Consider the following 137,850-nt stretch of genomic DNA (forward strand, 5'->3'; position numbering starts at 1 on the left):
ATATATATAGAGTATCTATATATTAAAGTTAAGTATTACTATTAATTTAGTAATAATCTTTGCTATATACTTATTAAATAATATTATATCTACTGTTATATCTTCTATTAAGTAACTATTTAGATTTATATTAATATTATATATATAGATATCTAATTAGTAATATTAAGTATCTAAAGGAGTTAAGGCTTAAGGTTAAGAATACTAAGAGGTAGGACCTAAAGTTAATAAGTTTATATTAATAGGTGTTATAGAAGATAAAAGAAGTCTAAGTAAAAGAGAAGATAATACTAAACTAAGGCTACTAAAGGCTAATTATATTATAGAAATACCTAGTGTAGTAATTAAGCTAGTAGCTCTTTAAAACTAACCTATAAGTCTAAGAGAAGTAGATAATAATACTAATAGGTATAGTTTATATATCTCTATATTAAACTAAGATAGATATCTTCCTTTATCTATTCTAATTTTAAATTAGAATTAATTAAAAAAATATAAAGAAAATACCTTATTATTTCTTATAAACTATAGTTTTAAATAGTTTAAAAGTAGCCTTCTACTATTCTTTAGTTATAGACTTCTACTTATTAATCTTCTTTAGTATCTTTATATACTTATAAGTTAATATAGTTTATAGCGCCCTATTCTAGTAAATAAGCTTCTTTTAGGTATTTAATATATTAGTAAGGCGCTTTTACGCCTTAATAGTATAGAGGTTAGTAGAATAGTCTATAGCTACCTTTCTTTTCTCACTAGCTCTAAACCTAACTAAGTAACTTATAAAAAAGATTATTATAATAACCTTATAAATTATTATAATAATATTATAGGTACTAATTTAATATTTACTTACTAGAAGATATCTTTAATTAGGTTCTTAAAAGTAAAGGGTTTATTATTAGTATTTAGTTATATATAGATAGATTATAGTGATATTAATAATATTATTATTAATAAGAGGTTTTAATTAAATATAGAGGAAAGATTATATTTAAATAATATAAAGAGGTTTACTAACTAAGAAGGTATAATATAAAGAGGTAAGTATACTAAATAAAGGAAAGGAGTAAAAATAGATATAAAGTAGGTGTAACTTATAAAATAAAGAGGTTATTATAAAGAGAGAATAAACCTAAATAATAAATAGTAAATATATTTTACTTTAGCTTCTAATTTAAAACACTTCTAATATATAGCCTTTATCTACTATTTTAAATTCTAAATACTTAATATTCTATATTCTTATAAAATATATAAATATAGATAAATATTTTATAGTATTATCTAATTACTTAAACTAAAATTATTATACTATTAAGCTCTTAGAATAATTATAGTAAAACTACTTATAAGACCTCCTATAAGACTACCTATAAGACTACTTATAAAACTAGCTAAAGGAGTAGCTAAAAAACTACTAAGAAGAGAATAGCTTATAGAATTAGAAGTTAAAGGTAGATTTAATAATATAAACTAAGTAGTAAGTAAAATAATTATAATTTATTTTAACTATTATAATATTAATATCTTTTAGCTTAAGCTTTAAAGGAAATTAGAACTTATTAGAAATCTTATAAATTATTAATCCTAAAGGTATTATTCTAGAGACTTATCTATAAGATTATATAAAATATAAAATACTAATTTAGTATTAAACTTATTTATTTCTAGTTAAGTATAATTAAAGCTTTTTAGGAATCTACTAAGGATCTTTTAGTAATATTATTTTAAAGTATATTTTCTTTTTATTTAAAGATTTATTTCTAATTTATTTCTAGTAATATAACTTATAGCTATCTATATAAGATAGATTATAATTAAAGATATTAATATTTAGTTCTTAAAGGAGATTATAAAGATATCCCTACTTATAGGAATATTATAGCTTAGCTAGGATTTTAATAGACTTAAATTCTATTTATATTCTATTATTTTACTCCCTTACTTAGAATAATATATATTAGTCTTTAAAAGTTTCCTTAATAAAATAAATATTAAATATATTTAGTTCCCTAAGTATTAAATAAAGGTAAAAAATATTATTTATATTAAAGATAAAGATAGTAAATATAAAAAGATATAGGAAACTAAGTAAAAGAAGTAAAGAGTAGATAAAAAGTAAAGAAAGAAGAAAATAAGACTATATAAAAATAAAGAATATATTAAATCTATATTATTAAAGAGAATAGTTTTAAGTAGAAAATCTTTTATCTAAATATTAGGAAATAAAATATTAAGAAGTAAAATATTAAAGAGGGAAATATTAGAGAGGGAAATATTAGGAAATAAAATATTAAGAAGGGAAATATTAGAGAGGGAAATATTAAGGAGAGAAATATTAGGAAGTAAAATATTAAAGAGGGAAATATTAAAGAGGGAAATATTAGGGAGGGAAATATTAAAGAGGGAAATATTAAGGAGGGAAATATTAGGGAGGGAAATACTAGGGAGGGAAATATTAAGGAGGGAAATATTAAGGAGGGAAATACTAAGGAGGGAAATATTAAGAGGGAAATACTAAAGAGGGAAATATTTAGTAATAAAATATAAAAGATTAAATTATTATTTATAATAAATTTAATATAAAAGATAATTATAGTGTAAGAAGTTATATAATAAGGAGATATTATAATTTTAATATCTTAAGTTATAAAAAAATAAGAATATTTATTTAAGAANATTTTATAGCTGAAGATAAATTACTAGCCTTAATAAGAAAGCCTATATATATAGAAAGGTAACTAAAAATAAACACCTATTAAACTTATATTATAAGAATTTTAATAAAAGAAAAATAACTTTTATTAAAAATATATCTACTTAAATAGAGATAAGTTATAATTTAACTATTATATTTTATAGTGATTAGGATATAATAACTAGATTATAATAGTTATATTATAATAATTAGATTATAATAATTAAATTATAATAATTAGGTTATAATAATCTAATTAGTTTATATACTTAGTTTAATAGGTGTTTATTTTTAGTTACCTTTCTATATATATAGGCTTTCTTATTAAGGCTAGTAATTTATCTTCAGCTATAAAATAGGTCTTAATAGGGATTATAATAAATAATTAAACTTATATTTATTTAACACTCTTTTTTTTAAGATTTTTAAGACTTTTAGGTTACTTTATTTATCTTACTACTTATTACTAATCTTCTAGATAATAAAATTAAATATAAAGGAGTATTTTACTCTCTACTACTAAGTAAGTTAATAGTTTATCTAACTATCCTATAAAGATATTATTACCTATACTTAGGAAAGATATAATATAACACTTAGCTAATTTAATATCTCTTAATACTTAAGTATTTTATTAGTAAAGTCCTATTAGATTAGTAATCCTATATAGTAGCTAATTATTAAAGTAGCCCCTATTATTAAAGTAGTAGAGATTAATATATATATCTATAATCTTCACTAGATAATCTAAAACTACTCTCTAGCTAATATATATAATATAGATAAAACTAGTCTTTTCTAGAGGAGTACTTTATCCTCTTCTCTTATTTACCTTATTATACCTAAGGACTAAAAGGATAATAACTAAATCTTATTAAGGCTTACTATTCTTATTATAGGTAATAACTCCTTCTAAGTCTAAGTTATTAGTAAAAATATAATACTTTATACTCTATATAGCTTTAACTTCTCTATATTTAACTTAATATAGAGGAAGAATAAAGAAGCTTAGTTTATAACTATAGTTATAGTAGACTAGCTAGAAGCTTTTTATACTTATATTTAGGTTATAAAACCTAATAAACTAATCCTTCTCTTAATAGATAACTTCCCTATATAGTGCTCTATAATATTATTAACCTCTTAAACTTTATAGAGGAGAAGGACTATATTTTATAGGAAGATATAGATATTTTTAGAAAACTTAAGTTAAGGTTACTTTAATATTAGAAAGAGGAGGGTAGTTAAAGTATAATTACTAAGTATAAGGGAACTATAATAGATATATAGATATAAAAAGAGGTAAGCTTTCTATAATAGTTATATTATAATAATTATATTATAATAATCCCCTATAATCTTAAAACTACTTAGTATAAGAAATATATTAATTATTATATCTTTCTTTTTATAATATATTAAAAATTCTACCTTATACTTTTCTATAAATATCTATTCTATTACTATTAAGTTTTATTTATCTACTCTATTTATTTAAGAAAAAAGAGAAACTAAATATTTAAAATATTACTTTATTATTAAATTAATTCTATATTTTAAGGTATTAATTTATAAATACTAATATCTAAAGCTAGAGAGGTATTAAGGCTAGCTTATACTTATAGAAATATAAAACTATATTTAGAACTTCTATATTAATAATATAGATCTAACTAATATTATACTAAATTCTAATAAGACTAAGAAGTTTAACTTAATTCTTCTTTATATTATTCCTAACCTCACTAAAGATATCTTAGATCTACTTCTATATTAGTATATAGAATAGGAATCACTAGCTATAGGTATAGTTTATAATAAAATAACTTTTTAAAACTTATATATATTTAGTTCTAAAATTCTATTAACTTAAAAATCTCTTATTAGATTTTATATTCTTATATATCTTCTCTAAGGTATCTTATTATTTCTATTTCTATACTTAGTCTACTTTCTATAAAACCTTTTTTTTCTTTTTATTAACTTTTATAGTACTAAACCTCTAAAGGACTAAGAGAAGGAATATTTCCTTAAGTATAAGGAAGTCTTATACTTATAGAAAAATCTTATTAAGCTTTATAATACTAGCTTCTTTAAAAATCTCTTATATCTTCTCTAGGAATTAGTAGAAATATAATAGCTTTAGCTAAAGTAAGTTAAGTATTATAAGCTATATTACTTAGAATTATTAATAACTAATAACTAAGGTTTACTATAAGACCTTAATAAGAATACTTAAGAGAAAGAGTTATAAAATACTTATATATTAAATAACCTTAAGGATAACCTTTATTTTATTCTAAAGATACTTACTTAGTATATCCCTTCTATTATATTTATTAATCTTAAAATTAAGATTATTTATAAACTATACTAAGAGATTTTATTTAGACTCTATTAGTTTATATAGAGGTATATCCTCTTAGCTTAGTTTATAATTATTCTTAATAATATATTAAAGTTAACTATTATAAGAGTTAGTCTTTAGACCTTAGATGTTTATATAGTATAAGGTAAAAGAAGATTAATAAATATTTATTTTAGGCTTAGTTAATACTTTATATAGGCTATTAAAGGATATTTATATTTTATATTTTAGCCTTAGAGTAGATCCTCTTAGTATCTTAAGGTTAGATTAAACTCTAGTATTTAGTAAAGATATTAACTATAGTAGTATAATTAAAATAAATAAAAAAAAGTAAAGGTTAAATTAAGCTAAGTAATAGCTACTTTCTATTCTAAATTCTTATAAGTATTTTTAAAGTATTTTCTTCTAAGAGAACTTATATATTTTAATAAACTTAAACCTTTATTTATTAAATTATAGCTTCTTACTCTACTTTACTTAGAGAATCCTAATTTTAATATTCTTATATTATTATTTTCTTTATACGCATTATCTTAATATTTAGATACTACTTTAATTAGTAAAACTCAGCTTCTATACTAGTTATATTATAAATTCACTTCTATACCTTTATTATATAGGGGTTAGTAGAATAGTCTATAGCTACCTTTCTTTTCTCACTAACTCTAAACCTAACTAAATAACCTATAAAAAAGATTATTATAATAACCTTATAGATTATTATAATAATATTATAGGTATAAACTATAAATATATAGTAGTAATAATATTTCTTAGGGTATACTATATAGTATAGATAGAAGATATTTTATAATAAGTACTTAGAGGGATATTTATCTTTACTTTAGATATATTATATTTTAATTATAATAAGAAGATAGATTAATAATAAATATAAAATTAATTTTATATAATATAGATATATAGACTATATTAGTATATTATATAATTTCTATAAAGTAGGTAGCTATTACTATAGTAATAAGTAGGTTAGTTACTCTTACTACCTACTAGATATATACCTATAACCTCTCTTTTTAATATCTATTACCCTATATATTCTACTCTATTTTTCCTCTATAATATATTATAATTATAATCTTATTTAGTTTATTTCACTACTAGCTATATAAGTCTTACTATTTCCCTTATTTTCACCTATTTAGAATCTAATTTCTTCTAGATATCTTAAATCTATAATACCCTCGCCTACTATATTATCTAGCGTAAGCGCTACTAAAAATACACCTAAGCAGACTACCTATAAGTATAGCTATAAAACTACTACTATAGCTACTAAGAAGACTAGCTAGAAGACTACCTATAAGATCCCCACCTATATTACAGGAAAGTATATACCTATCTACTACTATAAGCCTAAAAGTAAGTTAGATTATTATAATTCATTTCAGTTATTATAATATTAATATCCTTTAGATTACGCTTTATAGGAAATTTATTAATACTAGGCTTCTTATAGTACCTTTATTCTTAAGGCGCCCTTCTAGCGCCTTATTAAAGAAATTATAGATAAATAGGTTAGTAAATCTAGTTTAACTTATTAATAAGTAATAGCTTTTACTACTCTTTAAGAAGCTACTAAGGTAACCTTAATAACTATATTTAAAAGTATATTTATCTATTCACTTTCTATTCTTTTACTAACTTATTTCTAGTAACTCTATATATAGCTATCTATACTAAGAGGGTTACTATTAAACCTATAGATATTAACTTTATTAAGAAGATTTATATAATATCTTAAGGTATAGGATACTTATAGCTTAGTAATACTATAAAAGGTACTAAATTCTATTTCTATTCTATTATTTTATTCTACTTATATTTATTTAGATTATTCTAATAAAATTAAGTAGTAATAAAAGAATATTAGAGATACTTAATTCTACCCTATAATTAAAGATACCCTAAAACTAAATCTTACTATCTAATATAAATAAGTAAGTTAGAAGACCCCTTCTAAGAAGGGTAATAAAAAAGAGTAAGATACTATAAAAAAGAAAAAGAGAGTTATAGCGAGATAAACTACACTAAAACTAAAGAAGAAGAGAAGAACTAATTATAAAGACTTAATTTCTTCTATTAACTCTTATTATAAAAGTAATAAGATATCTAAGGATACTCCTCTATAGATACCTAGTTAGTTTAAAAATATTAAACTTAGTAATATCTCTACTAGAAATCTTAATACTACTAATACTACTAAGGGAATAGCTTAGCTTAGTAATATCTCTACTAGAAATACTAAAGCTATTAATAACTTAGAGTAAAATACTAAAGCTATTAATAACTATATTAGAAACCTTTAAGCTCCTACTAGCTATAAGGAAAACCTTATTAGTAGTAATATAATAAGTAATAATAGTAAAGAAGAGGTTATTAAATATAGCTATAATCTTAATAGTTTTAAGTATCTTAAAATCTTTAATAAAGAAGATTCTAAAACTAAGTTAACTAATACTCTTAAAAAAGTAGTAGGGGATACTATATATTAGCTTAATAATAATAATTTAGTATTTTATAATACTCTTTAAGAGTAAATAGATAACTATTCTTAAATTAATAAGAATAAAACTATAACTTAGATTTAATAAATAATAGTAGGATAAGATAGTTATAAGACTATATAATAAAGAATAGCTTAGTTTAGATAGATTATTTTAAGAATTTAGTAATAAGAGTATAATTATATTATATAAAAAGTACTTAAATATAGAAATAATTTTTATAAGATTATTATAATAATTATTATAATATAAACTTATTTCTTTTAAGATAAGTAACCTATATTACTAGTAAATTAAATTTTATATAATTAATAAAATAATTAGTATAATACCCTACTATATCTATTAAAAAGTATATACCCTTAACCTATAGGTATAAGTAGAATCTCTACTTATACCTAGATTAATATCTACCTATATACCTAGTAAACCTATCTACCTATATTCTAGGTATACCTATAACCTAACCTATTTAGATGGGTACCTATAGGTATCTATAGTATAGGTAATTTGAAGTCTACTCCTTGCAGAGAGAAGGTTTGCCTCAACCGCAAGCGCTTCAGTAAAACGGTCTTTGCGAGCACGTATAGATACATTAAAATCATTTAGTACTATTGCTTAACGTCGGCAAGAACGGCACTATAGATAGGATACTTGAGACACTCGGTTTCTGCTCGCATTCAGCAATCTTATCCGTCGGCATTCAAGGTTGGCCCAGGAAACTTCCCTGAGGTCACTTGAGGAACTTATGTCGAAAGTTTCTCCTTTCACTGCCGATCCGCAAGAAATCTGCCCCTTCGAGAAGAATTAGAAGTTCCTAATCACGGGAGCCAAGAGTCATGTATGGGGATCCCAAGATCACCGCCCCCTTACCGGAAAATACACAGCGAAAGAGCCGTCCGATCTTCGAGTCAGTTCAGACGAACATGAGACATCAGATAAACGCTCCCGCCGAGCCAACACATATGGCGGCAATCAATAGCAGACGGATAGGAGGACTTGCCCGCAGCCCGAACGGGTCGCCCCAGACTGTTCATCCCTCATGCGCCAGTTTCCACTATTTTTATTATCGACTCAAAACCTTGTCATGGATGGTGGGAGTTGGCAAAAGTGATGAGCCCCGTTCACATATTAAAACCTCCAAAGTCTAAATCGTCAACTCCGGAACACTCGGGCCACAAAGTCTCCCCCTTTCTCTCGGCACCAATCACTCGGGATAGCATAGAGTCGTATAACTCCACAAACAATATCACGATTATGAGGGCGATCGGTCTTCGCGAGGCCGGGATGGGGTTGCTCGCAGATATTGGATCGAAAGTCAGTCCTGTCTGCGGAACTTTCGGTCCAGAACTCGCGAAGATAAATAAGGCTGCCAGTCCGCCGCACTACTCGTGCTTGTGGGAATCTCAGTAGCTGTTTGTCACCGCTCTCCTAGTCACTCTTTTGATTCAATCCGAACACAGACATTCGTTTCAATAAATCATCTCAAGATGAAGAGCTTCAGCACCATCGTCCTTGCGGCTGCTGCCGCCACCGGCGTCATGTCCGCCGCTGTCAAGCAGCCCCAGCCCCTTGAGCAGCGCAACACCGGCTCCGACCTCAAGTATGCCGGTTCCGTCATGAACTCCGCCGCTTTCGACGTCTTCAAGAACACCGAGGTCAAGGTCGCCCCCAACGTCCTGAACTCCCGCCAGGAGGCTGAGCCTAACCCAAACCGTAACGAGACCAACCCCGACGTTGTCTTCTTGCTTCAGTGCACTGACGCTGTGAGTCCACTAGAATCGTAACTGGTGTCTTGGGATGATTGCTTATAAAAGTTCAGGGTTTCCGTGGTGACTGCCTCGTCTTCGGTGCTCCCCCTGGTTCTTGTGGTAAGTGATGGCCAGATCCATATCAAGGTGACGTATGCTGATCATTGATTGACAGTCTCTTTCTTCGACTTCAATGGCCCCAACTCCACTGAGGCTAGCGACCGCTTCAACGACAAGGTTACCTCCTTGTCCACCAACACTGGTGGAAAGTGCCAGTTCTACAAGTACGTCGGTTGCTTCTATCTACCGTATCATTGGATGCTAACAAGAATGTCAACAGGTTCAAGGGCTGCAACAACAAGGGCGACGACCGCGGTCTCACTTCCTCCTACAACTACAACTTGGCCGTTGCTCTGCCTGATGACCCTCGCACTGTTGAGTACGACAACGAGATCACCTCCTGGAGGTGCTAAATCAGTAGCCTCGTACATGAATAGACGAGAGCACCGGCCTTACAATAAGCCGAAGAGGGACGTCGGAGATGTTGAAGGATAGTTGAGCACTCAGATAGCAAACAATATACTGGGGCACTGCCATTGGGCGAATCGTCATTATCGTGTCTATATTGTGCTTTTTTGACCAAACCCAGGCCCCGCATGCTTGTTGTCAAGTGGATTTGAATAGTAAGTGAATTTCAGAACTAGCGCATCCGATCAGCATGAACATGAACGAACGTAAATATCAACATAGTCCTGGCGAATTCACCGCCGTTTTCGGCTCGTCTCCTACGTCGGTCGTCAGGATATGTGCGATATGAAGTTCTACATGCATCATGTAGTCGTGCATGTACCGGTAAACCTGCGATAGCTCATCGATCATTTGATGAGCCGTTTGTGACAAAGCATCGAGGAAACCAATGCGACGCCGATAAATCAATTCGGCGTGCAACAGAGGCCTTTGAAGCATGTGACTAAGAGGTGTTAGCTTCATACTTCAGTTTTGGGCCAAGAGTTTACTCACAGTCATACTAATGGCCTCCAAATCGTTTTGACGTGCAATGATTTGACGAGGCACAAATAATCCACCACGAGGGAGAATCCAGGTTCACTGAACAAACTTTGGGTCAATATTTTACTTCCGCGAGAATGCAACGCTGCTTCTTTCCACCGTATCGGAGCGTACCGATTGGGAAGACGAACCAAGTGAACTTGACTCCTTTCGAGCCATTATGTGACATAGGCACATGTCAAACCGGCCTTCAGATTCAGCCGATATGCGGGGATAGATTAATTTGCAGCGAAGACACAATTGGATCAAATGTAAGCTCTCCTCCTCCGCATATCATGTTGCAGCATTCGCTTCCCAGCTCAACTGGGGTCTTTCAGCTCAATTTCAAGTTGCGTGTCATTTGTGACTTCTCTGGTTCCGGGTAAAGAAGTAAATTGACGTGGAAACCCCGCACCAGATTGAATGCGTCTACGGAGAGACTGGGCCGCATATATCCTACAAATCCAGTTCTACAAAGCGTTGGCACAGGTAAGTATTGGACGATGCTTCTTTGATACGAACTTGGCACAAGTATAAATTAGGTGCTCGACTTCGATCTTTAATAAGAAAGAAACTGCACTTCCACCGTAAGGTTTCCCACACGGGGTTCAATCATATATTTCACAATGCAGAGCATTTCAGTCGTGATCTTCTTCTTCAGCTTTTTAGCTTGGTCTGTCCCTTAATCCAACTATCGCAATACGTGTTACTGATGTGGGCTAGGGGTCTTCTCGGCCAGATCACGCTGACTCCCTCCACGATCGATCGAACTAGAACCACGACCGTCACAAAGACAGTCACTCAAGTTTCTGTCAGCCTTACTACCTCAATAATTACAACCGCCACTACTTCGACTGCAACCGTAACTGCTCCCATTACCTACCGCGAGACAACCACCGTAGTGGCCACGAAGACGGCGACAACAACTCAAACGACCACTCAGACGACCACAGTGCCGTGCTCCTTGGTCAACTGCCCTAAGATAACTTTGACGGGAACGATTTGCAAGAGCTGCTTCGTAGCGCAGTGCACGACGACTTCCACCGTTACCAGATCATGTGGCTGCTCGAGCGCTCTTGCTACGACGACTGTTGACTTTGAATGTGAACAGCCTGACGTGTGCAACAGAATCGGATGCAGGACTGTGTACGCTGTGGCTACTCCGGCTTGCTAGACAAAGTGATGGAAAAGAAACGATGAGTTCCATGATGGCATGGTGTGGCTTGTAAGACTGCGTGGTTCGGATCTGGCGAAGCGAACAGGTGTAGCCAATGCGTCATCATGCGCCACATGTGAAAACGATACCTTTGGTACATTGTGTAGTCTTCAAATGCCAAGCATCTTCTCAAGTAAAGTGCCACGTGAGTGACGATAGTATTGCATAGTGACAACCTATCCGACCTCGCTGTGACCATTTATGTGAGTTGAGAATCCGGCAGATGAAGAAGGAAAAGTACCACGGGAGAGTAGCATGTCAAAATTAAGTAGAAACAAATCATAGGGGAAAATCAACGCGATTTTGGGATTCGAGCCTTCAAGGGCCGTTACGTGTTTTGAAAAAGATCTTTAGTTCGTGACGGTCTGTTGGACTGAAGACGGCCCCGAGTCCCCCGAACTCGACAGACTCACGAATCCATACCAGCTCTTTATCAAGTCAAATTGAGGTAGGGTAGGTGCGATGAAAAAGACACTTGCGTGGGCGGTGAGAGATCTACCCTACGTTACCTTACCTTAGGAAAGGAGCAGCACCAGGCCGTACCTGCCTCTCCGCGTACCTACCTTACCTCACCTGGCTTATCTGAGCAAGGCAGCCACCCCTGGCCTTCTTCTCCCACTTCCTTCTCAGAGAAAATCGTCACCCCGCCTGAAATATCTTTACCGCCCCGTTTCTGTCGTCCAACTTCCATCCGCCAACATCACCGTCACCCTCTCTCTTCTACATCACCACCCGATGGGGTTTTCAACCATTTTCGGCCTCGCTGTCATCGATATTTGCCATGACAGGGTAAGTGGATTTGAAACATGTCGTTGCAGAGAATTCCATCAATGTTTTGTGTCTCCGGCGGTACATTGCTGACTACACATCCAGCCTTTTTCGAGCACTTTGCGACACCGACCGGAGTCGTCACGAACGCTCTGCGAAGTCGACCGAAGTCACCACCAACCAACTGTGCGATACCGCCCGGAGTCACCCTGCTCTGCAAAGTGGACCGGAGGTGTTGCGAGCAAGATCTGCCAGACCCTTCGCCAGTTGGCCTTGGACAAGCGGACGACTTTTTTCGTTAGCATGGCTTGGAGGTGTGCTTGTAATTGATGATGGCACTATCATGGAAAGGCCCTGCTCCTCAGAAGTGGCAATGTTGACGGATGATACACGCCTTGTGAACTTTCATGCTGCGGTCCGCCGAGCGAGAAGAGCTAAACCCTCTGTCTCAATCACGCCACATTCGTGGTAAGGGCGGGACAGATGAGAGCATCATTAGTGTTTTCATGTCTGCGGCAAGGCAAAAATGATGGAATGAAGAATCGAGGTTGTCTTGGTCTTCCTGCCCTGCTCTTCAGGAGTGGTAACGCTGACGGCTGGTACACGCCATGGGGCCTTCTTGCTGCGCTCCGAATAGCTTCGCGAATAGCGATCGACTATCACTGCCCGGGAGGGTGGTAAAGGGTGATAGAAGTCTGTACTCCAGTGCTACCAGGCCCACGGCGCGGCAGGGACCCGGGACTATTCCTTCGGGGATGGTAAGTCATTCACCAACACTCTTGTGTCATGGATCTGACGCTAACTCACGAACAAACGAAACTACTCTAGAATGTCGGCGAAAGACAGACTTAGTGCAGGTTGGGGGGAGGTTGAACGGCCGGCTTCCGTGATGGAGATGTAGTTGACTTGGTAGACCGGACCGGGACTGGAGTTGGAGAATACGGGTTGATTGGGAAGGCGGCGGGGAGGTATGGAGAACGGTAATTTGCCCTCTCGCCTACCGCACTTTCCTCTGACGAAGTTATCCTCACTCATGCGATGGCGCGATCGGCTGCAGCTCTTTTCTGAGATTGTGGGTTCTGGCGTGAACCGTTGGAGCGCCCAATGGAGTGGAACAGATATGCACATGCAGGGCAAGCGAACAGGGTCTCAATCCATTAATTCACCGACATACTGCCTCGGGCCGAACTTCCGCGGACTGCGTTCTATGAACTCACAGCGATGTTACTGAGCTCTTGGTACTGATTTGATTTTCGTCCAGCATCCTACCCTATTATGCGCGATTAGTGCCTCGGCTTGTCCCGAATTGACATAAAAAGTGGCATCGGCCCATGATATTGCGACAGCTCAACACCGACATAGAAGCCATCTAAGCTGCCAAGGCGGAGCTCGTGGCAACGGCCTACGCGCCCAAGCCTGTGGAGAAAACAGAAAGGAAAAATATCTCGATTTCTTGGGTCCGCAAAATCATGTCGTGCGGGACGAGCTTTGTCGGTGAAATGGTCGCTCAAGAGGGACCACTAAGCCCTTAGCTCGTGGGAAATGAGGTCAACGCTTCTGCGGTTTGATGACATCAAAATTCAGTTGTCTCGATGATTGACGCGGTTAGCCGAAATCGCGGGGGCGGGGATGAATTGGGGATCGTCAGGTTCACCTTGACCACGACCCCGGCTCTCCCCTCATGATTCCCCGCATTTGTCGGTGCCATCAACACCGAGCGCGTTTGTCCGGATGCTACGCTGATTCCAGGGCTACACACCGGACGAACATGGGTTCTCGAGGGCGCGCAGGGGTTATTTTGCGATGTTTAAAAAGAAGAGAGACGCAGTCAAATCTGGAATGAGCTTGAGGCGGCTTTCGAGTGGTATTGCCAATTGGTCTGTTGCGTTGCATCCGATTCGGTCATCACGATGAGATTCGGATTGAAAGCCGGTGGGCTTTTGTGGCTCGCGGCCTCGCTTTGCGGGTCTGGCCGTGCTTTGGCTCAGGAAGACGTTGACTGGCCGATCCACGACAATGGCCTCAATGAAGTCGTCCAATGGTGAGACTTGCCGAAGATGTTTCATCGAAACAGGTACTGATGCAGGGACATGCAGGGATCACCACAGCTACATCGTCAATGGCGAGAGACTCTTTGTCTTCTCAGGTGAAGTACGACCTCCTCCATCGCAGATCCCCATCATGATGATACTGACAGCTTCCAGTTCCACTACTGGCGTATTCCGGTGCCGGAACTTTGGAGAGACCTTCTTGAGAAGATCAAGGCGGCAGGGTAAGAGCGTACTGGATTGACACACCCAACCTACTCATTAACAATGGCGACAGCTTCAATGCCTTCTCCATCTATAACCACTGGGGCTACCATAATCCGTCCCCTGGGGTCTTGGACTTCGAGACCGGCGCCCACAACTTCACATCCATCATGACCGTCGCCAAGGAGGTCGGCATCTACCTGATCATTCGCCCTGGCCCCTACGTGAACGCCGAGACCAACGCCGGAGGATTCCCTCTCTGGGCCACGACCGGCGAGTACGGTTCTCTGAGAAACGACGACTCGAGGTACACCGAGGCATGGACTCCTTTCTGGGCCGAGATCTCCAAGATCATCAAGCCGCACTTAATCACCAATGGCGGAAACGTCATCATGTTCCAGATCGAGAACGAGCTCAACGGACAATGGAAGGATATCCCCAACCGCGTCCTCAACCCGCCCATCGCGAACTACATGCAGCTCCTCCAGGACAGCGCACGGGAAAACGGCATCGATGTGCCTTTGTCGCACAATGCTCCCAACATGCGAGGATACTCTTGGTCCAAGGACTTCTCCAACGCGACTGGAAACGTCGACGTTGTAGGCGTGGACAGCTATCCGTCCTGCTGGAGCTGCAACTTGAGCGAGTGCACCGGTACAAATGGACAGTACATCCCGTACTTGACCCAGAACTACTACGACTACTTCACGGTTCAGTCCCCGTCCCAGCCAAACTTCTTGCCAGAGTTCCAGGGAGGCTCCTACAACCCATGGGGTGGACCGGAGGGCGGCTGCCCAGGCGACATCGGTGTTGACTTTGCCAATATCTTCTACCGCGATCTCATCTACCAGAGAGTCACTGCAATCTCCCTGTACATGATGTTCGGCGGTACCAACTGGGGTTGGCTTGCTTGTCCCGTCGTTGGTAGGCACACTCTGCTTCCCAGCTGTTATTGATTTACTGACATCTCTGCCAGCCTCCAGCTACGATTACTCCTCCCCCGTATCCGAGAACAGAATCATCGGAAGCAAGTTCTACGAAACTAAGCTTTTGACCCTTTTCACGAGAGCCGCCAAGGACCTAACGAAGACGGAGAGAGTCGGAAATAGCACATCATACTCGAGTAACGCAGCCATTACCGTCGCCGAACTGCGAAACGTAGACAATGACGCCGCCTTCTACGTTGCGCGCCACGCATATTCCCCTTCCAACACCAATGAGGCATTCAAACTCTCGGTTAACACGTCAGAGGGTGCCCTCACTATCCCTCAACATGGAAGCTCCATCGCAATCAACGGACATTCGGCCAAGGTCATTGTCACCGATTTCACCTTTGGCGAGAAGAAGCTGCTGTACTCCACCGCAGAGGTTCTCAGCTACATCGTCGTCGACGGCAAGGAGGTCATTGCTCTTTGGCTTCCCGAGGGTGAGGCGGGCGAGTTCGTGGTCAGCGGTACCACCTCTGCCGAGCTTGTTGGAGATGGAAACGTCGGCGATTTCCAGACCTTCGCAGGAGAAAGCAACGTCACCGTTGCGTACACCCAGAAGAAGGGTATCACCATTGTCGACCTTGGAGATGGCTCGCGTGCTGTTTTGCTGGACCGCACTGCAGCTTACCTTTTCTGGGTCCCGACTCTCGACAATGATGTCTTGGCCCCTGCCAACAAGACCGTCTTTGTTCAAGGACCTTACCTTGTTCGTTCGGCTTCTTTCAATGAGACGGGCCGCAGTTTGGCTCTTTATGGAGACGCTGACAAGGATACCACTATTGCCGTTTTTGCTTCTGAGTCCACCTGCGGTATCACTTGGAACGGCAAGAAGCTTGAGATTGTTTCGAGAGAGGGCAATGTCTTCACCGCGAAGATTGAGGGCCCTGCCGAATTCAGTCTCCCAGCTCTTGGCCCGTGGAAGGTCCACGATAGCTTGCCTGAGATCGCCACCGACTACAAGCCCGCTTCCGATTCGTGGGTTGGTACGTATTACCCGACCTCTGATCAATTTTACCATTTGCTAACACCTCACAGTTGCCGACAAGACCAACACTTCCAACACAGTCAAGCCTGCCTCAAACAACCCTGTGCTCTACGTCGACGAGTATGAGATTCACGTCGGAAACCACATCTACCGGGCTACTTTCCCAACCACCGAGAACCCTCCTACTGGCGTGTTCCTCAACCTCACCGGAGGACTCGCCTTCGGCTACTCCGTCTGGCTGAACTCGGAGTACATCGGCTCCTACCTGGGTCTTTCCTACCTCGGCGCTGATGCCAGCGAGTTCTCTTTCGAGAACGCCACTTTGGCGAAGGAGGGCGACAACATTCTCGTCGTCGTTATGGACAACTCCGGTCACGACCTTCGTGAGGCTGCCCTCGCCCCCCGTGGAATCACCAACGCAACCCTCCTCGGCCCCGACGCCTCTACGTACAAGTTCTCCGAATGGAAGATTGCCGGAACAGCAGGCCGCAACGACCTCATCGATACTGTCCGTGGCCCGATCAACGAGGGCGGTCTCTATGCCGAGCGCATTGGCGCAGCCCTTCCCGGCTTCCCCGACGAGGACTGGGAGACCCTCAGCTCTTCCAACGAGACACTCTCCGTGCCCGATGCCGGTATCAAGGTCTTCCGAACCGTCGTTCCCCTGGACGTTCCTGCCGGTCTTGACGTTTCCGTCTCCTTCCGCCTTACCGCTTCGTCTAATGACACCTTTGCGCCGACACAAGAGGGATACAGCAACCAGCTCCGTGCGCTGCTGTTCGTCAATGGGTACCAGTACGGCCGGTTCAACCCATACATTGGCAACCAGATTCACTACCCTGTGCCGACCGGCATCCTCAACTACAGCGGCGACAACACTATCGCTGTCACGATCTGGAGTCAGTCGGCTCAGGGCGCCGAGTTGAAGATTGAATGGCAGACGGATTATGTGCACACTTCGAGCTTCGACATGAGCTTCGATAGCGAGGCGCTGCGGCCTGGCTGGGATGAGAGCCGTCTCCAGTATGCTTAGGGACGCCTGGAGGTGGAATAGTTACTGGGGTGAAAAATTTTCATCTTTGCGTAAGTACATAGGAATATTCAAATTGGATGAAAGGTCGCAATTCTCCACGTGGTTGTATCGTCAGGGCCGTCAAGGTGAATGTCTAAAAAGTGGGAGTCGAATTTTTGCTTGTTTTATCATCTGAGATCACCACAATTAATTTTTCCCCCGACATCCGTACAACGGTTGGCGATCAACATTCAAGGATTTCGCCATCAATGACCTGAATTTTCCCGATTTGGTGGCTCATTGCCTCGGCGTCAGTCGTCAACATGGCTTCCGGAATGCTGGCCACTACGGAACCCAAATTTGAGCACTTCAACAGACTTCCAGCCGAGCTGCGCCAGATGATCTGGCTCTACACCCTCGACGAGGCAGGTGATATGGTAACCTGTCTTCCTGCCGCCGATCCCAGCCTATACCAGCGCAAGAATCCCGCCGCATCAGCCGTCAATCGCGAGAGCAGAGCGGCCTTCCTTCGACTGTACGAGTCAATTCACGATGCGTCCAACTTCGCTCCCAAGCGCGCTCCCACCTTCGTCTACTTGAACCCGAGCATCGACAGCCTCGTGCTTGGCGACTACGGTGTCCCAGGCTTAACAGGTTACGCGCCGGTGTGCCCTCCAAAACTGGGCGAGGCGCACGCCAAGATGATACGCGAGGTCCGTCTACAGCAGCGCGATCTGAAAGTGTTCTCAATCAACAGGGGCGTCGGGGCTTGGACCCAGATAGCCTGCACACTGCACACCGGTCCGGCGGGGCTGGTTCACGAATGCCATCTTCGTGTTGCGGATCTGATTTACCCGAATCTGGACACCATCTGGATCACGAGCAGCTACAGCCGCATCTTCTTTCCTCAGAGCTACCCTGGCTGGAATCGAGGGCTGACGTTTCGGTACTGCGTACGCTCTGGCGAAGTCTACGTGCAGCGGATCAAGCAGGAGGACTACGAAGAGGGCTTGCGCGTCTACAGAACACCACAGGATCCTGCGCTTTTGTCAGTTGTGCGCGTCGACATCGTTCGAGACGAAGGCTTCAGTGGAGGTGGCGAGGGGTGGCATCGGATTAATGTGATTGGGCGGTATCACGATCTGAACGCGGTTTGGGAGTTCATCGTGCACTATATCGATTGTCGACTAAGTCAACTGGCGTGATCATACGAAAGCCATCGAGAAGCCCTCGACATTTACCGACACTTCACAAACTTGGTTGCCGGTCGCAACATCACTTGTCGGTCATCACATGTTCAAAAGGGCAACGTCCATTGCCTTCGAGATGCGTATCAAGCAGGGAGAGCATTGAGATAGCACTTAGTGTATTGAGCTACCAAATCATAAGCCTCCTGTGGGCATCGGAAGGATCATCCTGTTCCGTTCCTTCCAATATTCAGCGTACCAAATCCGCCTGTCCAATCGCCAGATCCCAAGACAAAACCCTGCCTTCCCAAGATGTACATCATGCGTGCGAGCAAGAGTGTGCCGAGCCAGTCTGTAGAAATTGTCAGAAAGCTTGATCAGTGTCCAGTTGCCTTGGGTAGCATACCTTTGAGAAGACTAGATCTAGTCGCGGACGAGGCGCTTGAGCAGGTACTCGGCAGAGAAGACCCACACGAATTGCATAGGCTCCGAGGCCTTGTCGAAGGCGGACGCGTGAGTATCGTCGTTGTTCACAGCCTGCCACTCAGTGGTGTCGTGGATGAGATCAGGCTTGCGGTCGAAGACGACCTCGACCTTGAAGACATCATCGCCGGACAGGACACGCTGGGTGCGCTCATCGATGATGGCATCCTCAGGGATGGTGCCCTGGGAGACAAGAACGGTGTTGGTCTCGACGTGGTAGATGAACTTGAACTCGGTGTAGCCGTTGAGCTCCTCGACGATGGAGGGAGCGACACTCTCGCTAGTGATAGTGACGCGCTCGAGGTTCTTGTAGATGAGGCGGGTCACGTCGATCTCGACAGCGGGCATGGTAGGGTCGAACTCGAAAGAGGTGTAGCCAACCGAGGGGGGGACATCGAAGTCGTGGAGCCAGCAGCGCAAGAGGCCGGTGATAAGAGAATGCGACTTGGGCGGCTCGATCAGGTTCCACTGGCCGGAGACGGTCTCATATCCAAGATAGAGGACGTCTAGGTGAGGGTTGATGTAGACCCAGTCAGGCTCCTCTTCAGATCCGATCAGTACGAAGGGAAAGATAGAGTCGTAAAGCCGAAAAGCATGGACGCTGAAGACCCGACGGCTTTCCTTGCAAATGCGGGTAAGAATGCTCTGCTTACGAGGGGCATTGCGGTCGCGGCGAGGCGCGACGCCGACAAGACGAGCGATGTTCGCCTCGTTAAAGATATGGCGGCGGATCGACTCGGGGAGGCTGTCGAAGAGGAAGACACGGTGGCCAACGTTGTTCGCCGCCATGTTGTGTGAGGTTGTTGGTGGTGATATTGAAGAGGAAATGTGAAAGTTGGGAGGTATGGAGGGGAGGAGGAAGAGAAAAACAAATTCTGCTCCTCACCTCCCCAGGTTTTATTCTGTGTCTGTCTCGCTGAGTCGTCGAGGGCTGTCTGTCCGGAAGGGTCTGTCTGCTCTCGTGTTGTTATGGTTGCTATGGCTGCCGGTGCAGATGTGATCTTCAAGGCAGGAGGCGTGGGTTCCTATCGATATCACCACTAATACTAGGGGGCTCTCGCTGTTTTCTTCCTTCAGCATGAAAACTCTGCACACAAAATGTTTTGACCAAATATCAAGTGCATCTTCACAGATATGACACTACTTGTAGAATTACGCTTGGGGTCTTCAGCATCTCAAAGGCATCACTAAAAAGGGGAAACTTGGAGCATCAGAGCAACACTCAAGAGTCAACCTAAAGAAATTCTTTATAATAGGGTGGGTGGTTTTTGTTCCTTATAAGTCCAATAAAGAGTGTCTGCGGCTAGAGAAAGAAAGATGAGAGAGACCAAGGAAACTTCATGATAAGGGGTGTGAATATTGTAGGGCTTTGACCTTTGGGGTAAAGAGCTCTTCCTCTTTTAGCCTCACAATAATTTCAAAGAATAGTGAAGAAGCAGGTGGTGACCTGTGAAGTTTGACGTCTTTCGACTCCATGCTGGCTGTGAAGCCGGAGGGGAGCTCCGGTGCACTCCGGATGAACACGGCCCCACTCCGGAGGCACCTGCCCAGCAAGGAAGGAGACACTCCGGAGAAGGGCCGCAGTCAGCCAAGGTACCTTACCTACCTTAGGCAAGCACCTGGCTACCTCCTTCCTTCTCTCTGGAAGCAACAGCGAGCAAAGCCAGTCTGGCCAAATCAGAACTTCGACACCAACCTCAAAAACCATTCGCCTGCCCCTACTTGACCCGGGCCATTGCTGCCACCCGAGTCCGAGAACAAAGTACGATGCTGGCCTCTCTGAGCAACATCACCGGCCTCAAGGCATCTCTAAACCCGCTTCCCTGGCCCAGACTCCGTCTCTAGGTCCATGTCGGTGGCCGCGGTCGCCGTCAGAGCCTAGCGATCATGCTGTCACGATTCCCCACAAGCTGGACAAAACCGGCAGGTTTTCGGCGAGTTCGTCTTGTGGAGGAATGGGACGCCAACATCGCAAAACATGCATGCTCAACACGCTGCGGAAATACGAAATCGACTTGGTCTTATGGCCAGCTCCAAGTGCTCAGCAATCTTCCTGAATGAAATCTGCCCCCTTCCTGAGATCTATCTGAGTTGCTGAGTGTCCCGATTGCAAGTTGAACTTTTAGGGAGGCTTCGTCGCCCTGACCGTGCCAGAGAGGGCTGCGACAGTGCGAGACCAGTTCATTTCGTCACCCAACATTGTGCTCGAACTCAAGGTTACCCAGCCAGATGAACGCATCAAGCAGCCCGCGGGCACCGACTTATGGGGATAAATGAGTCGATTTCAACGTGGAAACAAGCGATCAATGGGGTTGCTGTCAGCAAACTACATGAGAGCGGTCTTAGGCCCGCTAAAGCCGCTGGCGTGGGCCTTCAGCAGCTCAGTGCGTCCACTGAAACGTCGCAGTACACTTACAACGCCAGACCCAGATATGAAGGAATATAAACCAGAGACCGTCGATATGATGGTGCATTTCGTTAAGACACCATCATCTCGTACGCTATTTCCAGTTTGATCAGAAGCTCTGAGCAGAAAAGCAACATCATGGTTAACGTCGCGATCGCAGGCGGCACCGGCGCCGTGGGCAAGACCCTCATCGAGGTGATGGCTTCGCAGACGAAGCATCAAGCTGTCGTCCTCACCCGCAAGGTATTTACTCCTGCTCGAATTTTGTCAAAAACGCCTCGGTACTGACTGCGCATAACCAGGCGCCCAGCTCGGAGGAAGAGGCTCTCGCGCCGACTTACCAGGTCGACTACTCCAATGTCGACTCTCTCAAGACCTTTCTTGAGGAACACAACATCCACACCGTCATCAGCGCCTTTGGCATCAACGCCACCTCGCTCGCGACATCCCAACTCAACCTCATCAAAGCCGCCGATGAGTCCTCGGTCACGAAGCGCTTCATCCCGAGCTCCTTCGCCATGCGCTACCCTGAAGAGTAAGCCCAGCCTCATCGTCCCAGTTTCTGAATACCTCGGCTGACCAACGCCTCCACGACAGCGGCGTCAAGATCCTCCCTCCCCTCGAACACTACTTCACCTCCCTCACCGCGCTGTCCTCGACATCCCTCGAGTGGGCCGTCGTCCTCAACGGCACGTTCCTCGAATACTTCGCCCCGGCCGCCCTCAAATCCCACCACCCGCACAGCGTCATCGTCCTCGACATGCACCACAACGCCGCCGCGATCCCGGGCGACGGCAACACCCCCGTGACCTTCACCTACACCTTTGACGTGGCGCGCTTCGTCGTCGCGGCGCTGGACCTCGAGCGCTGGCCGGCGGACCACGAGCTGCGCATCATCGGCGACGAGCTCACCCTCAACGACTTCGTCAAGATGGCCGAGGAGGTCAAGGGCGTCAAGTTCGATGTCGTGTACGACGACGTGGAGAAGGTGAGGGCGTCCCAGATATCGGAGCTGCCCGGACACAAGGCCTCGTACGACAAGTTCCCCAAGGAGAAGCTGCATTGGTTCCTTGCTATTTTCGAGCTGTGGATGGCGACCGGCCTGGGCAAGGTTGAGAGGGAGGGCAGTCTGAATGAAATGTTCCCCGAGATCAAGCCGCTGACGGCGCGGGAGATGCTGGAGAAGTACTGGAAGTCATGAGATAGAAGTAGGGTTGGAGGATGAGAAAATATGTCTACCTTGTGATGCATCCCGCGCCAGTGGCGCCGTAAGTGACGGGCACTGTCTCCTGGGCTGTTTAGGGGCAAATGACAGCGGGCTGCTGCACTGAACCACGGCCCCCGTCCAACCTGATGACCCTGGGACGGACCAGATGGCTAACAACCCCCGGGCCGACAATGCCCATGCCCGTATTCTTCAGGGCCTAAAAGCCAGTTCTTCCCAATACTTTACTGACGCTGTTCACAGCCACGCATAGACAAGTACGCCAAAAATGCAAAAGGAAATGCCGACCTACCCAGGGATCGAACCTAGAATCTTCAGAGTATGACTTGAGAGCCGAAATCTGACGCGATGCCATTTCGCCAGCAGGCCATGCTGAATTGATGACTAACGAACAGACAAATGCGACTTAAGTAGGGAAGAGGGGTTGCGGGCTAGACCGTTGAGGCGATTGATCGTCCCACTCACGATGTGGAGACTGGAGGCTCATCTGCTTGTGTGACGGGGATGTTGGTGGCTATGCTTTTATCTCCAACCCAGGAAATGTAATTGTCGCTTATTGAAGAATACTTCAAGAATCAAGCTGGCTACAGAAATGATACATTCGGAGTACTGGGTATCAAAAACGCATCACGAAGCTTCCTCTTTAGGGGGCTCTGCGTTGGAGTCCTCGGTCGTCTCTTCACCCTTCGCACCCTCTTTGGCCGCCTCAGGGTCCCACACCGCTTCAATGATGCTCATCCTACACCCCTTGGGCCGCAAAACCTTGGTCAGGACGAATCGCTCGTCGGCCGCCTTGAAGAGGGCCCGGTACTCGTCCTCATTACGCTCCTGAGCGTTCAGCACGGCCAGCATGACCATGTCCATTCCGCGCATAATCCTTTCATCCCATGGGTTCTCTTCTCCGGGTTGGCGTAGGCACTGATCCTTGATGACAACCTTCGCGCCGGGCTTCATTGCAGGAACCAGATTCTTGAGGATAGAAACAGCGTAAGGCGTGGAGTAGTTGTGCATGATCCAGCGGAAAAAGAAAACTGTTGAAGGAGTAAAGTCAGTCATTTTCTGTGGAACAATATCAAACAGTGGAGAACTCACCGTCTGCATCCTTCACAGTTTGTTCTTTGAAGAAGTCGTGTGCCATGAACTCGATGCGTTCGGCAATCTGAGTGTCGTCGGACACCGGCTTTGGGGCTGAGTCAATGGTTTTCTGGAGATCCTGTACGACGAATTTCATATTCTTCCACTTCTTAGCCAGGTCGACGCATACGAAGCCCTGGCTGCCGCCGATATCCACCAGCGTTCCGCCTCTAGCATCAACGTCGCCAAAGTCGTATGTATCAACGAGGTGTTTGACTTCGTAACCCTCGCCGCCTGTGAGACTGACCATGGCGCCGCCGAAACGCTTAGCTCGAGCCGGATCCTTGCCAAAGGTGACGAACATCGGCTCCTTGTCCACGGTATCAAACGCGAAGTTGAAGCCGGTCCGTGTGAGTGAAGTGGCTTCTGGGTAGGCTTTGAGGGCTTGAAGAACATGGGCAGAGGCAGGGAAGTTGTCTTCGAGGTTGTAGCCAACCCAATCCTGGAGCGACTGGTCCTCTGCCAACAGGCGGGACGCTGCAGTATGAGCGATCACGCCCGGCGAAGGCTCGCGGAAAATCCGGTTTGTCATAGCATGACGAAGAACCCGCGCGAGGTTGACAGCGTCGAGAGTGGTCTTTGTTTGCAATTCCGCCAACGTGATGGTGCCATCGATTGGCACGAGTTTCGCTTTGCAATGTTAGCGTTAATACGCATAAAGACGACCACCGTATTGCTTACCGAGACCAAAGTGGTTGACCAATTGAAGGCTCAAGCTGTCTTGCCACTGTCGAATAGTTAGCTTCGAAATTCGACGGCAGCAGGACGCGACGTACGCTCCAAGCTTTCCACCTGACGTCTTCTCGGGGTCCATGGACCAAAGCCTCCAGCTCTCTAGTCGCAAACATGATCTCCATCCGGCTCTTCTGGATGTCCTCGGGAAGCTTGGGAAAGTCAAGGGGTCCGTTAGGGTCTAGACTCGGCAATGGCATGCCATTTTCCCTCATGTACTTTTCCAACTTTTCGGTCTCCATCGCGATCTTCTTAGCAAGCTCTGTCAGTCTTGACGACGAACTTGCAGGCTCATTTGCCGCTGAAACTTCCCCCTTGGTAACCTCATCTTTAGGAGTACCATTTGACCGAGAAGAAAAGGGTGACAAAGACAGGCGGTTCTGCTTCTTGCTTTCGACTTCTCCGGTGTTTGATGACGGACTGGTGTTGAGCCACGAGCTGAGCTTGAATTTTGTCATTTTAAGGTGGGTTTTGTGGTAAGATTTGCTTCCCCTGGTCTATTACGATTAAGAGTTCTTCTTTCATGTCAGCACATCCTCACTTTGGATAAAGAGCGACGCAAGAGAAGTTCAGTCCTCCTTCACTAGTATCCCAGCACCACTAGCTGTAGACACAGCCATGCTTGGCTGTCTGAGCATCACGGCTTTGCAGACTGCTCATAGCCTAGCCGCATGGTGGGAACACTAGGAGTCTCTGAGAAGCCAATTTCCACTCTGATAGATTGCTTCCATTCATTCTCTTATCTGCTGGAGATGAATGACGTGCGAATTTCACTGACCGTCAAGTTTGAAGGATGTCAAAACCAACGCTACGCCTATCAATGCTGTGATGGCAAGCTCGGGACAAAATCAACGCTCGATGCTTTGGACGGTAGTGATGCCGCTCGGGCCGTTGTAACACGAAGAAACCCGAGGCCTCGGACTTGGGCTTGATTGACGTAGGTTTCGGGGTATGTGTCACAGAGAGATCAGACACGGCGGCTCTGCGACACAGGACGGCAACCAGGAGATTCGGTCAAGCTTTTTTCTCGGGGGAACGAAAGCTCGCGCCATCAGGACCCAGGCGCCTGGGAAGGTGTCTGTTTTTAAGGATGGGCCCAGATGTCAACAACGGCCCCTCGTGTGCTCCTGGGTGACGGGTCCTGGATGTGGGCGGGACAGGAGCAGACCGGGATGGGTGCTGAATCGTTGCGACGATATCAACTAGCGCGGTCCATGCTTCTGCGGTCCGACGCCATTGGTGTCTTGTTCATGGGCCGTTTCCTTGTTCCCCGTCTCTTTTGTAGCTAGTGGCCTTCCACCCGCTCTTTGGAGTCGAGCGCCGCGCGGAGGCGACGGACGATCGCGGAGGTCATGGACCTGGCTGGAAGGTGTTCCTGAGACGATGGCCACGGGAGCATGGTTCCATACGACGGTGCAATGGACTAGCAGCTCTTGGGACTGCGAGAAGAGGGGAGGTCGAAGGATGGCAACTTGGCAGGCGGTAGTCGATTGTGGCGTGGTATCAGTCCCCGTCCGTCCCGCTAGTCGACTCCCTGGCACCCTTGAAGGCCTGGAAGGGAACATACTGCATGGTACCAATGGAGGTAATTAGTAAACCATCCGAACGGGAGAAACGGCTGGGCGATGTTGATACCTAGCAGCAGCGGTGAGAAGTCTATCTCCATCGTTCAGGGACTGTCGCGGACTGTAACTGCGGTAGACAGGGGGGTGAAGACAGGAAAGACAGGACAGGTTCCACTGGGACGGGTCGGCAAGCAAGCGTCTGCGGGCACTGGGAACACAGCAGCTCCCCTCCCCCGCCGGCATTTGGGCGAAGAATGGACTGGAAGGGCACTTCTGGCCAATCAAGCCCTGTATTGCAGCACCCTACCTGGCATGTTTCAGTGAGCCAGGGCATCGGGCGGTCGCTGTCGACTCCACTCTGCGGGCGGGGCAGGGTGGTGTTCCGCCATTCTGGAACTGGAAACAGCGTCCACTACACCACCTCTTTCAAAGTCCTCACAGGCTCCAAACTTGGGCCCAATCCATCCAATCTGCAACTCCCCTCAACACCACCCTTCGACTTCTCCTCACCCGATCCCACGACGATGCAGCACCCCTCTGCAGCAACGACTATTTGGCAAGACCATCATACTTCTTCCGGACACGCTTGCAGAATGCTGCACCCAAGAACCTTACAGCCCCTCCCGACCGCCACCAGTTTGCCAAGGACCTTGAAGTTGGACCGTCTCCAAAACCGTGCCACACCACACCACCACCACGCAACCAGCGACGCCAAACCCATACGTCCGTATCCGTGGAGAAGAAACACAGTCGGTCATGTATCCAAACTGATTGCGGTTTCCTCGCTACTCTGGGCATACCCCTGATTCAAGATCATGGCATTTCGTGCAATCACGACTGGGCTAAAAAGAAATTGTCTGCATTAACCGCATCGACTATCCTACACATCCACAAACTCCATCGGCTTCTGCCCATAGACCACCTTGAGCGGCATGTACATCAGCACCGAATTGTCAAAATACGCCTTCCTTACATTGACGAGGAAAAGCTCCGTTTGCTCCGCCGACCAATGTAGGCCCCGCGTGAAAGGCCCCAACGCAATGGCTTGAAGTCCATCCAGGAGGATCGTCCGCCAGTACATTCCCACGGTTTTGAGCACCCTGTTACGCGGCCATGTTCCTATCGGAACGTGAAAAACTCTCTCCGTCACGTTGCAGAATCCTGCTTCGCGCATCATGTTCGCCAGCCGGTCTCCCGCCGCCAACTCCAAGTCGACTCCGAGCTTCATCAGCCCTTCGCCTACGAGACCCCAATACTCAGCAACGGGATGCGTCGCCGATAGCGAATTGTTGGCCGAGGCCGGGAAATGGTGCATTTCCTGCAACTCCATCCAGCCTCCAGGCTTAAGGTGTCTGACTTCTTGTTAGCGGTGGTACGGATGCTAGGCTTCAGCGGTCACTCACTCAAGCGACCTCTGGAGGAGCGTCTCCCAATCCTTGATTGCCACGACGGTGTGCCGCGAGTGAATGTAATCAAAGTGGTTTGCATTATACAGCCACGCACTTTCGACATCGTCAACCTCGAACTTGACGTTTGGCGGCACCCAGTCTGGCTGAATAGGGCTGAGATCCACACCAAGGACCTGGGCACTTGGGAATTGGTCGCCCACTTCTCTGTCATTAGCAGTATTCCGATTGCACGGCTGCCTTCACTTACTCTCAATGGCCCAGGCGCCTGTACCGGTTCCGAGATCCAGTATGTTCTGAGGGAAACGCCCGATCGGTGCAAAGTTGAGCTTCTGGCTACAAAGTAGCTTGACCATGGCATGTTTCATGTCCTCGCGCTCCTGCTCGACCTCATCATTCGGGAAGTTGTACCGCCCTTCTCGGAAACGATGATATCGCCGCCCGTTCTCATACATGAAGTCTCTCACCGACGATGTGATTGATGTGCTGCCATTCGACTCTGTGTCTGTGTCATAACCAGCATCAGATGAGTCTCTCGCGTCGAAAAGATTGAGCTCGTTCCTGTCAACCGCAATGAAACCCTCGGCTTGCGTTGTGGCCTCTGACGACTCTTGTGCTTGCTGTTCAGCAGACATGTCGGGCAGAATGCGGACTCCATTGGGATGTGTCAAATGGGGCTCGAACGCCGCAGAACGGTTGCCACGGGGCGATAGCGAATTGCGTTGAGAGTAGTCGTCGGTGTGTTCAAGGTCGGAGGTCCCGTTTCCATCGCGGTTTGCCGTGCCGGTTCCTGTCATGAGCGCTTCGATGGGCTCATCGGGTGACCAGTAAGGGTCTCGCGACTCTGTCGATGACCCGACCGCGTCGACGACAGGGTCGAAGAAGGCGCGCGTCGAGGGCTCAACGGCAGCAGTTCCTGACATGATGTGGTCTTCTCCGGCGTTCTGGACGTTGACATTCTCATCCCAGGGCATGAGACCTTCACCGAATGCCGCACCATGTGTCGTCGAGTTTACGTCTCGGCGAGGGATGGAATGATTGACCAGATTTCTGGGCGGTAGGTGCCACCCTCGCCCGCTCGCGGCCAATGTCTCAGACACCAGATCGGTAATATCAGTCGCGTATCCCGCCTCGTGCCTGGGGCTGTCCAGCCTGTCATTCCCACTGGATGACATGGGCATGTCACTCTCGGCGGCGGAGTCCATTGCCTGTCGTGCAGCGTGGGCGTCAAATAATCATCGCCAGGCAGCAATACTTAGAATTGCTTTTTCTGATGCGTTGGCTTCGCAGAGCTGGCTGGCGATGGTCGGTGGTGCTGAAAGATGCAATCACATGCTTCCCCAGCCAATGAAATGGTAATTGGCGTTGCTTTAAACGACGGATGGACCCTTTATGACGAACGACGTCTGTTGCATTGCCTCAGCTGTGGCAGTAGTCCCATCCATGCTATTATGCCATGCCATGCGTGCCACACTACAACCGGCCAGGGGAATCCGCGGCCGTGCTCAAGCTGGCGGAAAGACCTCCGCATTTAGCTCACGCTTGGTCAACCAGCAGGCAGCAGAAAGTGGCACGATGTTCAAGTCAGCACCGGCACGAAAGCTTGAATTGCAGTGCTACCTGCAGTACCGATGAGGATAGCAGAGAGCTGACATGGATGCTCACTCACATCTGAGCGCAAATAAGCTCAATCTTGTCGCCAAGGCGGGAGGATTGGGGAGATCCCCCCAAGGGCGCTAACCCGTCTCACATCCCCGGCGCACCGTCAGTGCAAGCTCCTGGTCATGTTACGAGGGGCTGGAACATCCACTTTGATCTGAGCTGCATCGGAACATATATGCGTCTGGATCAAACGTCCTCTGCATACCAACATCGTCATGTCAGTCTTATTTCTCAGCACCATGGCGACATTCCACGATATTCCACAGGGTCAGACTCAGTACCACGGCTAAAATCCTCCAGCCAGGGGCCCGTGGTCGTCTTCTGGGTCAGTAGGGCAAAAAGGAATGGTGCCGGGACTCAACATCTCGTCCTCCGGTTCCAAGGTGGAATAGGGTGAGTACTTGTGACCCTCCTGCAATAGACCAAAGACATCTCGGGATCTGCCCAGATGCGCTTGGACGCGATGTGGCTGAGGTCGAAGTCGACTTGAACGGCTTCTGGCTTCTCGAGTTCCTTCCCGTTACGGCGAAGAGTGAGGACATGGTTCTTCGCGAAGGGCTTCGTGCTCAACGTCGAATTTCGTGTGGAGAACGCAGCCGTGGATGATTTGTCGCAGTATCTCGAGGCGCGTGTCTCCATCAGGGGTGATCTCCCTATCCAAGTCTTCGTGTGGGCAGGTCCGACTCGCGCCCTGAGACCATTGTAATCGTCGCGGCGGCAGACATCGGTGATCAAAGGACCGTCGACCTTTTCCCTGAGAACGGCACCGATGTGTTTAAAGCCTCGTCCTCTTCGAGCATGCACCAGGTTCCATAGTACTCCAAGACAAGGCGGCCCGGCCCAGTAACTGCGTCCTCGCCGGCACCCGCATCGTGGAATTGTCTGTATATCGCGACTGTTCGACTGAGACCAGAGTCGGCCTGATGAAGCGGGGTGAATCTCGGCGGTTACGGAAGCCTCAGAGTACTATAGAGCTTCGGCGAGGACGATATGTTCTTTCACGAGTTGTGAAGCCATATGGTCCCCGTAAAGCTGGGGGGCTTCATGACCTTGCAGACAAGATGGATCGGCCGCGGAGGAGTATCTTCATCGGAGATGTGTATGATGTTCAGGACCCTGACCTGCGCCGCATCATCGGTGATATCACTTTTCTCGGGCGGGATGTAGTTGCTTGGGTGCTTGTCGGTAGGATTGGGCGGTTCTATGTCGCCCCGTCATCCGTACTTGGGCCCGCCATACGGCTCGGAGGGCTTTTTGTGAGGGCAAAGCACCAACTCTTTGTCCTTGGGATAGGAAAGTTCGGCGGTCGCCGAGTCTGAACTGGACATGGCGGCTCAAGAATGGTGGTGATCAGCGTAGGTTGGGTGCAATTGGGGTGGGCTCGGCAAGGCTATAGGAGTGATGATGGTCGAGGGAAAGGTGGAAAATATGGGAGACAGTTGATCCTTTCTCATGCTAATGGGCTGAGGGCATGTCCGAAGAGGTCTCCCAACACAGAGGGATAATTCAGTATTGCCACGATCAAAGAGCTAGTAGTAGGGTTGTTTGGTGCATCAAGGCTGTCGCGTAAATACGTTGAATGTTCTCTACTTGTTTCGTAACGTCTAAATCTACGAAGGCAACCCCTTGTTAAGAAGAATGCCGGGCTATGCCAAGCTCTCGCACCATCCTCCTCCGACACACATGTCCTGTATTTTTGCTAATTTTATATGGGGAGGTAATGCACAGCCGCGCCGGCGGGACAGCTCCAGCACGCAGGCTCGTCCATGACATTGTCCTTGTACGCCCGGCCTGCGACCGCCGAGTCGCCGATGGCGTCCCAGACGGTCAAGCTGTAGATACCGCACCAACCGGATCCCGGGACCCACGTCCAGCTCTTGCAAGTTGCTCCGAGGCTCAGGCAGTACGCGGCACAGTCGGTCTGGGCGTATAGATAGCTACCCTGCACCCCGCCGGCCGGTTGCTGGAAGCCCTTCACGTTGCAGTTTGCCGTGGCAGGCGGCGAAGCAGCTCGAGAGCACATCGCCGCCGCGGCGGACGTGCTCGAGGAAGCCGCACTCTGCGACTTTGAGCTGGCGGGCGTCGTGGAGGAGGATGGCGATGCGGTGATTTGCGGGTAGCCGACGAAGAGCGGCAGCGAGGATGAAGAAGAACTCGACGAAGAAGACGAGGACAAAGATGAAGACGAGGCGTTTGCTGGAACGATGTTGGCGCAGTTGTGGCAGAGCATGCTCATCCATACAACAGGCCTGTAGTCCACTGAAGGCGACAGGGACTTGAGTAGCGTCATGACGGGGAGGCTATAGAAGTTGCAGTTCCAGGAGACGGTGCTGGTGCGGTCGAGGGCGTATCCCTGGCATCCAGAGATCCCGGCACAGATTACTGCGCAGCGCTGGTACGACGGGTCGAAATTGTAGTCGCCCAAGACGTTGGGGGCGATGCCCGTGGCGACGGCAATGAGGCCCTGCGTCGCTGTCGGATAGCCGGACTGGATGCAGCCGTTGGTGTACCATTGAGCCCCGGTCGGTTGACCGCAGGATGTAGTCGACGCCGGTGCGGAGAATGTTGTCACTGTGCCTGCTGGAGCTGAGGTGGTGGCGAGGGCGGTGACAGTTCCAGATGGTCCTGAAGTTGTGGAGGAAGTCGAGGAAGGACTGCTACTGAAGGGCGTGCTCGTAGCAGATGAGACGGCACTACTTCTGCTGATGCTACTGCTGCTGCTAATTGCTAAGATGCTCACGCTGCTGCTGAAAGAGGACGCAATCGCCTGGTTGAGGGTGCAGTTATAGCATTCCGACACTCCCCATGCGAACTTGGCATACGCGGAGCCATATGAGGTGAGGCGGAAGTAGTTGCCAGGGAGGTAGTAGTTGCTCGAGTTGACAAAGTTGTACATGTAGCAAGACCACGGAGAAAGATCTGTGGGCCAGTTTCCACGATCGATGGCCCAGGTGGTGCAGCCGTTCACACCGCGGCAAGCGCCGGCGCAGACCTCGAAAGGCTTGCTGAAGTCAAACACCCCCGATGGAGCCGGAGCAATGCCTGTCGCTACAGCCAGGAGACCGGACTGCGAAGTCGGGGTCGGCCAGCCGGAGAGGGCGCAAGGGGTCGCGCCGTCGTTGTTGCGCTGTGTTACGCAGGTGCCAGAGGTCCAGGCTGAGGCCGAGAAGACGTAGGCCTCGGAGGGTGGCCTTGTTGTTGCTGGCGCGGCTGTTGTGGGAGACGCAACGCTCGACGTGGATGATGCAGCGTTGGCAGTAAACGTTGACGAAACAGCACTAAATGTCGAAGATGCCATGCTACTAGTCGATGACACAGCGTTGGAAGATGAAGTAGCCGGTGGGGCGATTGATGACGATGTTGACGGAGTAGGTGACGATATCGCTGCAGCAGGAGTGCTGCAAGCGTAGCACTGCTTGTCCATCCAGACGATCCAGTAGTTGCCGTCGTTCTGGGGAGTCATCAACCTCGCGCCGGCGGAGTAAAAGTAGCACGTCCAGTCAGAGTAGTCGGCCGGCCAGAATCCTCTATCGAGGGCCCAGCTGTAGCAAGTGGACATTGACGCACACATCTGCGCGCAAGCTTGGTAGGCGTACTCGAATAGGTTGCTGTTCTGAACCCGCGGAGCCGGAACACCTGTGGCGACTGCAACGAGTCCGGAGGTCTGGAGGACGCCGCCGGAGAGAGTACATCCAGCAGTGTACCAGTTGTCAGCCGTTGGTCGGGGGCAGTTGGTCTCCGTCCCCGTGGTCGGCACGGCGAGGGTCGGGATCCATGAGGATGGGGTGATGGCGCCAGGCCGGACAGCCTTTGTGGAGCTGGGCGTGATTTGAGGTTGAGAGCTCGATGGGGGCGATGATGCTGCAGTCGAGACTGAGGTGCTGGTAGTCGAGACAGGCGATGAAGTGGAAGATGGCCGAATCATCGTTGAGCTTATCAAGGGCAGGGTGGACGTTGAGGCAGCCTTGCAATTGTAGCATCCCGCCGAGAAATACGCGACTGAACGATAGTTGTTGTCAAATGTAGTCCAATAGTCTCGCGCGTTGCCGCCATAGATGTAACAAATCATCGATGTGCTTTGATCAAGAGCGTACGCTGTGCAGCCAGGCACTTGCTTGCAAGCTTGGGCACACTGCTTGAACGGCCCCTCAGAGCTAACAAATCCCGTGATGCCCGTGGCGACCGCAAGAAGACCGGATGTCGCCACAGGAGCACCGGACAGATAGCAGTCGGGCGGCGTTCCGAACGTGCAAGCAGCAGAATCGTAAGCCGGCGCAGAGAAGGTCAGAACACCAGGGATGACTGGAGCTTGTGTCACTGCGGGTACACTCGTAGAAGACGACGAGGTTGTGGACGTCGTTGCCGCCGCAGGCGCAGGAGCAAGGGCAGCCAGGTCTCGTTGCTGGCAGCTGTAGCAAGTTTTTGCAAAGTAGACGACGGCGGCGAACTGAGCGTTGTAAGCGTTGGGATGGTACTTTCCAACTTGGCCAGAGTAGAAGTAGCACCACCATGTGGAGGCTGTGGCATAAGGGTACACGCCGACGCCGCGATCCAGTGCCCAGGAATTACACGAGTCGAGGTTGGCGCAGATGCCGGCACACTGCTCGTACGCTTGCTGCATGTTGCCCGAGACAGGCACAGGAGATGCAGTGGCTTTTCCGACGATATCGATGGTCGCTACAGGCATCCCAGACATTGTGCAAGTCGACATGTAGCCGGGGCTACTGCATGTCCCAGCCTGGTACACCCCTGCGAGATACGTAGGAACGTTGGCGGCCACGTTCGTCGCAGCCGGAGCAGCTGTCGTCGATGGAGCGTTTGTTGTGGCAGGTGGGATATACGTCGCCCAGCCAGCATTGCTTGTTGTGCTTGGTACGCGAGAAGAGCTGGTGCTTGTCGCTGAAGGTGTTGCCTGGATGATCACCACGGTTGATGAGACAATGACGGTCGAGCTGCTGGAGACTGAGCTCGATGACGGAGCTGGTGCAACAGCAACATCTCCAATTACGATGGGTACCGCAGTGGCAGGGCAGTACTGAACGATAATCAAGGTCGTGATACCGGCGCTGGTAGGCATGCTGGTCACCGTGGTATAGCTTCCATCCGTTGTCCAGATCCTGCTCGAGTAGATGACGGTGCTTCCAATCATCATAGTCAAGGTACACTCGGACAGGACAGCTCGCTTCGACGCTCGCTTCTTCAAAGCCTCAGTCTTGTACGTCAACTGTACCACGACGGAGTCTTCACTCTGCAGGTCAGGAGCAGACGCGGCGGCGACTGTGACAGAAGCTTGGCCATTGTCTGGTGGTGTAAGATCACTGTGGTCTCCATCAGAATTGCTTCAGTACACATCTCTGGTGAAAACTTACAGTACGGTCTTCCCATCAACGGTTTGAAGCTGAGCATTGTCGCCAATGGTGGCACCAGCTAGTGAGGCGCTGACTGCGTGGGGCAATGTAGCATCATTGGGAGCGGAGTTAGCGGAAGGCAGAGCCGACGAAGTGGATGATCCGGAAGCAGTCGAGGATGTCGAGGACGCGCCGGCAGACGAAGTCGATGACAGCGCCGGGCTATACTTGTACATATCCAAACGGTTGGGACCTCCACAACTCTCAGTGGCGTCGCCCACGCACTTCATGTTGCAGGTCGAAGACGCTGCAGACGTAGCAAGTGGGTTCACGGTGTTCCCCGCCCAGCACTCACGCGAGTACTCGATTCCAAAGTTGAGGTATCCCTTTGATATAGCCCAGTCTGCGCACTTCTTGACGGTCATGTCGTCGGAAGCATAGAGGTCGCCAAACGTTCTGCCGTTGGCGGCATCGTCAGTCCAGCATCCGAGGTGAATGAAATCGCCCACGCGATCGGCAGCCGTGCTGACTGCGCTGGGGGCAATTACAGGGGCGGAACTTGTGCTGGAGACTCCATTGGTCGTGTCCAGTGTATACATGTTCAACCGAGCTGGGCCACCGCAGAGGCTGGTTGAGTCTCCTGCGCAGGCCATGTTGCAGTCTGTTTGGTCAGTGGCTGGCAGACTGAGCGAGCCAAGCACGTTGCCGCACCAACATTCCTTTCCTATGCAAGATCAGATCAGCAGTTGAATTGAAACTGTACGCCAGGACTGCTTACCGTATTCAACGCCCATCCACGCACTGCCGGCACAGAATGTGGCACACATGTCAGGCGTCATGGCATTATCAGCACGCGTTCTGGACAAGGCACGTTGGCCCTGAACAAGATCACTGTAACATCCCGCAGAATCATAGCTCCCTGCCTTGGCCTTTGCAGAAGGGCCGGCAGGAGTCACAATGTTCTCGTTCTTGTAAACGCTGAGTCTGTTTCCAGCACCACATTTCTGAAAGCCGTTGCCAGGGCAGGCGAATGAGCACTCGGTGTCATCTGCGGCAAGAGTAGCAGCAACAGACAGCTTGCTTCCACACCTATGTTTTGTTAGTGTCGTAGGCAGAAGACCCTTCAGGGGCTCACTTGCCAGCACTCTCTTCCATACTCGGCACCAAAGTATGCCTTGCCAGCCGCAGCACAGATGTCGGCACATGCTCCCAGCGTCAATCCGTCGCTACCAGTGACAGTCTCAAGAGCACGTCCGTTCGAGGGTTCCATATAACTTCACAGAGTTAGGCATCTTCTTCGAGATGGTGGAGGGCTAAAGCTCACCATCCTTGGTACGTGTAGCCATGTTGTGCGGGCAGCGAGACGGCTCGTGGGCCATTGAATGGGACAGATACGACAGTCTGGGTTTGCAATGCTAGCAAGACCGCAGAGCCCAGACCAAAGAAATGAGTGGATTTGGCCATCTTTGACAATGAGCTCGGGGAAAGAGTGTAAGTGCGGAAATCGCAGTGTAGAGAACGAAAGATCGGATGGACGGTGGGATGGCAAGTCTGTGTCCTACTATCCAGCATGGATTCCGGTTTCCTTAAGTAACGATTGTAATGTACACCACGACCTGTGCTCCAGCTTCTCGACTTCTGAATCCAGCTTCCACCCTTTTCCGTATTCCAATTGAGAACGACGCCTCGAGACTACTTCCGACGCGGCCCATCCCACAGAGCTTAGGCGATCAGGGTTAGATTTCGTAGCCAGCCGGAGGCAATTATCGCTATTCGGAAAGGGAAATCACAGAACGATGTCGATTTCGGAAACCCATCCGAGTCCAAAGTAGTAAAGTGCTCAAAACAGATTTAGCCAGGGGTAAACCGCCATGTGGCTGGCCAACAGCTCTCCGGTGATGGCTCGGGTGGTATCCAATGACTAGCAAGATCGCGAGAAGCTAACTTAGCCACCACTTAGCTTGCAAATAGCCTCAGAGGGTTTCCCGCAGCCATGGCGAGGTAGATGAAGAGAATATTGCCAAGAAAAGAAATAATGGCGCTGGGCACCGTCCCGCGTTGAGCGAGCTGCAGGGGCCGCCGCTTGGCGTGAGGAGGCAATGACAGCACATCGAATTGTTGTTCATGGAGACCGATACGGATGAGTCGGCATGGACGAGAAGGCGGCTTGCCAAATTCCATACTGGCGGGATTGCCACGAGGAGTTCGTGGGGATGCCCCTCCTTTGGACCCTGATCGTCTGGCAGACCTGTGTGTCCCCAGGCTCTCGGGCTATCCAGCCCAGACTATCGACCCCAGGTTCTATGCTCTGATTTAACATAGAAGGCGTCTCGGCCCATCTGTCTTGAGTCAGAATAGTCGGCATGATAACTTTGTCACTTTGTGTGACAGTTCCAGATGAACCACCGAGTCTGGCGTGACTGGCCCCGACCAGACTGCCACGCAAGTCAAAGTTGACAGGAGGAGAGTCAGTCGCGGGTGCTACCGGCGTGGGGTCCAGCTGGTTGGTTCGCTTCGCTGCTTCACCCTGAGGCTAAAACAAGCCTTCATTGCAAAATCCAGACCGTCGAGCCCGTTCGCTGTCGCTTCTGGCTTTAGCGTCGCCTAGCTCTCAGCTGAGCTCCAAGTCGGCGGGAGTTACCTCCAAGCGAGCAAACAACATCGAAATGCCGAACAAGCTTGCTTGTCATGCCTGTTTCGGGTGCCAGAGCAATGCGAACTGTGAAATCGGCATGCGGTTGAAGCTGGTAAGCTGGATTTGGGAACCACGATGGAGACGCCAGAACAAAGGCACCTGCTCAGGGGCAGCTCTTGCTTAGTCATGCATCGTCGCACGGGCCACTGGAACTTCGCCTTGTGACGTGCTCCCTGACCAACTGACCTAGAATTAAATCTTTCGACGTTTCTGGTACCCCCGAAGAAGAAGTCGCAAGCACCCCCGATCGGTGAACTACAATACGCCCTCTGCAAAAGCCATCCCAAGATATGAAAAAGTAGTGCACAAATGCCGTAGATCATGTCACGTTCAAGAGGTTTTCTCTGCGGCTTCTTGTCAAGATCTTCACCCATCAGGCATCCAAGTTGACCTCACCCTGTGGAGTGCTAACAAACTTCTAGCGTTGTCTATGCCTTCTCAGGCTTGCACCCAGTGATGACATAGCTATAGACCATCAGTACGTTTCACAAGAATGATCCAAAATCCAAAATCAACTGTGAACTTACACCGGGTAATCAGCGTGGAAGTGTCTGTTCTTCAGATCCTTGCGCACGTCGATGAGGAAGGTGTCGACCTCGTTGCGCGTCCATTCCAGGGCGCGGGTGTAAGGCGCCATGACCATAGCCTCCAAACCATTGGTGACGTTTTCGTACGTCCATGTGCCGATATTTTTGTATTGCTGATCTTTGGGCCAGTCGTTGATTGGCCACTTGTGGAGTTTCAATCTAACGTCCACGAAGCCAACCTCAAGCATGATGGTCTTCAGGGACGGTAGGTCAAACCAGGGGCGTCCCATCTTCGTAGCCGCTTCCTTGAGCAGGATTGCCATCCTAGCGAACGCGCTGTCTTTGGGGAACGTGTTATCATCGGAGAAGGGCCAAACGTCTGCCTCCTGAAGCTCTAGCCAGCCGCCTGGTGTCAGGTTTCTGCGCTCATTATCAGTTGTGAATATTACATAACTTGCACTGTATGATGCTTACTCAAAACACCTGGTAAGGTATATCTTCCAGTCGCTGACGGCCGAGGTCAGCAATCGACTGTGGATGTAGTCGAAAGGCTTCGAGTAGGTCCAATCCTCCTCTAGGTCATCAATCTCGAATGCGACGTTAGGGAGCGTACTAAGGATAGCATGTTATTAGTAAAGTATGCTCTGAAGGACTGTGGTGGGGCAGGAGCTGCTTCTCACAAAGTCGGCAAAGTATGAGAGAGATCTACTCCGAGAACCTATTTAGACATTAGGTGAGTTGGCTAAATCTCCCAAAGAGAAAACATCACAAGCTTGTCATCAGGGCGACTAACCTCAGCCTCGGGATGTTCCTCTCCGAAATCAAGAGCCCAGATCCCTGTTCCTGTACCAACATCGAGGACTCTTCCGACTTTAGCGTTGGGATCGCAGGGGGGAGCCAGGCCGAGTCTATCATCCAGCGTATAGATCCAGATTTCATGCAACATATCTGCCCGTGTGTGAGAATATTGCATCGATTAGGGACACGCTGACAATACCTAATCTCTCGGCTTCCCTCTCGTCGTTGGGCCAAGAGTATTCTGAGAATGATTCATTCAATTTCACTACCCACAGATATGGGCTGTCTCACTGCCGTCCTTGTACCGATGGTAGGTTCTGCCATTCTCAATGCGGTATTCGAGAAGTGAACTGCTAACACTTGTACTCGATGATGCGACCGCCTGGGTGAATGCAAAGCATATTAGTCTTGAGTCCATCCGCTTCGAGTCGCGTTTGTTTGGCATCCCAAAGGCTTCTTACCGAGATTTCCGATAGTCCGTCATCTGTAGCCTGATCATAGTTAGCATCACGTCTGGGCCTCGACTGATAATTGGACTTACCTCATCACCAGCAGCTGCGATCTGCACTTCCTGGTCCGCTTCAGCCATGTTGGTTTAAGGATGGTTTTTGAGAAAAGATCCCACTGGTCCAATACACAACTCCAAGAGACACTTTCCAGAGAGTCGCACGGAATTTGTGGGAAAATGCAAAGTCGAGACCCGGCCGAGGTTTGGAGCGACACTCACTCATCCTTGTTGTGGCCGCACCAACATCCCGACTGCAACCCCTCTTCTTCAACAGGGGTTTACAGCAACCAACAAACGAAAACCCGCATATGCGCCGTGGCAGTCTTTCCTCTTTCGAGCAATTCTATGGAGCGAGGAAACTACGGCGGCGAATGAGAGACTCTATGCATGGGTAATAATCGCACAGGTGAACAGGACGGACAATTTCCTCCTACACATCGACGTATTCCCGGCCCTGCTGCCTGTGTTTCTGCGGCCGTAGACCAGGGAACCTGTGGAACTAGTGACATAACCGCGAAAGGCATACCGGATGCGGCACCTTCCAACTTTGGTAAATGATTTCTTGAAGACAAACTCCATTACCGCCAGAAGCGAACGGCCTGGAACGTGGTCTCCTCGTAGAATTTTCCGCAATAGAAGCCCGCTGAAGATTTAAAGACATGCCAAGAAATAAGAGCCAGCACCGTTTTTCTCGGGATCGTCCTCACAATGAATACATCCTATACATTAAGATGAACAACACAACTGAAATTCAATGCTCAACGCCAATCGGATTAAATCAGCAAAGCTCCAATAACCGAAAGATCTATCTGATTCCTTAAGTACGCTGAACGACATATTATCAACCAGTGAAGTCAAAACGAAGGACCTCTTTCCACCCAATGGCAACATGCAAGGACCGTCGCAGCCTTGATCACATCAATCGCTCTGAACTTCGCTGCCCACGGCAAGTTATCTGCATCTGGCCCTTCTTCTGACACGATTACGCTGTGTCAGAATGAGCTTCTTCCCTTTTGGCGTTCATTGGCGTATTTCGTGGTTCCGGGTTTGCTCCTCAGCGCTGTACCCGTGTTTTGCTGGCTCGGCTCCGAGCGTCAAATCGAGTGGTTCAGAAACCGCAAGCGCGACAGCAACTTCTGCTTCTGGTTGAGCATTATGTTGATCGTAGTCGGCAACTGTCAAGTGCCTATTATAAAGTTGTCTGCTATCAGTTACTGGCAGACGTGTTTGTTCAATTCGATTGCGGAGGGTTTAACAAGTATTTGCAGATATTGGGCAATGGAGTCATTACGACCTTTGTTTGTTCAACAGCACCTCACAGGTTCCTTGCGAAGCATTACGTTGTACGCAATTACCAAGACCCTCGAACAAGACGAAGAGATCGAAGAGGAAGACGAAGACGACGAGAACCAAAAGGACCCCTTCCACAACCACGCCCTTGCCTACTGAGCAAGCTACCAATGAGTACACGCACTACTCATCTTCGCTTGCGTATCAACCTTATTATGTTGCTTTAACCTCGAAATCTGGTTAAAGAAACAGGACAGCGCATGGTATGTTTCAAAGCTTTGACTGGCTACCTAGGGCAGCAGCCAAAGCGAGACCTCGCGCTCGCGGTTTCCGTTGGAAGCGAGCAGGTTACAGCAGGCGGGTCACCGAAGGTCCAGCGGGGCCTGTGTTTGTTGAAAAGAGCAAACAACGCAGTTCAACGGCTAAATGAGCCTCATCGACCAGGGTACGTGCAGACATCTCGGAGAGGAATAGTAATCACAGATGAGCTGGGAAATAGAAGAGTGCTATCAAGCTCGATGCGTACGACAAAATAAGGTTGCCAAGTTTAAGCCGTCAGAACCCGCTTACAATCGAGAAGAAAACCACCTCCAAGCTTGCATCAAAGCCCACCGACACGGGGAAATATCCCAGTTCACTCCGCACCGGACCCGAAAATACAACCCCACATCGGCAACTACGTCGTCGTTCCCGCCTCCGCGCTCGGAGACGGCGTCAATCTCCCCCGACCGCGACACCGCAACCACAAAAAACAGAGCGTCATACCTCACTTACGCAACCAACCAGGCACCGCTCAACAGCCACAAACAGGCACCTACCAACCAACACACACATACCACTCACCCAAGGCAGACACGAAAAGGGTGCAGGCAGCATCCATCTACAAATGCATCCCTCACGCCTCCGCACCCTGCTCCTCCCCCTCACCCGTCCTACCACCATCACCTCCCGCGCATTCTCAACGACACCTCCGGGCTTCAAATCCAAAATGCCACCACCTCCGCCAAACCCTCCCCTCGCCTACACCACCCTCCCCAAACTCAACCCCTACCTCGTCCCCTACCACCCGCTCCCCTCAACCACAGACACGGACCCGCGCACGCTGGTAACGCACCGCCTGGCCGTCGGCGCCGCCGTCCTGAACCTCTCCGCCACCCCGCCAAAGGTCCTCGTCCTCCAGCGCAGCGCCCTCGAAAAGGCCCTCCCGCACAAGTGGGAACTCCCCGGCGGCGCCGCCGAGGCCGTCGACGGCAACCTCGTCGCCTCCACCACCCGCGAGCTGTGGGAGGAGACGGGCCTGCGCGCCAAGACGGTGCTCGGCCTCGTGGGCAGCTACGAGTGGGCCGGCTTCGGGCCCAGCCTCGACGCCCCCGTCGGGCCCGGGGAGCAGGGGTTCGCGCTGCCCGGCGGCGGCGTCGGTATACGCGGCAAGCCGGTCGAGGTGCCGTCGGTGCAGACGGGCGGTGAGGGCGAGAGGTCGCCGGAGGCGGCTAAGGGCCGCGACGCGTGGAGGAAGTTTACGTACCTTGTCGAGGTTGAGGCGGACGGCGAGGGCGTGGCCAAGGTCGTGATCGATACCGAGGAGCACGAGGCTTTTGTTTGGGCTACGGAGGCGGAGGTGCATGCGGATCGCTCCGGCGAATTCCAGTTCGACTGGACTTCGGAGCATCAGAAGGCTGACATTTTGAGAGCATTCAAGATGGCAAAGAAGAATTAGGGATCACGAGCATGGGGAAGTGGCATAGACACAGCACGATTAGAAGCAGATGGACCATCGCCACTTATTCAGGCATCTAATATAGGTGTAATAGAAAATGTGTCTAATTTCGCCTTCATGGCTCTCTTACTTCTTCTTGGAGCCTTTTCCACCACGACCGCCTTTGCCTTGCTGGCCCTTAGCACCGCCGGCGCCACTGCTACCACCAGCCATCATCACCCTCACCTTGCCAACAGGCACGCAGTTGAAAGCCTCCTCGGGCTTGAGCGCCTTGATCAACTCAACTTCCCTCGGCCACATCTTCTCGCTGTCCTGCGAACGCTCATCAAGAACACCCTTCTTGGTCGACACTGCCTTCCACGTCTCGAACACCTCCTTGACAGCTTTGCCCTTCTTCACCGCACCGGGCTGGAGCTTCGCCTTGTACTTGAACTTGCCCATAGCATTCCACGGCGCACAGACGGGGATGGCCTCGAGAATCTCGTCCCCTGGCAGAGGTGTGCCGACAAGGTTGTCTAGCAAAGTCATTTTGCCCATCTCCTCGGCGTCGAGCACCTCGATACCCTCTTCGTTCATCAAACGACGGACCTCTTCGTGCTCGGCAATCTCCTTCTGCTGGCGCTGGTGCTGCGCGCGGCGTCGTTCCTTCTGAGCAGCCAGCTCCGCCTCTTTCTGGGCCTTCAGCTGCGCTTCGGCTTCCGCTCTTTGCTTACCACGAGCAGAACCATACAAGGACTCGGCAATTGCCCTGTCATCCTCATCCTGGTCCTTGTACTTGGCGGCAATCTTCTTCGCCTTACCCTTCTGACCTCGCTTGGCAGGTCGCGCCTTGTCGCCGGCTATCGTGCTTGTTTGGGGGCTGGGGACAGCAGCCTCGGCTGGAGTGGAAGCTCCAGTGGCACCCTCATCTGTACCATCTTCTCCCTCCTCTTCTGATGTCTTGGCAGCTTCCTTTTCTCGAGCTCCAGCAGCCTTGTCCTCGTCAAGCATCAACTGCTCAACTCCATCGACCGGAGGCTCGATTGCATCAGCGCCAGAGGCCGACTCTTCAGTTGCAAGCCTTTCCTCTGAGTCATCTTGCCCGTTCTGCCTGAAGCCCTGAAGAGGGTTGTCACGAGGCTTCTCGTCATCCTCCTCGTCACCAGATCCGATATCAGACGCGTCGTCAATTTCATCGTGCTTGGTTCCAGCATCTCCCGCAGCGTCAACCCCATCTGGCGCGGACGCCGGAGTAGCAAAGCCGTCATACAGCCTGTGCTTCACGTGTCTAGCCTTGCTCTCTTCGCTGATCTTCCACATGATACCAAAACCCAGTAGTAATTGCGCCGGTGGCAAAAAGTTTTTCTGGCCACGAACCATGAAACTTCCGGTGGGAAGATACTCTCCGGTCGGGGCAGACTTGGACACCTGGTCAGCTTTCACCCACCAGGCACCCATTCCTGCCTTGGAATCCCAAGCACTCGAGCTGCAGACGGCCAAAGTGCCAGCCTGCGCCAGAGTCGAAGGAGGGATGGGGGCATCGGGGTCGCTAGGGGTGTTCTTGATTATGACAGTCGCGGCGCCATGAATGTCTGCATGAATATAGACGTCGCCCTTGCGGAGATAGCGCTTGTACAACATTTCATTCTGCTGCGCGTCCTTGCCACCGAGAACCAGATAACCGTCAGTTGAAATGAACCAGATAAACTTCTCGAACCATATCTGCTTGCGGATCGGTGCGAGAACCGCTTTCTCCTGCTTCAAGCCCTTTCTTAACTCGGCCTGAATCTTTTGTTCGGCGTTCTTGAGCGCAATCTCTGTCTGCTGGACTGTCTTCTCCTCTTTCTTGGCAGCAGACCGCTTCTGCTCATAGTACTCTCTTGCGTTGGCGTAAGGCGTCAATCCAATGTTGACATCCACCTCCAAATGCTTTGCTGTTTTCTGCTTATTGTTCGCTGCCTCATCTTCGCTGTCCGATGCATCCGAGTCGGTCTCGTAGTTGGAATCTTCGTCCTCAATATCCTCCTCTTCGCCAAGCAACAAAGTAATGGTGTTGTCCGCGAGGTTCAGGGGTAGCTTGATAATCTCGGCAACGGGGTTGCCGCGCTTCTGTTCGCGCTCGATAAGCTTGCTGATGTCGATCCAGTCCATTCCTTGTTGAAGTAGACCGTTGACGGCGTCCATCGCCTCTTGCACACGCTCCACGTTCGCCTCGATAGCCGTGGCCTTCTGTACATTGAGTGACTGCACCTCCTGAAGGCCCTCAATGCGCTTTGCCTGATCATTCCGTGCCGCCTCAAGCTTCCTTTTGGCTGCCGCCTCTCGTTCTGAAAGTTTGGACTCAAGCTTCTGGCCCTCCAAAGATGAGAAGAACTCGTCAACGGTCTTGTTGAAGCCGTCAAACTCGAGAACTTTGATAGTGGGGTCGTTCGCAAACTTGTTTGGTAGGAAAGGATGGAAATCTTCGTAAAGGAGGTCTGATCTCTTCGTTTGCCCTTCCTCCGCCGGGGTCTCGTCCGTTTGGTTCCTATACTTCGCAAATATGTAGCCCTTGGCAGTAGCAGAGCTGGTGGCGTCCTTGACTATGCTACGTGCCTCTGTCAGGGCGACCAGAAGATCGTCCAGCAGGGTCTCGTTGTCCAGAATTTCGGCAGGCTTCTTGCTACCGTCAAAGCCGGTGGTTTTGAAGGAGTGGTCCACCAAGATTGGAGGCAACTCGGTGATTGTTGTCGCTAGGCTTCTCCTCAACTCATCTCCTGGCTTCGACTTGCTCTTCTTGCCTGCCGCAGCAGCCGCGGCACTCTTCTCGACCGAGGCCTTGAGCGCATCTCGTATTCTCTCCTTTGTGAGCTCGGGGACGCCGTTGAAGTTTTGTCGGTTCTCGAGCGAGTATTCTAGTCCAACCCTTTGAGGTTCCTGACCTTCACCCTCAGAGACGTTTCGCAGTAGTGTAAGAATCTTGAGGTCGGCGTCCGTCAAGATCACGTTTCCGCTCTGCGCGCAGTTAGCTATTAGCAGCGTGAAAGCAACGTTGGCAGTGGTGGTGGTGTCGACTCACAGCAAAGAACTCGAGGAAAAGACGGTACTGGCCATCGCTGAACTGGAATTCTAGAATTCTGTCGGTTCCGATCTGGGAGACCTTGGTCAAACGCCTCGTCTTGAGGAACTTGCGCAATCGCGTGACGAAGGCAGAGGGCGCGGCGGCGGTCGTGCGTGTAAAGTCTGTGAGGTGGCATCGGAAACCCGAATCGATTATGAGCTGCTTCTTGTTGTCCGGCTTGGCGAACTTGAGCAGTAGGATCTTGGAGGAGAGGTCGTAGACGTTGGCCAGGCGCAAGCTGACCAGGTTCTCCTGTAGCTCGTGGGCGATTACCTTGACGTCGATGGAGGAGAATCGTTGCTTCATGATTACGGTTGTACGGTCTCAGGCAGTCTATATCAGAGGAGTAGAAGGTTTGCGCCGGGTGTTTCGCGGCAGCTTTCGGTGTAGATGTGTGCCGACTGCGGCGATCAACGACGACGAGGGGCAGATTCTGAGGTGATTGAATAATCGCGGGGCAACTGTGGCTGAAGAGCCGCCTTCGCAAGATTGTACGCCACAATGACGTCACGTGCCTCAAACGCTTCCTCGTTTGATGCCCTTTGATGGACACCAAGGCTTGCAATGATAGGAATGCCAATGCAATTCACTAAGTACTGGTAATATTTTCAATATTTGCATCAATTCCATGACTTTGTTTGCTCAGATCTCTTGTCTGCCTTTCCAGACTCCATGACGCAGACCGAACTAGGCGCCACACTTCAAGCTCCATAGCTCGGTGGCCAGTGTCTGCTAAAGCTGACAAGCTGATGCTGACCGAGCTTCAAGAGGTTTAAGGGCTGACAGCTCTGCTAACAAGGACAAAGAGGTCTAAACTTTGGCCTCAGACAAGGCCGCGGTATGGCGTATCCTAACTTGCAAACTAGTTTGACAGACGGGAACGATGACAGCGGCGCCTAATTCAAGAGCCGTGTCTTTGTCACCGCTAGGCTTTGATTGAACGTCAAGTCGTCTACGCATGCCCAGGGGACATCTCAATCAGGGTCGAAGTAGACACGGCTTCTTCAGAGAATTATTTCACTCAGCGCAAGTGTTGAAACTATGGGAGAAGGCCCTCTCCATCGTGGAATGGTCTTTTTCGGAGCTAGACGCCGGCGAGGCCAACAATGAGGCGTTCCCTTCGTCTACGGCCACTCCTGTGATTTATTCACCACTGACAGATGAGTAGGCCAAGCCATGCTGAACTGGATTGAACGTCATTTGGCTCTCGCCTGGCAGTTGGCCCTCTGTCGCGCTGGTACAGACAAGCACTGCAGAGCTGTCGCTACAGTCTGTATGCATCGTCGGAGCCCGAATAGACACGTCGTCGCGAGACCGTCGCTGGATTCGCGCCATCCCCATCGGCCAGCGCATCACCGTGGAGGTTGAGCAAGTGGCGGTGTCTGACCGTATGTACGTCCATGAATGTCTCGCCTGTCCTCAGGTCTCGTGGAATGGGATCCATGTCAACTCGAGTCCTCCTTGGTCATCGATAGTCGTTCGTCTCGAAACGCTACCGCATCGTTGTACTGACAACAACAATCAGTGGAAATTTGCGCATTTTCAAAGGCCTTCATGTGATCAATAGCAGACCAAAATTTCCCCCAATTTGTCGGCGCTTCTGCGAAGGTTTACGGTGAGGATCGTCCAGCGTCGAACATGTGGCTTCCCCATACGGCTAGAGCGGGGACCAGGGAATTTCTGGTCGTCCGGGCAACCAGGAAACCAGGGTGTGTCAAGGGAGCACCCGTGCGTGCCGAGAAAAAAAAAAGTTCGTCTGGTCTGGTGTTGACCGCGTGGCTGGGAACAGTCGAGGGCCTGGAGCAAAAACCCAGATCAATTGGAAGAAAGCCAGGTCCAGGGACATCGTCAGGTTATCAACATCTCCAACCTCCCCCAGAGATCAACAACCATCTGTGGGAGACAGGCCTGCAGCGGAGAAGTCTCTCCAGAGTCCAGGTCTTCTCATTCGATTCAGGGGAAATGGGGAAGCCGGCGGTCGAGCTCCATCCATGCATTGGCTTGATGAGGACCCCACTCGGGCGCTGCGGGCAGGATCCGTACGGTAGCTCCAAGTCTTGGTTTGCGTTTCTCTTGCATCTCTGCGGCGTCTGCGCCTTCAACCTTTGGGCTAGGCCTGGGAGATGGGACAGAAAAAGCAAGTTGCCAGCCAGCCTCGTTTTGCATGTGCGACCGTCAACGTGCATAAGTTGTGCGGTGGTTGCAGACGGACGGTCCAATGGTGGGATTCCACGACGCTGATGGCCCAGAAATCAGGACCGGTACTGGTAGTCGAGAGCGGCCGTTGCTGATTCTCAGCAAGGCATCATCAGCAGGCGACGGCCTGAAAGAGAGGGTCGAGGGGCGGGTGAAGCTGAGGGTGGTTGGGGAAGCTTTGAGAGCTGGCCAATTGAGTTTGCGGGCTGCCGCGGTCAGGCAATTGGGGCCATGCAGACAGTCGATAGCGGGCAAATTTGGGCCGTGGTCGAAACGATGATCTTCAAACCCAGCCACCTAGTCCGGCTGTTGTTTTGATGTATCGAGTGCGTCAGGATCATCAACAACAGACTGCCAAATGTGACAGGCAGCCATCAGCTCATTCAGTACGCAATTGCAGCAGTGGACGTTGCAGCTGGAAACACTGGACCGCGGCTTCTCTTCGTGCCTAGCGTCCGTCTCTGTCTCTGTCCCCATGTCTCTGACCAGATCGAACACACGAAAGGACAGGCGACTGCTGATTGGCGGACGGTCGCGCGGTAGCGGCCATCACGGCATTCGACTTGATCGTAGCGAGCGAGGCGGTGGGACATGGAATGATTCGTAGGTTCCCGACGTTCTGAGCTTCTGGACCAGTCTCGAGTCTCGGCGACTCGCGGTGGGAATCCGGGGGTCCCCTATTTTCGTCCAAGGTCCCGGTTTGTTGCGTTGGCTGCTCCGTGCCAGTGCTGCTCGATTTCTTGTCAAGCAGGGACAGACGGCCAACAGATGGCCCAGATGCCAGGTTTTGCGAAGGTTGGGGCCGTTCTGCGACCAAAATTGATTGCAATCTGTTGCTGGTGAACGAAAAGGCCTGCAATCTTCAGTGGAGGGAAGGACCCAGAAACAGCCGAGGAGGACGATGGTCAGCCGGTCAGGCCAGCTTCCAGCCTCCGGCATCCAGCTTTGAGGACTCCAAGAGGTTGAAGCGGGACCTGGAGCGGGACTCCAGCAGTTCGCCAGGGCAATCAATGCTGGACAACTCCACTGTCGGAGCTTGCGCAACGCAACGCAAGCGGCTGGGAGGTGGAGAGGGAGCAGCAAGTGATCCTGATTCTGATTCCCGATGGTTTGTTGACAGTGGATCTGTAGGGGACCTTGAGGCTTGGTTGCAATGGTCGCCGGTCGGGACTGGGAGGAGGCAAGCACCTCATGGGCACCTCATGGCAAGCTCCGTGGAAAGCTCTGAGCAAGCAGCCCGACGCCTCCCGTCGCCGCCCGCGTCCTCCGTCCAAAGTCGTCCGGTAGTGGCAGTCGTGGCGGCAGCATCTTGCATGAAGACGGCTGCAAAGATGCCTCGAAATGATCGCAAGTGCATGACGATGCTCCGTTGGGCCAATTGGCACCGTACGACCAACGTTGGGCCGTCAATTGGTTTAGGCGCTGTTTCCACGCTGGCCGGAGCTGGTGCTGCTGGTGAGACTGGAAGCGGGAGTGAGATGTGAGGCCGACTCAGCACGGCGAGGATCAGAGGCCACACAAACAAGGTGAGACGAAGGCGCGGAGGGAACTCCTTGGTACGCTGCTACCTCGTGCTCCGTACCAGGTAAGGTGCCTAGGTGCTGCCAGCAGCTAAGGTAGGAATCGATCCAGCCCAGGGTCGCAACCAAGGTGGGCCCTGTGAGCTCGTACCTGCCGAAACCTCATTTGCAAGGCTGCCACCACCCCAACTGAAGGCATCCAAGGCAGCTCCTGCAGGGTGTCCCAGGCGTTCCAGGGCGTCAAAGCTTCGAGCTGCAGAGCTCCACCCCGGTCGGCCCCGCTCTGGTGCTGCCGGCTAATCCCAATTGGGCGGGAATAAACAATGGAATATCCACAGCTGCAAGTGACGGGAGTCAATGTAAACATTTGCCCACAACACACGCACCCTCGGCAGCCATCGAGCGATTCAATCCCCAGCCAAACCACCCTTGGGAAGGCTGGTTCAATCTGTTCTCATCTCGCTCCCGCCCGTGGTTTCCATCATTGACTGAGTGAGAGTCTTGACTTGACACTCGCGGCGGCGCACGCACACGCCATACGACACTACCAACTAAGGTAGGTATTGCGTGTATCTTGGGAGTAGTGTACTTCCCACCGACACATGTCGTCTGTCTGCTAATTACTGCACCAATGTACACTAGGTGATAGTCAGGTCCTGGTCATCCCACAGACAGACGCCAGTCACCACCAGTCAGGACTTGGCTCCGTCTATCAAACTCCCGGACGGACCTTCGTACTAGCAGCCAACTTCCTGTCGTCGGTTCCAGGAAGAAAAAAAAAAAGTACAAGTCGACATCAAGCCAGACCCAGCTCCATATATCCAGCATCCATCCATCCGCTCCAACCACTCACATCGCACTTTTCTGCCGCCAGTCCCACATCTGCTCTCACCAAAGCCTCGTTCAATATCACTCCGTGCTTCACTCGGTCCAGCTTCCTTGTCGAATACCTCGCCTCCGAACCGTCAAGTCAAACACACACACGCACATACGGCAGCGGTACACACGCTCGTCCACGCTCACACTCACACACACACACATACGAGACTCGAGACACACCACCCTTGCTTGCCCCGGCAACCTCACAGGCTCAGCAGCCCTCGGTCTTCTGCATCTCACACTTCTGATCCATCCAACCATCTCCCCCAGCCCCCCGTCTTCAAAACCCAATCCGCATCGCACATCTCGCCTGACCCTCTTCTCCCTCCTTCTTCCCTCTCTCCCCATCCATCACCAAAGCTTCAAGCCATCTTTCTGCCCAACGCTCCCCTCGCGCAGAATCACCGACTCTTCCTCCAAATCCAAAGCAGAAGACCAGAAAGCAAAAGAAGCGCGAGTCACCCAAAGACCGGCTTCTTCCCTCTTTCACCTTCTCCTTTGTTTTTTTAGGAAAACGAAGCAAGAGGATACTCTTCTTTGCCTTCCTTCTACCGGGAACGCTTAGAAGATTCTCCTCGTTGCGCCCAAAAGGCCGCCAATCTGGATTTTGAAGCGCGCATTCCCGTCCCCTTCAGCGTCTTCCCCTCCACCTACAAGGAGAGTGAGGCACAAACCCAGACCCAGACCCAGACAGTAACCACTACCCACGAAGAGCTCGAGATCAAACTCCCCGAGAAGCCTCACAAGCCCGGACGGGAAGGTCACGTCTCTTCGTTCCCTCAAGAACAACTTCCCCCTCCCAGGAAAGACCACCGCGTCACCGAAGAGGTCCGTATCGAAGAACACTACCACCGTCCCGGTCCCGGTCCCAAGGTCGAGTCCCACACCTACGTTGAGGAGTTCCGGTATGTGCCTTTTGTCCCCCGTTTCCTAGTGTACAGCAGCAGCAATCCCAAAGCACCTCCCGAGAGAGAAATTGAGCTCGAGAGAGGGAAAAAGAGCCAGAAAAGTACGGAGAAAGTTGGCCTTGAGCTTCCAGAGAAAAGGACCCTCCAATTGATGGGGGTCCGGACATCTGGAGAAACAATGGTCTCTCTCTCACCTCTTGGACTGTCTCTCTGTCTCGCTCACTCTCTTTCGGTCTCCATCCCACCCAGCCCGTTTGTTTTCTTCCACACACACCCCCAAACACCACAAACCCACCCGCGGTCACCGCCTCCCCATCCCCCCTCCCCTTGGCCCTCCTCTCTCTGCCTCTTCCGACCCTCCTCCCCTGTCCCCAGCCGCGGGACCGCCTCAGCTCGGGCCCCGGTATTTCACCAAATTTCCTCTGCTACCCTTGTCCATTACGAGCCGCCGACCATGGACCCTGGGCGCCTCCTCCCGGGACCCTAGTCCGCAGTTGGCCAAGTAACAACATGTCACATCAAACATGTCAACTGGATCAAAAAAGCTTCCCCATCAAGCTCTTCCCCCCCAACTCACCTATCTCACTCATCTATCCCATCCAAACATTCGACTGACCTTTCTTCTCTTTTCCTTCTCTCCAGCCCTGTCCACCAACACTTCCACAACACCACCAACGAGTTCAACAACGACACTCGTGTCCAAGTCGACCACCGTCACCACGAGCACCTGGTAAACCCGATTGATAGAATCGAACGCCAGTACCGTCAACGCGCTCAGCCTAGCTACTACCGCGAAGAGGTCACCATCGAGCAACGTCCCTTGGCTTTGCCCGCTCACTCTCACCACTCTTCCGGTTCTTCTCAGGTCTCGGGTCACTCCCACAAGTCCGACCACTCCTCCTCTCACCACTCCCACCACTCTCACCACCACCACTCCGACCACCACTCTCACCTCTCCTCCCACTTCCCCTCTCACCACCACCACCACCACCACCACCGCCCCGCCGCTTCCCACGTCGACGAGTACACCGTCGACTCCGAGCGCCCTCGCCCCCAGGAATTCAAGGAGACCATCAAGGTCACCGAAGAGACTATCGAACCCTCCCACGTGTCTGCCCCCCAGCACAAGTCCGACAAGATGGGTTACTACGACGAGCAAGGTATGTTACTACTCCCCCATCCCACCCGGGCTTCAAACCCCAAAGGCCCTGGTGTGATGACCCCCCTTGCGATGCTTTCTTGGCTTCAGTGTGTTTCGGTTTGCGCAGTGTGCTCTCCCCCACTATGGTCCAAGAACTGAACAGGTGTTTGCCGCACCAGGTCATTATCACTCTTTCCGCCAGGGTCTTCACAAGCTGGCTGACAAGATTGCTCACCCGCATAAAGGCAGCTCCACCGGCTACGAGATCGCCGAGATCCGTGGTGCTTCCCGCCCTTCGTCCCCCGGCAACACCGGTGCCCCTCTCCTCCCCAACACCGTCACCATCCCCTGCCACCACATCCGCCTCGGTGACTTCCTGATCCTCCAGGGCCGCCCCTGCCAGGTCATCAAGATCTCCACCTCCGCCGCCACCGGCCAGTACCGCTACCTCGGTGTCGACCTCTTCACCAAGCAGCTTCACGAGGAGTCCTCCTTCATCGCCCACCCCTCCCCCAGCGTCGTTGTCCAGACCATGCTCGGCCCCATCTTCAAGCAGTACCGCGTCCTCGACCTCTCTGACGGCCACGTCACTGCCATGACCGAGACCGGCGACGTCAAGCCCAACCTCCCCGTCATTGACCAGTCCAACCTCTGGTCCCGCCTCAACAGCGCCTTCGAGTCCGGCCGTGGCTCCGTCCGCGTCCTTGTCCTCAACGACGCCGGCCGCGAGCTCGCCGTCGACGTCAAGGTCATCCACGGCTCCCGTCTGTAAGCGTGTGAGCGTCACCGCCACCACGCGCTATGTTACTGTTACGTCTTGGATTGTTGGGATCTAGCAACATGTACGAAATACAGATGATGTCAATGTAATGGAGAAATGTGTGAAGGGAAGGGTTGAGATTGGACGAAAATCTTTCGGATAAAGGATCCACGGAGTCAAGTCTTTTACGTAGATAAAGTAGCTCTGTATATGATCTGTCATCCATACCATCTGTCCCGTGCAATCGTGTCGCATTCATCAATGTTGTTGTCCACTCAAGAGCTTGGGTCTGGTTATCTACAGTGTGGACCAGAGCTCCCCTGGCTCTGTCTCCACAACCATGAGTTAGCCTCCGCAAGTGACCACTGCAGTGTGCCATCCATCATGCTTCCATGTAAGTCCACGCTCGCCATGTTAATGAACTGCCACAGCCCACCAAGTATGTAGACATTTAGAAAAGTCCAACCCAGAAGACATTGCTGTGACCTCAAAGAAATGCATTCGGCTCCCATCCTCTAGAACTGTGGGCAACACTTCTCTAACGGCACCACAACCTCTCGATACACCAACTCCGCAAACCTCGAGTCGCCAAAGTCGTCCTCGCGATCAAAGTCAAAACAAATACACTTGCGAATAGCCTCATACAAGCCCCCGCCGAGATCTTCACCAATGTACTCCTTCATCGACTTCTGCGCCCTTCCAACCCAAAGGAAAGCCCCGCAAAACATGGTTATCTCGTTCGGCTGCCCGTTCTCATCCAGAGATTCCGCCCACGAGGCTTGGTTCTCTAGCGTCTCCCCATGGAAAAGCTCCAACAGGACAATGCCCAATAACAACAGCGTGGACTTTGCATTCCACATTCTCTGCTGCGCTGTATGACTCGGGGGCTGCAGGTCGCGGGAGCTCTTGGCAAAGAAGGGGCCGAATGGCCTTGTTGTTTGGCCTCCCGCTTCACTGCAGACGAGAAAGATGTCGTTTTTGGCAAGCTGTGGTGGGATCCAGGCGGAGGTCGCGAGACTGAGGAGTGTGAGGGCGAACCGAAGGCCCATGTAGAGGCGGTTGTAGCGCATAGACGTCGTTTGGAGAAAGGCGTCGATGGTTTGCTGCCTAGATACGCCAAACGAGCTCTGGTCAACAGGTTCTGGCTTGAACGTGATTTTCCTGCTTGCGTCAACAACCAAAGCGTTTTTGCAATCTTTAGCTGTCGGCCCAGCTAAGTTGCAAAGGTTTATCAGATTCTCTGCCTTAATAGTATGCAAGTTCGGGATTGACGAGGTTGGAGGAACAGGCGCGTCAGCGAACCGAACTGCTGGAGGAGTAGGAAGACCAATTGGCGAGGAGACTGAAAATTCACTAACTCAAGCTTTCAATGTCGCCCACAGCATGTTGGATCGGAATCGGGCTGACTTACCTTTCTGGCGGGGTGCTTAGACTAATGCTGTCCGCCAAGACTTGAGCGATACCAGATACGGGGCTTTGTCCAAGGCTCGGAACAGACCTTTGATTCGACTTTGTGGTCAGCAGAGATGGTGAAAGGCTATTCTGCTTGATTTTCAAGGACGTTCGCAGCTTCCGTATCATGCGCCTCAGTATCGACTTCTGAACCGGTGCCGCCTTCAGGGGATCTGAAACCGGTAATGGAGCCATAACCAACGAGCCGATGCCTTTTTCGTTTGCCATTCGAGATGCCAATTTATGCTGATCTCTTGAAATCATTTGACCTTTCAGATCAACAGCTGCTTCTATATTAATTATGGGCCTGGTGAGCGAGGCGGCCAGAATAATGGTGTAGGTTCCACACAGATATCCTCAACTTGGATTCTTAGCTGCCGCCTTTTCATTTCGGTCTCGAAGATAACGTCAAAGTACCCATCAGGTCTCGTTGTTTTCGATTTCAACGCTGCGGGCTGGACAGTGATTCCGACTGTATGTGAACTTGAACATCCGCATTGCCAACATCGTGCCAGGCATTCGTAGAAGGTTGCTGCTTGGCTGTGTCGCTCTTGCAGGTAGACTTTTGGTTTGGATACGGCTTTCCTCGTGACTCCTGATGCTCTGTCCAAGTGTTGGTGTAAATCATCGTTGATCTGAGTTACACGAGCCAGGAGACGATCTTTGTCACTGCTGAAGCTCATCTGTAGGCGGTAGACTTCGCTTTCTAGACTAGATGAGTCCAGATGATGTAGCTTTAGTTCAGATCAGTACAATCCTCAAGTTGCTAAGCTGTTGCCCACAAAAATGAATTTTTACTTCTCACCTTACCGATGGGCAACAGTTCCTGCAAATCAAGGACAGCTTGATTGAGATCAGTCAAGCTCCACATAAACCATCGGTACTCTGATGATAGACGCTGCCGCAGCCCATCTTGGACGTGGAGTTCGTGCCACAAGTCGCACTGCGGACTCCGAAGCAGGCTATTGTACTCGCTGTCCGAAATATCCAAAGGATCAAGAAAGCGCTTCAGCACCAACGTGTAAGAAGCCTCCTGTGTCGTTAAAGTAGAGACAAAAGTCTCAAAAGTTGTCTCGAATTGCCACCATGACTTCGCCTTCCTCAAAAAGCCGGCAATCTCCTTGGCGGAGTCGCAGAGAAGAGGGAACGAACCGAGAACGACACCGGCAATCTCGAATCCCGACATGACGTTTGTGCTGTCTCGATTGTCAATTCGAAAGAGTCGATTCTATGGCGCTGGAATAAGTTGAAGATGAAGTTGCGGCTGTTGGCGGTGTGGGCTCAGGTGTCGGATCCCAGGCGGGCTGAGCCTTCTGGCTGCATGAGGTTACACATGTGTCATTGGTTCACACACTGCAGGCTGAGGCAGGTGAGATGAGGGGGTCACAGAAGTTTAGAAACTAACGCATGACCTAATCAACCAGACAGTAAGAACGCTCCCTCTGCAACGTCCTCTTTTTCCAACAGTGGGAAACCATGACGACCCCGAGGGGCGCACATCGGCTTCCCGGGGAGGTATCCCGTGAGCCTCTTCCTGGGTCTGTTCCTGGGCCTCTTCCTGCGCCTAGCATTTCGTCTCTAGCACTCGACTGCGATTCAGTACTTACCAGTCTCCATGAAATGGTGCCTTTATCTTCATATCTGAAATTAGAAAATTCCATCACCGATGAGGTAGCGAGGTACAAGATATGGGCTGCGAACATCGGCGCTCTACGCGATGCAAAATCGGCAGGCTCTCTCGACTCGAGATTGAAAAATTCCAGCCGTATAAGGCTATATGTCACGTCAGGTCTGGAAAGATTACAAAATGCCGTTGACAGAGGTCAGGTTATAACAGGAATCCATCTTGGTCAAATTATGTAGCTAACGTGATCTCTCAGCATCCGAGATTGTGGCGGGAATCAAGCCCAACAGAACTACAGATTCTCTCCTATCTGATGATCAAATAACAAAGCTCACCACGCAACTTATCAATGAACATGAGCTCGAAAGAACACAAAATGGCACTACTGAACTCGCAGAATTATTCTTCAACATTCGCTCATGTATTGCAAATCTTTTCACACTATCGACATTAATACGTCAGGACCGTCCCCGAGGACGTCTACAATGCCAAAGTCCTCTTTTACACACGCAGAACGACGCCGGTCCTGATATAACTAATGTCAAGGACAAGTTCCCGAAGCTGAGACAAAGACCGTGGCTCGCAGAAAGAATAGGAAAACGCATCTCTCAGCAACGCGATTATATTAGATATCGACAGGTTCATCGCCAAAAGCTCGCGAAACGTAAACTCACCGACCCAGTGACCCAAGATGGAGGCTCTGGGATCTTGTCCAATAACGCCACTACGAAAGCGACTACTTTTGTCGAACAGCTTGCTGTGATTGATGAGACCAGCGAGGTTGCAGGAGAGACCTTTACGGACGGCAGCATCCATACTGAAGCAACGTCATTTGCTACAACTGCCTTTGGGGATGATGGTCCAGGCCGTGGTATCCCGTCGTTAACTTCCATGTGGTTGGACGGGGTCCACCTGGATTATGATAAGCACATCGAGTGTCCTTATTGCCGTACGATCCAAATCATTACCGATAGATCTGATTGGAAGTATGCAAGCCTTCCTAAATCCCGGGCTGGGCTCACAAGCTCGCATACGCTGATAACCATCACAGGCGTCATGTTTATCACGATCTCCAGACCTACAGTTGCACTTTCGAACACTGCTCATCAGAACCGTTTCGGACTTCTCATGAATGGTTCAAACACGAGCTGAATTGCCATCGACGGCAATGGAAGTGCATCTGGTGTAGCACCAGATGTGACTCCGCCTCGGCTCTAGAGACTCACTTCGCTTCACAGCATCCTAAAACGGTGTCGGTGGGACAGATCAAGGTCATGGTGGAAGCTTGCGAAAAGGCAATCATCCATTTCGACGACACCGCTTGCCCTCTATGCAATGGCTGGAAGACAGCCTCAACAACGGACAATAACTCCAGTAAATTTCGCTCACACCTCGCAAATCACCTGCAGGAGCTGGCTCGAGAAGCTCTTCCGTTAGCGATTGACGGCCTCGATATTAGGGAGCATGAAGAAGCTGATCGTGAGAATCGAGAGGAAGAAGGCGAGTTCGAATCAATATCGACTGGCGACAGCAATGCTAGCCATGGCGCCCCGACTTTGGTTTTTATGGTCCCATACGGAAAGTTCTCCAAAGCTGAGAGGCAATGGCGGTGTTTAGTGAACGGTAGCTCAGGGCTCTGTCAGACTAGGTCCTCTGGACTGGAAGATCTGGAGAGACACGCGAAGGCTGCACATCCTGAAATCAAAGCGGCTATGCATGTGTGTCACAACGCGTGCCCAGAATGTGGCAAAATCCTTGCCGCAACTGAGTGCGACGATTGCATCAACCCTCCTGACTCTGAAGTTTGGATGTACGCAGCTTCCAGAGATTTAAAGGACCCGATCAGCTTTGAGGCGGATTTTAAGCAAAGATCCATGCTGAATCTCGAAATTGCAGGTGAGATCAGAAGAAACGTGTGGAGAAACAGCTTCATGACAGGGATTCCTGCTCGACGTGAAGAGGGAATGGATCAAGACCCATTCATGAACGCTTATCTGGTTCGAGAAGGAGGTCATCCCTCATTTCAACCTTCAGATTCCGACTACGTGAGAGAAGAGGTCTCGGTCATAAAGTTTACCGATATCCTTGACCGAACCTTTCACTTCCCGCTCAGCATGTGTTTAGATTACCCGGTAGGACCTGCTACATCACATATTGCAGACTAATTGACGCTGACTTTAATCAAAGACCATGATAGATATGGTCAAGATGGCATTTCTTTATGAGGACTTTGCCCAAATGGTGATAGCTGGGAGTTTCGAGTTATTGAACTCCGAGAGCGACGTTATCTCCCCAGTGGTCTGGAGCCGGGTAGTTGGACCAGGCTCTATGGTCAAAATGCGCCTTCTCGAAACTCCGGTATCCGCCAAGACTGGATACTCAGATGCGGCGGAAGAACCGGGCCCCCTGGAAAATCAACCTATTTTGAATGAGCGACCTGAAGACAATGTAACGTTCGGCATGGTCAAAAAGCAAGAGCCCGATGCTCAAAGCGTGCGCTCATTTTCGACTGCACCTTCAGGTTTGACGGCCTTGTCCAGTGTGCAAGCCAAGCTCAATCGCGTATCCCCAATTTCCTCGCCGAGGAAGCTTGGCTGCGAATTCAATACGTGGACCAACTGCCAGGTATCCTTCGACCTTGAGGAGGTTGACCAATGGATCCGGCATGCAGAGGATGAGCATCTTCGCCGTAAATACCCATCTACATGTATCTGTTGGTTTTGCGACGACTTTGAGTTTAGAGCTGAACAAAGCTTAGACGCTGGAATGAACTTCGAACACCGTATGCGGCATATTGCGGATCATATTCTCGACGGATGTCATTTCGAAAACAGGAGACCAGACTTTCATTTCCTAGACCACGTGTATGACATGGGATTGATTTCCTCTGAAGCCTTTGCTCTTGCCAAAGGCCAGAGTGAAGGAGCGCCTGCACCTGCAGGTGTTTCTTCATCAGGCTTCAGACCAACACGACGGTCTAGCTCGGAGCCAGTCGTTGAAGTCATAGAAACTAGCAGGAGGAGACAACGCAACAGACTGCGTTATCTCTGAACGAATCTATTAATCATTGAGTGTCCCATGTTTCCAACGGCACGAAAGACACTATACATGTTACATCGTATTGCCATTTTCTCTGGAATGGGACTTGGCGATCTAGCGCTGCAAGTTCCTCCAAAGATCCGGACAGTAGTCACCCGAAAACCTATCTCGGCACAGAGAGCATCCGGTATTGTGGGCCTCGCCGGTTTACCGAAATTCCAGCGGAGCGGTCCGGCAGGACGAGGTAGTCCTTAAGAAGTGATCCTATCTATTAGGGTCAAGTCGTTCAGGTGCAGACTCTCACAAGGTTTAAGTGAACAAAGAGTTAATTAAAGGTTCTTATCGGTGCTTCTATGGATTGCGTGGCGTCCCGATGACTGCTCTGTCGGCACAAACTGTAATACGTCCAGCGAATGAAGTGGACTCTATTGCGACATTTCCTGGAAGCAATCTCTGGAATGGCATCGTCGCCCATATTGTAAGCGCTCTAATCCATCAGACCCATATCATAATCCAAGTGAATGGCTGGGAAGTCCGGCATCACAACCGATGGGCAAAGAAGCGCATCATGTGAGGACCCTGTGGGTGCTATCATAGGCACCTTGATGGACTCGCGCAGTGTCTCGTGTATCAATGGCGTGCGTGACTAGCTGTCATTGGCAGCTAATCCCTGCTGATGCACCCCTCATCTTATCGCTGTTTGGCTGGTTTGGAGTGATCCCACCAACCTCCAACTGATAAGCAACCTAGCTACCCCGGGTTCCGGGAAGCTCTCAATGGGGGGCATGGAGGCCACGGTTGGGGGATGGGAGGACCTTCCCTACCTTGCCTAACGTGCAAAAAGACACTCACCTGCTTTCTCTGGCATTCTCGGTATCAGGCGGAACGTGTTGAAGACTGAAACGGGGGAAACTGAGTTGAAGGAGGGGTGAGGGGTTAGTTGCTTACGACTCGGGTGCTTTTGTCTTAAATACCGAGCTAGTCCATTCCTTTGAAACCGAGGACGGCTCAAGTCTCTCTTCCTCCAAGCTCTCTCCGCGGGATTGCGTGATCGTGTAGCTGTCTGGCAGAAGCTGGTTCCTCCCCTTCATCTTCGCCGAGACTGTTGGTGACTGAGAGATATTGCTTCGCGTGGCCATCTAGAAGAACGAGTTTAACGGCCTGCCAACATGGGTTCCCAACCATCAAAGACCGCCGCCGTCGACCCTTCGAGCGAGAAAGAACTCCTTGAGCGCCTTCGCCGATTCCAGGTCACCGAGAACGAGTTCGCCAACGTAGCAAACGCAGGCGGCGATGAGAAGAACGCCATTCAGCTTCTCCGCGAGCCTGAGGGTCTGCCCGTACACTTGACGCAATCATGGCAATCCCGCTTCCTCTCAGACCCCAAGAACAAGTGAGTCTTCTCTCTTGAGTCTCATACAAAAGGCTTTCAACTCACAAAGAGCTCCCCAGACTCGCCCTCACAGCGCTCAGCACCGCCGATCCGCGAACGGTCCTGACCTCCACCTCGACCAAGCTCTCGGATCCGCAAATCTTCAACGTCAAGATCCCCTTCGAGGGCGGCCCCATCACAAACCAGCGCTCCTCCGGCCGCTGCTGGCTCTTCGCCTCCACCAACACCTTCCGCGTGGCCCTCATGAAGCGCTACAACCTCGAGGCCTTCGAGCTCTCCCAGTCATACCTTTTCTTCTGGGACAAGCTCGAGAAGTCAAACTACTTCCTCGAGCAGATCATCGACACCGCGGCCGAGGACCTCGACGGCAGGCTCGTCCAGGCCCTGCTCGGCGACATTGTCAGCGACGGCGGGCAGTGGGACATGGTCTACAACCTGGTGCAGAAGTACGGCCTCGTCCCGCAGGCGCTGTACCCGGACAGCTGGAACGCCATGAACTCGGGCGTCCTCAACTCCATCGTCAAGACGAAGCTGCGCGAGTACGCCCTCATCCTGCGCAAGGAGATCCGCTCCGGTTCGGCCACGGTGCAGACGCTCTCCTCCACCAAGGAGAAGATGGTCCGTGAGATCCTGAGCATCCTCACCCTCACCCTCGGCCCGCCGCCAAACCCGCGCGAGGAGTTCGCCTGGACCTACCTCGACAAGAACGGCAAGGCGCACGAGCTCACAACGACGCCCGCGGCCTTCGCCAAGGACATATACTCCTCCGACTTCCGCATCACCTCCGCCGTCATCGAGGGCATGGTCTCCCTCGTCCACGACCCGCGCCACGAGCCCCTGACGCTCATGACCGTCGACCGGCTCGGCAATATCGTCGGCGGCCGCGGTGTGACCTACGTCAACGTCGACATGGCGACGCTCAAGTCCGCGTGCGTCTCCATGCTCAAGGCGGGCCTGCCCGTCTTCTTCGGCTCCGACGTGGGCAAGTTCAGTAACTCCGCGTCCGGCATCATGGACCTCGACCTCATCGACTACGAGCTCGGCTTCGGCGTGTCTACCCTGGGCATGGACAAGGCGAGCAGGCTGAGGACGGGCGAGAGCGCCATGACGCACGCCATGGTGCTCACGGCGGTGCACCTCGACGCCGAGGGCAAGAGCGTGCGGTGGAGGGTACAGAACAGCTGGGGCGAGAGCGCGGGCGACAAGGGCTGGTTTGTCATGAGCGATGCGTGGATGGATGAGTTTGTCTACCAGGCCGTCATCGACCCGCGGTTCCTGAGCAAGGAGGTCAAGGGGGTTATTGGTACGGAGCCGATTGTGCTGCCGCTGTGGGACCCGATGGGCAGTTTGGCATAGATGTCTCGCGCGATTGATGGGTTCGGGAGTCGGTGGACGCGTCTTTTCTTGTTGGTCACGAATATTGATGAATGGGATGGGTAGGCAAGCAGCGATTTAATTTACTCCATGTTCAGCTTACATTTGGGCCCCCCTCTCCACCACTCAATATACGGCTGGTCGTTCTTCTCTCCTCCGCCTTCGGGTTCCCGCGAAGCCATGGTCGTCTAGCCAAGTCCAGACCGGTGTAAGGCCAAAGATTCTTCGAGTGGGCTGCGCCAAAACTTGACGGCAATCCAAATAGACCCGCGTCATCTCCGGTCATGGAGCTCCGCGATATCCTTGTCAGCATTGTCACCAGGGCCCGAAGCAGATACGTCCCGGCCGCCGACAACGAACCCCGGGGTTGTCCGCTCACCGAACCTTTCCTGAGAACCCTCCACCTCGCAGATGAAGGTTTTGCTGTCCCGGCAAGGGACCACACACTCTCTGACATGGTGGGCTCGGCCCGCGAAAGTTCTTCCAAGGACGGAAGGTTTGTTTTGCCTTTTGTGGATGGGATATCCGCTTGTCGACCGGGATGGAGTCGCTGGCCTCGAAGCGAAAAGTGAGGCTGCCCTCATTTGGCTCCCTGTACGCGTTTTGTTGAGCTCGATCAATTTGTATCAGTCATTGCTCCCGGAAACTCTGAGTCTATGACTCAGCCTTGACTCGACAGAAATAGTTGCGTTCTTCCGATAACCTCATGAGACAAAATTACATCAAGATTAGAGACGGGACAGGTTCGTGAGGGCTTATTGCCGTTTGATCTCGAACGGCCCATAAACTAAAGTCGATGTAGCACGTGGAAGTGCGGACACAGTCCAAGCAGTCGCTAACGCTCCAAGCCGCTCGGTCTAGCAACGACTTAACGGTGCGTTAGGCCATAGGCTGAACGAATCCTAGGCTGCTTCTCCAAAGCGCCAGCGCGATGCGAGCTACACCTTTGATAGCAAAAGTGAGGTGCGAGCTGACGGACGTCCATGGGGTCTGTCGCCAAGGATCTCGCACAGTCGTTCGCCTGTACGTACGTCTTCGAGGTCAAGGTCGGTGGCCTCAGTTCAGATGGCGTTGCGGCGGATTCTTGGCGCTACATCGATCCACGTGGGAAACAGCCCATCTCTGGCATCAGAGGCTCTGCTAGTCCAAGCTCAATCTTCGGGCTTATTCACTCCATCCTTCGACTGCGAGACAGCATCATCTCGTATCAAGATCACGCACGTATCGCTCAAAGGCCCGCTTCAAAGACGGATCTGGATGAAACGTCAGTAGATCGAGATGCGAAAATTGAAAATTCAAAGTTTTCACCCCGTCAAAGGATAGGCAATGATCGGAGCAGATCACTTGAGATACAATGCGGTACATGGCGGAAAGCCTACGAGCTGCTGAGCCTAACAAACTGGGCGAGAATCCAAAGCCGTTGCTTGGTGGCTTGGAGTTGACCGAAGCCGGGGATCCCCGTCTTGGGCTCTGCCGGGAGCGGGCTTTGTTGGCGGGTCTCCGGGACCGTTCAAGCCCAACCGTCAACGGTGTCGTAAAGGGGACGCCACAGACTACATGGGTCCCAACCCTCCTCGAAGCGGCAAAGCTTGAAGAGTGGAAGTGAAAATCTTCAAATGTGTCGCCTATTGGCTCATCAAAGCGCAAAACATAGGGATCTCGAATGCTGGCATCGCCAAGGCAGTGTTTTTTTGGGCAGGGCTGTCTGGCGAATTGAAACAGATGGGATGCTCCTTGTCGGCTAGAGGGAATGACGGGGCATGACACGAGTGCGCCTTTCTCCATTAAGCGCCCTTGCGTCGATAGCAAGACAGCCATCCCATGCTCTCATAGCATCTCGCCTTGCACAGTTGAGGAGGCAGTTGAGAGACGTTACACTTGTTGCCTTCGTCTGTGGTTGCGAAGGAAGGCAATGAGGGAAATACAGCAAAGTATCAGGCAACAGCTGCGTGTGGCTGAATCGTAGCGGTGAGCGAGCATGCGACTGACGGGCTCGAGATCGACCCCAGTGTCCCCACGCGGCAGTTGCGGTTTGGCTCTGGCCGGGTATCGATCGAAAGGTTTCGGAGCCAGTGCTTCGCGGCAGGCGGGAAGACGCAAGTCATTGCTTGTTTGGTCGTGTGTTTGCGGCGTGGCGTAGCCGGGACGCAGATAATATGGAGAGTCGTCTTGCAGAACGGCAAGATGCTGCAGATGCGATTGAGTAGCAGTCACGCAGTGCAGTGTGCTATGTAGGCACGTAGGTCGATGGCGTGGTGGTTGCGGCGGTCGGTCGTGAAGGTGGGTGGTGCGGGGCAGTCGTTGCGCTTGTCGTCGTTGTCTTCTTCCCTCTCGTACTATGTAGGCCAGTCGGGTTGGAGATGAGTCTGGACAGCTGTCGTATCGGGATACCTCACATCAAAGGACGAGCGGATGTTCCAGAGTCTTCGATGTGTCACACTGTCAGGTGGTGCTTGGCAGTCATACCGACGAGGGCTGACAGCCCATCAGGCACAGGCCAAGAGGCACAACAGACGGGCAGTCGCAGTCGACCAGCAACCGGAGATGCGGGCGGATGGTTGGGTCGAAATGGGCACGTCCATTTCATCCACAGCGATGCAGGGAGAGAGACATGGACAAGCGTGTAGTTAAAATCGGGCTATCGGCGCAGTGGGGCCCATTTCTGCGTGCAGGTATCGATATCCACGATTGGAAGGGATCGTGGCGGATTAGGTTTGGGTTCTGGAGGGATTGACGGACTGACTGGCTGTGGTTGCTGACAGCGTTGATGATGCGATGCCCAAGGGTATGAAGGAGTCGTTGATGTTTGGTTTCTTCTGCCGTGAGCCCTGCCTGGTTTGGTGTTTGTTGATTCTAGGTAGGAGGCAGAAACGATAGGAACTGCAGGTGAGGTAGGAATGGCTCGGGACTGACCCAATGGAACCTAAGGAACTGAGACGGAATGGAAGGCAAGAACGGCGGAAGGTGCGCCTGCCCGAAGCACCATTACCACCACCAAGACCTCACAGCTGCCGTTGCGGCTTCACATCCACATCCCACCAGCAAGCAGTTGCATGTTTGGTTGCTGTTCGTTCACCTCAGTCCCGCCCGTCACGTTCATGCAGCTTCTACGTCTGCCGTTAGCCTCCACCGAGGACAAGCATCCGTTTCCTGGGCAAGCCATCCCGTCCCGGCCGCTCTAGACGGCATCCATCTTGCCAATGGGCGTCGCTCGCTAATTCGCCTCAATCAATCATCAATCAGACTGGCGTCAACATCTTGCGCGCCAACGCTCTTCTACCCAGTACAAAGTCCCTCCGCTGACGTCGGCCAAATTCCCTATCCATCACAAGCGGACAACGGTACGGCACGGCGGTTTTTGTTAGTCAGGGACCCGAGCGACCCTTGTCCTCCGGTCAGACGGCACTGGCATTGCATCGCACAAGAAAGAGCGCGGCATACATACAGCGCACCTATCCGTACAGAGAGCATTGCGACGCAACCCACGGTGGATGGGGGCAGCTGCGGCTTCTGCAACGCAAAGCCAACAACTCCAACGAATGAAGCAGTGCACATTCATGTTGACAGGCGGGGATTTGCTTTCTGTCCCCTATTTTTTCTCAAGTTGTCGAACGCAAACATCTGCACGAAACAGGTCTCCGTGGCCCGTCGTCATCCACCCAACACGAGGAATCCAGAAAATGCTGGCTTATTCTTAGTCGACAAGCCCCCCGCCCCCAACACTTGCGGTGCCTCGCCGGTGGCGGTGGGGGTTCGTGACACTGGCTCGCCGTCTGCCGGACGTCTACAATTAGTTGGAATTTCAGAGATTCAATGTTCAATCCACTGCATGCCTTAGCATCGCGCCAAAGCCCTGGAAAGGATACGCCGTCAATAGCGGAGGTGAATCCTGGATCCGGTCCTTCACCTTAGAAAAGCGCAAGCGAGGAGCATCCCGGCTCTGGTCCAGACCTGGACAGACGGACGTCATCGCCGTGATCGACACGGACGACAGCCGGCTTCCCGAACAGGAAAGAGAGCGACTCATTGCTCACCACACCACCAGCAAGCAAGCTGTGAGCTCACTGCCGTCAGAACCCTCTAGTTCCGACGGACGGCCTCGCATACCAAAGGGCCTGCTTCGGTTTCACTCCCCTGAGCCAAGGTCGCTAGCCAGTCGAACCCTTACGACGAAATAATTATGTGCTCCAAATTGGGCCTGATCAATTTCAATTCACCGGTCGCTTTTTCGCCCTCTTTTGGCGGACTGCCTCTTGGTTAAATCCGCGTCATCAGACAGACCACTTAAACTTCTCATCACATTTCACACACAGTCGATCGCCTCCTTGCGTTTCTTCATCAACAGGCCATCAGTGGCGACCATTGACAACACCAATCGACAGTTGGATGCCAGCAGTAGATCAGGAAGATGCAGGCAGGACTTCAGGGCGGAACCTACAGTCGAATCACCGTCCCTCGTCTCATCCGACGTCCAGTTTTCGTCTTCATCTGAACTTCTCAGGAACACACTACAGAGACGAAACGGCCTTAGCCAAGCAAGCAAGCGTTTTCCACATGCCCGTCCAACAGGCCTCCCTTTCCAACGCGATTTGATTGAGCTAGCAACGTTGGCTCTCTGCCTGGGTAATAGATAGGCTCAAGACTCGTCCAGCCTAGGCAACGTGCTAAAACAGTTATCGGCAAAGCGCCCAGTCGTCGGCCGTCCATTTTCCAGCTAACGGGAAACTTACCTTACATGACGGCACTAGCATTGGCATTGACGTTGACGCACGTACACAATCAATCCGCCAATCCAGCTTGTCAGCCTGGTCAGGGTAGAGCTACCTCGAGCTACACCAAGACACACCCTCCTCCCCATGGCTCTCCGACTACGTAGGAGTACTTGAGTATTTCACGTGCAGCACGCGACGGACAACAAACCGCCCTCCGTCTATTATTGTACATGGCATGCAGCCTTGTCGCGGCAACAAGCACTTGTCCGTCGTCAGCTCCGGATAACCGCAGGCCCCCTCGCGATCTTCCGAAGACCCCTACTGGAGGAACAAAGTTCTGTCTACGACAACGTCCAACCGTCGACATCCTTGGCCTTATCAACCAAGTCCTTGGTTTCGCGGCACCTTGCCTGCTCCCGTACCGCCGTACCAGTACAGTTTGTGCTCCGTACTCCTGGTACCCACGGGCTGGCGGCGTTTTTCGAGGTAGGTACCAAACCGCCAACCGGACGACAGAAAGGACGGCGGCGCCCCAGGGACACAGACTCTCCCTTCAGACAGCAGCCAACCAGTCACGCAGCCTGATTGACTGTTGACTATATCTTTTTCTGACATTTCGCCCGTTCTGCCTTTGCGAATGCTCATGTACATTCTACGGACTCGACTTGTCCCCGGACCATCATCAAAGCAAACCCCCCCGCGATCCTTACAGCTGTGTCGACAGGGATCAGTCCAGTCCTCGCTCCGTCATTGCACCCAGGATAACCGCCCTCCCGAAGTAATCGACGTCGCAGTTCAATTGTCGCCCAATTTTCGCCCCCCAGCCAGCGTTCCCGACACCCTTCGCCCGTCAGACGCTTCAGTGACGTTGATCTCGTCCTTGGATATTTGGTAGCGGAGGTAAGATTCCCTCGTCGATCTATTCTTTCCTACAACCTCCTCCCTCACTCATCTATCTTTTACACACACGCACGCACACATGCAATGCGCCTACTCACACTCCATACTACTACTCGGCTCGACACCCTTTTTGTATGGAACCGTGGCATGGAGCAGGTGCATGGATTTATTCATCCTATTTTTGCGCCCTTGTCCACCCACTGCTGAATCCCTACGTTCCGCAACTAAGTTGCTGCTAGCAAGCTGACTCGCCCCTCTTTCCCACGGCGCTGCAGGTGCATGCAGTAGATATTTCCACCAAGTCCACACCAAGCAGCCAAGCGGACGAGACGAGGGACGAGAGACGTTTCGACGGCGATCCGACGACAACTGCACCCACCCCAACCCAAAGCCAGCCCGACCTTCCCTGTCCTGCCTGACCTGACCAGACCATCTGGCTCAGTTGCTCGCGCTGGCGTGCTTGCTGGACACCGGACCTGGACCCCGCCATCCTGTGCTCCTCTTCCTCCTCCACCTGTGCCCAAGGCCCAAGAATCCACACCACACCCGACTCCGACTATCCATTTCGGTGAGGTGGGCATCCCAGCATTGCCCCTCATCCTCTTCCTCTCCCTCTCCTTGTCTCCCTCCACGACCAGGGAAGGGGGAAAAACACGGACACAAGCATAGGGCTTCATCCCATTGTTCGCCCGAAAAACACCAGCGAACAAAGTGAGACAACACAACACCCACCCAGATCAGCAACAGCCGTGAAAAACCCAAAAACGCCAAAGCACTTCGACGTCAAAGCGAGAAAGACATAAAAATTTTAGGGCGGAATCCTCACGTGGGTTCGTCGTGCATCTTTTCCGCTACGTCCGCTCTGCATCATCGCAATTTACTTACTCGGCGCCCAACCCAACCCGATTGCCCCTCTCCATCTTCCTCCCTCGTGGCGCCGCCTCGACGCAACTGAACCCTCCAAAAACATCACTTTCGCTGGAGAGTGATCAGAAATCGAGAGCAGCGGCCAAGTTGGCGGTGACGGCGAAGGCGACGGCGACGACAAACACATCACAGGACGACTCGTAGCGTGCTGACAACTCAGCAAAACCGTCGCTATGGATCCCCGCTACTCTTCTTCGCGCTACACCGGCACTCGCCCGCGATCGCCTACCTACAATCCGGCGAGAGCGTCGATGCCCACCAGCATCGGCTACAGCTCCATGTACGGTGGCGACATTCACGTCATGCCTACCTCTACGAGATACACCCCGACGACCTCTTCTTCCTCAAGAGGCCATCACCATTCTCACTCCACCACTACTCCAACAACCACCACCACGTACGCTGTCACCAAGGATCCTCTGGCCCGCGGTCCCAGCCTGAGAGATGTGAGCCGCAACCGGGCAGGCCGTTCTACAACTCTTGACTCCAGCGCTCCCCGCCCTGTCATCGTCACTACTACGACAAGGACACCTCAGCAGGCAAGCTCTTCCTCGCATCACTCTTCGAGCAACAGACACTCTAGCCCGACCCGCGACGATTACCGCTCCAGCGACAGCACCTTTTACACCCAGCCGGCGTCTTCTATACGTTCCCGAAGCCACCATCGGGGTGGCTCTTACAGCGCAACAATGGACAACGAAGAGTTCACTCGCCTTCGCGAACGAACTGTCGACGGTCGGCTGGATGCATACCGCCCAACAAGGTCTTCCACCCTATATGCGAACAGCTCTCGTCACGGCAACGCCCCCATTGATTACGGAGCCACTGATGGCTACGAATACACCGCCCCTGGCGACCTTGCTCGCTATGACTTGGATCACTCTCGTCCCCCCTCCAGATCTCGCAGACGAGAGAGCATTGACCGTGGTTACTACCGCCCCAGTGTCAACGTGACCACTACAGATCCTGTCAGTCGTCCGTACAATGACACTGGCCGTCGCGGCGGCCCTCCGCCCACGACTTGGGGCCTCGACAAGATCAACAAATCAACCACCAACGTGTATGACTCAGGGCAAGGCTCGATCCCGCCCATTGTTCCAGCCGCTCCTGTTCACATGCAGGTTCCTCCAAGCCCTAGGGATCGACGTTCCGCCGGTGTCCCTTCGTCTTTGGATGTGGCCGCACCGTCCGTCGCTGCCGCAACAGTAGCCGGTCCCACTTCATCTCGCCGCCCTGTGTCTGTGTATAATGAGGGAACAGCTCCGCGCTCCACTCACCACGAGGATTATTACCGCAGCCGTGAGGATGATCGTGTGCAGCGACAAGCAAGAGAGGACCGCCCTTATGACGCTACTTACGGTAGTGGCGACTACTTCCATGATGATGCCGTGTCTACGCGCGGCTTTGGCATTCGCACGGATTCGGCTCCACTTGGAGGCGATTTTGATGACCCACGGAATCCACGTAGAGAGGTCCGTCCCGAGTCTCGAAATGGGTACCGTCCCGAATCCCGCACCGGGTACCGCCCGGAGTCTAGGACCGGTCACCGGACTTCACCCCCGGACACAAAGCGAGGCTCTGATGATGAATCCAAGAAGAAGCGTGACTCCGCACGACTCGAGCCCGAAAGAGAAAGACACAGCCGACGGATCAGCACTGCCAATGATGATGAATCCGAGCGAACCAGGTTTCGGGACAAAGTAAGCGCTGGTCTCGGACTGGCTGCTACAGCAATCGGTCTTGGGCAGGCTGTCAAGGAGAAAGAAGAGAGGCCCGAAAGATCCGATAAGCCTGAAAAGGATTCTCGAGAGTCACGGCGTCGCAGCGATGAAGACGAGTCAGGAACCCGCACCGCCGATCGGTACAAGCCTAGAGATGAGTCTCGCGACCCAAGGGACCGCGCACCTGTGATCGTTGAGACCCGCAGGGCACCCGCTGACTCTGAGGCGGATACTCGTGAGCGTGACCGCGGCGAGCGGGAAAGGGAAAGGGAACGGGATCGGGAGCGGGATCGCCGGGATGCCGAGGCTCGACTTACTGGCGACAGCCTTCCATCTTCACAGCGTGACGGTTCCCCTGACGACGACAATAAAAAGTCGAAGCGGCCTGCTCAAAAGGCCATTGGATTCAACCCCACAAACACTAACGACATCCGGGAGTTGAAGGAGCAACTGGCAGCAATGAGGGACGAGAAGCCTAGGGAGAGAGAGAAGGTACCCATCGCTGCTGAAAGGTCTGACCGCTCGGAACGTCCAGAGCGCTCTGAGAGATACGATGAGCGATACGACAGATCGGAGCGGTCAGAGAGGTCTGATAGATTGCCGCGAGATGACCGATCGGATCAACAAACTTACGCTGATCTTCCCCTGAGAGACGCGAAAGAGCGTACGCCGTCGCCCAAGAAAGAGTCGCCGCCCAAGAGGGAATCACCTGTAACGGTGCCGTCAACTGAGTCGACGAGAGATGATTCTCGGGGCCGTGAGGCCACACCGCCTCAAGGAGACGAGAAGCAGGTTCGTGTAGTTTCTCCGCCTCGCGATAAATCGGACTCGAAGCCACTCAAGGGTATCCTCAAGGCACCTAGCAAGTTCCCGGAGGAAGACAATCCGATTCGTGAGGGTGTCGCCCCTCACAAGGATGACAAGAAACTGAAGGAAGTCCCTCCGGGTGCCCGTTGGACCAAGATCAGCCGGAAGATTGTCAACCCGGAGGCTTTGACCGTCGGAAAGGAACGGTTTGAAGTTCGCGACGACTTCGTCATCGTCCTTAGAGTCCTCAGCAAGGAGGAAATTCAGGCATACGCCGCTGCTACTCAAGTCCTGAGAGGTATGTCAAAAACTCAAGTCGTTCTTGCACAATTGAGTCTAACCAGTAGCACAGAGAGGAGGCGTGAGGAGGCAGGCAAAGACCGCGACCGCGACCACGACCGTGAGCGAGACCGTGAGCGCGATCGGGACCATGACCGGGGACGCGACAGAGATGAGGATGATGACAGGCGAAGACACTACCGCCACCACAGGAGAGACGACGGGGATGACGATCGATATGACGAGGAGCGCGACCGCGAACGCCACCGCAGACATCGTCGAGACGACGACGACGACGACTATCACCACCGCCGTCACCACAGGGATCGCGACCGCGACCAGGCGGCTATCGAGGGATAAGGGTCACGGAACGCATGTACTGATGAATGAGCTATACGGTCGCAGAGATTTGAATTTTCCAGCGAGAAGCAGCATTGGATGAGGAGCCCCACAAGCGAGAAAGCGTTTCTTTCATATTTTACACTTTCAGGCGGAAAAGATTCAATATTTATAAGGGCATGGCAAAGGAAAAATCTAGCGGCTATCGAGGCCATAAATCTACAAAAAACTTCTTCCGACATATGAAAGGACCCTCGTCGACAGCTATCGCAGTGAACCCCACATAAATTGGTCCCGTGGACCTTTTGGAGCGAACTGGTCTCACCTTCGGGCGAACGCCACGACGTATTAGCTCGCTCTAGATGCTTGGGCAACAGATGTCATTCGTCGTTGGCTTTCGTGCTTTTCGCACCCTCCGCCGAGGCAGCATTTCGTGAGTCTCTTCTGCGACCCTGCCTCGGCTCTCACTTGTCAATGTAACACCCTCGTTCAGAATCCCCTTCCCGATATCCACAGAACTGTTAAGGTGATGATGCATGGTGCCTCATTGGTGCATCGTTGACTTTGAGTAATATTTGCTATTAGCAAAACTCTTTTCCTTGACAGAAACTTTGTCTCCACCCACCCGGAGCAATGTTGCCTTTGTATCGGAAAAGTCTGTGATTGGTAGGCGGGATGGGATATAAGGTTTTTGAAGCTATCCATCCTCAACGCCGTACGCATCTAAATGAACGCCAGGTGAGTGACCAGAGAGCTTCCTTCATATACAGGTTTCATCACTCTCTCAAGCACATACGACCATACCCATTGGAAAACTCGGGATCCCGTCCGCTCTCCCATAGATAAGCCAATGAGGGCTGGAGTAGTAGTCGGGTCGGTGACGACCGGCGAATGCCCGGTGTTGTATGTTTTGTTTTGTCTTTTTACACCTTCTCAGGTCGAGCGAAGGCTGTTCATTTTGTTCAAACAGCTGCACCTGGGACATATTTGTGATACATTATGTATGAGGCGTTTTTCATTTCGCACATTGGCACTGATCAGCCATACATATGTCGCCGCAAACTTTGAACGCACAGCTAGAAAGTTGCTGTGTGGTTATTGTTACTAGCAATACATTAGCAATATGCTGATCAGTCTGAGTTTGCTGTGCAGAGCCCAATATGAGAAGCCTCGAAGCCACTCCGAGAATCAACCTGTTCTCGAAGGGCCGGTTTTTCAGGTCTAGCTACTCACATCGACCGTTGAACGACCTTTCTACCTCTTTAGCCCAGCCACATCCATTTGTGCGGGTGCCTCATGAAGGCTGTTGAAAAAGTCTATTGCCAATACTGATGAAGACGCCTACATCGAACGTTGGACGATTGTCAGCGCCAGGCAGTGGCTGCTCATCGTCGCCATCAGGGTCTATCATGATCTGTTGAGGCCTTCTCAACGCGCTATGAGTGTTGAAAGCCTCCTCGACTGTATCAGCGTAAGCGGTTTTATATCTGAACACGACGTGACGCCTGATGTTTCCCCTTTTTCTTTGTCCTAATCTCTCATCATCGTGCCCTCCTTTCCCGTCTTGTTTGCGGAACTTCACCGATCCCACACCATGAAGTGCTTCATCATCACAGGCGCCATATTGTTGGCGCCCTTGGCGATGGCCAAGCCGGTCAACTATCAATTAGCCCCGCCCAGTCTCATCGAGCTTTCGGCGGCGGCCGCCGGCAAGAACATCACGTCGGATGGGCTGAACTTCGAAAAACACGTTCAAGGACCTCAGCAGGACATGCACCAGTGCGTCATAGACTGCTGGGTCAACAAGATGGGGGATGCGAACAAGATAGGGGATGCCGACACAATGAAATGCACCTGGGATTGCATGCACCGCCCCAAGGTTACCGTCAATGTTGTCTGCGCAAGCGGTGCTCTGGCTGAGAAGCACGAGGATGGCAAGTGCTACTGCCGGTTTGGCAGGACAAGGTACCGTGTTCCCTGCCAGAGCCGTCCGGTCTCCACGAACACATCGCCGTCCGCGAGCACTTCGCCGTCCACGAGCACTTCGCCGTCCACGAGCACTTCGCCGTCCACGAGCACTTCGCCGTCCACGAGCACTTCGCCGTCCACGAGCACTCCGCCTTCCAAGAGTCCTCTTGTTCCCACCGGGTCGAGGAGGTGCTCGAGCACTATCAGCTCGACTGCTGCTCCCACTCCGGCTACTACTAGTACTCCTGACGAGGCTACCACGGCCATGATCACGGTCACCAATACCGCAACGGTCACAGAAACAATCTATATGCCAGACGACGCTACTATCACTGGAACTTCTGACTTAACTCCCGCTCCCACTGATACACCTGAAGAGACGACTACCACTGGAACCTCTGAGCCAACTTTGGCTCCCACTGGTACGCCTGACGCGACGACTACTACTGCGACTTCCGATTCAACAGCTCCTACTCCTATTGATACACCTGGGGAGACAGCTACTACCGCTGTAACTACCAGCGCTCCTGATAGCACTGCTACTGGAACTTCCTGTGCTTCGATGAGCTGTGATCCTACGACCACCGTCACCGTCGCCACGACGATCACAGCCTCACCCTCGCCTTTGGCTTCGGCTTCGACTTCAACTTCGATCGATGGCCCCGTCTCTACCCCGGAAGCGTCGTCAACGTCGACCGTAACATCGACATCAACCGACGCTTCTATCTCTATTCCGGAAGCATCGTCAACGTCGACCTCAACATCTACTTCTTCTGTCTCTACCCCAGGATCGCCATCATCCAGCACTTATTCGTCCGCTTTCACCACTACGACCGCCGCCCCCGAAGAAGTCACGGTCACAGCAACCAACACTGCCACCGTTGCCCCGGCAGAAGTCACAGTCACCGCGACCAACACTGTCACACAATCACAGCCGCACTATCTCCTCAACCCTTTCCGCCCGTTCGACCCAAACCCTACCATGTCATTAGTATGATCAAGAGCATCAAATGGTGCGCGGAGGCTAAAGTCGGTACATACATGGTAACATGTTTGGTGGAGTGAAGAGTCGTGGCGTGTTTTTGTTCAGTCCCAAAACCTAAAGCTCACTGATAAAGGGGCAAATTTTGTAGTCTGAGGAAATTACGTAGATCCAGGTCCTTTGTTTGTGCGAATCGAAAGACATTGTTTGAATACAGGAAGCAGTCCGGTGACATGAAGACAAGACGATTACTGGCCGAATAACATGTTCTGTCTTTGTCACGACTGTCGATAGCATCTATAGCCTTCGACAGTCTATAATATTGCACATCAAGTCCAAGCAAGACTGATTGTTCAGCTAGCTTTCAGCGCTACAACCTTCCGTGCATTGCATTTGAATTGCCTTTACAAGCTTCGTTGCAGTAACGCTAGGAAGTACCTTCAAGCAGTCTCCTAGCAACTCTCGTCTCGGCTCATGGTTTCCTTTATGAGATGTTTAGCATCTTCATTCTTGTCATGGCATCATATCGGTGTTCCATTTACCAGAAAGTGAAGCTAGAGGGCTCTAGGAGTAAGCATACATCTGGAAATTAGACACAGGAATTTTCGAGGTTTCTCGACAAGTTTTGTGTCAATTTACAGCGGTGTAAAGAGTTCACTCACTTATTGACATGCTCAATGATAACGGTCGAGCTCCATTGTGACAGTCGTCAACAGCACACATCATCACAGCTCGCCTCTCTATCAATGAATGTCGGATGGACAGAAGCAGCCCGGCATCTTCATTTCGTTCCTTATGATTGCAATCAGTATAGCCTCGTCGTATATTGGACCACCGAGACGCATCATCTTGACAGCTACGTTGTACATGGCTCCCGTTGATGGCACAGGAGTCGAGGCTTTTGAATATCGCGTTGAGCCTGGCAACCGTTTCCCCTGAACTTGTCTTGGGACCCGACAACACCGGGCGAACACAACACTAATATCTGAAATGGTGTCGCCATGAGACATGACAACGCCTGCAGTATTCTGCTCTTTAGTATCTTCCAACATAAGACCGTCTCTTGCAGGTCATTGGTAGTTGTAGCTGGTCTATGTACAAAACGACGTACTCGTAACAGCCCCGGTCAGGGCAGCACTCATGTACTTCACATAAACCACGGCGAAGAAGAGGGACTTCACAAACTGAGCGACCCCCTTTCCGCATACTTCAGAATTCCTCCAAAGTTGGAATCTCACAAGTGTGCTCTTGTGACTCTTCTTGCAACGCTCATAGTTAAACTGTCCATCTTATGAGTTGACGGCACGGCACCAGATTCGACAGCTCAACTTCACTGGCAGCTAGTCAACCTCAACCCGGGCAACTTGTAGTTGACTAGCAATGTCACCAAGTTGACCTGCAACCGACATCCGTCATTCGTGAGCCTCCCGGATTCAATGAACCAAGGCCAACTTGCTCCTACCTCTGCGTGGGCATCCCAGATACCCGGTCACAACGCTCGACGCGTCCGCCGTCCCCCAGACGCGTCGCTCCACAGCCGCGCTCCCATGTCGTCGAAACCCGGCGGCCCCAGGACCCCTTTTTTCTGCCCACTTTCTCCCTCGCAACTCACTGACTCTGTTCGACTCTCTCGTCGACAAGGTTTCTCCCCGTCATTTCGAGGTCACATCGATATCAGAAATGCGAACCCGCTCGACGTCTCATTGTTCCACGCAAAGGGTATTCTGCCCACCGGCTGCCTGGGGGGTTTCAATATCGTCGCTCTGGTATACCGCGGCAAGGCATACCCACTCCTGATGAACCCGTCACCCAGAGTTGGGGTCGGCGTCTCCAAAAAAGCAGCAACCTTGGCACCACGAACCCAGCAGCAAGTTGATGAAAAAGGAACCCTCCCTCAGCAGCGGCCAGGAATGCGGTCTATCAAAACGCAACCCCCACGTGGAGAAGCACAAGGCCAGGTTCGCACGCCAAAGAAAAAAGAGGGCAAGACAGAGAACAAGAAGATACAACGATGCTGTCCTCAATCCCAGGCCTGATCCGGCATGGATATCCATGCCAAGGCCCCCTCGCACCTCATCCCCGGTGCCCGCATGCCTAAATATAGTGGAATGATGCTTGTCACCAATACCACTGCATCATGCAGGGGAAGCTCGGTGGTGTTTTCAGGACTCTCACCTCATTTCTTCATCCTCTAAACCTTTTTGGGCAACAGCGCTCGTCGGACGCGTCGAGGGCCCCCCCCCGACGGCGGAGTACGACGAGCTTGAGCGGACAATTGCCCTGGGAATTCCCATCGACCCGGAATTGCCAGGGCCCTTGACCAGCAGAGACGCGCGAAGATATCGCGGCGCGTCTCTTTGCCAGGCTTGGGCAAGCTGCAGCTCGCAGAGACTTTGAGATGCCTTCATCACAGCCATATCGAGGTACTTGAATCAACGGATTGTTGAGAGCAGCGCAAAAGAGTTGGCCAAACATGTTGGGGTCCTTCCAATTCCTCAGAACCAGGGCCAGGCTCTCACAGTCTTTGAAGTTGGACTGCGATCTGGGAAGATTGGGGGAAATACCAAATCCATTCCTACCAAACCAGTCGGGCACTGTCAAAGGATACCGTTTAGAACCCCAGGAGAGTTACTTTGTAACCAACCGCGTTCATGTTATCAGCCGATATTTGCATGAGTGCTTCAGAGCTCGTCGTGACATCCCCACCAAGAGGTCCATTCATCTCCATCGGGACTGAGGATCGAGTACCTGCTCCGAGAGATTGCCTTGGCGATGACTATGTGCTCTTCTAATCTGCGCTCGCGAAGCCCAGGCGCTATATGCGTCGAACTGCGCCTCCGGCCAGCGTCCAAATAGACTGCCGGACCGTCACCGAAACTTGATTTTGGCCGCGAAGAGGAAGTTGAGCCGGAACCAAGCTCCGTGACAGACCTGCCCTCAAACGCCTTCTGTCATGACTGCCTGGCCGATGGTCAATTACTGCTTGTTTGTGTACCTTTCTCCCGATATTGGCAATATCCAGACTGAGGTGGCATTGAATGACCGACGATTGGGGGCAATATACGGACAACCAGCAAGTGACCTGTCCGCTCACGTCTTGACAGTGTCCCCGGATGGCGATCACTTGGGAGTTCCGCAATCTGGGCTGGCTAGATTGAAGGCAGCCTCTGTCATTTCGCCATCAATAGTGCCAGTTCATTTAGTATAGTAACACGTCGCCTTGCAGCACCAACACTGATTACTATGCATTTCGGTGCTGTTGTTCACAACGTGACTGACAACGCCAATTCGTCCAGAGTGGGCTTCATTTGCCCCATAACATAAAGTGACGGGGGAATGCCACTTGGTGTCGTCCCTTTCCAGCACCGCTCACGTATGTATACATCACCCGAGAATGTCAAAACAGACCGCCGATCATAGAGCCTAGAACACGGCGGCACGGCCTCGTTCGCAGCGTTTGCGAACATGAGCGATGTCTCGGTCAATATGTTTAACTAGACAAAGAACACCGAGACCCTATCAACCCTCCCTGACCGCCCCGGTGTTGCGGCGGTGAGCTGTCGCCGGCTGGGCGGTGAGAGTGCATACACCCAACGGCAGCTGCAAACGTGATGAGTGAACGTGTCAGTTTACCAAAGACATCAACCGCATGCTTGCCATGCGGACAGTAACAGGCTGTCTTGCTCCCCGTCAAGAATTTATGCGCATGGCGTGGCGGCGAGACCATATCCCGTGACGGACGGTTCTTCCCCACTTGTTGGAATCCAGCTCATCGTCGCCCCACAAACGGTTTCAATGTCTTGGAGGAAGTTGGTGATGTCTTGGATGATATTTGCCGCCCCACAACGCCAGTGTCAAAGGCACAGCCATAGGATGATGGCCGCCTGTGTCATCAACTCACCAGCTGAACGAGCGAGATGGGTAATTCCAGCATTACCAAGGCAGATGCTTGGTTGAATTGTCATGAAGTGACCGACGACAATCGTGCTCAACCAATACAACACGGCGCATCGTAGAGACACAAAGACACATGGCTATTCATGGCTCGTCAAATCGTAAAGTGAATCTAAATGCCTATCAAGATGGTGAGCTACCCCCAGCTGTTCTCAGCTCGAGTAGCTCGGGATGATGGAGGACATAACCCACGATTGGTCTTCACTCACTCTGATACTCATTTTCACAAAAGCCCAATCCAATGCCAATCGCGTTTTTCGCGAACTTGTTGTCTTCGTCTGGGTGGACGCGTCGTCGGTTCACATTCCAATTTTCGCCCCTGTCACTCGGATGCGAGTGATACTCGCCAGTCCTCAGCTTCGAAGCGTGAGGTATTGATCTTTCGATAGCAGTCTCAGCCGAACGGCCAAAGCGTCAATCCTGAGGCCCACGGATCCGACGAAACTGCGAATTCGCAAGGCCAGGCACCGAGTGAATGATCGTCGTTCCTAGAAGTGACCGTTGCAACAAAGTGCTTCGGGCTGTGCCTGCCCGTTTGGGACTGCAATGCCTGTCAGTCGGTGTGCGGGATCTTTCGTCCCAGCTTCGCGACTGACATATTACGCAGTAGAAATCCAGCTGAGTAAAATTGTCGGCCTGCCAGGCCTGGCCCTGGCTGACAGACAAGGGCGCAGCGCCATCAGTTTGTCCAGTAGATTCTGGGGAGATCTCTAACAGGGCTGGGTGTCAAGTCTGCCCTACTCAACCTTGCAGCTACCTGTATCCGTACAACATGTCCTTCCCTAGGTGACGACAGGCCCGTCTTCAGCCGCGCAGAGAGGCTGCGTAAGGCTGAAGCAAGTCTTTCGACTGGGTTGACAGGATGAAAGATGCCACTGCGGACGATGGATTAAATGAGAGAAACAGGGGGGCGAGTGAACTGCGATACCTACTTATACGGGTTGACCAGACTGCCAACACAAAATAGAAGATACAACGCGAACAAGTGCATTTTCCTAGTTTTAATGAGCATGAAGGGCGCTCGAGGGCTAGAGGTCGTATCCAAGCGGAATGTTCATGAAGTGCATAAATCATATTCTGTAGGTCAGGTCGTCTCATGCAATCAGTGGCCAGGAAACCAAGAAACAGAGCCTCAGGGCCATTTACCGAGAAACGTCTGGTAACATGTATCTTCAAGCCGCTGATATCTGAAGAGCTTCAGATACGCAGAGAAATGCGATCAAATTCTCAAAGTTGAGTCCGACAATTGGACGGGTATGGCGTGGCTTACAAGGATGTCGGCAGAGAACAGAGGGACAGATGGATTAGGTGCCGCAAAATCTGCACCGCAGAGGGCTGCAATGGGACCTTGGGGAACGGGACAGGGGCAAGCAGACACCGCCAGGCCCCTACCTTTCGACCCTTCCTCATCCCCTGGCCGAGGTCTGGTTGTGCCTGCAATGCGCACGCACTGACATGCTGCACCTCTCGAAGTTTCCGATGCTGAGAAAGTCCTCCAAGACGAAAGGAGGTCGATGTGGGCCGCAGAATACCATGGTATAAGGGGTGAGCTTTGCCGACAGGGAGGCTCCACACAAGGATGCTGAGAGGATCCCAGTCAACGCGTCAACCGGCACGACTCCTATCCAGTGAGTTGGAATCGATTTGTGGAGGTTGAGCAACTCGACAGTACCGACGCATTGTTGCCGATGGAGGTTGAACTCGCTCGCTGTCGAAAGCCCAACTGGAGGACAAATGCGGCAACGCTTGCTAGTCGGACTGGTCGCCGTTTCTGGCGTTGACTGGTGGAACTTTGGCTCGCTTGCCTGGCAGATAATGTGGCACCTAACCGTTGCCGGCCGTTGAAACTTGGTAGTTTTGGTCCTGTACGTAGAGGGGATATCCATGTCTCTCTTTCTTCAAAGAACGTGAGGCTTGACGACGGCGGAATGCACAGATGGACTTGTCAATGTCATCAAGCCAAGTACCGTAGCAGTGGCAGGCTGACTCTGATCCTCCGGTGTCTTGGTCTGGGTACGAGGAGCCTGATTGATTGGCAGGGGGGAGAACGGGGGCCGCCAGGCCTCACAATGGCTGCGTTGCTGTGGGGCTCATATGGCTTGAATGGCACTGTAGCTGCGTTGCGTAGTAATCCGACCGCCCGCTCGCGCCGCTAGTGGTATCGACTTGCTTCCTCCAGTGTTGCTCGTTGCGGCGTTGCCGTAGTCTGTCCGGTATCCTCGTAGCCAAGGTCAAGGAAAAGCAGAGCAGATCGCGTAGCAGAGATTGCACTGACTGCGGCAATGTGCAGTAAATGGCCAGGACTGTGATATCGTGCCGAGTGCGATTGTTTTCGCATTCAATATGGTCTGGTCGCCGTACGTTGGCCCCCAATGTGGAGATGAGGTCCGGGGCAAGACTGAACCAACGTATCCGTATTGCATAAGTAACAGTTATGCTTGCCTAGGTGGTGCTCGTAGCTTCACGGCGAGGCACCTGAAGAAGCTGGTGCCAGCAAGATTCAGATAGGCTCCTAGCCCAGCGATGACACTGTGCCACCATCGTTGTCGTCATGGTCGTGTGTTTTAGCTCAGTCGTCAAGGGACGCAGCAGTTCGTCCTGATGAATGTGAGTGAGACCCGTTTGTTCAAGCTTCGCGGGGTCTGCCAGGTTCCTCTGGGCTGTCAGGAGTTGGAGAAGCGCCCTAGTCCAAGCCCAGTGCTCCCTTCTCACCGTCCAAACGGATAGCCCATGCCGGACGACGCCCACCCGCGGCGCGGCAGCCACGCCCACATCCCAGGCTGGTCACAGTCCAGAGATGCCCTGCCACTGCCTCGCCCCCGGCCGCCCACTTTCAGGAATCCTGGTGCAGCCGCGGTGGCAAAAAATGGTTTCGCGCCATGCAGCCGTGCTGCGGTGACGGCAGGGGCGTCCGTACGAATTGCCATCATTGCTGAAAGTGTGGCGGTCGATGGCGGTGGACTTGTGAAGAACTTAATGGCGAATGTTAGGTATGCGGTACCAATCTGCTCGGTCGTATCCAGGTCAAGTCGACAATTTATCGAAGACTTTAGGCGGCGGCGGCTTTGCTTGGATGCATACCATGCATCTTTAAACATGCTGTCGTCTGTTGTTTGCTTGGATCAAACCTCGGCGCCCGTGTGGCAGCACATCCCTGTCTGTGGTAAGGTAAGGCATCTACCCAAAATGATGGAAGTATCATACTGATACCTGGCGAACTGGTACAGCCATCCACGGGTCGGCAAATCCTCCGAGGCCGGGACAAGCCAGGGGCGACGACGCCAGCTAGTGGTCGGTCGTGAAGAATATGGGCATTTAGCGGCGATGCCTGATAGAATGGTGAAGACAGAGGGCTCCCTTTTGCTGGCAGCCTGCCATGTTGTTGTTGTTGTTATCATTCAAGGCAATGAATTGCTCCAAGGTGAGAAACAGCCACGGCGATGGCGGTAGCCTGGCGTCCGAGATAGCTACCTTACTGCAGGGAAGCAGTGCTTAGTACCTTACAGGCTGCCCTGTGCCCCACATGAAATCAGCCACAGCTGCAAGCAAAAGCACAGGTTGTACTTGTGGCGGTGTAGTTCAGTAGGCGGCGGGCAAACCTGCATACCTACCTACCTTATCTACCGCCCGCCGTATGTTCACGATGCAATGCCCCTCAGTTACGAAGATGCATGGCGAGGCAACTGCATGCATGGTGCATTGTACCACATCACACCTACAAACACACCGACTTCGCCGCAGGATCAAGACTGACATGCCTTTATCTGTACTCTGTATCTCTTCTATGCCACGAAATCGAAACGATTCGATTCGACACGTTTCCAGCAGTCGGTGCAATCGACCAAATCACGTCACTGCCTACCTCAATTCTCCATGTCGGGGCCATTTCGGACGACTCCTCTGTACGAGAAGTGGTGGGGAGAAATAAGAAAGACGGGGTGACGGAGCCAGCCTGAGAGCCATGGGCTCGGTCGCCAAAAAGCACCAATGACGCGTCGAGTCTTGCGAGGACCCAGCTCCGATGGCCGTGGCCCACGAGAGGGTGACGTTTGCGACTCGCTCTCGCTCTCTGCGCAATCCTGCGTGTCCATTCCACGCGCCTTTTGTCATCCCGTCCCCTCCTCCCCTCCCTCTTTGCATCTATGCCATCCGGGTTTCCTCGTGCTTGACCGGACGACTTCCGCGGCGCGGCACGTCTGCGACAACTGGATAGTTCGGATGTGTTGCTTTTTCTGCAGCTTTGGGCCCCGTACGCCACGGCGATACGAAGGGAGGCCGGGCAAAAAAAGAGTCCGTCTCCTCTCCTGCCGGTTCCAGGGAGCGAGAGCAGAAACGACGTCGGCTGATGGGTTGGCGTGGGTGGTCGTACCAGCAGCCTGGCTGGACGCCACGACTCGGGAGGATTAAAAATAGCTCCAGGAACAACGAGATGGCGCAGCAGGCAAAGTTCTTGGGCGGTTCATTGGATTTGGTCGAACCAACTCCCAGATAGACGGCGGGAAGAGGCGCATCAAAGTCCGTTTGGATGCAACCAACATTCAGACCAAGGCACTTTGATTACGAACCCTCGACGTGTTGTACTGAGGCGGTGCTCGTACTCGATTGAGGGCGTACTACAGTACTCTGTACTCATTATGAAGCACATGCAGCCCGTCACATCATCGCTATGGCCAAAGCCTAGTCTGATCAATCACAACGGGACTTGGGACGCTTCCAACTCCCTCCACCGCGTTGTCCAATGCAAGGCGCGCTGGCTGCCGGTGGCTGGAGATTGTCTTTGTTACCGGCGCCACGCCCACCTTCGCGGGACGTCTCCGTCTCCAGCCTCGGCAGGACGTCTGCCATCAAAACCTTACTGCGTGTGAGAGGGACACACGAGTGCCGATGTACTCTGGCCCCTCCCCCAAGACGCGCCTCTCTCAGAGCTTTTGCCCGATACAGAATGGTTGTGTCAAATGGCGACAACGCCAGCGCCGCGGCGGTAGGAGAGAGAGAGAGAGAGAGAGGGGGGGGGGGGGGGGGAAAAAAAAAAAAGGAAAAAAAAAAAAAAAACCCAGCGCAGACGGCTTTGGGTTCCTTGACGTCTTGACGACATAGTTTACTAGCTCCAGAACTGTCTAGCACGGCACGAGCTGCAGCTGCATGGCGGTGATTAAGTTCCGTCAACGGCATGGCTCAGAATCAAATGGCAGCCAGCATTGCGTATGTCCAATCTCGCCGGCGGTCTGGAGTTGAGCCCATGGACGACCGGCCTACATTGCGGACGGGGAACATGTCCCGTTTGATAGTGGCCCCCAACGTGAGTGGACGTGTTGGCCGCTCCTTACCCAATATGCAACCATTTCCGTGTCCAACGACTCGTCCACAGCTTCGAGAAGCAGATTTTGGCCGAATTCAGAGCACAGCCGGTAACAAAACCAAAGCACTCAATCCAAGGCAAATGCTTGGACTGCCTTGCTGCTTTCCGGCCGACACGACAGTCGGCAGCGCGATGGGCATCCAATACGCTTGCATAATCTGACGAAGGATGCGCTGTGCTCAATGCTTCAGTCCTATCGATGGCGTAACGCGGTCCCAGACAAGCTCAGCATAAGGGCTGCTGGCTATTTCCCGCTGGCTTCTGGCCTCAAAGTTTTCACTCTTTCAAAGTGGCTCTATGGTATTTCTTTCAGACCAAAAGCCTTAACAACTTAGGATACCTGAGGTATTCGAATGTACCGTCGCCAACCAGAACGAGCTGATAACGCGCATACGGAGCATAGGCATGCAAAGCATGGCAGAACTGTTGCCAATATTTTCTGCCCACGACGGCGAATTCCGTCGCTAAGGCAGGACTAGCCGGTCGCTTAGAAGCAAGCTCCAGCGCCGCGTGCGGGCCATGCTTGCTACCGCCAGTCACAAAAAGCCACCAAGACCAGCCGGTTGGAGTTTGCCCCCCCTCTGGATATGAAGACTAAATTACCTGGGTCTTCGACTTTCCACTGGCGAGCTACGACAACTTGGGTGTACTTCATACACCCGATGCCTTGGCCTGCCCCGCCGTCTCCTGTCACTTCTCGAACCGGCTCACGAACCGTTGGACATGCACCGAGACCCAATCCTTGTTCCCGGAATCCACCGGTCATCAGCCAGCGGGTCACCAGAGGTACTTTGCTCTGAGAGAAAGAAAGAAAAAAACAAAAAAGGCCGAAAATGGTATTTAGCTCGTCCCATTCTTTTTCAGGCAGACAGGTTGGTTCGGAAAAACGCAAGCACAAAGTCAAAGACCGAGCGCTGTTCTCACCAATGCAAGGAGGCTTCGAGTCGTGACTGTAGCCTCAGACGTGAGTATATTCGTATATGCCAGGGCGATGGCATATCCGTACGTAGTGTACTTGGTTGCAATTGCGGTGCTCCTCGCTGCATGCATATCCGCAGGAAGGGCCGCTCCAGGTATCCCCGTGCCTTAATCTGAATAATAAGCTATGCAGGGTACAGAGTACGGTTTCCAACGTGGTCCTTACGGCGGCGGCCGGCGTCCAGCATCCAGCATCCAGCATCCAGCATCCAACATCTAGCAACCCAACAAGCCCAAAAAAGGTACGGATACCGTTGTGACAAGGTCTGCACCAGAACCGTGGGAGAGCTGCCGTTTATTCGACTGGACTAACCAGACTCGTCTAGCAGAATAAGGTAGGCTGCCTCTGGCCCTGGTCCTCGCCGACACCCTTCGCCGTCCGCTCCCCCCCGTACCTAGGCACGTTTCCCGGTAGCTCTCACTCCACCACCTGAACCCCCGTACGAGCAGCGCAGCCCCTGAACTTCCCGACTGGCTCGTACATCGTGCCAGGGCCGGGAGACCAGGTCGCTGGACACTGGTACGGATGGCTTGTGGAATGAAATGACCGTGGACCTAGTAGCATCCCAGACACCTTGGAAGGAGCCGTCTCTCTGTGTGTGTCTTTCTCCGCATGTGCCGCGGCCCCAGGTGCAGAAGCTTCAGGATGATCTGGCTCTGGTTCCTGAGGGCTTCTTCACCTGTCATCAGCCAGGTATCCCTGAGGCTGCCACCCGGGCCCGTTCCTTCAGACTGGACTGCGGGCGATGCACTACTGCCCAGTTTTGACGGTGCCGTCATCCTTGCTTCCCGCGCCGCACCGCACCGCTTGAGGGGACCGTCGACCGTTGCAACTTTGGATAGTCACTTGTGATTTTGATGGTGCAAAACAAATGGCCATGACGCCATCTAGAATTGAACAAGCCTGCTTTTGAAGGCCGTAGAGTATGCATACCGTGTGTCTCATAAGAATACATCTGGGCTGTCGAAAGAGGGAGAGGACGTCGTTGGACTCGCACGCTGAGTGACTATGGCAGGTTGACCTGCCAAACTGAGGCGCAACACCAACTTAGTTGATGTTGACAATGCAGATGAGGTGATGCAAATGAGGTCTTGCCTGCTGCTCGTCAAGTACGAGCCCAGTCGCTCTTTCCCGTACCTACCTTACCTGCCTTATGAACATTCATCTGACGTTCGTTCTTGCCTCGCGGAAAGCCAAGCCAACGGCCTGGGAAAGAGGTGAGGTCCTGCTGGTCCCATTCTTGCCTCCCGTCCACGTCCTGCCTACCTCAGCCGAGCCCCGGTCGGCAAGCACGTGTCCCATGTGCACCTCAGTGGGCGTGTTCCAGCTCCATCGCGACTTCCAAACCCCCTGGCCAGCCACGATCAGTCGCCCTTGCCTTTGCCTGCCTTGCCTGGTCTTGTCCTCGCCTTCCTTGCCCTGCCTTCCCGTCCACCCCCCGTTCATTCCCTGCAGCTACTCAACGTCGCCTCGACTTGAACTTGGAGTTCAACTTCAAATTCAACGCCGCCCATTTGGAAAGTATAACGCTGTATTCCATCTTCAGAAACAGCAGCGACTCCCCGTTGATACTGTGCGCCCGCATTTCGCTTATCGCGGCAATCTTCAGTTTGAAGCATCCGCTAGACGCAACAAAAGCAAAAGTCACCGTACAAGGTTTTTTTCTCCCTTCTCTCGCGCCGGCAGACGGGCCTCGCCTTCGACTCGTCATACAGATCACTTTCCTGTCGCATATCTGACATCCACCACCACAATATCGATCCAAGCTGGGACAACGCGCCCTGGAATGATCCGTTCTTTTTCTTCCCGCCCGCGAAGTCTCGACGCAAAACAACAGAAAGACCAGCCGTGTGCCTGTCACCCTTCACTGAAACACTCCTAATTCAGTGCACCTTGAAGCCAAGCTGCGATTCAGGAACCGGTCATCAGGTCCGCCCTGACCAATTTTTCCAACGTGAGTCGCTGTTTCTCTCGCATGTCGCAGCTCTAGACGGGCCCGTCACCTTCTCAACCCCGGATGTCATTATCTCCCCCCCCATCACACCCAGCCTCCTACTTCCCTGGTGCTTGACCTGAGTCAACACGCGCCGCCCACGCCATTTTCCATGAGATATTCACTCGAATCGATGCCGATCTGCCCGCCCGCCGGCTGGCTGGTGGGCATTGCAAAACTTGCGATACGTTGGCAGATCGAAGTGGGCATCCGCAGCCCTTAAGTGGGTGCAAACTGAAGGCTACAGGCGCAAAACAGGAGCATCTTATGTCCCATGTCATGTCTTTTATCTCGTCCGAGGCGAGACCTTCACTAGCAGATATCCGCACACGCTTCCTGTCTTGCGCCATCCCCAGTGTTGTTATCTGAATAACGTGGCTTGCAACCTCCTCGTGTCAAGACGCTTGCAGGTGCTTTCTACCTAGCGTTCGTTCAAATGGTGCTAATTTTGACCGTTGCGCGACAGAAAGATCAAACCGAGGCTGTCCACGATCATCCCTGCGCATCGCCGTGTCGCCGACCCAAATTCTACAGCATCTCGTCCCATCCAATCTGCTGGGGGCGTTCTCGAACAGTGTGCCTCTGGCTTCTTCGCGCGACCTACCAGCTGTAGGGTCAGGGCAGTCCCTGACTTGCCTAGCGTCACAGCGAACCGACTTACAGGAACACGCACACACACTCTCTCTCTCTCACACACACCTCACATCCAACCTACCTTGCAGGGCCTGCGCAGTATCCGTACTACCACGGGCGTTCCAGCAGCCCGGGCCGTCTCCCTGATATAGCAGTTGGATCAGACAAAGACATCGCCACACCGCGGCAGACGGCTGCGAGTTCGTGAAGATATTCTGCTCTACATCGCACAGCGCGTATCGTGTCCAATCAGCACGCCTTTCTCTGCCCGATATTCGCAGGTAGGTCCATTGAAGCTGCGACACCTGGTACAGCACATTGTACAACGTACGTCCTACTGCGCGCATACATATCAACGTCGTCGCGTCAATTGGACTGGAAAGCGGCAACGCGATCTAACTCCATAACGTCTGAGCATCCTCGTCCCCGTGGTCTTCGTGGCCCCTGAGGTTGGTGCCGTCCCCCCTGCGCTCATTAATCCCAGGGTGTTTGGTCAGGGTATTGTATGCGGACAAGGGTTCGACGCTTTGCTAACGGCTGGCGATTCTTTGGCAGGTACCGGTCCACCAGGCTATCTCAAGCCGCCCCTGTGTTAGCAGCTTCTTTACTTTACAAGCCACAAGGGCTTACGGTCTTCCCCAGGCGGTATCAACGTTGAAGCTACCTTAGTCCCTCAAGATAGTGGCCTGCCAAACTCCATCTCAAGCTGTCGACAAAGCTTATTCTCATAGAATCTCAGCGGTAAGTCAGCCACACCTTCTTTGGAGGATCGAACATATGTCACTTCACCTTCACTCTACCCCCTGGCAGCATATCTGGCCCCGCCGTTCCCTCGTTTTCCCTGGCCGGCCTTGGGCACATTGTGGGTGTTTATTACATAGTACCACTCAACTCCACGAACAACTGCAAGCGGTGAAGATGGCCTTCAGTCTAGACTTTTGCCCATCACGCGCATCCTCTTTCAACCACTGCTATTTTAGCATTTTCTTGGGCAATTGTCAAGCCGGGGGACCGTTCCGTCCACACCTCTCTTGCAGGCTCCCCTAACAGCTACCCACCCAATATTTAGCCGGGATTTCGCTTCCCACAATTATCTTGGGTTCCTCTGTATGGTCCAATGGACGTCCCTTGGGGGTAGCCCATCACACCCCAGCTTCTCCTTAATAAATGTGCCGAGTGGTTCGCTGAAGGAACGTCGTCTGCTTGGGAGTTGGCGTTATCGGTCATCCTACCTGAATTATTTTTTTTAATCCCCTTCCCTTTCCTTCCTTCTCCCCCCCTTGTCTTATTGGAGGCCCATTGCCAATCACTTCAATCTCCCTGGCTCTGCCTAAATATCCGGCATTCTCTCCTGTCTCTCCTCTCCCTCACCATATCTTTCCTCGTTCCCAGCAGCGTCCGCGTCTCCTAACATACCTTTTTCTTATTCATCCAGGGTCTGCATTGCGTCATAAATCCATTTGTGCCACTCTTCAGCACGACAACCCCTGCTCAGGAACAGGCCCGTCCACTCAGTATGCGTTCCCAGTCTCAAGCCGCATCCCCAGCCGCTTGACAGATGTACTTTCTGGCTCCCCTTGCGAGACCAGACGTTCTTGCGATTACCCGTGGCAAGGCTGGCCTGCATGAACTAATTCGGAACACAGACAAGACCACAGGTCAGGTCCCCCAGCTCAACCCGTGGCTACCTCACAGTGAGCGGGACACAGAAAGCCTGCAGACGCATCCCAGGTTTGCCCGCACGGCCCCGGCGAACAACGTTCGACAAGCTCCCTGGTCCGTCCCCGGAGAATTGGTAGACCGTCACACAGCACCCTACCCAAACAGGATCAACCAGTCCAGTGCCTAGGGTTCCAAGAGCACTAAGACCTTGCACTACACCACGCTACGGCAGCGCCCTTCAAGCCAGAAGAATCGTCGCCTTCCACAGCTTCCTTACCAGCTTCCTTGACCCAAGCCGCAAGCCTCAATTCCGTGCGTCGCTGGGTTTCCCTCCCCCTGTACAACGCGCCCACGTCCATACACACGTCCTGCAACAGGCAAACGCTGCAGAATCAAACCCACCCAAGACCGCGGTCAACCAGCCTTGCGCAGACATACTTGCATCGTTACTGGCGACAAGGAACTGTCGACGTGTATCTAACACTCCTCGTCCTAACTCCTCAAGGTACGTGCTTTTCGTCCCTAATCTCCATCTTCGTCCTCTCTATCGGTCATTATTTTTATTTTTATTTTCCTTTCTCGCTCTTGTTCATTGTTCCCTGGCGCGCGGGAGCTCCAGACCAATTTCTGTCGTATTCCGATGGGGTCCCGAAATTATTACATTTCAAGATGCATCATCTGAAGGCGTGGTTGTTCGGCGCCTGCCCACATAGGGCTTCTTCGACGCCCAAGCGCGTCGTCGTTTCAATTTCGGTAACGTCCCATGTTGCAGTCTGCGCATGAAGACCGTCTGCACGACTCAACGCATCCCCTCTTGGGCCTCTTTCCTTGTGTGATTGCCGTCAAGGGTGTTATTTTTCTGGGGCTCACTGTCGGAACCCGGTCGCGTGTTCTGGTCGCGGTCGCATGAATTTGCTCCGATCAAAGTTCGGAAAACAAAACACTTAAGATGCTGACTTGGGTCGATTTGTAGCGAGCTGGGATATCTTTGTTTCACACCGTCTCCAACATCGGACATACCTGCCCAAGATCACGGGTTAATTCTTGCTTCCTGGCATCTGCACGAACTGAAGTTCATTCAACGCATCCGTCGAGACGCCTGAACCGAATCCGCCCAACAAGGTGAGCATCATAGCAAGCTCCTTCCCAGTCTGCACAATACAACCATCTCCTCTTCCAGCCATTTTGCTTGCCTACGGCTCTGTCTGCCTCCGCATCTACATGGTGCGCGTCTGGACACCAACTGAGTTGATGGGGAAAACCTTGACACAAGTGGTGCGGGGAATGCTGCGCTGTTGGGCATCAGGATAACCATCGCCTCGCGGCGATCCCATATCACGCCAGGTTTGCTGGCACTGGACATCGAACATCCCCGTTGGGATGGTTGGAGTCAGGCTAGAGCCCAGGGCGCCTAGGACGACCTGGTTCAAGGTTCACTAGTTACAGATGACAGATGCTAACGAAGGCGCACAGAAACCCCTCGATATCAACTCATGACTGTCAGAGCCATGGCGCAGAACAGGCAGCCCTCCGGAGGCTACAAGCAGGAGCCGGATAATGTAAGTTCCTTTCCCCTTCTCGTGTTGTCCTCCCAAATATCCCCTTGCGTCGCCATACAGCGACGTGATTACGTATTCCTTCTGTGGTTCCTGCCTTTGTCATCTGTTTTTCTTGTCAATTACTCGAGCTCGTTGGGGTGCATAAGGTTGTCTGCTTCAGCTTGACCGCACGCCGGTCTAAGTTGTCTGAAGAGTCGTCACTCGGCTATCTGCTGTGACGGCGAGTCGTGACAGGCGGCAAACACGGACCTCGCCCAAAGCTCTCAAGCGGGAGTTGAAGAACAGGTCAAACAAGGATAGGGTTTGAGCGACACGCATTGCTGGCATCGAGAACATGAGAGCGTTCTGGGATTTCCGTCGCTTCCAGAAGATCGCAACGCCGTCGCAAGCTTGACCAGGTCAGGACCCGAAGTCTGTGAGATTGGCAGGGTAGCTCCTGTTTCACCAATGACCGGGGCTGTCGCAGGCTTCATTGCATGAGTGGGCCCTTCCGACTAGCATGCCACAGCGCCATTCCATTTTGACCCTTTCCAAAGTTGGGGGGCAATTGGAGAAGGGCGGGCAAAGGCGAGAAAGGTGGTGGGCAGCAAGCAAGCCAGACCAGGGTTGGGCAGGGCAGGGCAAGGAAGGGTGAGTGCTACCCAACCAAGTTAAGCTCCGGGGGGCTGGTTGAACCTTGGGAAGCTCCAGAGACACGCTCGCGGTTCTGCTGGGAGTGCGAGGGATCGCAGTCAGGTCTCCGGAGCTGCCTATGGGGGCCCTCGCACAACACAGCAATGTTTGCCTGCCTGCCTGCTTGCTTTTCCCCTTATCCCCTCGAGCCACAACGACTAACAGCATCCGTCCGGAGGCTGTTCCTCGTTCCTGGTGGACGGAGCTGGGAGAAGCTGGCGCATGCGCGAAGCCAAGTGGTGGCTGGTCCGCTGGAAATGAGGTACACGCAGGGCCAAACGGCGGCCAACGGCTACCCGGGCCTGCCTATGTTGCCTAGTGCTGTCTCGAGTACAACGGGTACCAACCTTTCAGCTAGCCTCGGTGAGGTTGGGCTTGCCTTTACCCCTCGTACTCGTCATGAGCGGCAAAGGTACATGACTTGCCCCCAAAGATTTCTCTCATGTCCACGTCAGATGAGGAGGGAACAAAAAAGAAAGAAAGCGCAAAGAGGCCAGCTAGCCGAAAGGAATCGGCTGAAGCAGAGCAAGCTCTAGGCGATGAGCTCAAAAACCACCGGAGGTAGTGTACCTTTCGCTGGCATGTCCTGGCAAAGCAAGATGAAGATGAGGTGACGATTGTGGAGATCTGGAGGCGTTGCGGTGGGGTGGCTTTCTGCTCCGCGGTGCAGCTTGTGGTGGGGCTGGCTACGGCTTCTCCAATCATGGCGACTGCGCGAGCGAAGCCCCCGCCGGCGCACCCATCTCTGCTTCGTTTGCCGTTATGATTCAGAATCGGCTGTCGGGGGAGAACATCTGCGAGGGCCCAGTCTACTCATCGATCGCATCGGCGAGAACCACTGCCAGCAATGGCGATGGGAGGCGCGGCAGAAAAGAGGCAAAGAGCAAGTCACGTTGATCCAAACAAGACGGTGGACAAGCTCGAGATGAAGATGAGGAGAAGCCTGTCCTGCACGTTTGTTGCCATTGTTCCCACCTAGAGCAACGGCGGCGAGGGTGACATGGCTAGCGCTTGTCGTGAGGAGTCAACGACCCCATCATCTCTGAGTTGGCTACCAGGAAAAGGCGTACCGGCGACATTCCAGCAGCTGGTCTAGCGGCCGTCTGAGGGCGTACTCAGTACGGCAATCCCGCATTGCTGGCTGTGGGTAGCTTGGGTTCCTGGTTGTTCCTGGGACGTGGGTGATACATGGGTCGGCGGCAAGGTCTCAAGTGCAGAGCCAGCCAGGAGGCAGAAGGACGGCAGAAGGGCAAACTCCAGTGCGCAGCGCGGCGAGCAGGCAAGGCATGAGCAGCCAGGACAGGACCCAGCATCGCATCAAGCGACATGGGGCCTTGCAAGCGGCAGCGCGGGACTGATGTCCCAAGCAACCAGGATCAGTTGAGACCTGGGCTCCCACATGGAGCTCTCTTCCCATCCAGGCACGACGCCGCACCTCATATCAGTTTTCACAGTTCGTTCTGTTCTCTCCCACGTCGTCTACCCATCTACCCTCTCTGCCTCACTCATGTGTTTCCACACCGCCTTGAGCCAAACAAGTCAAGTGAGTGGCCAGGCCGGTGCAGGGCCCAGATGAGGTGTGGTGGGGGGCAGGGAGTCGGGAATTGGAGTGCAAAGCTTTTTTGGGGGTGGTTGGTGGCTGAGAAGCGAAGTGAGGACTGGGGGTGACTGGGACTTGGGACTGCCACTGCCGTGCCTTGGTCTGTCTGCCGCGGCCTGGTGTCCTGACTCCTCAGGCTCAGGACAAGACTCAAGACTCCAGACTTAGTGGTCTTGGATGAGAGGACACCCGGCGGCATCCCGGTAATATCCTTGTCCGCTGGCTAGCCCCGGACGAGGGCTGCCTGATTGGGCAGCTGCTCCAGCTCGGCCCTGCAAGTTGGTGCCGCCATTGGTCATTTAATCTACTGCGGTACAATGCAGGAGACCCCTGTCACGTTTCTCCCATGCGCTGTCCCACACACCCTCTTTTCCTCTTTTTTCTTTTCTTTTTTTTTTGCTTTTATCTTTTTTTCACTGCCCACCACCATGTCCACACACACACCCCTGCCCACACCGCGCAGCACACAGCATCCACAGCACTTTCCTCACATCTCCACCGCGAGGCTTGCTGTTTGCACCCCCCAACCCCTCAGGGCTGTCTCCCCTCCCCTCTGATTTAGACGAGGAGAGGAAAGGACGCAGAAGCAGCAGAAGCGGCGCGAGAAAGTGGGTGGTGGACGAGAGGAGTGGGAGAAGGCTTGGACGTTCTCTGTCTTCCCGCTCCCGCCAATGTCAACGCCCACTCCCACCTTCAGTCCCAATCCCACGCCCATGTCCACGCCTCCCCGGTCGTTATATCCCCTGTTGTTCCCTTTTTCTTCCATGCCTCTGCGGGTTGCAGCAAGAAAAGCATCGAGAAGCTCTCTGCCTCTGCTTCTGCTTTTGCATTTGCTGCTGCTGTCGTCGTCGTCGTCGTCGTCGTCGTCGTCGTCGTCGTCGTCGTCGTTGTCTGTCCAAGGTCACAGGTGCGTTCGCAACCTTCCACGGCTCTGAACTCGAAGGTAGTTGCGTCTGCGCGCTCTCTGCTAATTGCCGCTGTTCTTGCTGCTTGCCTTGTTTCCTGCTTATATTTCTGCTGCATTTTGGCTGCCGTTCTGTCTGCTTCGTACACACAAGTCAACCAACGCGAGCGCGCACGTTCTTAACCCTAACAACCTTTTTTTCCCTCCTGAATCCTTCTCTCAACCACTCATCCATATTCCTCCTCTGCCGGGCTGGCAATCTGCGAAGAACTACTCGTTCCATCTTTGCGGTTTCTTGGTTCTCTGCGTTTCCTCCTCGAAGCTCGTCACCATACACACAAATCGGTCGGCGAGGTGTACATCCGTATGCCCTCGTCGTCTCGCCTCCAATTTGCCCCACGGCTGTGGTAGCGTAGCGCGTTGCATGGGCATTGCCGTCGAGTTAACATCGCCCTCACCGTCGATATCTCCTCGTCCCCTCGCTTCGCATCGCATCGCCTAGCCTAAGGTACCGTACCGTTATATCGCCCCTTGTATTACCTTACATTGCACCTCATTCTACCCCGAACGTCCAGCAGGGCTTCTAGCTCCACTGCGTCCGCGCCCCCCTGGCCTGTCTGGTCTGGCATCCCGTATCTCGAGTGAGAGAACAGTTCCCAAAACGCGCCTCCTGTCTCTGCCTTTGCCATATACTATACGCACTCATCATTCCCCATCATATATCCACTCCAAATCCTACCTTGCTCCAATGCTCAAATACCTACCCTGCTCCTCTCCTGCCTCCTCACTCGCCCATTCCCCCCGACCAGAGCCATCTTCTGCTGCACCCTCGCTCCGATCGCCATCTCTCCTCCTTCATGTTCCCTTGTCATCTCATTGCACCGCACCTTTCGTCTCTTTTCGTTCCTGTCCTGTCTGGCCGCGCCAGAAACTGCAGTACCTGCCGGTAGCCAGCCAGGTCCATTGCGTCTCGAAACTTCGGGTTCCGCTTCCGAGTATCCTCGTCGCGTCGTCTCTTTAACCGAAGCTGGCTTGATTATTCAGGGGTAAAGCACCAATCCCTACTGCCTTCCAATACCGCAATACCGCTACCCTATGTTCTCGCTTCTCCGATCTGGCGCTGTAGTACGCGACCATCTCCTGGAGCCCGAAATGTCCACTTTATATCAGAAAGGGGTCCCAAACTGGGTCTAGCACGCCTCACCCGCGCGATCCTCGTCGACATCCAGGGGATGAACACCACTTGGGTGCCATGCCCCCAGGCCCCTGACAGTGTCAAGGAGCAAAAAATAAAAATACAGACGCGCCCTGCTTTCTTTGTTTTCTTCTTGCTGCTACCAGTCAACTTAATACGTCGAAGCGTTCGTGGATGAGGGACTAATGGGTCTTTTCTCTATGCAGCATCACCCCCACCATCAGCCCCAGGGTCCAGCACCTACTCAGCACCTGCAGCACCAGCAACATCCTCGACCCTCGAGCATCGTTCATCAGCAGCACCACCCGCAGGCTCAGTCGCAACAGCACCCTTCGTACGCGTCCGGCCATCCCATCGCCCCCGCCTACCAGCAGACGAGCCAGGCTTCCAACGCCCAGCACTCCCAGGACGGCCTTCCTTATTACGCGCACCCGAGCCCCTACAGCACCCCAGGCGCGACAAGCGGATACACTTCCGCTGGTGAGTTCTACCAAAACCGAGACGTGCACGACGAAGGCGACGCGTCTTGACAGCTTCACAACAACATCCACTAACATTCACATCTAGACCAATCCGACATGATGGCCGCCGCTCAAATGCCGAGACCACCTTACCCTCCTATGTCATACCACACGCCTCAGTCGAACTCGCCTGCGTCGGTAGCATCGCCCTCCCAACATGACCAGCACCGCAGCATCTACGGCCAGCCGCCGTCTCAGCCTCTCCAGCAGCACATGTACTACCAGACTCAGCAAGCGCACTACCCGTCCATGCAGGCGCAACCTCAACAGTCGCCGTACGCGCAGCACGCTGCCCAGACGCACCAGCCCATGTCCTCGCAGACCAACATGATGATGTCGCAGCAGCAACAGCAGCAGCAGATGCCTCAGCACGCGACACAACACAGCCAGCAGCAAATGACCAACTCTCCGCGCGGCCACATGAAGACGGAGCCCCAGGTGCCTCTGCAGCTGCAAAAGCCTCAATCGACTCCCATGCAGCACCCCCAGCACCCCCAGAATGGCGCTGCTCTCAACACTCCCACCGGTTCGACCCCCGGTGGTGTCAACCCCAACGCGGCCCCCGGCCCTATTCCGGCTACCACGCCGTTGGTTGTCAGACAGGACCAGAACGGAGTGCAGTGGATCGCGTTCGAGTACTCTCGCGACCGCGTCAAGATGGAGTACACCATCCGCTGTGACGTCGAGTCGGTCAACACGGACGAGCTTTCAGCTGAGTTCAAGACGGAGAACTGCGTATACCCCAGAGCTTGCTGCCCCAAGGACCAATACCGCGGTAACCGCCAAGTGTACGAGACGGAGTGCAACACGGTCGGATGGGCCCTCGCCCAGCTGAACCCTCCTCTGCGTGGCAAGAGAGGCCTTATCCAGCGTGCTGTGGACAGCTGGCGCAACAGCAACCAAGATCCCCGGCTCCGAAGCCGTCGAGTCCGCCGAATGGCGAAGATGAACACCCGGAAATCGGTCCAGGGCGGTCCCCATCCGGGTGCTCATATGGGCGGCCCCAGCCCACCAGGGATGCCGCAAGGAGCGGGTGGCATGGGTCCTGCGGGTGCATCAGCCAAGATGCCTGGAATGAACATGGGTCATATGCCGCACGCCAACGCTCCGGGTGGAGGGGATGAAGTCGGTATGTTTCACCAGATGTGATTAAAGCCCTCCGCATCTGCAGCGTTTGCGAGCCCAGTCGTTGTCTGTTGTTGATTGTCGTTGCATCGCACATACACACTGCCCGGCATCCCCCCTAAAGATCGTTGATTATGTGATACCTTTCCCCCCTTCCTCCTGTTAGCCGTGGTCTAGAGCGACACGAGCACATCACACAAAACACATACAATTTTTTACCTCTGTGCCTTTACCTGCATCTACTGTTACTCGTCAGAAGTCTTGGGAATGGGTTTGTTACACTTTGTCTTTTTTGCGCTTCCTGTCCGTATAGCGCCGGCTTCCTTTTTTTTCAGTCGCATCAAAGCAACTGCTACTTGATACAGCAAAGCTCGCCGCGGGTTGAGAGGGATTTCCTTTTCTCTTCGGCACAGATCTGTACATTACCATAGTTGCTGCACGCAGTTGCTGCTGTTGCTGTCGTTAGTCATATGTTCCCGAGCTTGTCGGGCAACATACTGCGGTACTCTTAGAAGAGACACCGGCAAAAAGTCGCATTGCTTAGCGTTTTGCATTCACCCTTGTTTTGCGTCCCAGCCGCGCATGGCTTTTCTACCACTCCTATCAAATGGACGGGAGGGAACTAAGCTCTTGCCATGGCACCTCTGTACCGCAAAAGCAACCCCTCAAATCCCTTTGTTGTCTTGAGCGTTTCGCGTTGCCGTTGGTTCGTGTTGTCAGGGCTGCCGATCAAACATGTTTACCCCTCCCACTCCGCTCAACCTGCAGACATCCTCCGAAACTCGTTTCCAACCCGTCATTGCAACGTTAGCTGACTTACCATGACTGATTAGGCGATGGAGAATACGTTGATGAACACCACCATCACCACCAAGCCCCGACCGGCCAGTCGGGTGGCGACGGCGACGTGAGACAGTCGCAAGTATTCTCCGGTAGCTACGGAGGCTATCCGGCCCCCAGCTCCGGGTCCATGCCGCACATGGGCAGCTCTCATGGCGGAGCCATCTCCGCCCGTCGCCACAGCCGCAGCGAGAACGACGAGCCCGAAGATCTGTTCCCCAACATCCCTGAGGCTAAGAAGCGCAAGTTCATCCTCGTCGAGGATAACGTCCGCGGCTCGCGCCTTCGTGTGAGAGTCACGCTCGATGGCGTCGATACCAAGGAGATCCCCGACTCCTTCCGCAAGGGAGCTTCCGTCTTCCCTCGGTCGTACTTCCCACGCGAGATGCAGAGCCCGCCTCCCTCAGCGACCGGATCCAAGTTCTTCATGGAGGATGCTGATGAGGAGGATGACGGCGTTGAGGAGACTGACGGTCGCACACGCAGAGCCCGCGGCAACAGCAAGGCCATGGTCAAGGTGCCCATTGGTGAGAACACCGAGGGAGAGGTTGCCATCCCCCGAATGAGGAAGAGCGTGAGAGGCAAGGAAGTGCGTCTCAACGACCTCGGATACCGGATGGCCTGGCTCCAGAGCCGAGTCTTCGCAGGTCGCACTGTATTCCTTCAAAGAGCCCGTGAGTACTCCAAGGATGTGTCGAACATCACAGAGGCTAACACCATCCAAGTGGACTGCTACCGTAACAAGACTCGCTCCGCGATTGAGTCCATCATGCAGGACGTCAAGACCCTCGCACCGCACTACGAGACGCGTGTCGGCAAGCGGAAGTGGAACGAGAGAATGAGAAAGGGCGAAACCGATGATTAAGACAGATCGGCCACAACGCAAGTCGCAAAATACCTTTGCCAAGTATTTATCTGGTCACGCACATAACCGCGCCGTCCACGGGCACAAACTTGACATCTGCATTCTCGAGCGAGTCCCCTCATCGAACCGATTCATAACTGTTTTTCTGCTTTCGTTTTTATCTCGTTTCCGCGCATCGTTAATACCGACGTCTCACGACCCTTTTGCGACACAAAAAACAACCACTCTGTATCATACGTGCCGATCCGACAAGTTCATAAAGGAGGCTGCTAAGGAAGAGGAGATACCAACCGTTTGGTTTTCTCATACGGTGATGACGTGACGATGAACCCCTTCAGTTTTCTTTCTCTCTACGAAGGATGAAAAAAGACGTTTGCTTTCCAAAATCATTATTCGTTTGGGGAGGTTCCTTCCTGACCGGAAGGTTTCTGTTCTGCGCCATTTTTATTCATTGCAGCAAGCAGCACACGAGCTTTGCTACGACGCCTTGGACCACGACAAGACATGAGGCGGCTATTTACTTTTCATGGCTCGACGTTTCTTGCATTTTTCAAAGTTTGGGGATGAAGTTTTCTACGTTTCGACGGTGCGAGGGGCTGGAGGTGGTGGGTGGTGGGTGAGGTTCGTTTTTCCTCCTTCGTTTATGGTCGGCTTCTTGGTCCATTATCACAAAAAAATTTCATGCTCTCGGTTTTGTTGCTTCTCCGGCAAAGGTCAAGTTGGGGATTTTACTCGTGGAGGAATACAGGAATTGGAAGCTTGGGTTTTGGGTTTTCAGGCTCTTTTTCTCCTTCGGTTCGGAGGCGTCGGAGAGCGTACTTGCTGGTAAGATATGCTTCGTCCGGCGGCGGCATGGGGGGTGTGATCATGGTTCATAGATTTTTCTTTCCTCAAGATTCTGATTTTTACGGTTATTTCGCCGCATCTGGGCCTTGCACGTGTTTGTATGAGTGTGCGTGTGTAATTGGCGCATAAGTCTTGGTGCCGCGATGGACTGCCTACATCCCTAGACGACATGCAGTTGGCCGGGCAAAAGTTACCGACAAGTCGGTAAGGTCATCGCGGCTTCTCAGAGATCTGTCGTACTGATCCGTGTCGTGCTTATTTTCCTGTTTCTATTACTCGCACACGCATCACATATTGTTTAGAGTTCATCTGATGTTGAGGCTCGTCGAACTGCATCCTCACCTAAGCGGAACTTCTTACGATATATGTCGTTTGTCTTAATTCACTCAGCACATACGACCATACCCACTGGAGAACTCGGGATCCCGTCCGCTCTCCCATAGATAAGCCAGTGAGGGCTGGAGTAGTAGTCGGGTCGGTGACGACCGGCGAATGCCCGGTGTTGTATGTATTTTTACCGTCATCCCTCGGTTTTGAGGGACGAGTTCTATAGTCAGTTGATGACGAATACATAGCCTACCTCACTTGTTATGGGATTGGTGCATGTTCTTGATGACTGAAGATCTATGTGCTTTTTTTGCTCTATATCGCTGCCTCCTATGCGATCACTACTTGGAAGCCACATCCTTTGGAGCTCTCTCTCCTCGTTGGAAGACAAACAGAGCCTCATCTTTTCCGGCGAAACTCGGCAGTGGAATTTGCACAACCTTGATCCACTCCTTGTGTTCCCTCTCCATGTACTGATCCATTGTGACGCCTTTGAATCCCGTGTACCCGTTCGCGTTCTGCGTGCCAACGACCGCAATAGTGTCGCCCTGGTAAGCCTCAACCAGGCCCCTAGTGAATCCGCCCTCCTCGCCACCCGCCACACCACCGCCGACGACAGGGTACACAAGCAGCAACGCGAGGTCCCTGCCCGAGTCGCGCTTCTTGAGCCATTTGACGCCGTCGGCGATCTCCGTGTCGGAAACCCAGTTGACGCGCCACTCTGACTGCATGTTGTCTACGGGGAACGCGGTGACGCCGTAGAGGCGCAGCATGAATGTCCAGTACCCGTTGCCAGACCCCATGTCGGCGACGGCTCTTCCCGCTAAGAGAGTCTTGAGAATGGAGAGGGCTTCGTGGGAAGGTGTGGCGCAGCCGAAGTGGTGCATGAAGATAGGGAGGACGTGGTGAGACTGCATGCGTTTGGCGGAAGAAGGGTGCGGCCCGGCCCATTCGAGATTCCGGCATGACCACGCCCAGAAGTCGAGGTAGGGGTTCGGTGGGCAGGATGTTGCCTTTTTGCATTTCGGGACTGCGAGGGTGGTGGCCAGGGATGGGTGGATGTAGCGGTGGGCGGTGAGGTGAGAGGCAATTTCGAAGCGGAGAGAGGACTTTTTTGCGTTTGAGAGGAACGATTTTAGAGCTGATGATGTAAGAGTTGTCGGGAGGAAGATAGAGATGTAGGCCTCTACGTCAGCTTGAGGAGGAGGATCGAGCTGAGGGACGTGTTAATTTAGTTCTCAGCTGTGAGTTCACCATCAGAGCTCATGAGATGAGAACGTACAGGTTTCCCCTCGTCATCACGATACCACGCATGAAGACCGTTCTTCCCCCCCATGTTCACGATTTCCTGAACCTGCAGGAGACGAACTGAAGTCATGGCATGGTAGACATAGGTGTCGCGCCGAGGGTCGATGCCGAAGGAGAGGTTGACGGCCGAGTAGAGGTTGTTTTGGGCCAAGAGCTGGTTCGCTTTCTCGTGACGTTCCCTGTCTTCCGCGTAGGCCTTTGGATCAAATTCGGGTGCACCTACGCAATGCACGAATTTGCTGCCCTTGGACGACATTTTGGGTGATTGGTTCCACAGAGTGAGATGAGCGAATATTTTCGACGTTATTTTGTTGTACTTATCATGGGAGATTTTCAGAAAAGTTTGTCCTATATGAAAACGAGTTAGTAACACGTTTCTCAGCAGTAAAAATACGAGCTTGGCACCCACTGATATGAAAATTGAACGGATCCTGCATCACAGATCTCCGTTGCAAGGTTGTTGTCCGGGACGTCTCATGAGAACACGCCGGGTTTTCGGGGCCGCATTTTCGGAGCGGACGGATGTCGTCATTGAATTTTGCTGAGCCTCGCCCACTTTTTTCGGGACAGTGAGAGGCGTCGGCTGCACTGTGAAGGTCGTGAACGAGCCGCGCGAGCGGTGGGGAAATGTCCAGCAACCCCGGCCTGTGAGGTTCGTACTGTGCGCTTAACCTTACCTCAACCGGCGGAGGTAACGGAATGGAATGTTTGGAGAAACAAAACATCTCTCTTTTGACTTCATTTTCGACGACTTTTACTATTCGGGCGAATGGTGACTGTATACAACGGCAGTAACGATCACGATAATCACGCTGGATAGAAAGGCGTTGCGGTTGCGGTCTAGCTGCTGCTGCGAGGTAGCATTCGGTCCAGCGTAACATGGTTGTTCTCACTTCTTAACCACGAAATCGACGGCTTTTCATCATATCTCAACCCATGTGGAAGCCCATCCCTCATCTGCTCCGAATCGTGAGCTGGCCATCCAGAACGTCTCGATACTTCCCAGGTCATCGCCGTACCGAATTGCCTGATCCGCTCTTCACCATGTCATGACTCGGAAGTCGGGGACAGGCATCGGGCCACCGACACCGCAACACCGCTGCGCCGGACACACAAACATTCATCCGCTCCCTCGGGAGTTGACCGCGGTCGAGAACACCAAATTTCTCTGCCGGCCTCTCCCCCACACAACCCAACCCCGACCCTCCACAATCCTCAGGGGTAGGGCCGATTCTGCGGGCACAATGCGGGGTGCTGCATACCCAGCATCCAAGCCATTGGGCCTTTTTGGCAAAATTTTGCCCCGGTTGGATGCTTCTTCAGGCCTTCGAATGGCTTCGCTTGCGGTGACGTAGTTCCACTGCACCAAGCTACACCACCCCGGCGGCTTGGTCTCGTGGCACGATGCTGGGATCAACCATTCATGCTTGCCATGGCTTCATCTCCAGACCCCGTCTTGATGGACGACCCGGGGGGCCCAATGTCCGACCTTCTCCCGGTCCCGCACCCGTTGTGAAAAGTACAAAATGCCCGCCTGCCTCTGGATCGGTGTGAGAATCGACGAAACGGTCGTTGCAGCGTCTGCTCGGAACCAGTCGGCACTCACCCTGTAAACATTCACCACCATGACCCGACTCAGTCTGCTGGCCGCCTTCTCCACGGCTTGTGCCACGGCATCCGCTCTTGTCCCGAGACAAGCCGTCCCGGGTAACGACACCGGTGCTGCTGCTCCCACTGCCCAAGTCAAGAATGGCTCGTACTACGGCATTTACAGCCAGTCGTACGACCAGGACTTCTTCCTCGGCATCCCTTACGCCCAACCTCCTGTCGACAACCTGCGTTATCGCGCTCCTCAGCCCCTGAACTCGACATGGGAAGGCACTCGCAATGCCACAGAGTACTCTCCGCAGTGCTTCGGCTATGGGAGCGACACCTGGGTACTCGGAAACTACGTCTCGGAGGATTGTCTGACGATCAACGTCGTCCGGCCCCACGGCGTCTCCCCCGATGCGAAGCTGCCCGTCGCCGTATGGATCCACGGCGGCGGCCTGACTAACGGCGGTAGCTCCGACCCGCGGTACAACGTCTCCTTCATCGTCGAGCAGTCCGTCCGCATGGGAACCCCTTTCATTGCCGCCAGCATCAACTACCGCTTGCATGCTTGGGGCTTCCTCTGGAGCGATGAGATCAAGGCCGCCGGCGCAGGAAATCTCGGTTTCCGTGATCAGAGGTTAGCTTTGAGCTGGGTCCAAGAGAACATCGCCGCTTTCGGAGGCGACCCGGAGCAGGTCACGCTCTGGGCTGAGAGCGCTGGAGCTCGAAGTGTCGGAACGCAAATGCTGGCCTACGGAGGCCGCGATGATGGTCTCTACCGCGCGGCCATCATGCAGAGCGGAACCGGCTTGGAGACGGACTTTGGCGAAGTTGAGTCGACCACCAACACGTGGCAGGATTACTACGACACCCTCGTCAACAAGACCAACTGCACGTCTGCTGCGGACACGCTGGACTGTCTCCGTGGACTGCCAGCGTGGGACCTGAGCGACGTCATCAACGGCACCTCCAGCCCCTCCTTCAATGGCATGGCGGACGGCGACTTCCTTCCCGCTCCGCGTTCAGAGCTCATCAATGCGGGCAAGTTCGTCAACGTCCCCATCCTGATTGGCGCCAACTTCGACGAGGGTACTCAATTCGGACAGAAAGGCATCAACACCACCGAGCAGTGGAACTCGTACCTCCGTGCCCAGGGCGCCAACAACGTCACTATCGAGGTCCTCTCCGCGCTGTACCCTGACATTCCTCGCGTCGGCCTCCCCGCAACGCTCGACGGCCGCCCAGCGGGTGACGAGGCTGATCTGGGATACATGTACAAGCGCGCTGTGGCCTTTGGGGGAGACCGCGCTCAACATGGGCCAAGGCGATACTGGGCGCGAAAGTGGGCTGAGGCGAACCAGACAGTGTACTCATACCACTTCAACGTGCTGGTCAACGGCATGATGCCCTCCGACGGTGCGAAGCACTTCCAGGAGGTCGTTTTCGTTTTTGATAACACCGACGCCGTGGGTTACAAGACCGCCGTCGCGGTGGACCCGTTCGCGGGCAAGCCCGAGACGTTCAAGACGCTGGCTGACATGATGTCGCGCATGTGGGTTTCGTTCATTACCAAGGGCGACCCGAACTACAACGGCGTCACCAACACGACTTGGCCCAAGTACGACGTTGAGAATCCCTACAACATGGCCTTCGACGTCAATGCCACAGGTATCGCCTATCAGGAGCCGGACACATACCGCACGGAGCAGATTGAATATCTGATCCGGAAGTTGTGGACTTAGGAGTAGCGGGGAAATACACGTACATAGAAAGCTAATGTTCTAGACGATGGACGTAATGTAATGGATCCATGATAATATAAAAATACAATACCCCAAGAAAACATCTCTCGCTGCCGCAATCTAGGGAATTGCTGTTTCTATATTCTGTCTAGCTCCTGTCGACTGGTTCACCCCTTGCCCACTGTCAAACTTTATGAATATGGCACTGGCAAAAGAAGAGCCATGGGATAATCATCAAACAGTTGTCGGATCGTACTGTTGTCGCCAGTTCGCCTACAAATAAATAAATAAAACTTACTGCTCTATAGCTCCCTTCTTCCGATGACCCAGTCCGTACATAAAGTTCGAGGAAGACTCACCTGGTTCGCGGCCTCATCCTCAGGCTTGCCTCGGCCGGTTCATGCGTCGCCATGCTGGCACATATTCGTCCCAGCGTGGGATCTCTACCACCCTAACAATGGGATCAGTGTGACACCATTCGCATCCATGCGCATAGGTCTCGCCATGGACACGACAATCCCGAATATTGACGGTTGGACGCCCGCGCGAAGGCGTGGTGCCAGACCCTGACGTGACCGAAGGAGACCGAGGATCCGATCCGAACGTTTGATCTCCAAGGCCCACGCCTGGCTGATGCTGAGCGGAGGACGAGTTGGAGGAGGCCTCAGCCCGCATTGGCGTGTTAGCACGCGCCGGACTTGCGGCTTGGCTGCCGGATACACCGTAGGCGGACAGTCGTAAGGGAGTCGTGGGCGGTATTTCCGGAAGCGCGTGCTTAGGTGGAGGTGTCGGTGCCGGCAATTGGCCTTGCGTAGGTCTCTCCTGTTTTTGCCTAAGTGGGCTCTTGGGCGGCGGTTGAGGAGGCTCTTGAGGGCTGCTAGGGGGGCTATATATCGAGCCGGTCACGATGCGTGGATCGTCCTCCGAATCTTCCTCAGAGCTCACAGACGGTGAAGGTGCTGCAAACTTCACGGTTTTGGGCTTGGCCTCCCGGACCGCCGTCACGATCTTATTGCTGTGGTAGTCATTGAGATGGCAAGGAACGCTCGCTTCCCCGTTCGACTCATCAGATTGCTGTCTCCTGAAGCGCGGCAACCTCTCGTTCGTCGCGTGGCGAGTTTGGTTTCTACCCTCCAACTGATCGTACGTGGCCGGCTGACTCTGCCGAGGGTATGGGTGTTCCAGTACTTGCGGGTGTATAGACTGACCCGAGCAGCCGTTGGAAGTATGCGAGTTGATGCTTGAAGGAGATGAGGCTCGTCTCCTGGAGGCGTGTAGCTCTGGATCCTCATCGCTTAGCGGACTCACCTCTCCATTCGCGTACGTGGCTCCCGGACGGGGTGATCTCGGAGGGTTGTTAGGAGGAGTAGATACAGGAGGAGTAGATACAGGATAGCCGAGTCGTCTTCTGGGTGTTTGTTGAGGCATCGGGAAAGGCTGCTGCAAGCGGCTGCTGTCATGCTCGCCATGATCAGGCTGCAAGGAAAATTCTTGCCAAGTCTGGGCCCTCTGCCGAACCCGTCTGTTCCCATAAGATTGACTTGGGCTCGGGCAGTCACCGCTTATACCGCACCATATGCTGAGTTCGTCAACAACACTTGACACATGCTTGTGAATCACGGCATCTGACGCCCCCAAACTTTCTGTCCACTCAATGGTCTTCTCGCGCATAAGCGCAGCTTTGGCGGCGAAGTCTGGGTCGGGTCTTCGCCTGTCTTTGCAAAGACGGCACTTGTCTGAGGTGAGGCAAAAAATATGCATCGTCCTGAAAAGCGTATTTTCATAGAACCGTGTAAGGCTCTGTGCCGGTTGACTGTTGAATGGGTGCTTCAAGGATGACAAGAAGGTCTTCATGGGACTCTTCAAGGGACTCCTTAAAGGACTGGAGGGAGTAACAGGATGGGCCACTGGCGGAACAAAAAGAGCAAAAGGAGGGACGTCAGTCGCATTGATCGTGGTGTCCCAGCCGTTTTGCTGTCTGTATGACCAATACGCTTTTAGAATCTGGGATGACGGCAAGCGTGGAATAGGACGTTGAGCGCCATAGTATCGTTCGGGGTATTCGGTGTACACGTCGACACACTCGTCGCAGAAACCGATGATGGCATGGAGCGAACGTGTGTGTTTGCAGAGGCTGCACTGACCACCCGACCTCTTGGGACATTTTTCGGTGCTCCATGTTGAGTGGGCGCAAACGGTGTAGAGAGTTTTGGTTTGCCAGCACATCTTGAGAGTTGAAGAGAAGACGTGAACCTGTTTTATGTGAGAATGGACTATTTGGAGGACTTGCCTGGGTATTTTCAGAGTCGAGGATAGAACTTATTGTGCGGTTAAGAAGTTAGAAAGTGGTGGAAGATGATGCTGAAACTAATTGAGAGGGAAGCTTCTCGACCTTGTCTTGTCTTTATGTTATAGTGTAAACAATGTGTGTGGGAGAGAAAGATCAAAGACCGGTGTCCAGCCATTGTTCCAATGGTAGGTTCTGGTAGTTACAAAGCCAGGAGATTGCTACAAAGACATTATCTGCATACACTCAGTATGGCCAAGGCTTCTGTGAGCGTTGTCGAGTGAGCATGTTTCTCGGGTTTGAAGGGGGTTGTACTTGCTGTTGTTCTGCGACAGATGTGATTATGCTGTTTGGGTTTGCGGAGGATTTTGCCAGCGCGAATTGTTTTCGGGTTTGTTGACCACCACCAATGTTTCGGTAAGGCACTTACATTAGGTTGGGTTAGCATGGCTTCACTGCCTAATCCAACGGACCCGTCGCATCTTGAAGCAGACATATTACCAAAAATGATCATCATGAAAGTCGTGATAATTATACTATTCTAGGTGCAGTGCTGAAAGGCCCATTCCAGGGTTCTGTCCAAGCGCGTGGTGAAGGACATCGATCGAAGCGACTCCCCTGCGCGCAAAGCTGTCGTTTCCAGGCCGCATTTGCTATCGGAAACCCGCACCATACTAAAATACCAGCCCGGAAGCCGCGAACACCTTCTTACAAGCCGTACTTCTTGTCCTTGTCGGCGATAGGGAAGTCCTTTCCGGTGGTGTTTTTGCTACAAGGGGCGATTAGTTAGTTTCAGTCAGGTTGACGGCGGATTGTTTTGGGATACTAACTACTGGCCTCTGATGAAGTCGCTGATCTGCTCGTCCTTCGCCTGCTCTGCGGCATTCTCATTGTTCTGGGGGCCTTGGCCGAGAACCTTTTCTTGGAACATGTCGACAGCTGGGAAGAATATTAGCTTCCGCGATTTGAGGGTGCAAAGGAAAGGTATGTTCGAGAGAACTTACCCTTATCAAGACCATCCTCCTGCTTCTCGCTCTCACGACCGCCTCCGGCCATGCCGTTGATCTTGTCCATGAAGCCTCCAGACTCCTTCTTCTCGGGCTGCTGCTGGGCCTGGGACGAAGAAGAGTCGCCCTTGTTGCCGGTGAGCTTGTTGACGAAGTCCATTGTGGTAATGTTGTATGCGAATACTACGATATGATTTATCGGGTGTGGGATTGAAATCGGGTTGAATGCAGAGGAAAAAGTCAATTGAGGACGAGCGGGATGGCTTGGCTACTTGTAGTAGAGAAAGGTCGCACGAGAGAGAGACAGACAGACATCAGCGGCGGGGGTTATCGAGATGGAAGGGTGGCTTAGACTGGCAAACCCAGTAGCACCTCCCTCTCGACCGGTGGAATAAGTCTTGGCAAGCACCATTTCTTGGGAGCAAAGGTCGAGTCGCGATGCACCACGCGCTTGTCCACCCGCCCGCTCATCGGTGGAGTTACATCATCAGCTGGTCAGGGACCACTGACGCAGGCTAGGTCCCAATCAGCACAGCGGGCAGGAGCACAAAAAGCTGGCAGGCACAGCTGGACGTGCGTTTGGGAGCGAGGTTCGTCCTTCGAGTGCCAAGAAACACAAACAAGCAATGAAGCTAGGAGGTGAGCGCACATGAAGCTAGCCCACGCTTGGTGACGTGATGCCCACCCGTCCCCAGCGAGTTCAGCTTGCTTCGCCGGAGGCCCCCCTGCCACCGTGCTGACCCCGCCAATACCGTCGTTCCAGCTGATCTGTTGGACAAGAGCCGTCGGGACCCATTTAAGGCCACAAAGCTTCGGTGCACCGCCACTACCTACGCCACATGTCCGCGGGGCATCTGTGGCTCACTCAATGTTCTCTGACTTCGCCGGCTGAGTCAATGCTGCTGACACCTGGACCACAAGCTCAGTCACGCCGATGACAGCGCCCCGCCATCCCGAGCTATATCATCGTGACGGCGCGACATTCCTACGGTTGTCGCAAACCCTTCCACCCAAGGAAGCGCTCGCAGTACACGGTAACGGTCAATATGGGCGACAAAAACACCTCGGATATCCTCCGCCGACCCCTCTATGGTGCGCTTTCTTGCGAACGTCTACCCCTCCATCCCCCACTGACAAGGGCACAGTGTACGACCTCCCGGCGGAAGTCCTGACGACACTCTCCCTCAAGCCAGACGCCGCGATCTCCGACCAGTCGCCTCCCTCCCCCCCGTCCAAAGATACATCCGGCTCTGATCTCGTCGGCTCTCAGGCCTGCTCGCTCTGCGGGCTTACCTTCTCCACAGTCCTTGATCAGCGTAGCCATCAAAAGTCTGACTGGCATCACTACAACCTCAAGCAAAAGCTGCGCGGCGCGAAGCCTGTGACGGAGCAAGAGTTTGAGAAACTAATTGGAGGTAATGCGCCGTTGCACTGACCCTGCGCATGCGAGCTGTGCGACTGACTGTCGGTAGACCTCGACGAGAGTCTCTCTGGCTCAGACTCCTCCGAATCAGAAGACGAAGCAAACGACCAAGAATCCACACTTACAGCATTGCTGAAGAAGCAAGCTAGACTAGCCGACCAGAGGGATTCACCTGCCCCAGGAGAAAACGCCGACGATGACGAGGTGGGAGGACGGCCTGGAAAAGGCAAACCGCCGCTGATATGGTTCACCTCCCCGGTTCTTCCGCCAAACACATACTTTGGTCTCTATCGTGCGATTCTTTCAGGAGAAGAGCTTCGCGATCAATCGAAGCTGGCAGAGGTGGTGAGGAAGAAGCAGCTGGATCCGATAGCCATCCCTAGAGTGCCCAAAGACGGCTCTGCGCCATTACCAGCTGTGGCTTACAAGGGACCGCACTTCTTTCTCTGCATGATTGGCGGCGGTCACTTCGCCGCCATGATTGTCGCCCTTCCGCCACGACAGAACAAGTCTGCGGGCGCCCTCAACAGAGAGGCTACCGTTCTCGCCCACAAGACTTTCCATCGGTACACTACTCGTCGCAAGCAAGGTGGATCGCAATCAGCAAACGATAATGCAAAAGGCGCCGCACACTCAGCAGGCTCCAGCTTGCGTCGTTACAATGAGCAGGCTCTGGTAGAAGACGTACGAGAGTTGCTGCGGGAGTGGAAGGGATTGCTGGATACCTCAGAGTTACTGTTTATCCGGGCTACCGGCGCAACCAACCGACGCACATTGTTCGGTCCATACGACGGACAAGTCTTGAAACACAATGATACGAGGCTACGGGGGTTCCCTTTCAGCACGCGGCGAGCTACCCAGAACGAGCTGATGAGATCGTTCATTGAGCTCACGAGGCTCAAAGTCAGAGAGATCAACCCTGAGGACGAGGCAAAGCCCCGCACAGAGACACCGACACCTAGCAAAACACCAACGCCGAAGCCGACGAAACCAAAGTTGACGGAAGAGGAAGAGACGGCGTTGCTTCATACGTCGCAGATCCAAGCTCTGATACGCCGCACCAAGCTCCCTGCTTTGTTATCCTACCTGAAACAAAACAACCTCGCACCAGACTTTCAATTCCAGCCTCCGGACCAAAATTATCATTCCCCAACACCACTCCACCTCGCAGCACACCAGAACGCTGCGCCTCTAGTCCTTGGCCTCCTCACTCGGGGTGGCGCATCGCCGCTGGTCACGAACAAGGACGGCAAGACGGCCTTTGACCTTGCGGGAGACAGGTCTACTAGGGACGCCTTCCGAGTCGCGCGCTCGGAGCTGGGCGAGTCAACGTGGGATTGGGACACGGCACATATACCGGCGCCACTGAGTAAAGCAGATGCCGACAAACGGGAGGAACGAGAGCGCAAGGAAAAAGACGGCAAAGAGGCCGAACGTCGGAAAGCCGAGGAGGAACGGCTGCGCTCCGAAGGGCCCAAGGTTGACGACAGGAGGAGGAGGGCTGCCGGCCTGGCATCGGCGCAGCCTAACAAGTCAGCACAGGAAAAGAGGGAAGAAGAGGCAAGGGGGTTGACGCCTGAGATGCGGATGAAGCTGGATCGGGAGAGGCGAGCGAGGGCTGCCGAGGAAAGACTCAGGCGCATGCAGGCGGGCGGATGATGATGATGCTGCTGCGTTGTGTTTGATATGAGTTAGACGGGTCGGTTGCACTCACCTGCAACGGCGACAGATGGATTCACTGCTGAGCAATACGAGTTAGATGCTCTTGAAAAGCTTGACATGATAGACGTATTGCCAAGGCACACTTTCTAGGCCATGAAGTGATGCAGAGTATTGCTGGGATCGCTACTCAGACCGTCGTTGTCGCTGTGAGGTGCCTCGTAATGTCGATACACGCCGTCAGCGATTCTCAACCCTGAGCTGTCGCAAGACGAAGTGGCACAGTGCTTTTGAGACAAGAGGGCAAGGTATGGCACTCGGTCACAATCTGCATGTCATTCCGAGACACCAATGTGGAAGTCGGGTGCTCATGTCGCCATCTGCAGGATCCGTCGAAGATTCTACAGAGCCGGACGCATGCAAGGCAAGGAAGGCACCGTCTAAACTCGCAACGAAGCTCACGTTTGTGCAACTTCACATGCAACTTCACGTTACCTCGTACATGTCCATAGCAATCCTTCTGCAGCTTTGCGCAAAGCCACTAGTAACGTGCATGCAGGCCACACGAAACTAGTCGCATTTACATTTTCTTATTCCTCCGAGTCTTCAACTCGAACCCGATCTTACCGGTGAATCGACTTTTCACAGCCACCTCCTCAAAAGCAATGCTCCTGGGAGACCCAGAGATCTTGCCTAAACGACGGAACATTCGACCTTTGCCCCTTAGATGTCAAGCCAGGGGAACGGATGCAACGAATCACCTTCGGAACTCGACCGCGAGAAAGAAGCATTGGATCAAGTCACTTCCCGCGGCCTCCGCAGTAGCGCCCAACATCTCAATGCTCCTTGACGCACCGACTTCCCAGCCCTCGATACCACCAAGTACAGGGAAGAATTTGACAGATGATACCACTACCGCCACCACCAGAGTTGTCTCTGGTGTAAGTAGGACGAAAGAGCCTGAACCAACCAGTGACCCACGACACCGCCTCCCCCAAGGAGAGGCCCGCTCATATCGCGGCAGATCGCCCTCATTCACCGAGTCGATCTCCTTGGCCAGGGACCCAAAGGCAAACAGAGTGCCGTCTTCACAGCCACCTCCTGGAGCAGCCAGGAACGAACGGCAAGGAAGGGTAAGAAAACCATGGCAGAACCCTTCTCTTCGCAGTGGCCTCGTTCTCAAGGACGGCCCCGCGTCAGATGGCACGCACCCGCTGGATGGAGGGGGACTGGGGGAGGGATACCATAACCATCAACAGCTCAGCTCGTGTCATGAAACTAAGCCAACCCCGCCCCCACCGACCGACTTCTTTTTTCCTACTCTTCAACCTATTGCTAGACCAACTCTAGTCTTTTGACTCACCACAGTCGAAAGACTACGGGAGGAAAAAGCAAGCATGCGAAAGAGGGCCAGAACTGAACCCGTTAGCCGTCATTGCCGTCCGCGGTCCGGTGGGCGGAGCAGCCGGGGAATTTTCTCTCTGCTCGAGCTTGGAGGCAACAAGCTTCACAGCCACTGGTCAACGTCACGGTAGTAATTGTCGTCATTGCATGAACTGTTCGGATTGAACATTATGCATGTTTGGCGGGGTATGACATCGAAGGATCGGAGCCTCAAGGAGAATTTCGTGAGTTCGGATGAAAAGGAACAAGACGAAAAATGAGACGAATGGGATAACCCGGCCTACTGTTGTCAGAAGCAAAGAGGGAAAAAAGGCAGGGTAGGGAAGCGTTGATATTGGGACGAACACTTGACTCGCCAACAAATCGAAAGGCCTTGCGGCAGATGGGGGTGTCCTCGTCTATCCGTATGTGTGTCTCTCTCTTCCGAAAATTGACGGCGTGTGAGACAAGGCGGCCATAGAACGACTTTTACCAAAGACACAGAGACAACGAGGTTAGCCACGATTAGAACAGGAACCCATCGTATATGCGGTTTCAAACAAATTCGATGCCCATCTCGGACATCGCCAGTGAGCCGCAAGGTGTGCAAGTTGGCGCGAGAGTCGACAAAGACGGTAGTTGATGGTCGTCGAGAACTATTCATGAAACGTGGGCAGCTGTCGACAGAAGACCTCGGGCAATTCATCGTTCCCCTTTCGCAGGGGTCGGCCCAGAGGATGCCTTTTTCGGACATCAACGACAACCCTCGGTCCACCACCGTCAGGGTTGCACCGTGGAAGACACCCGTTGGGGCGCTGGACACCAAAGGGATAGCCCCTGCAGCTTGCCCGGCCCTGGCTCCTCCCCTCTCCGCCAGCAAGGCTACGACGTGTTGTAGCCATCACGGGAACTGGCGATTTTCGGGCTGGATGGTCCGCCGCAAAAAAGGGGATCGATCCGGTGGGCGACAGGTGAGAGGCACGCCCGGCAACGGAGGTGCACCGGTGAACCAACTCTCCAAAGGTGAATTTGGGCCGCCCCCAATCCCGGCTATTCATTGTTTGGACCCTCCAAAGTGCCGAAGAAACAAATGTAACCTTGGCTTCACCAACAACGTTACTGAGAATAGCTGCGCGGTGGGACGAGGGAAATGAGTGAAGAAGGGGCCGCTGGTGAGCCATATGCAAACTGAGAACATTCGGGCCATGGCAACGGAACCAGGCGATCTCATGATCGGGACCGAGCCGTGATTACGTTGTCTCTCCAAGGCCCCGTTTTTGGATGCTTCGGTTTCCTCATTGGGCCTGCCAGGGATTGACCCAATCTGCGGCATTCAATGATCGACGAGAGGACGGGGCGGTAGCGTGCGCTCTGGGGAAGAAGGCAAAAGCACCGGAGCTTTCATCAGGAGTATTGAATTGTATATCCAATATTTCATCTCGATAACCACCATCTCGTGGACAATGAGATGACCGTTGCGGTCTGCGTCGTCGTCGCGTTCGGATATCGGCCTGAGAAGGGAGATTGGAGTTATTCAACTCCGCTTGCTCTAGAGCGGTGAAGGCGTCGGATCCTTCGACTGACAAGAGGAGGACTCGATGGCCAGGAAGACGTGTCAATTCCGCGGAAAGGATGGCCCGTTACCAAAGCGCCGTTGTTTATGAGCGTCAGGTAGGCAGGCCGTCGGAGTTAGGAGGCTGGGACTGCCATCCAATTTCCCCCAGTCGCCAACTGTCGCTTAGGTACCTTAGGTTAGTACCTACCATACCTGGTAGTCGTTCAATGTCGCACGAGCCTCAACCGTCAATCAGTTGTTCGCTCGTCTGGAGTAGAGGGCCGTTGGGTTTTCTGACAGCAGCATAGGGAAAAAAGAAACGTTTCAGCCAAATGCATGTGGAAATTGAAGGGCATTTCTAGACCTCCAGAGGGGGGAAAGAGACGGTTGTATCACTGGCGATTTTGGGAATGGTTCGGATTCTCAGATTCAGGTGAGGCTCTGGATTAGGAAAAGTCCCCCCCGGTTGACCTGGCTTCTTTAGGCTTAGTAACCATCCGATAGGGCAGTTTGCCGACGTCATGCAGGCGAGAACCGCTGGTCTTCGGTTCTATCGGTCACAAGTTGATGGCAGTTCGAAAAGCCAAAGCAACCTCAAGTCGCAGTCGAGGCCGAAAGCGTCGAGCCCAATCAATTTGTGTCCTTACAGAATTGGCTGACTGGCGAGGGGCAGAGGCGCTGGGCGAAGCAGCTTGATGCTCGGTGCAGGCGCCTATTCGCAAGTATTAACCTCTTGTCAGGCTGCAAAGGCGTTGCTATGTCTCAGATTGAGCCTCCATCTGGCGACCACTGCAGACCTGTGGTCTCTCGAGAGGCGCCAGCTTGTCAGCGGCCATCACACTGGTGCCGCGCGGCCAGAAGCCCAGCGTCATCCATATGCATATGTTGATCGAGGTCTCGAATCATGGCCCAGGCCGCCCGACATATCGCCATTCATGAAGCGGCGATTCGTTCATCCACCGACCAGAAGGATGCTTAAATCTAAAACAAAATCTAAACCGAGAAAAGGTTGTCGGGTTGTCGATCCACAAACAGAGGAGAAACGCCGAGGGCCTAAATGGGCGTGGATATGGGCGATGCCGAGACCACCACTAGCGTTACTTTGCCGCCAAGGTGGTAACGCGCCGTCGTTCTCGCTTGGCCGTTGGGTCTAACACTCACAATCGATTGTGCTGAGTTCGATTCGGGTGGCTTTTGTCGTGAAACAAGCCGTTTTCCAGAGCCAAAGAAAGCACTTGAGATGGCTTCCGGTCCCATCACGATTTGGAAAACTTTCTCGGCCGTCGTCCTGGGCCCGCTCAAGACCAAGCATCATGACGTGATATGACATGGTGCTTTGAGCTCTGTTTGGGGGTCGAAATATCTACGGATAGAAGCAGGAGGCACTGATGAGGCAGGCCATGCTGAGCGTCAGGTCGCTACCAGCGACTGAGGACTGGCAAGGCTGGCTCGGATGTATTCGGCTACCGTATGAACGGACTCTGGTGATGCTGACCCAGCAGGAAGAAGCTATCTGGTCTATGTCCGGTTGTCGGTCTCGGTTTGTGTTCGCTGACAAGCATGGCCGGCTGGCAGTATCCGGAGGCCCTGGGCATTACGTGGAAAGGAATATAACCAACACGAGATGATATCGCTTGACAGGCGTGGCAACGGGAGTGGGCGCTGGATCGAACGATTTAGACGATAGTCTGTTCTCGGAGGGCAGGAAAAGGAGGATCTGATTACGCTGGAGGGTCTTGGAGGGGACTGGCGGGAGAGAGACGACGGTCACAGCATCGTGGAGCCTGCTGGCCAGAGGGTCTGAGCATGGGCAACCGGGATGTTCAGCATGGCGGATGGATTTGGAAAGCAAGGCCGACTGTTGGTGTAATGATTGGGGAAAGCGTGGCTCGTGGATCTGGGACCCCGGGTTCGGGAGGACTTGGGGTCTTGGAGAGGCATGGCGGCTCTCGAGGAGGAGCGTCGATGGCAGGCCGTGGTGGTAGTAGTGGTCGACAGATTTTTTACTCGGTAGCCAGGGGGGAGAAGAGGATAGAGTGCCCAGATCGGAGGGCTGCGATGCGCGTATGGCCATTTTCAGCGGTAGGTGGTGATTTTCCCCTTGCAGAAAGGCAGGGCCGTAGTCGGGGGGATGATGGAAATGGGCGAGTGAATCGATGTTGGACAGGGGAAAGTTGTGGGTCGATGGAGCTCTGGACTGGAATGCTGCCAGTGGCTGACTGCCCTGGTGCCAGGCCATGATGATGGACCCCTTGATGTCGAATACACCTAAGTGGGAGCAGGAGCAGGGGCAGGGGCAGGGGCAGGGGGTTTCCCCTTGCCCAAGAAGTTTCCCATCCGCGAAGCGATGATTGGCCATTGGATGGCGTTCCTGCATTAGCGTAGCTTGGGGAGCGGCGCAGTGGCTGAGCGTTTCAACTTGCACTTGGGCAAGGGGCCCCTCGTTGCAAGAGACAGCAGAGAGCCCAGGCAAGGAACCGAAGGCATCACAGGCATGGACCAGGACGGGAGTTGCAGTCACAGTCGACCGTCAACACGGCCAATGTGTTCGGAGAAATACCGGACAGGTTTAGAGCAGCGCAGCTTTTTCGTCTGTTGTCGCGAGAACGTGCAGCTTTCAGACGACCCAGCGTCTGTCATAGGGTGGCCCCCCCTTTTTTTGCTCCCGCTGTCTACTATGCATCTAAGCTTCTTTCGTCCAATGCTCCCACACAATCCTCAGATATACGCAGTCAGTAAAGTAGGTTAGTGTTGGGTAGGAGGAAGATACATTCGGAGGGATCAATATTCGTACACAGCCCTAGGTATTCATGGAATGTGTGTTGGCTCCGGAGAAGAGGGCCCTCGGGAAGGGCGGATATGCATGCAGGCGAGCAAGTGTGTAAGTTTAACAGCATCAACCTTCTAAATTAACGTTGGCACTGTCGTATGCGTCAACAAGTGCAAAAGTCGGGTCCTAAAATATCTGGATTACGTGCATCGTCATTTTACTCGGTACCGCCGTCAACCCCAAAGCGCTGGCCGGCTGACGTTAGGCGCGGGAGACAGCGCGTCGCGGCCACTCAACCTGGGATGTCCCGTCCACCCTCTGCAGGTCCTTGATGGAGGTGACGAACGGCGGCCTGATTGGCTGGCTGGCAGCGACGGATGCCCCAGGCGCTGTAAGGTGTGGAGGGGAGCGCCTTCGGGGCCAGTCGTGGGTGGTGGTGGCACCAGATTCCAGATTCAGTGGGCGTTTACCCCTGACTAAAAAAAAAAAAAAAAAAAAAAAAAAAAANTGACAAAAAAAAAAAAAAAAAAAAAAAAAAAAAGAGTAAGGTGCACCCTTGGCTAGGTAGGGGTTGCAATTGGCAACTGCGACCTAGTGTAGGCACAGAGGGGGGGAAAAAAGTGGCATCTCGAAATCCAAACGTCTTTAGCCACTCAACACCACACGACTCACCATTTCCAATACGGGACATGGTGCAGCACAGAATAGCAAGCCACGGGGCTGTCTGCCACTGGTGATTTGCTCTCCTGCTCAATGATGGATCTTGCAGCGCCCAGCGCCCAACGCCCAGCCCAACGTCCAGCGCCCGGCGGCTTGCTGTAAGGCAGAGGTCCAGATGGTAGCTTGGGCCTCCCATGTCGTCGGTTTTCTTTAGCTTACCTAGGTTCTCTCTCGAGTCTCTGTTTACGCCGCCCCTGAAAAGCAAGAGCGAAGGAAGGAAAGATACGTACCGACAGAAAGCATCGATGGAAGGTGAAGGCGGGTAAACTGCACCTGGCAGATGGCACCCGTGACCCGACATCTGCAGCCCATCAGGCTCGGCCTTTTCTGAGCTTGAGCCTCGAGGCGGCTCGGCTCCTTTGGCTGAGGTGAGGTGCAGACAGCTTGCGAGTCTGCTGTGAGGCGCCTGCGGGCTGCAGCACGTCTCGTCCTTCGTCCGAACCGCTTCACCAGGCACAGGCATCATCGCCATCAATCAGATCCGGCGGCGGGATACGAGCCTAGCCAGAGCGCACCCGCCGCAGCCGCACCGACCTCGCCTCATCTCGCACACCACCTCACAGACTCGCCGCAACATCTCACCATCATCAAACCAAACCTGCCGCCGCTGTCTTACTGCCTCCCAGCTTCCGTCTCATCCGTCCACCACCGTTGATCGACTACGCCTTCATCTCAGGCATAACAGGCGGTGCCCTTAGTCTCAGCCCAGCATCACCACCATCTCCACATGGCGCCTCCTGCACCTCGTGTGCTCAAGCAGACTGGATAACCATATCGTCATTCTCCATGCTGCGACCCCGTCCTAGCCTCTGCTGCATTACTCCGGAAGGCTGAGCTCACTCAATCTGAACGTCGTTCCGGGAGTTGAAAGCTCTCGGTAGACGAACCGCCCGATGGGTACCTATCGATACTGTACAATGCTTGCACAATGAGGCACTGCTCGGGATCCCGTCGACTCCCGTTGTCATGCTTCCTCATGGAGGCATGGATGATAATGGCCATTCTATCCGGCATCCAGGGGGCCCGTCTCTTCCTTGCTCCGATCCTGTGGAAAGCTCGCTCGAATAGGAACCGTCCAGGTGCCTGATGGCTCGAAGAAGAGGCAGTGCTGTTTCTGGGCCCCATCCTGCAATCCCCGTTCTTCACACTCGTCCAGTCAGATGCGGTGACGGCCGTCAGAAAGACCGGCATCAAGCCCGGCTTCGCTGTGCGGTGGTGGTCCTGTGGAAGAAGGCAAGCATTCAAGCAAGCAAGCAGCACTGGACAAGAATATCCACTTTTGCGCCCACCTCGGCCACCCTTCGAGGCCCCATGTCTAGTGTCGTCCACATTCATGGCCATGCAACGGGTCCCCCAGTCCGCCAGTCCGTGCTAGACTTGGTGGTGGCCCCCGTGCTCCTCCTGGACGTCGACTCTCAACTCTTGGACCTGCGCTAGCCTACCACTCCAGTGTGGCCCCACTCCGTCCCCTCCCCTTCCCACCACCCCCGTCCCCCGTCTCCGTGCAGCTCATGCTTACTGCGCTAAGGTACCTCACCCTCACGCTCTCACGTCGTCCACACCCCCCTGCTCATCGTCTCTTCAGGTGAGAGACTGGAGTCCTCACAACCAACCATGCCCCCGTGATGCTCCTCGTTCACTTGGTATATAGATCCTGTCTCTTCCCGCCGCTGTTTGGTGTTTCGATTCTTGTCCCTCATCGAACATTCTTTCCTACTTTCGTTCTATCAAACAAACAGTCCATTCGCTTTCTGAGAGCAAAGTCATTCGCTTCTTTCTCTCACCTTAATATCAACCTAGTTTTTTGTTTCATTCGCTTCAGAACAAAGTAACACTCTCACTCAAGAAAGAATACCTTCGTCAACCAACAATCAAAATGAAGAACACCGTTGCTCTTCTTGCCCTCGCCGGCGCTAGCCAGGTCACTGCTACTGTATGTTGCAACTCCACTTACAAAACATTTCCCGCGCATCACTAACACCCTTCACAGGGCTGGAACAAGTTCCCCTCCTTCGACTGCCCCGACAACACCAACAACGAGTGTGACGACAAGCAGAAGTCGGGCTTCTCCTGGGGTGACCTCAACACTGGTTCCTTCAGCAACTACGGCGGATTCGACTTCAAGGGCTGGACCTGCGGAAGCGACTTCTCCAAGCGTGACACCCTCGCTCCCCGCACCTTCGGCGGCAAGGTCATTGAGGGCTCTTGCGGTCAGAAGAAGGAGACCTCTCCCTCTTTCGGCTGCGGCTCTGGCTCCGGCTCCCCCGACAAGTTCTCCATTGGCCACTTCGATGTGAGCGTCGAGTTCGACTGCGACCTCGAGTTCCACTACGACATGCCTGACGGCTCTACCTGCAAGCACCGCTCTGCCTGCTCCAAGTCCGGAACCACCGTCAAGAACACCCAGTGCGGTGGTGCCAAGAACGTCACCATCGTCTACCCCTCTCAGCCTTCCAAGCCCAAGTCCACTTGCGGCGTCGGCATCCACACCATCAGCTTCGACTGCAGCCCTCCCAAGACCTCCGTCCCTCCCAAGACCAAGACCAGTGCTGTCCTGTCTTCCGCTACTACTCTGAGCACTGCTCTCACCAAGCCCGTCCTCACCACCTCCGTCCCCGAGGTTGAGAAGAGCACCAAGCCCGCTCACTCCACTGGCGTCAAGGAGACCACCTCCGCCCAGCTTCCTTCCGTTTCCATCCCGGCCGAGACGAGCACTGCTGTTGTTCCCTCCGTCACCAAGCCTGCCGAGTCCGTCTCCAAGCCCGTCGAGTCTGTCACCAAGCCCGTCGGCGAGACCACCTCAGCCCAGCTTCCTTCCGCCAGCCAGCCCTCCGAGTCCAAGCCCGTTGAGTCTGTCTCCAAGCCCGTCGAGTCTGTCTCCAAGCCCGTCGAGTCTGTCTCCAAGCCTGTTGAGTCTGTCACCAAGCCCGTTGAGCAGACCACCTCTGCTCAGCTGCCTTCTGCCTCCGTCCCCGCCAACGGCACTCAGCCCGCCGAGACTGTCCCCGCCACTCAGCCTGGTGTCTCCAAGCCCGTCGAGTCTGTTACCACTCCTGCTGTCCCTGAGACCAAGACCACTGTCTACGACACCACCTCCACCGTCTACACCACCCGTGTTGAGACCGTCACCTCTTGCGCTCCCGAGGTCACCAACTGCCCCGCCGAGTCTCGCACTCCCATCGTTGTCACCGCCACCGTTCCCCTCACGACCACCGTCTGCCCCGTCACCGAGACCATCGTCCACACTCCCGGTGCCTCCAAGCCCGTCGAGCAGCCTTCCAAGGGTGCCTCTTCCGAGAAGCCTGTTGCCTCTTCCGTCACCAAGCCCTCTGCGACCATCCCCGCTGGCCCGGTTGAGACCCTGCCTTGCCCCGATGTCGTTCCTCAGTGCTTGAGCACCTGGCTGTTCTCTTCCGGCTGCAAGGACAACTCCGACGCCTCTTGCTACTGCCCCGACTCTGCCTTCGTCGAGAACGTCTTCAACTGCATCTACTCCCACGGTGCCAGCGACGACGTCATCTCCAAGGCCACCGAGTTCTTCCAGGGTATCTGCGCCGCCCACATCCCCGAGAACCCCGCCATTGTCACCGTCCCTGCCACCATCACCACCGCCATCACTGTCTCGGCCACCAAGCCCGCTGCTACCAACCCCGCCGAGTACACCACCATCACCGTTGACAAGACCATCGTCGTTCCCTGCGTCACTGAGGGCACCACCGTCCCTGGCTCCTCCACCACTGCCACCATCAAGACCACCCTTACTGCCCCTGCCGTCTCTTTCGCCACGGACTCTGCCTCCCAGGTCGTTCCTGTCCCTGCTCCCTCCACCCCCGCCGCCAGCAACCCTGCTGCCACCGTCTCTACCCAGGCCCCTGGTGCTGAGGCTCCCTACCCCACCACCCCTGCCGCTGGCGCCAGCAAGACCACTCCTGCTGGCACCGGCGCTGTTGTCCCTACCACCACCGGCGTCGTCGTTGCTGGTGCTGGCAAGGCCAGCTTCGGCCTTGGTGCCGTTGTTGCCGCCGCTGTCCTCGCTGCTTTTTAAGCAGGGTAACAGCTTCTTTCCCTCTCAGCAAAAGGTGATTCTTTAGCGGAGGAAAGCTCGAAACCCAAAAGATTCCATTTCCTTACTGTCTCAATGTCGCTGCACGCAAATCTGTAATCTACAATCCGCAATCATACATACCATTCTTACGATCCTTACGAACGAAACACTTGCATGGGTTGGTGGTCTGGCTTGGACACACAACCATATTTTATCACACTTGGCCGCAAAACAGAGCGCATCAGAAGGGGAATACGTGTCACATAACACAGTCTTCTGCATCTCTGGCCCTCTCCTGTATTTTTCTTTCCTTTTTCTTTTTGATAGCGATCAAAAGGAGGCAGCGGGAGGAGTTGGACTTCAGAGTTATACCCTGGCTGGTTGAAGTGTTAATAGTAATAAAAACGCGCTCTACTGAATCTTCTTTCGCCTTGGTATCCAAGTGACATGTTTGTGAACGCTTGTGTGCCATTCTCCTAACGTTTTCCCTGCAAATAGTCCGAGTCATGTGATGTTGTAGTTGCAACATGCCCGGAAATGAGCCTTCTCTATGCATCCCACTTGCCGCGTCGGCTGAGGCTGGCCGATCTTCCAAGAAGAGCGATGGTTGTTAGGTTTTCCTCTGGATGCCACCTCACCTCCCCTTTTCCCACCCCGCCAATCCATTCAACCCCCAATTCAGAAATACGACGCCAGAAATGGAAATTTGAGAACGCGCGGCGGCGAAATAAAGAAGCTTGGGCCGGGCTCGGGACGCGGCGTTGGAGATCGGCAAAGGATGGGGACACGCTCATACCGGCTGTCATGGAGGGGAGTGAGCCCATGGTTGCGAACAGACCACCTTCTGGGCTGTGGTGCGAATCCTTCTGGGCTGTCTTCATTAACACTATTGATATCGATACGGATAAGGAGCGCAGCCTTATTCACTCGGTGATTGCTGTCTCGCCGTTTGTTCTTCCTTTTCATCTCTCTATCTCTGTGCAGTGTCTCGGGTGGAGGATGCCGTTCGTTGCGGCAGTCGGTCAGTTGCGTCAATCAAACAAACTCCACGAAGTCGGACTCTATTACATGGTGGTTCCCTTCCGATCAAGGTTTGGCTTGCTCGGGTGTCCCGCGGCCTGACGACGGTGTGCTTGTGACGGATCAATCTCCATCGATACGAATGCAGCAATGAGCAGCAACTGCAAGTTAACCGCTTGCGACGGCGCTCAATGAGGGTATATAAAGTAAATAACTATAGTTTCTCAAGCTTTTCATACGATGCGTCGTCTGAACTCAAGAAATTCTTGGCAACCACAGGGCTCTTGACGATAGACACACGGCGACGTATGCAAAGATGTTCCCCTTGGCGGGAATCATGGAGACGCCGACATTCAGTCTTGGGTACTTCGCTGTTCGCGTCTAGGTTTGTTCAGATTTGCTCAGAGAAGAGGGGACCGATACCGAGTTAAACCTTTGGTAGACCCCTTGCGCCAAAGGTCCTGTCGGCGATCTTCATACAAGGCTGCAGAATGGATGTATGGCGTGGAGTAACCGGGTTAAATAAATACGGATGTAATCTGGGTTGGAACCGTCTCGTTGAGATCCGCGTTGGTGATGGAGCTGATCTGGCGTCGAATACGCGGCCGCGGCATCCTCTGCTAGCCTTGCCCATCGTGATATTCGTATCCCCAGACAGAGTCCGGGGAGGGGTGACTTTACCGCATGCCATGCTGCTTTCAGGAGACCGCGAAGCAAACGGTAGTGGCTGCCAGCCTTATCAACTTTGAATCCGAATGATACCTCGAGACGTTTGGGGTCTAATGAACTGTGGGGAAACATAATTGTTTCCTGTGTTCCGTAGTACATCGATTGCTGCCAACGGTTTGCAAGCGTGTGACAATACTCAAGAAGTAGATTGAGTGATCAGTTAACCACTTCGAAGGCAACAAAGTTCAACAGACACGAACAGCCTCGGACTAAATAGAAGAGAAGCAGAGAATTGCTGTTTCTTCTCCACGTCACCTTGAGGCTAGCAAGATTGTGAAAACTTCAGTGATGGATGGCGTGATGGAGACTGCCTAATATGCCTCTGCCTGCCATTGTCCTTCATCATGATAGTATACCCATTGTGAAGTAGACAGAGAATATAGCTGCGTAGACACAGGAGAGATAGGCGGAGTTGTGAGATGGGCCTCAGCCGGCTCGGTGCTGCTGCTTCTGCTTCCAATATAGGATACCTCTCTTTAGAAATGCTAGTATCCATCTCGTCCGCACTCCGCCGTCTAAAAATTTGGACATCAACGAGGCTACTATCTATGACATCTACGCACGAAACCCAGCAGACAAGATCCAAGGTCGCGCGTGTGACTTCTAATGAAATGCGAATAAGAACCCGCAGCCATGAAGAGACGATTTCTCGGGTTCATCGAGTCTATCTCCTGTGCCTGCTGCGCCAAAAACAAATCAGCACTGTCTGAGGCACGAAACCTCGCGACTGGCCCCTACTCCTATCAAAAACCCCGAAAAAGTCAATTGCAACATTCTCTCGGCGGAGATTCGGTTCGTGCATTCGAATTCTACCGACAGATGTGTAACAAGCTTCAGTGCTTTGTTTCAAAGAGATGCGGTCCAACAAGACAAATGAAGGAAAGCTGGTTATTCTGGACAGCTAGGTCGACCTCTGTCACCAGCCACTTGAGAAAAAACTTCATTGTCAGGACAATCGCTTCATACTTACCCTGTTATAATCAGGAGAATATCTGTAAAAGAGAACAGAGGCATGGCCGATCTTCTAGCGAAGGGCCTGTAGACGAATGTAGTTGACTTAGTACAACTGGAAGATGCCGTTGAATCACACTAGGCCGTGGCTGACAACGGTTACAATGGTAAATGTATAAACTATGCGCGTGATATTGGCCGCTTGAGCAGCCCATGCCGCGTACGATAACATTAAACTGGTGAATACTTGTGTAAAGTAATGGATGGCATGGGTGTAATCCAACACCTAAGCGTCTCGTACCCGATGTCGCTCACATCTTTTCGCAAATGGCCCCTCGCTGAGGACTGTAAATGCCAGAATATGCCGCCACAACGCCCTATGCACCAAATGACCGCCTCTACTGGTTGTCCGTTTCTGTTCTTCTCTCTTTCTCCTACCCGGGTATTGCTATTTCAGTCTCTCCCTGATTCCGAGGCATAGTCGTCCACCAAGCTTTGCATCTCCGGGTCATGCAGCGCTACTCGACCACGAAGACGCCGCTCGAGGTGTTGCGCTTCTTCAAACGATCCACGGCGGCCCCAGTTCCGGGGCTGGCGCTTGAGGAATGCACCGACGGAGCCAAGATAGCCTTCGTGACGAAGAAAATACGCTTGCTTCTTGCCTTGAGACCAGAACTTGATGGCGTAACTGAGAGTATTGATTGTTTGACGGTGACCGCGGATGAAAGAACCGCCAAAGTAAATGTGGTCGAGGTTATGGATTTGTGACTGAAGGAAGGCGATTTGACCAATATTGTTGGAAATGGCATACAATAGTGATCTTGAAACATCTGCACTGGAGAAGGGTTGGTCCGAAGCGTTCTCTCCAGCAGCATGATGGCTCTCTTCTGTCGAGCCCTCCTCAGGTTGTGTGGATGGGGAACCGCGGTTTTTGTTGTCACCGTTATGAAGGCCGCCGTGGTCTTCAGCCTCGGTCTCGGCAGTACGCTTCATGCGGAAGACCTTGCCAAAAGAGGACGCGATGGTCGTGCTCTTGAGGCCAATCTTTCCGTAGTCGCCACCGTAGATGTCGCCAACAAGCATGTCCACTTTGGCGTTGTCCCCCTGTTCCGACGCGTCCAGCATCTCGTCAAAGGTACGGGCACCTGTGAGAAGGGACAGGAGGCCCCAAAGCGTTCCGCCACCAAGTGATGTTCCGCCGACACGTTGGTACTCGTTAGGGCCTGAGACCTTGAGCATCGAGACGCCAGATCCAATGTTAACAAGGAGATAAGGGTATATATTTTCTGAGGGCGAGACGAAGTGCATGGGATCGGTTTCGCTGTAGGTAAAGACCTCCCTGGGAATTTCGGTAATGAAGAAATCGAGACCTACGTAGCGCACGCCGCTGGTCAGCTTGATTATTCGCCGGGGAATGCGATTGGAGGTGTAGGCTTACCGATAATGAGGCACTCCATCTCCTCTTCGCGCAAGACATCCACGCCCAGGACGTCGCGCATTTTATCATAGAACTTGAATGCGCCGCCGCCCGTCGCCATGACGCTCAGCGCGTTTGGTTGGGAGCCATTGAGTGTTTGCTGCTTGTCCTTCAGGTGGCGCATGAACTCGATGCAGTCGTCTATGCGATCCGTTTCGAAGTTGAGGAAGTTGAGGCGCCCGCCAGGCTCCTTGGAGCCGGCCTCACGGGTGAAGTAGACGAGCTTGATTAGGGAACCGCCGATCTGGGGGACGACGATAAGATCAGCAAGTGGAAAGAGAGACTCAAAGCAGGTAACGGGAGCGACAGGGCGCATACATCTACGGCGATATGGCTGACGACGGCATGGTGGTTCGGCAGGCGAATATCGCTCGTCTCGTGGTGGGTCGGAGAACCTCGGCCATTGCTTCTCGGAGAACTTGAGTCCGGGTCGACGATGAAAGCGCCCTTGACGTTGATGCGGACGGAGCCCGGGCGGATGATGGTATTGTCAATCTCTTCGGTGCTCGTCATGGTCCGGGCTCTGGTCCGGACGTCTGCGCCGGGATGAATAGCTGGCTCTGTGTCAGTCGCGGGAGGGTCGTCGTTGTGGTGGTCGTCGGGTCGGGGATCCTCTATGGCTGAGGTTCCATGATCGGGCGCGGGGCACATGCTCGGTCTTTATGAGTGTGTCGTCGGGCGCGCGGAAGAGGGCGGACGGAAGTGGCTTGGGACGGTGCAACTCATGAATTGGGGGTCCAAGAGTAAGATGGCGTGGTTCGCGAGATGCGGAGGACGGATGGGGACAGTGCGCGACGGTTGATGGAGTTGGTGTAGCCGCAGGGTTCGCCTTGCGCCGTCAGTTCGCTTCGGAGTTGAGGGGAGCTGGAGGTCATCGAGGAGGGTGCATTTTTGGCCGCGGGGGGATGGGATGCGGCGTTATTTTAGTGGGAACCCCTCATGACCGATTGAAACTGGAACTCACCTATCTTACCCAGCTATGGACCTTACCTCGGTAGTCTGCCACGAACACACAGCGACCGCGATCAATAGGCGGTTGGTTAATTACGCATCGCCGCCCTAGCTTGGAGTCGCATCACCTATGCTCAGGCCGATACAGTGCTATGTCACATCTACCCGTGGCTAACAGCTAACCTAACTATTGCTCGAACGTTGTTCAACTTTACGCGACTCTGGACATGATGGACACCACTCCCTGGGAAGGGGATAGGGGGCAGTCCGCCCAGGTCCTGGCGTCCTCATCCAGGTGCTCGATTCCTGGCCTACGTCTCAGAGCATCTTCGGATTTTCCTGGGAGTTCCTCCAAGTCTTGGAATATTTTCCGAATTCTCCCAGACTTCCCTTGAGTATATCCTTCGGAAGCTTCAAGGTAGGTAGTGTGGGTTGCTGGTGGTGCCCACCTAACAGATGGGGTACGTACTGCCTCCGATTGTCAAGTTACCTAGTCACCGATAAGAACTATCTCCACGACATCGCTACATTGCTCCCTCTCTAACCTCTCTTCCGCCAGTCAATTCACCCAGTGGGCGTACAGAACAGATCATCTCGACATTTGGCCACTACATTCTCGGGACGATGTGAGTCCTCTTCCCCCACTAAACTGCTAGGAACGCAAGACAACAGCATACTGCTCCATGGTCACAGCGCCGGCGAGTCCCACGGCAAGACCGTCTCTTGTATCATCGAGAACGGCCCGCCGGGGCTGTCTCTCTCCGAGTCCGATATCCAGCCGCAGCTCAAGCGCCGGCGCCCGTGCCAGTCGGCCAACCACCCCGCGCGACGAAAGGGACCGCGCGACTAAAGGATCTGGATGCGAATTCGGGCGCATGTGTGACACTCCTACAGGAAGTCATAATGTTTGCCATGATGCGGGTAACCTAGAGTCGCAGATTGGGCAAACCCATACTTCTGACCGTGCCTAACGAGAATCAACGCCCTATCGACTATGGCTCGAAGACGATAACCTTTTTTTTTGCCCCTCCCACGCCGACTGGACTTACCTTGAGAAGTATGGTACTGAGGCCTCCTCTGGGGGCGGCCGAAGCAGCCGCCGCGAGACGATTGCCCGCGTCGTCGCCGGCGCTGTTGCCGAGAAGCGGCTGCGCGAGACCTACGGCATCGAGATGGTTGCTTTTGTATCCTGCTTTGATAAGCTTGAGGCTCTCCTTGCTGTCTGCAGACCAAGACGAACCACTGCGGCGGTATCCGGGGCGGCATCTCTAACGGCATGCCCAACTTCTCGGGAAGCGTCGGCGCTCACACAAGAGCACTGCAAAGGGTATGTCGTCAGCGATGATGAGATCTAGACTTGATCTCGTAGACATTAATTACGCGTGATAAAGCGAGACGTCTCCTCCCTCATTTTGGCGACTTTGAGCATTTCGTGGTAACGTCTCTTGGCTCTCGCGTTGTTGTGCTCGCCAATCGGCATGGTGCACTCTTTCCTATCTTGGCAAGTGGCTAGGTCGATACCTGCTAGGGACTTCCTCCACTCGCTGTGGAGGGGACTTCCGTCGGTACAAGCCTTTCCTTTCCACCTTTTAGCCTAGGTAGCTTCGTCCAGCTCCGGTTTGGCCGAGGCTTTCAGGGCGGCCCCCCACTATATCTACACGGTATTAATGCAACATCCCGTCAATAACCTCCCACACGTTCAGATTCCCCCTGCCATTTCCGCAACGTTCGGATATCGCGCGTGGATTAGAATGCGGAGATGGCTGGTTGACTTGCTATTTGTCCACGGGCAGACGGCGCCTCCATGTGTTCTGTGTTGTTCCATGCGCCCCCTCGCTCGCTCGCTGCACGTCCCGGCCTCCCGTCTGCCTACTTTGAGGTCAAAGCTGCTGCTGCTGGTTCGGCAGCTAACCGTAGGGATTGAGTAATCTCTGTCCTGGCCCCCTAACCACGTACACGTAGCCCGCCGGCTCTTTCGGCGCGGGGTAAGCCGGAAGAGACGTTCTCAAGTCGTCTTCTTTACGGCGTCCATAAAAGTCGCAATCCCATTGAGCGGCTGTCGAGATAAGACATGACATCATCACACTAAGACTGACCTTTCGCGCTCTGTGGCATCGCCATGACATGTTCGAATGGATGCACCCAGCCGTTGATAGGCACAAACCCAAGGAACCACCATCCAGTAATCGGTCCTCGGGCCAAAGTCACAAGGCCCTGCCACGTCATTTGACGAGCCGTGCCATCGTGTCTGGCTCTGCCGTCAGCTCAGGTAGGCCGTTCAGAAGCTCCGTCTTAGCGTAAGAATGACCTCCTACGTGCTTGCCGCAGGGCTGGAATGGACGCTTTGACAAATCCCCGCGTGGCGGGAAAGGAGTGAGCCGGCAACTACTACGAAGGAGCTAGAAATGAATCTTCCCGCTGTCAGCGCCTGGAATGTCAAGTTGAATTAGCTCCGGCGCCGATGCCGAGCCCTGCCGGAGAGACCCATAGATTCCGATGCAATGTGATGCACACGGGCCGGCCCAACATTCTTAGCCAGCCTATTTTGACTCAGACCATAGCCTCGGAGTACTAAGCAGACCTTAATAACTGGGCCAGGCATTCCGAAGAGGACGAACTCGATAATCGTTGGCCGGACATGGGCGGCTGATCCAACTCATAGCATTGCTTATGTGGCTAGTGCTATCAGTGTTGGTAGATTTTGGACTATTACGACTACTTGACACTTCGGAGTAGCCTATCTAGCAGCATGCGAACACAATAAGATAGCAGGATACCGGTCGGGCCAAAGTAAGGACAAGTAGCAAACCAATACACCATCGCGACCACGACAACTCAGGACTTACGGAAGCGCATCGTTGAGCAAGGGCTTACGAGTCCTGCCATAAGTATCCTTCCTGTACATGTTTTCGGCTACATTTGCACTGACAAACCCCATCTTGTCTTACTTGCTTTCTTCTACTGAAATGTGATACCGTTGATACAATACCACATTCATCACTAAGGTCGTGAGACTGAAAGTAAAGCCTTCCGCACTGAACCACAATGATCTTTGGAGAGGCCTGTATTTCTTCCCGAGACCGCCTAATTTTCCCGTGCTAGAGTGGCTACTTTTCCTGTCTACTGAACTACTCTTATCGAAGACGACGATAGTAGCGAGACAACGACGATAACGAAGGCAGTAAGGTAAAGTGTGTAACCACAGGAGAAGTAGCCACTCTAGCCCGGGAAAATTAGGCGGTCTCTTCTTTCTTTGGAATTCGACCATCAGAGTTGAAGGATGAGTGACAACTCGCCTGAAATTACCTACAAGCAATAGCATCCGACTTATTCTACATATCTCCCGAGTGTAGCGTGACATCCCTCCCAGCAGCACCTTGCTGGCCCTCTTTGTTGGATCCAAGCCTCTACGTCAAAGTTTCCCAAGCCCTGAAAAGAACCATTGACTCTTTGAACCCCCCAAAGCACATCAGGGGCCTCAAAGAAAACGCTTCAACTTGGGCACAGGCCCAGGCTTCTTCGGACTCGACCGGTGGAACTGCAAGACCCACGGCTCGCAGCCTTGCAAATCTCTCGCCGGTTGCCACGAGGGCTCGGCGTATTCCCATTCGACCAGATATTGTAGCCCCGTCCTCGGTTTCTTGCCCGCCCACCTGGAATCGAGTATGCTTTTAAATGACCATCGTTCCTCGTCAGGTTTACTGAGATACTTCACCGTGACACGCCCCTCCTTGTCGGCTTCTGGCTCGGTGACCTCCGCGACAAAGACTGGGGGCGCTAAAGGGAGCTTTGAGGACAACCTTACGTCTTCGGGCATCGTCAGTTGTACTGAGTCTGCTTGTCTGATCCAGGGATCGTACATGAGGGACCACTCCATCCATATCTCAGGGGTCAGAATGGTGCTAGGTAAAGGCTCGCTGTGGTCGATGACATGACCATACAGAGAAGGCGGGGACAGAGACCTGCGAAGGTGGCCCCAGGTAATGTCGATTATGGGCGCGTGAACCCAGGCGTTGCAGAAAAGGCCAACGACGGCAACGAGGATTCGCAGCGTAGGTCTATTCCCGCTAGACCCGAACTTCCAGCTGTTCCAAGACTCAAAGTGAGCATACAACTTAATCAAGCACAACAACAGCGCTCTGTCCGCAAAACCTGGCCCAACCGCGGTGGTTTGGGTCAACAGAGCTTGGCGGTCCGACAGCGTCGTGCTCAACAAGATCCCCTCGAGTCGACCCACAATGTCTTCGTCGTCTGGCTGCGGGCCGTATTGAGCTTCGGGTCTCTCAAGCTCAATGAGAAAAGTGCGTATGACTGCTCTGACGAGAGGGAAGCGCATGAAGCTGTGGATCTCGTTGGCAACGATGTTGTGTCTTTCGGCTAGGCGAGCCAAGTCAGTATGAATTGCTGAAGAGATCGTAAGAGGGTCTTGGAGTGGGTGGATGGGCTTGAACCAGTAGTCGCTGGGCCAAGTCGTCCGCCTACGTGGCTTTGTGGCGAAGGCAACCTCTAAATAGTTCTGGTTGCCGATAACATGCCCATCGTATCGCCATCTTGGGTCGAGGTGCTTCTCTTGAAGTGCCGAGTTCGTGAGCCTGATGGCGTACTCATCTTTGACGTGACTCGGCAAAATGGAGGCCAGCTGAAGGGTTGTGGAAGAGAAATGCGGCATATTCCAACTAGGTTATAGACGGCGATTTCTGCGATGTCGAAAAAGCTAGCCTGAGAGGAAGAGGGTGATAACGATGATCATGCAACTAGAGAAGTGAGTGCGCGTTGTTAGCTGCTGCTCGGGTATCCATGATTCCCCCCTCAACTCCCATATATATAGAGCATTTCACTCGGAATCCGCGATCGAGGTCGCAAAAGCACAATGGCTTTGATAGCTCTTATTGTCAAAGTATGACAAAGGAGGTTTCTTGATTCCGAAGATGAGGCTCATCACAAAGTGGAAGCCGACAAGAGACAATGCTTGTCAACGAGCGAAGCAGTCGACGGTGATAAAAATTGAAGGAAGATGGCTCGAGGGAACAAGGAATTGTAGGCGGTCCCGAGGCGGGCATTGTTTACGTTCAAAGGGTAACTGCCTTTGTTTTTTCTGATGACCGTGGTTGCTGACAATCTGCCTCAATGGATCCGAATGAAAGAGGCTATTTGGATAAGTATTCAAGGTCCGGCAGAAGATGAGACATTGAAAGCCGGCTCCTGCGCCGAAGCAGGCTCATCCCGACTCACGAAACACGGAGTTCTCAGTGGAAATCGGTTGTTGCGTATCGAATGCCATTCTTCTGGTCACGGAAGAAGCTGGTCGTTGGCCAAACTGCCAAGACCATGGTAACGGCAACGCAGGCTTCCCTCTCCGACGCCGCCTGCGACAGCCCTGCAGCTTCCCTTGCGAGGGCAGTACGCGGCCTCGTCGCCGGCAATGAGGGGGGTACCAAAATAGGGACGTTGTCAATTGCAATTGAATCCGGGAAATCACGGGCACTGGACCGGACTGCATTCACACTGAACAATTATTTGGGCACGAAGCTCGATAATGATAGATGGCAGGTGACAAGCGGGACCTGCTCACATGGATGGAATGGTCCGGTCTGTCTCTGTGTGCCTGACGCCGTGGCCTGGGATTGCGTCCCGCGAGGAGCGCCAAGGAGAAACAAGAAAACCCAATCAGGTGATGTACCTGAGCCATCACCTCGACTAGCCCTGTGGCTGGCGGGGCGGACCAATAGGGCTCTTGCTTATCAGATGAAAGGTCAAAGAAAGCCGGAGTTCTGTTGACGGATGCTCTCGGGTGTCGGGGGTCTCACGTTGCGTGCTGCGGGCAAGGCGGTGTACGTGAAGCAAAAGTTTTCGGACCCAAGGGCGCGGGTAAGTTGGTGGCTAGATCCAGGGAAAATGTCTGTTGCAGAAGTTGTCGAGTCGCGATGGATGGGTGGCGGAACATGGGATAGCCTGTTGCAACTCGTTCATCTCCGTCCAATAAGATGAGACCAACAAAGCTATATCCTTAGCCGTGCCTGAGAGTCTACTCTAAATATGGTAGATATGTAGTGTACATCGGCAGCGCTTTTGAGTTCCGCAAACGACAGAGCTGGTAAAAGAAGATCCAGGGGCAGCAAGCAGCTGAGGTTAAGGATGGGCGAATCGAGTGAGAAAGATGAGAGTTGCCGGGACGCAGCTGAGGCCCTGCCCGGTTGCGTCAAGCCGTCCCCGTGAGGTCAAGGGTCTCGACGGTCGTCGGGCAGGGCTCCCATCTCGTCTTCACCTCAGCAACAGCAGACGCTCAGCGGCCGTTGCCTTGTGGTTCAGGGGACAAACCCTGCTCCTCCCCACTGAATACCCGGTCGCTAGTGACGATGTGCGATGTGATGGCGTGCGTCGGTGAAGCTCTGATAGGATATGCCGCCATCAATCGTGCTGGATACCTAGGTACTTTCTTGGTCAGTGGAGGTTGACAGAGGATTATTAGTGTCCATACCGTTTGCGCAATAGAGGGTATTCGCACGTGTCACTCAGCACCTTTCAAACAGGATACCGCTGGATGTGGCTAGCGCTGCGGCTTGGTCCATCTCGACCTATCCACTTCGCCTGTGTTATCTAATCGCAGTCTCGTCCCGCCGACTTGGAGGCACTTGGCTGAATCGTGGCTCGCAACTCCCGGATGCGCACCAAGGACGCTGAGTGAACCCGGTGTCAAACATGGGTGCTCTCGTCTCAAGCAAATGTTGGATGCGATGGATAGCTTCACCCGTAAGGATTCCACGTCCACGATGCGTGCGTTTTGCTTTGCTCCATCAATTACGTTTGAACACCTGCTTCCTCGGCCCTCTTGAGTCGTGGTGGTGCTTGTTCTGCCGTTGGCGCATCTCTACTGGCCTCTTCCGTCTTGCACCCCCGTCCTCCACCCCCACTATTGACTGACACACTAGGTACCTTACCTACCCAACCTCGAGCCAGCTTCCATCAATGACGTCCTCCTGGAGAACGAGACAGGCACTGCTTGGTATCATCGCTCCATGGGTACGCATACACCCCTCCTTCCTACCCAAGGAGAAGGGAAGAAGAAGAAGAAGAAGAAGAAGAAGAAGAAGAAGAAGAAGAAGAAGAAGAAGAAGAAGAAGAAGAAGAAAACATCCGAACTTGTTGCTTGCTTTGCTCTGCGCTTTTCCCAGCAGCCAGCCACTTAGGCACGTTTGTCTTCCGTTTTCTCTTGCTTTGCGTGTTGCTGAGGTACCTGACCTTCCCAAACCCATCCCACCTTAAGGTACCCTGCCTACCTTACCTTACCTTGCCTTGACACCTACCTCCTCCTACCTGACCCTACCTTACTTGACGCAACTTCCATCGGTCTTGGCCACCTGGTCGCAAGTAAACATCTCCAACACCTCCAACACCGCGCGCCCAGAAACCACCACACAGGCAACCTGTTCGCTCGTTGCTCAGTGCTGTCCTCGCCCCAGCCTTCGTCGCCGTCGTCTTCTTGGCCCCCGCCGCATCGCGCGTCGTCTCGCATCATATCGGAGCACATCTGATGAATCCCACCCGCTGACTTATCTGCTGCTGACTGGCCGCGCCAATCCGGTGATACACTTCTTTCGCAGCTCCGTGGATCCGGTCGCCACGCTTCCATCGCCAGCTTCATTCGCCATTGACTTCGCCCTCGCTCTCTCCTCCCGCACCCGCCTTCACATCTCCTCTGACAAGAGCTCCACCTCGCCATCTTTTCCTTCACGCACTTCCGACTGCCGCTTCGCCTGCCATCTCACGTCCTCGATTGACCTCTGCCGCCTCTGCTTTCAACGAATCTCTTCCTCTGCGCCAGCCGCCCGAACGCGCGACCACCTGTACGACTTTGAAAATCCCGCGATACCACTCCGAACCAGACAAGCCCCTGCGGGCTGCAAGACCGATTGCTTTGGACGAGGCCGACAATTGACACACGCACGCACGCACAGCCGCCCGTCCGCGCTGCGCTACAATCGGGTATCAAGCTTGGGCTGGTCACCACAGACGGAACATCGCCAATCCAAGGACACCGGCGGTGCGCTCTCCTGACCTCGCCTCGCCCATCTGGAACGGTCGGCCGTGACCCCCATTCTGTCTGTCCCCCACACTCACCCTCCTGCACGATACTTTACATACCGCATCGCACATTCCACTGCCCATCATGAACGGCACCCAACAAGCTTCGGAGCCGCTTGCGCAACAGCCTCTGCAGCCCGCGGCTGCCAACGTCAACGCCAATGCCAGTGCGAATGCCAGCGCGAATGCCAATGGCAGCTCGACGGTCGCCAAGAAGCGCAAGAAGGAGGGCTTGAAGCCCATCATCACCACCGAAACTCCTCAGTAAGTGTGTTTATGGTTTCCTCATAATTTTTTTTTCGATTTCTTTTATTTGCAGCGACCCAGAAGCTTCCGTGTTGTTTGATTTCCTTTATTTGGCGGGTGGGTACCGTCGAGATTGTTGGTTGTCATCATCTCAATACACGCCATCTGGCGTCCCGAGCTTCATTTACACAGGACATTACCCTGCCTTTCCTTGCCTTACTTCACTCCGCCTGCCAAGTTGTTACCCCTCTATCCTGTCTAAAACTGTGCCCGATGCCGCACGTCCTTCCCTGCGCGTCGCTGCGGGGCGGAGTACGGCGGGCCAGTTGGATGGATGGATGATGGGGGGCTCCTCCAGCCAGACCAGACCAGTTTGAGTCGTCGAGTGCAGTCGAGTGCAGCCAGTTCAGTTCAGTCCAGTCCCAATCGGCACAAGGAGCAGCGGCATCAGCAGTCAGTGCTCTCTGCCCAGGACCGCGCCGCGCAGATTGTCTCACTTCCGGACATCTGGGAAGCATGCATCAAGCAGGAAACAAGATGGCGCTGGAAGACGCTACGGCAGCGAACAAGCAGAACAGAAGAAGAAGAGTGAGGAACAGACAGCAGGGCCCCAGCGGAACAGATACCCGATGGGGATCTGTCACTGGATTGGGCGCATGCGCTGCGGTTGCACACAGGTCCGGCCATTGGAGGAGATCGAAGCCTTGTTTGGCGCGCAAAACATCAGGTCGGGCAGAGGCAAGAGAGGGACCGCACAGGGTGGGAGACGGCCGCTCACCCAGCGGTATTACGGGTCGCCAGCTGTTGCCGCCACCGCGACACTCTGCCAGGGCTGATGATGCGCAGCGGCAGCGCGGTGAGGTGCATCTACCTGTCTTGTTGATGTGGTCTGCGCCGCGCCGCGCCGCGCCGCGCTGCGTTGCTCCGCCGGTGCGACAGATACCCATGATGAGAGGCCAGCAACGTGAGGGTCTGGGGTGATGGACGGGAGAAGAGGCGGAGGAGGAAAAAAAAAAAGAAGTGCTGACCTGACTGGATCTGACTGGACTGGACTGGACTGAACTGAACTGGACTGGACTGGACTGGACTGCTACGCTCATCACTCACAGCTGGTTTGCTGCATGCACACTGACAATCTGCACCCACGGCATCTGGGGACAGACAGAGATACAACAGAGGGGCTGGATAGTTTTCAGACATATCGCGACTGGACTGAGTTGGACTGGACAGTGGACAGAACAGCACAGAACAGAGCGGGACTGACTGACTGGCTGGGCTGGGCAGGCTGGGCTGGGCAGGCTGGGCTGGGAGCGAGTGCTCACCGTCACCCTCCCCACTGGTCCTGATCCGACCCGACGACCCTGGCCAAGGTGGCCCAGACTTTTGCGTCGCCAGACCACTGAGCAGCCGCTCTCTGCGCCCCCCCGTTGCGCGCATCACTGACCCCTCTCGCGCTACCTGCCCTGCTTTGCTGCCCGTTCTGCTCTGCATGTTGCGACCTTCCACACCTACCCTCTCCCGTCTGCTTTTATTACTTCCTTCCGTATTACGTGCCTCTTTCTGCTACCTATCCGTACCATTACCTACCTACCTACCTACCTACCTACCTACCTAACCTACCTGCCTCAACCTTCCGCCCTTCCTCCTCCACCTCCACGTCGTAGGCAGTTTTTTAACCTGCCCTTCCTTACCTACCTACCTACCTACCCTTTACCTACCTTTACTAGTGCACGCCTACCGCCTGGCTGATTGTTCCCGCGCCTCGCCTCGCCTCGCTCGCCTCTTCCTCTCCCGTCCCTCTACCTCCACGTCCCTCGCCCAAAATCACTCCCCCCCTCCTTCGCTTCCCCTCCCCTCCCATTCAACCTTTACCCACCCCAGTCGGTCACGACCTGACTGGACTTGCCGCTGTCACTACTTTCCCATGTTGTGAGCGGCGCCAGTTTCGCACTGGATCCGCACTCTTTTTTGATATTTTCCCCTTCATTCTTGTTTTGATTCCCGCCCGCTGCCCGGTCCTCCGCCCGTTCTGTCTTCTTTTTTCTTGACTATAGGATTGTTCGCGCTGGATGCGCAATGTTGCAAACATGAGCTTCCTCAAGACAAGGTTTCTAGCCCCCAAGCCCCCTTCCAAAGTCTTCGCATTTCGTGGTGCTCGAGTCCATCTTCGTTGCTCTGGACTGGTACCGCGAAATCTTCACCCACCAAGCCACCCACCCGTTGCTGCTGCTGATGTTGCTGCTGCTGCTACCACTCACTGCCACTGCTATTCTCCACCCCCGCCATTTTGATCACAATTCTGATGACGCCTTTTTTCGCGCCGCGCTGTCTCTGCCCGCACATATCTCGATGGCCTCCACAGCAAAGCTGACCTTTTTCTTCTCTGTCGCAGAACCCACCAATTGTCTGCTGCTATGCAGAACTCGCCAACTTCGACTTCTTCTGGCGACGATCCCGCCGAGAACACGGCCGACGAGGAAGATTCCGAGGACTACTGCAAGGGCGGCTACCACCCCGTCCAGATTGGCGAAAAGTTCAAGGACGGCAAATACACAGTGGTGCGCAAGCTCGGATGGGGTCACTTTTCCACCGTCTGGCTGTCCAGGGACAACACCTCTGGAAAGCACGTCGCTCTCAAAGTCGTCCGCTCTGCCGCCCACTACACCGAAACCGCTATTGACGAAATCAAACTCCTCAACAAGATTGTCCAGGCCAAGCCCGACCACCCTGGCCGCAAACATGTAGTCAGCCTCCTGGACTCTTTCGAACACAAGGGCCCCAACGGCACACACGTTTGCATGGTTTTTGAGGTGTTGGGCGAGAACCTGTTGGGCCTTATTAAGAAATGGAACCACCGCGGCATCCCCATGCCCCTGGTCAAGCAGATCACAAAGCAAGTTTTGCTCGGCCTCGACTATCTCCACCGCGAATGCGGCATCATTCACACCGATTTGAAGCCTGAGAATGTCCTCATCGAGATTGGCGACGTCGAACAAATCGTCAAAAAGGTCGTCAAGAGCGAGCCTAGCGATAAGGAAAACAACAGAAACGGCCGCAGGAGGAGACGGACTCTCATCACGGGCAGTCAGCCGTTGCCCTCCCCCCTCAATGCCAGCTTCAACCACAACAATCTCTTCCCCTCCACGAACTCTCACACGAGCCTCGGTCAAATGTTGCACGAAGGTATGCGACGTCCCTCTCCCTCCCCCAGCACCCGCCACTTGTGTCCCTGCGAGTTGCGCCACCCACAAAGGTGCCGCTGCATGCAACGACCTCGTAGCGCATGGTTTTGGTCGCACAGCTTGGAAAAGCGCTAACAGTCTATGCTCAGGCAAAGGATCCAATGACTCTTCTCCCAAGCGCGACGCTGACCAGAAGACGCGCGAAAAGACGGCGTATGTATACCCCACCTCACAAAATAGTGGATGACTATACCTGAGACTGACCGCCTTTTGTCTGTGCAGCGACCTCCTCACGAAAGAAGTTTCGGGTATCTCCCTTGATAAGACGAGCAGCTCACCATCTTCCGGCGAGAAGCGCAAGGCCGAAGATGCCCACGCTTTCGATATC

General features: G+C 52.7%; 30 protein-coding genes across 30 annotated transcripts in view; 19 read left to right on the top strand and 11 right to left on the bottom strand.

Annotated features, from left to right (window-relative positions):
- Positions 1–9,084: 9,084 nt before the first annotated feature.
- GCG54_00009386 (uncharacterized protein) lies at positions 9,085–9,818 on the top strand (the record flags this gene model as incomplete). The annotated part of the gene is made up of 4 exons (XM_045409332.1): positions 9,085–9,360; positions 9,417–9,465; positions 9,521–9,629; positions 9,686–9,818. 4 exons carry the CDS (start codon positions 9,085–9,087, stop codon positions 9,816–9,818), a joined length of 567 nt encoding a protein of 188 aa, XP_045256577.1.
- Positions 9,819–11,104: 1,286 nt separating this feature from the next.
- GCG54_00009387 (uncharacterized protein) lies at positions 11,105–11,566 on the top strand (the record flags this gene model as incomplete). Its single annotated transcript, XM_045409333.1, has 2 exons — positions 11,105–11,254; positions 11,297–11,566. 2 exons carry the CDS (start codon positions 11,105–11,107, stop codon positions 11,564–11,566), a joined length of 420 nt encoding a protein of 139 aa, XP_045256578.1.
- Positions 11,567–14,286: 2,720 nt separating this feature from the next.
- Positions 14,287–17,635, top strand: GCG54_00009388 (putative beta-galactosidase B; the record flags this gene model as incomplete). Its single annotated transcript, XM_045409334.1, has 6 exons — positions 14,287–14,417; positions 14,473–14,527; positions 14,581–14,648; positions 14,702–15,552; positions 15,605–16,600; positions 16,653–17,635. 6 exons carry the CDS (start codon positions 14,287–14,289, stop codon positions 17,633–17,635), a joined length of 3,084 nt encoding a protein of 1,027 aa, XP_045256579.1.
- Positions 17,636–17,937: 302 nt separating this feature from the next.
- On the top strand, positions 17,938–18,819 carry GCG54_00009389 (uncharacterized protein; the record flags this gene model as incomplete). Its single annotated transcript, XM_045409335.1, has 1 exon — positions 17,938–18,819. The coding sequence occupies one exon, from the start codon at positions 17,938–17,940 to the stop codon at positions 18,817–18,819; it is 882 nt and encodes a 293-aa protein (XP_045256580.1).
- Positions 18,820–19,224: 405 nt separating this feature from the next.
- Positions 19,225–20,073, bottom strand: GCG54_00009390 (uncharacterized protein; the record flags this gene model as incomplete). Its single annotated transcript, XM_045409336.1, has 1 exon — positions 19,225–20,073. One exon carries the CDS (start codon positions 20,071–20,073, stop codon positions 19,225–19,227), a length of 849 nt encoding a protein of 282 aa, XP_045256581.1.
- A 1,723-nt stretch (positions 20,074–21,796) lies between these two features.
- On the top strand, positions 21,797–22,892 carry GCG54_00009391 (Oxidoreductase swnN; the record flags this gene model as incomplete). Its single annotated transcript, XM_045409337.1, has 3 exons — positions 21,797–21,934; positions 21,994–22,226; positions 22,289–22,892. 3 exons carry the CDS (start codon positions 21,797–21,799, stop codon positions 22,890–22,892), a joined length of 975 nt encoding a protein of 324 aa, XP_045256582.1.
- A 651-nt stretch (positions 22,893–23,543) lies between these two features.
- GCG54_00009392 (O-methyltransferase gsfB) lies at positions 23,544–25,240 on the bottom strand (the record flags this gene model as incomplete). Its single annotated transcript, XM_045409338.1, has 4 exons — positions 23,544–23,947; positions 24,009–24,680; positions 24,732–24,777; positions 24,827–25,240. The coding sequence occupies 4 exons, from the start codon at positions 25,238–25,240 to the stop codon at positions 23,544–23,546; spliced, it is 1,536 nt and encodes a 511-aa protein (XP_045256583.1).
- A 1,861-nt stretch (positions 25,241–27,101) lies between these two features.
- GCG54_00009393 (Secondary metabolism regulator LAE1) lies at positions 27,102–39,372 on the bottom strand (the record flags this gene model as incomplete). Its single annotated transcript, XM_045409339.1, has 17 exons — positions 27,102–27,189; positions 27,232–27,699; positions 27,751–27,955; positions 28,004–28,430; positions 31,142–34,733; positions 34,785–35,487; positions 35,542–35,852; positions 35,921–36,037; positions 36,088–36,227; positions 37,988–38,405; positions 38,460–38,597; positions 38,666–38,703; positions 38,779–38,933; positions 38,983–39,024; positions 39,075–39,165; positions 39,245–39,274; positions 39,325–39,372. 17 exons carry the CDS (start codon positions 39,370–39,372, stop codon positions 27,102–27,104), a joined length of 7,011 nt encoding a protein of 2,336 aa, XP_045256584.1.
- Positions 39,373–41,569: 2,197 nt separating this feature from the next.
- Positions 41,570–42,298, top strand: GCG54_00009394 (uncharacterized protein; the record flags this gene model as incomplete). The annotated part of the gene is made up of 1 exon (XM_045409340.1): positions 41,570–42,298. The coding sequence occupies one exon, from the start codon at positions 41,570–41,572 to the stop codon at positions 42,296–42,298; it is 729 nt and encodes a 242-aa protein (XP_045256585.1).
- A 126-nt stretch (positions 42,299–42,424) lies between these two features.
- GCG54_00009395 (Ribosome quality control complex subunit 2) lies at positions 42,425–45,683 on the bottom strand (the record flags this gene model as incomplete). Its single annotated transcript, XM_045409341.1, has 2 exons — positions 42,425–45,271; positions 45,336–45,683. 2 exons carry the CDS (start codon positions 45,681–45,683, stop codon positions 42,425–42,427), a joined length of 3,195 nt encoding a protein of 1,064 aa, XP_045256586.1.
- Positions 45,684–50,539: 4,856 nt separating this feature from the next.
- Positions 50,540–52,793, top strand: GCG54_00009396 (Woronin body major protein; the record flags this gene model as incomplete). The annotated part of the gene is made up of 3 exons (XM_045409342.1): positions 50,540–50,877; positions 51,523–52,040; positions 52,201–52,793. Coding segments are annotated over 3 exons (1,449 nt in total), but the record flags the coding sequence as incomplete, so codon positions are not given.
- Positions 52,794–53,296: 503 nt separating this feature from the next.
- GCG54_00009397 (uncharacterized protein) lies at positions 53,297–54,461 on the bottom strand (the record flags this gene model as incomplete). Its single annotated transcript, XM_045409343.1, has 2 exons — positions 53,297–54,134; positions 54,193–54,461. The coding sequence occupies 2 exons, from the start codon at positions 54,459–54,461 to the stop codon at positions 53,297–53,299; spliced, it is 1,107 nt and encodes a 368-aa protein (XP_045256588.1).
- A 71-nt stretch (positions 54,462–54,532) lies between these two features.
- Positions 54,533–55,419, bottom strand: GCG54_00009398 (uncharacterized protein; the record flags this gene model as incomplete). Its single annotated transcript, XM_045409344.1, has 2 exons — positions 54,533–54,967; positions 55,039–55,419. The coding sequence occupies 2 exons, from the start codon at positions 55,417–55,419 to the stop codon at positions 54,533–54,535; spliced, it is 816 nt and encodes a 271-aa protein (XP_045256589.1).
- A 290-nt stretch (positions 55,420–55,709) lies between these two features.
- On the top strand, positions 55,710–58,908 carry GCG54_00009399 (uncharacterized protein; the record flags this gene model as incomplete). Its single annotated transcript, XM_045409345.1, has 4 exons — positions 55,710–56,055; positions 56,114–56,843; positions 56,909–57,989; positions 58,045–58,908. 4 exons carry the CDS (start codon positions 55,710–55,712, stop codon positions 58,906–58,908), a joined length of 3,021 nt encoding a protein of 1,006 aa, XP_045256590.1.
- A 1,157-nt stretch (positions 58,909–60,065) lies between these two features.
- GCG54_00009400 (Cysteine proteinase 1) lies at positions 60,066–61,645 on the top strand (the record flags this gene model as incomplete). The annotated part of the gene is made up of 2 exons (XM_045409346.1): positions 60,066–60,289; positions 60,349–61,645. 2 exons carry the CDS (start codon positions 60,066–60,068, stop codon positions 61,643–61,645), a joined length of 1,521 nt encoding a protein of 506 aa, XP_045256591.1.
- Positions 61,646–68,375: 6,730 nt separating this feature from the next.
- GCG54_00009401 (uncharacterized protein) lies at positions 68,376–71,369 on the top strand (the record flags this gene model as incomplete). The annotated part of the gene is made up of 2 exons (XM_045409347.1): positions 68,376–71,028; positions 71,083–71,369. The coding sequence occupies 2 exons, from the start codon at positions 68,376–68,378 to the stop codon at positions 71,367–71,369; spliced, it is 2,940 nt and encodes a 979-aa protein (XP_045256592.1).
- Positions 71,370–72,942: 1,573 nt separating this feature from the next.
- On the top strand, positions 72,943–73,556 carry GCG54_00009402 (uncharacterized protein; the record flags this gene model as incomplete). Its single annotated transcript, XM_045409348.1, is given in 2 exon segments — positions 72,943–73,318; positions 73,333–73,556. The coding sequence occupies 2 exon segments, from the start codon at positions 72,943–72,945 to the stop codon at positions 73,554–73,556; spliced, it is 600 nt and encodes a 199-aa protein (XP_045256593.1).
- A 25-nt stretch (positions 73,557–73,581) lies between these two features.
- On the top strand, positions 73,582–74,313 carry GCG54_00009403 (uncharacterized protein; the record flags this gene model as incomplete). The annotated part of the gene is made up of 1 exon (XM_045409349.1): positions 73,582–74,313. One exon carries the CDS (start codon positions 73,582–73,584, stop codon positions 74,311–74,313), a length of 732 nt encoding a protein of 243 aa, XP_045256594.1.
- A 20,662-nt stretch (positions 74,314–94,975) lies between these two features.
- Positions 94,976–98,159, top strand: GCG54_00009404 (uncharacterized protein; the record flags this gene model as incomplete). Its single annotated transcript, XM_045409350.1, has 4 exons — positions 94,976–95,288; positions 95,376–96,458; positions 97,288–97,968; positions 98,020–98,159. Coding segments are annotated over 4 exons (2,217 nt in total), but the record flags the coding sequence as incomplete, so codon positions are not given.
- Positions 98,160–99,673: 1,514 nt separating this feature from the next.
- Positions 99,674–100,896, bottom strand: GCG54_00009405 (uncharacterized protein; the record flags this gene model as incomplete). Its single annotated transcript, XM_045409351.1, has 2 exons — positions 99,674–100,546; positions 100,615–100,896. The coding sequence occupies 2 exons, from the start codon at positions 100,894–100,896 to the stop codon at positions 99,674–99,676; spliced, it is 1,155 nt and encodes a 384-aa protein (XP_045256596.1).
- Positions 100,897–102,265: 1,369 nt separating this feature from the next.
- On the top strand, positions 102,266–103,975 carry GCG54_00009406 (Lipase 1; the record flags this gene model as incomplete). The annotated part of the gene is made up of 1 exon (XM_045409352.1): positions 102,266–103,975. One exon carries the CDS (start codon positions 102,266–102,268, stop codon positions 103,973–103,975), a length of 1,710 nt encoding a protein of 569 aa, XP_045256597.1.
- A 378-nt stretch (positions 103,976–104,353) lies between these two features.
- Positions 104,354–105,403, bottom strand: GCG54_00009407 (uncharacterized protein; the record flags this gene model as incomplete). The annotated part of the gene is made up of 3 exons (XM_045409353.1): positions 104,354–104,983; positions 105,123–105,239; positions 105,284–105,403. The coding sequence occupies 3 exons, from the start codon at positions 105,401–105,403 to the stop codon at positions 104,354–104,356; spliced, it is 867 nt and encodes a 288-aa protein (XP_045256598.1).
- Positions 105,404–106,970: 1,567 nt separating this feature from the next.
- Positions 106,971–107,429, bottom strand: GCG54_00009408 (uncharacterized protein; the record flags this gene model as incomplete). Its single annotated transcript, XM_045409354.1, has 3 exons — positions 106,971–107,031; positions 107,093–107,201; positions 107,267–107,429. The coding sequence occupies 3 exons, from the start codon at positions 107,427–107,429 to the stop codon at positions 106,971–106,973; spliced, it is 333 nt and encodes a 110-aa protein (XP_045256599.1).
- Positions 107,430–108,315: 886 nt separating this feature from the next.
- Positions 108,316–110,351, top strand: GCG54_00009409 (VMS1-like protein; the record flags this gene model as incomplete). The annotated part of the gene is made up of 3 exons (XM_045409355.1): positions 108,316–108,361; positions 108,415–108,684; positions 108,742–110,351. 3 exons carry the CDS (start codon positions 108,316–108,318, stop codon positions 110,349–110,351), a joined length of 1,926 nt encoding a protein of 641 aa, XP_045256600.1.
- Positions 110,352–118,655: 8,304 nt separating this feature from the next.
- On the top strand, positions 118,656–120,824 carry GCG54_00009410 (uncharacterized protein; the record flags this gene model as incomplete). Its single annotated transcript, XM_045409356.1, has 2 exons — positions 118,656–118,712; positions 118,770–120,824. 2 exons carry the CDS (start codon positions 118,656–118,658, stop codon positions 120,822–120,824), a joined length of 2,112 nt encoding a protein of 703 aa, XP_045256601.1.
- A 3,153-nt stretch (positions 120,825–123,977) lies between these two features.
- GCG54_00009411 (Pantothenate kinase) lies at positions 123,978–125,652 on the bottom strand (the record flags this gene model as incomplete). Its single annotated transcript, XM_045409357.1, has 3 exons — positions 123,978–124,894; positions 124,963–125,245; positions 125,320–125,652. 3 exons carry the CDS (start codon positions 125,650–125,652, stop codon positions 123,978–123,980), a joined length of 1,533 nt encoding a protein of 510 aa, XP_045256602.1.
- A 1,203-nt stretch (positions 125,653–126,855) lies between these two features.
- GCG54_00009412 (Chorismate synthase) lies at positions 126,856–133,139 on the top strand (the record flags this gene model as incomplete). Its single annotated transcript, XM_045409358.1, has 4 exons — positions 126,856–126,873; positions 127,011–127,127; positions 127,181–127,279; positions 132,882–133,139. The coding sequence occupies 4 exons, from the start codon at positions 126,856–126,858 to the stop codon at positions 133,137–133,139; spliced, it is 492 nt and encodes a 163-aa protein (XP_045256603.1).
- GCG54_00009413 (uncharacterized protein) lies at positions 129,431–130,621 on the bottom strand (the record flags this gene model as incomplete). Its single annotated transcript, XM_045409359.1, has 1 exon — positions 129,431–130,621. The coding sequence occupies one exon, from the start codon at positions 130,619–130,621 to the stop codon at positions 129,431–129,433; it is 1,191 nt and encodes a 396-aa protein (XP_045256604.1).
- Positions 133,140–134,119: 980 nt separating the features above from the next.
- Positions 134,120–134,302, top strand: GCG54_00009414 (uncharacterized protein; the record flags this gene model as incomplete). The annotated part of the gene is made up of 1 exon (XM_045409360.1): positions 134,120–134,302. One exon carries the CDS (start codon positions 134,120–134,122, stop codon positions 134,300–134,302), a length of 183 nt encoding a protein of 60 aa, XP_045256605.1.
- A 2,341-nt stretch (positions 134,303–136,643) lies between these two features.
- The window catches only part of GCG54_00009415 (Protein kinase dsk1), a gene marked incomplete at both ends in the record, with an annotated part of 1,868 nt that continues 661 nt past the window's right edge, over positions 136,644–137,850 (top strand). Inside the window, 3 exons of the mRNA XM_045409361.1 lie at positions 136,644–137,463; positions 137,612–137,675; positions 137,745–137,850. The exon at positions 137,745–137,850 is cut by the window's right edge and continues 150 nt beyond it. Coding sequence (XP_045256606.1) covers positions 136,644–137,463; positions 137,612–137,675; positions 137,745–137,850 — 990 coding nt within the window. The remainder of the gene's footprint in view (positions 137,464–137,611; positions 137,676–137,744) is intronic.

This window comes from Colletotrichum gloeosporioides (genome assembly GCF_011800055.1).
Source record: "Colletotrichum gloeosporioides strain Lc1 chromosome Unknown consensus_117, whole genome shotgun sequence".
NCBI lineage: Eukaryota > Fungi > Ascomycota > Sordariomycetes > Glomerellales > Glomerellaceae > Colletotrichum > Colletotrichum gloeosporioides.